Source organism: Ambystoma mexicanum, chromosome 10 (assembly GCF_040938575.1).
Source record: "Ambystoma mexicanum isolate Mex_15411 chromosome 10, UKY_AmexF1_1, whole genome shotgun sequence".
Classification (NCBI taxonomy): Eukaryota; Metazoa; Chordata; class Amphibia; order Caudata; family Ambystomatidae; genus Ambystoma; species Ambystoma mexicanum.
In genome coordinates this window covers 909,236,123-909,380,301 of record NC_090932.1, presented here as the reverse complement: position 1 = coordinate 909,380,301, position 144,179 = coordinate 909,236,123, and positions in this window count along the sequence as shown.

Here is a 144,179-nt window from a genome sequence, read left to right as displayed (position 1 = left end):
ACAATATTTGGGAACCAGCTTCCTGGCTCCGAGTGTATTCACTGCACCTTGCACCTTTCCTAGACTCTTGGCCAGTGTCCAGTCTGTAACCTACAACAGGATGTGTTAAACTGTAAACGGCATTCACCACTGCTGGGTTGACCAGTTTCTCCCAACTGATGAGCATCTGGCACCACAGGCAGTGATGCAACATGTGTTCCTTCATTGCTTGCACAAATAGTGAAGTACACAGAGGGGTGCCAACAACAACAGCCTGCTGTGGTGATAGTTCTGGAGGTGCAAAACAAACCCTGCAGGAAGATTATGTCACATACGCAATATGCAAGGATATGCAATATGCGCTGCTTGGGCAGTCTGAGAATTCGGGGAATCTGTGGGCTTCCAGTGTCAGTGTGACCAGCATTGGCAATGAGCAAGTGTAGTCTGACTGTCCTCTCCACGACTTGAGGGTGTGGTGCAAGTGGGGTCACTGGAAGCTGGCCTGTGTGCATATCCAGGGTGGGCAGTCATAATGTCGACAGTAAAAATGTAGACAGTCAAAATTTCGAAAAATAAATGTCGAAAAAAATAATGTCGACAAACAATAATGTCGACATTTTTTCAATATTTTTTCGAAATTTTCTATTTATTGTATGCATAAATAAATAAATATATATAACTAAGATTTGTTGAGTATGAGGGGTGAGAGGGTGGCGGGGGGTGTGGGGGGGTGGCAGGGGGTGTTGGGTGAGAGGGGTTGGGGGACACCCCCATAGTAAATGATACTTTTTTTATTTATTTAATTATTGAATAAATAAATAAATATATATATAATTACTATGTGTTGAGAATGAGGGTGAGAGGGTGGTTGGGGGGGGGGGTGTGGGGGGTGTCAGGGGGGTGTTGGGTGAGGGGGGTTGGGGGGGACCCCCCCCATAGTAAATGATACTCTTTTTGGTTATTTATTTATTGAATACATAAATAAATAAATAAATATATAATTAGAATGTGTTGAGTATGAGGGGTGGGAGGGTGGTGGTGGGGGGTGTGGGGGGTGGCAGGGGGTGTTGGGTGAGGTGTTGATAGTTCTAAGTGACATTTTTTTGTCGACATTTTTTTTTCTAAAAAATGACTTTTTACATTATAAGTATAGGATGTCGACATTATTGTTTTCAACATTTTTTTTTCGACATTTTTGTTTGTCGACATTTTTGTTTCGACATTATGACTATAAACCTCCAGTCAGACCATGCATCTGTTCAGTGTGATTGTGCATTATTGTGGTCCACAAGGAGGCACAAAGGAAGGCAATGCAATGTCAATGTCCATCTCCTTTTTCTACTTCTCTTCAACACCACTACCAGTGTCGCTCCAACAATGCTATTGATGTATGTATTTATTTGTGGTAGCCTACCCCCTCCATTTCTCTGTTTCTCCTACTCATATGATTTTGTCACTACCTACACCCCCCTGTGGTTTATTTTTTATTTTTTTATAGAAAAGCAGAAATAAAAGGTGTTTATTAAGTGACATCACATTTCTATTAAGGGACAAACCAGTTAAAAAAAAGGTTTAGTAGTTAAATAAAATAAGGAGTTACGTGTTTTTAAGGTAAATATCACTGGAGCAAACACATTTCAGAAAGTCAAGAGTAAAATGAAACACAAATGATGTACTGTATATCTGGTACAAACAAATGAAAATAATTAACAGCAAAACAAAACACAACACAAGTCCGGTCCAAATGAAGGAAGGAAAGCAGGAAGGCAGGAAGGGCATTTCTGAGCCCAGATTCATCCCTCTGCCAGCATATAGTCAATCTACTCCTATATGATTTCTGTGTTGGGGTCCTAGGTTGGAACAGTCCTTGCTGAGCTCTGTTACTTGTTGTGGTGTCCTTATTGTTAAATGCAACGTCACAGGATGTGTTTTTGAGGTGAAGCCCAAACCTCCTTTGCTGTATTGTCAGAGATTATCCTGGAATCTCGCTGTTCGCTTGCTTTTACAGAAATAGATTTTCCACACTGTTTATCATTTGGTGATAAGTATAAAAAGAAAATGTGTATTAATCAATGTGTTTGTTGCGTGGGCTCATGGTCCCAATTATGGTTAGCCGACACGTGTTTCGACCTGTGGGTCTTTATCACGCCCAGTCGTGATTGAGAGTTGCCCCCTGTGGGGTCCTGTGATGGTTGTGCGTAGTCAATCTTGTTGTAGACAGCTGGGCTCCTCATAGGCCTCATAGGCGGGGGACACAGCTCGGAGACTCCAGACTTCCAGCTGCAGAATCTTCCCACCAAAGCGCAGCACTGTGCCCCCCGCCATCTCACTCTGAACACAAACAGGAGCGCCAAAGAAAGAGCCCAAAAAAAGGCCTATGAGGAGCCCAGCTGCCTCTAACAAGACTGACTACACACAACCATCCAAGGACCCTACAGGCTTTTGGACATCTATTGAAATGGTATTGAGACATTCTGCGTTAATGACAGCTTCACCGTCAAACTAGTTACACATGTCTAATGATATCTATTGGTGTGTTTCAGTCACTATTGTTATTTACTAGGTGAAATGTATCCTTTTTTCAGATGCACAGCTCAGAAGAGGACACAAACTAATGGTGATAACGGGCTGGAGTGCATATAACTCATTGAGAAAGTTAAAAATACAGGTCCTCATTACGAGATGGGCGGTAAGGGATTACTGGCACCGGTAAGGGCACCGGTGCCGGTAATCCCTTACTTCCCTACTACGAGTTCCCTTTGCGGGTCCTTCCTTAACGCCTGGTTTTTTCAGGCGTTAAGGACGGGACCCACAAAGGGACTCTAGAGCTAATAACGGTACCGCAATTTGCGGTACCGTTATTAGCGCATTCCCCATGCCCATTGAGCCCTATGGGAGCTCAATGGGAATGGGGAATGGCCCTGGTGAATGGGGAATTACCGATCCCGCCAACCTTCGAATAGACCGGTAATTGCTCCATTCACCAGGCGGAATCGGAACGAGTTTGGAGGCAGACATGGCGCTAATAGCGCCATGGCTACCTCCAACCTCGTAATGAGGCCCACAGTTTATTGAAAAAATCAAAGCACACATACAATCACAAGTACACATCGCTTTACATTTACAAAAGACATTCACAAAGAAAGCTGGAAATAAAAGACAAAGTGGAAATACATTAATTGATCCTAGATTCCAATGAATTATTCTGGGTGCTTACGTTAAGATACGGCTAATTCAGGCAATATATAAGAAAATCAACCATGATATGTTTACTCAATACTCAAAATCGTATTGTCAGCACCCTACATGTTTCCGTCCCAGGTACTCTAAATATTACTCTTCCTCAGGAGTGCCAAAACGGTGTTCACTAGTGGTCTTGAGGCCACCTTGTTAGAGTATCATACACAGTCCTAAAATAGACCTTTCCAATCTTTGCCACAACAGATCTTCTTATCCATACGTCGAGATCCAACTTCATTAAATTCTCTTGAACAAATCAAAGATGGTAACGGAATAGCAGAAGACAATAAGGAGCCACGCCAGCGCAGCAACTTCCAAAATCTGGAATAGTAGTAATATGCCTTCAAATTACTATTGTACTGCAAATGTAACATGTGCAACAATATGTGGATGAGCCGAAGTAGGGTGCCATACCCCGTTAGCCACCAAACCGTCTGCTGACTGAATGAGAATGTGATCACGCTGCTGTCACCAGAAAAGCTCCTTTTTTGCAGCAACCATATGTACTCCAATGTCCAAAATCCCTAGGAAAGAAATGGATCCATGCTAAACTAATTGTACCTGGTTCAATCAATTTTCCACTTCGGACGATACCTCTATGACCCTACATGAACTATCTGCGGAACACTTCAATTACAACGCTTGGGTCAATGTCCATTGTGGGTTGCGTCCAATAGGACATAACGAGAACTAAGTCTAAATTCATTGAATAGAGTTGATTATGCGATAAAAAACATTTGTTTGTGATTTCAGTTGAATGCCATCCTTTTCTTCCATAATATCCCATTCCGACACCCCACCAAGCATTCCGATGCGGCTGCCTAAAAACTGCTGGCAGCCAATGAAAAACTATGGATCGGCGTTACCTCTTTCAAACAATAGCTGATTTTAGGCGCTTCAATGTCATATTTCTGGACATGGTTTATGCAGGTAGCGGTCTGTGCTCCATTTGCTCAAAAGGTTACAGAGATAACAACAGACAGAGCAACACGCCTTTGGACCCGTAATGGCTCAGGGAGCCATGAAGGTAGAGGTCCAACGTTTTTAAGCATGGGAGATTGGCAGAGGGGCAACTCCATGCGCCTTTTGGGTGCTTGCACCAAGACTAGCCAGAGGGACTTTTAGCACCTATGGGCCAAAGTACTAAGGACAACAACCCACGTTCCCCCTTTCACTGAGGGCTTCACAGAGGAGCCATCAGGCTGTTATTGGATGCAACTACCCCAGGAGGCAGTAACCTGGATAGGGGCTGGGTAGTACACCCCAGTGCCGCCGCCGGTCTAGGCTGCCCCTCATTCTTAACACCCAGAGGCCATACAGGCCTGGCATCAGGTGTTTTTTTTGCAAATAAAAGGCAGTGACTTTCCGTACAAAATTCACATGTCATCGGCTAGGGCCCTCAGGGGGGCAAGCTGCTTTGCGCTCAAGCTCTTCTTGCCCACCCTACTCTCCCATCATGCAAGACGGAGCAAGGAAGGTGGCAAAAAAGTTTACGTTTAATGCATAAGAAAACTAGAGGAAATGGCAAATGGCAAAAACGAACGGCCGGCGAACCTAGCAAACAGAGTTCGAGGCCTAAGATTGAGAACAAAATGGCACGTTCCAATTTTAGTAATATAACAGGAAGATAACAACATAACTGAAATCAAGTGGCAGTATTATGCTAAAGTGACAAGTACAGACTGACTGCATGGAGCAGACTAAAAGATAACATCGCAGGTATAATTGCACCATGGCCAAGGCGGCACGGTCCAGGGCACAGGAAGCCCGGTGGGGATTATTGGAGCACCAGCCAGGAATGAAAGAGTGGGCACTGCTCATGTGGACCAGGTCCCGCTGACTGAACTCTAAGGGAAACTGGGGCAAACAGCCTGGGGTGTTTTTACTGGCTGAGGAGAAGCGGGGGTTTCCTCCCCACCTGTGATTTTGTGAAGTATAATAAAGCCTGCGGCCTTTGATTTTCCAACAGACATTCTTGTATTGGTTTTACGTGGTTTCAATTTCTGCGAGACTACATTTTGTTGTGCCCGCCGTGGGTATCTCCAGGGTTCAATCCTCTGAATGCGATCCACTCTGCAAAGTTTGCCAAACGCTTGCAAGGGAAATAGATTGCACACATATCCTGCCAATATCAATAACGCCAACGTGTTTACAATGCAGACCGTGAGAGAAAACAAGCACGCTGGCTCTCCCCTCACTGTCACTAATATTTATTCGTCCAGTGACTGTTAATCAAACGAAGTTTACAGTCCCGTTCAGCACCTGTCACAGGTGCTGCTCATTAATCACTTATTACAGCGGTTTATTCTGCCTCTGACAACTCGCAATTTTCCACCGATTCAGCTCGCGTGTCAGGTGGGAATTATGGCATAGCGTATGTGACAAAACACATCACCCTTTTTTCCTTTTTTTGTGTGCATTTTCAGTCTTCTCTCGCTTCTTTCTCCCCCCTCCCCCTTTTCCCCTTCTCCTAGACAAACAATATCTGAGAGCTCAGAAGTAATAAGGCGGAATGTATAATTAATTACCCAGCTTGCTCTAATTAGGGATGAATAAGTTGTGTCCCTCTCATCATCACAAATGTGGTGGTGGTTAATACCAGTTTATGCTGTATTAACTGCAAATATGCAATCCTTCTGAGAGCACTTTCACTGATGAATTTGATGAATGTGACAATAATTAGCAGAGACAGATGAGAGCTAAATTACTCCTGACAATGTAATGCTATCCCGCTCGAGGGCCTGTGAACGTGTCAGGCTAACATGGCAAGGACCAGCGCCCTATTTCTAATTAATAGTCTTTTTTTTTTTTTTTTGCCACTGCAAAAAAATAAAGGAACGGTAATTGTTTTCGTCAAAGGCTGCAGGGAGTTATCAGGGTAATAAAGTTAATTAGCAGAACAAACAACCTTTCACTGCCTTACCAGATTGAGGAAAAGAGGGTTATTCAAACGGCAGAAAGATATGACTAGATGAGACGATAGGGACGGGGGAGGGGTGTTGCATGGGAGGCCAGCAGAGAGGAAGCGACGCAGGTCCTCTTGGCTTGGTGCTTGGAGATGAGGCGCCTGCCCTTTGCCTTTCAGCTCACAGACTTGCTTTCTGTAAAATGATGTTTCCATGAAATGGCGTATTTCAAATTCTTTTTTTTTTTTTTTTTAGAAAAGATGTAACGTTGCGGTTTTTCTTTTTTAATTGTGCAAGAACGTTCGAAATTGGAAACGTGAATGCTGCTGCTACTAATTTTAATACTAATAATGTGTTAATATAGAGCACTTCATGCCAGTTCATCCCACTTCTAAGAGCTATACAATCTGTCATTAATGGTACTCAAGAAAGAAACAATTTGATATACTGTTCCCTCGGATTGCTTCCCTCGTGTTGCCATGAGGCCATCAATGGACTCTGAACTGGGAAAGTTACCCATGTTCAGGTTTTCACTGTAGGAAACTCCCACTACGAGTTTGAACTGAAAATGCCAAACACCCTTTGCATAACATAATTATTACCAGTTTTGTGCACAGTAGCGCAAAGCATTTGTTTTGATTTTAGAGCAGCATTTATTTTTGTTTCTGTGTGTTATATGGTGGCATCCGTTTGTTTCAGTGCATACATTTTGTCTCCAAACACTATTTTCATACTTTTATTGTGCTATTGTATACATTGCTATTGAGAATAATGCGCTCATTCATTTGTGTAAGTTCATCGTGGACAGGCAACATGTCATTTATTCATTTCTGTGAGCATTGTTAATCCCCAATCGTGCATTCATTTATCTCACTTTCTTGGCTTACCAACAATTTATGTATGTCAATGTTCCATGTAGCCCGAAAGATTTCTCCCATTCTTTGGGTATGTTATGTGATATGGACTACCTAATTATGATTTAATTGTGTTATACAGTGCCAACCGTTAATTTTTTTAAGGTTTATTATATCGCACAATTTATTATTTTGTGTTATTTTTCACAGACAATTTATTTTTCCAATATTTTATAAACATTGCCAGCAATTTGCCTATTCATGTTGTGGTGTTCTATAACTCCACCCATATATTTATTGATTTTGGTTAATTTTTTGTGCCAACCATTTAAGCACTTCAGGGACATTTTCCTGGGCAGTTTTCCTGCAAATCCTTACCTTAACGAATTTTTATATTAAAAATTCTCAAAAAAGCAGACATCAATCGATTTTCTTTGTCAGACATAGCAGTCATTAGTTAACAGACTATCAAATATGTCTCTGTGTGTGTGTGTGTGTGTGTTTTCTTCAACATCCTGGCTCTATTCTAGTTGCAACAAAAATGCATCCCCTAAAGGAATCAATGGGTGGGTTTGGCCTTGCGCTTTTAACACCTATGAATCAGGTTGAGATGTTGTCGTACCTTGTGATTGGATGATGGATGTGTCACTTAAATGCCAATGGCACATAATACTCTAGAGGTCTCTTGAGTCTAATTTCGGTTTGCTTACCTGTAAGCCTTGCCAAATATATTTGATGGAACTTTTTATAGCTGAAGTATCAGATGAGCTGAGCTCATTTTGGGTGGGTGCCATTGTCTGGTTAAACTTGAATCTTCATTGATTGTAGGCCCGGTTAATGTCCCATTAGATGGATGTCCTAGACAAAGAGAAAGGTTGGCTTAACATCTCTTAAGCCCTTATCAAGCAAGTGAAATGTGCAAATAACAGTTCCCAGATAGGCAGTTAATTTAAGTATTACGTAAGCTGCCTATACAATAACAGTGTTTATTTATTTAAAATGATTAAAGTTAATACAATGTGGATTACATTCAAAAATAATATGGTCTCAATAAATGTCCGTGCTAAAAATCATTTGATAAGCAGCTTGAAGCATTCGCTTGACATTTTAAAATCAGCATATAAGCATGGTCTACTTTACATTTTTCTCGCCCTATATATCCCTAGGTAGAGTTTACTAAATGCTTAAATTAGTCACTCCTATATAGGCGTGGCTAGTGCAAACAAATACAATACAATAAACACGTAAATACAATAAATGCTTAAATGGGGCATTCTGTAAACCATTCTGTAAAGCGTTTGTTGCTCAGTCACTGCTTCAGAAAGTCCTTTCATTTTGACCAGGCTGGTGTTGCTGTTCGTTTGCAGCACTCACTATGACAAATGCCACCTCTTACATTCCAAGATAGCATTTTATAGGGGACACAACAGCAAAGACTTAGGCCATCGCTGCCGAGCACCCTTACAGGGCATCCATTTAAACAAGACAGTGACAAAGGGTTGTCTGACATGCTGACAGGAAATAAATAATGATGTTACGGAAATGCTCGGCACAAACATGAAAATGCCAACGGCAACAAGACACTAATCGGCAAAGTCATTAGTCAGGTGGAAAGACAACCTTTCAGTGTGCTAAAACAAATTCCATTTCTAAGTGTGATTAGGAAAGATGGATGTACTCGTCTAAACGGAGTCGTTTCCATGCTTCCCCGCAAGGGCTGATAATCACTGATGTCAAACGCCTGCTCTGCTATTGGTGAAAAGGACTCACTGGCCCTTATCCAGAGGCTGCCAGCCCCTCCTAACCATGACTCAATTCTGGAGGCCTTTTCTTTTGGAAACATGCTTGGCTGCTTAACACACGAAAGAGCTGCAGTTTCAAAATACGCACACCCACGAACGCAGCACACCCACACCGGCCCCATTAGTTCTGGTGATGCAATGAAGCTATGGGACACGTATCCAAACGGCTGAAGACCACGTGTGTGGGTTCTGTTGTCAATCAAAGGCAGGGGAAATGGCCGCCTGCTTTACAAACCCCATCTGCCCTCACGTGATATGTTTGCTTCCAGGACCAGCAAGTTGACATCCTCTTTTGGTACAATGAACATGTATATTATTTACTAAGCTTTTATAATTTTCCGTTAGACTAAAATTGACGGATTTCCAACAAAGTAGAACACAATTATGCAATAGAGATATGTGCGTTACATTGCCAGCCATCCCCAATGCCAAACTCTTCAAATATGGAAGTCGTGGACACCTTATGACTTCAGAAGGTATATTCACTGAGTACAGGCACTGCACGCAAATACCTATATGCACACAAGGTGGAGATGTTACAACTGAAGACATATTTTTACTCAGAATATTATATAAGTAAGCAAGAAATAACAACAGGCAGCTCCATGCCCCTCTGAAGCTTTGCAGACATGAGGGGGCGCAGGTATAAAAACTCCCAACTGCACACCCAGGAACTGTTTATTGGCAAAGCCTATACTTACCAGGAAATACTGAATATTAGTGGGCACATTGCACACATGTCACTGGTGCCCAACACTTTGGCGTCAGTCTGGGGACAATTCGTCCATTTGCACAGATCAAACAGTCCAGATGTCATCATCTCATCGAAGCACAATAGCCCAGCACCTTTGAAGAATTGCCCAAGTCCTGTAAGCTGCAAGTTAAGCATTGTGTCCTCTGATGTCATACGTGTGCGGTGCCCTTTTGGATTAAATAATGACTCATGTTATCGTGAATGGTAAATTCGGGGGGAATATAGTACAGCTCACATGCAGTCATTGGAAATCCGAATTAATGATACCGCCCCCCACGCCAGAGCCCGTCTGCCTTAACTGTTAAAGGGTTAGGATTGTGTATATAGTTTCTACTGTGCTGTCTAGGAAGAGACACATAAACACAGCACCTGAAACCAAACACGGGGTAATAAATAAAGGCAACAGATGTTTTCGAATCCTGTGCTCCCCTGTTCCCTGTGTCCCACGTTGTGACTAGGCTTGATGCGCTGTCAGCCTCCCCTCACCTGGGACCGGCGATATCTTATCAAACCCTAAACAGTTCCTCTTCAGAAGAGGCAGATAATGGCGCCTTTCAATTTATCAGAGTGGAAGTCGGCGAGAACCATGGGAACGACTGGTCAGGTGACAGTTTGACGGACAGCTTGACAGCCCTCGAAGCATCATGGGAAATGCATGTCACCTGATTTTCTCAGCAACCGGGGAGATAACCTTCACCCTGACAGGGAAAACAAAATCTGAATATGTGTGTGGCGGGGGTTCGACGGAGGCCTTAATATTCCCTTTAGCGATAACATGCGAACATTTAGATCATCTGAAATTGAGCAGTCGGCGCTGAAAAGCTATCTCCGTGCCAGACAATCGATGGACGGCTTTTGTGAAGACAATAGTCAAGAGCCACTCTGGGCCATTTTTAATTAAAATGTGTTGTTGGCACAGTTATGTTCTTTTTTCTAAAAATGTCTTCACATTACATTTTTTTGTGCTTGCCAGGTTTAATCTTTGTGTTTTACAAAATGTACACGCTACTTTTTCTGAGAAGAAATAATTGTTTTTCATTATGCGATGAAAACACTTTTCTTCACATTCTTTTCATGCAAATACATTCTTTCGAAGTTGCCTTCTTGTTCCTTCCAGGCATCTTCATGTTCTTGGTGGGGTTTCTGCTTTGTCTAATTTCACTATAGGGTTCATGCTGGAAAAAGTGGGTAAGATCTATGCAAGTGAAAACGTATGCAATGCTCTTGAAATCAGTACATCGAGAAAGACTCAGAGCTAGATACGAGAACATTCTAGAGTGCATCAAATTTCGTCTTCCAAACTTACGCTTTTTAGCCACCTCGCGTCAGGACTGATGACAGTGCGGTGGGTGTGTAAGCTACTCTGAATCCTTATTTACATCCCACCAGGCCTTAGCCTGAACAAGTATTTTGTGTTATGTTATTGGGATGTGTTCCGTGCTCCACTGACCTCTGCATGGACAGAGGGGGCAAAATGCAAGAGAGCTTTGCTGTGGTGTTGATGCGTGCAGAACGGAAGTACCCCGAGTTCTACATAGAGTGGCAATTTCTAGGTGTTCTGTGTCAAGAGCACAGAGGAATGTGTGTCCGAATGTGAGAATCGTGTGCCCATGGTGCTAGGATGCATTGGCTTTGGCTGTGGTTTGTAATGTGTTGTAAGGTGTAGTGTTCTGATGTCTCTTGGGACTGGAGTTTATTTGCCATGTGTGGGTGGTTTAGTTAGCAGGAGTAATTTGTGTTGGAATGTAATTTGAGCAGATTAGTTCAGAGAAAACTCAGAGACCTCGATGGGCACACAGGCCTGAAGCCATAGATAGCACATCATATCATGGTATGGAAAGGCCTTCAGAAGGTCAAAAACATGATCACAATGCATTACAAGTCATAGAAACACCCGGAAAAGGCCACCATGCTTCTTCCTCTATCCTCTTGCAGACAGTCCCGTTTCACTTGCGCCTGTCAGACCCTGTCTCTCTGTCTTCGGATGTATTTCAGATATGCAGTGAAGAGACTGGGAAGAGCAGCAAAGTAACGGTCCTAGGGCCTGAATATTACTCTTGATTCATTTGGCTCGGGAATCATAAACATTGTACGAGTTCAGTTCGAAAAACCTTGTCCCACCCACAGGACCAATGATCTTCCCTCCATAACGGAAGTGTGTTTATGTGAAACATAATAAATACAAGGTGGTGTTTGTGGTGCTTGCATTAGCGTTTCCATACAGTGACGAGCAAACATTGTTATTAGGGGGGCACGGCTGGTAGAAGTGGTACCCTTACTTTAGTTTTGAGTATGGCCTACTCTAGAGCAAGTGAACAGAAGGTGACCATATAAAGTGCCCACAGCTGGGGGCACTAAAGAAACCCAAGAAAATGCAAATTTGACTCCAACGCCACAAGAAAAGGGAGGGTATGAAGAAAGGCACAGTACCATGTCAGGTTGTCTTGGAGTAGAACTGTTAGAAAAATAGCACCGCCCAGAGTAGGAGAGCCTGCCTACTCGTGAAATGCATTTTTCTGGAAGAAGGAATTGTATAAATGTATTGACAGTTTTTGTCCAGTGTGTTCTTCTCTTCAAAACCCAGAGCAACACCTATGAGTTCTGCAAGCCACAAATATCGTAAAACCTCTGTCTAATTCCCAACCGATCATGCTCCCTGTGATTGGCTGATTGGAGTTCCGGGGGAAAGTACCACATGACCCAGACTAATAAACAAAGGTCAATGTTTTGACTCTGTTCAGTTTCTGCTTCCCATTAGATCCATGAGCAACACAAACGTGTTCTGCAACCACAGTTGAGTTTCTAGACCTAGGAATCAGAAAGACTTCTTGAGCCATCTTGCCAAATGTGTTTCTCTGCCTGGAGGCCATGTTATTTCATCTTAAAACAAGACCCCTCTTCTCTGATTTAGTCTTTCCAGGGCATCCACTATGAGTGTCAACAGCAAAGGGACACAATCAGAACAGGGTGACTCTCTCTTTGGAGCTATTACACAATTACAACACCTCTCCAATCATATATATCCAACACTGCCACCCCTTCTACGAATTCATGCATACATCCAAACCCAAGCCCAGACAAACCTCACGCCACCCATACTTCCCTTTCTCTTCACCACCCAATGTCTATTCACAGCACCCCACAACACAATCCCCACCCAATGGACAACCGCCAAACACATCTTGATTAAGCAATGCACTAAGCACTCATTTGTCAAACATCAGATCACATTAATAAAATAATCACAGCATAACACTTTGCATTGTCGCAGACACATACACAACACTCAAAACAAAATGAGTCAGACCAAAACAGTCTACACCCTGACACACACAGGCACTCAGTGCTAACAATCTCTATATCAGGAAACCTGGAAAGAACTGGTGGGCAAGCAAAAAACCTGTAGAGCTGGGAAATATTAAATGCTGCCACACAATATGGACGCCCTCAAACAAAAAAGTGAAAACAGACTGCTACGCCAAATCTATAGCACAGGCTACAAACAAACATTCCAAGCACTCAAACTTTCTCCAGCCCACCCCTGCCACCTGTCATTCCATTGAAAAATCCATCAACATAAGCACATCTTTCTTCAACAAAATGAACACCATACATCATCACATCAACATCACAAGGAAACACGTGAAAAGCATGGCGATCCACCCTTGTAGCACCAAGTGGCAAAGATTCCACCACACACAACAGACACTCACCATTCCATAGGCACCTTCCTCAATGCATCTTCCATGATGGTGATCTATTTCCCCACATTTATCATTAGATTTCTCAACCCAGCAGCCATCTACCCTTTCCCACAATCATTAACATATTTCTCTTCTTTGGCATCTTCCCATTCCCTCTCAAAACTGGGCACACCCCACTACTCTTCAACGTAATGCATATCGACTCTGTTGACCTGTACATTTCTCTTCTATCTGTCACCTTGGCAAAATACTGAACAACTGTCTAGAAAACCAACTGCAGGATGACATTGACTGCAAGATCCTCCTCCCATCCTCCTAATCTGGCTTCCAACCACACTTTAGTACCAAAGTCACCTACTATCCAGGTTGTTGATGATACCCTGAAAATTGCAGACAAGAGTGACCATTGTCTCTTCACCCTCCAAATATTTTACTGACCTTTGACACAGTCAATCACAAGACAGGTATCTCAATTGTTTTGCATGAGCTCTCTGACATTGTACTCAGTTGGTTTATTTATTTCTGCCCAAAATCGAAATTCCCTCGTACATACACCTACCTCTACCTGTCACTGGTGGCCTAACCCAGGGTTCCATCCTGCCCCCAAATTATATTTGTATAAATCCATTTGCAGTTCTGCAGTTGACACACAGCTTTACCTCAAAGTGTCAATGGCCAGTGATATTGAATGCCTCCATATTGTGTCTTAACAACATTCAGCCCAGGATGTCTTTAGTCTATCATAAACTGAATCCAACTGAAAATGATGTATCCTAGTTAATGGGGGAAATAGTAGAAGTAGTAGTATTCTGTTTATTCAGATTCATAATTAGAAAATCATCACACAATATAACATAGTAAAAAAGTACATACATATAACATATCCGCATACATAATGCAGTACCTCACACTAAAAGCTAACATCCTGTTCCATCTCATCATGGATGCAAAACTGAAAAACACCTAATAATAAAAAGTGAAGGGATCATCATAATACGTATCAACATCATGATTTATCAGCCTTGCGGTAAAGGCTAGCTCTTTTCTGACATGCTGATTTAAAAAAACAAGCAAAAGCAACACCAATCTTGGAGAGAGATAATAGGAACAAAAGCGCAGGTCTCTATTGACGTAATCTGCTGGATCCAAGTTAATTCTGAATGTATCTTTTTAATATATCACTATAAAAGGGGCAGAATAGCACAACGTGTGACATTGTTTCAGGCTCCCCACACACACATTTCCCATCACCTTTACTAGCGCCTCCGCCCACTTCCATGTGACAGCTCTAAGGCCCAAAACATTAAAATGGGACATAGTTAATAATCTCTGATAATGAATATGTGAGACCAAAATTAGATATTCAGCTGGGCACCCTACTCGACTTAACGGTAAAAACGCTCCTAATTCAGGTTTGTCCAAAAGAGGAAATAGTAGAATGGATTTAAAAAACAAATCTGAATGTCTTCTCTGTGCCAAGTCTCTGGGTTTCACATAGTCCTAGATCGCATCAAAAAAGGAAACCCAGAAGGCCTGCTATCAGCTCATTCTCCACTCTCCTCTGGAAGATCATGTATTTCCTCCCAAGCAGATTTCATTCCATACTAAATGTCCCAGGACTCACCCAGATTGTTTGAGGGAATGCCATTCCTTCTGGCCTCCCCACCTCCACTCACTCCAAATATTGACCATATTGTTTAACCCTTTGCCATGAGAATATCTACATACCTTAAGGACATAGGGGATTTCCTACAGCAACTTCCTTCTCCATCAGTATCAAACTCAAATTTCATCATGTTCACATGCAATGTAACTAGTTTATATGCATCAATTTCCCGCAATGAGGGTTTACTGGTGATGGAGTGTTTTTTACTCAAACAAGATAACATCACAGCTGATAAAACCTTCTTATTGACATTGTTGAAACTCATTCTGAATAACAACTGTTTTGATTGTTGAGGACTTTCTCCTACAAACCAGTGGAACATCTATGGGTATCAAAATTGCCCCTGTTATGTTATGTTATGCTAATGTTTCTATGTATCATTTTGACCAGCATTAGATACCAATTATCGGCCTGATTAGATGCCACTTAGTTTTCTACAAGTGATACATTGATGACATTTTTGGAGTGTGGCTAGGCAATGAAAGTGAGCTTTTCTCCTTTTTGGAGGGATTGAAACATACGCACGATGAAAGCAAATTTACTTGCAACACTGACCAAGCTTCCATGCACTTTCTAAATACATATGCTCAGTACATTCATGTTTTTTTTACTACATCTCTGTTTACTAAACTTATGGATTGGAACAATCTCCTACATGGGAAAAGCTTTAATCCAGCAGGTACCATAAGGAGTCTCCCTTATAGTCAATTTATCAGACTAAGACACATTATTTCTGATCCTATTGAGTATACTAACCAATGAGATTAAATGCAAGATCGTTTCAGAGTCAGGAAATATGATGAGACTATTTTGACTGCAGCTAAACAGCAAGCGGCAGTCAAACACCATGTTTGGCATGTGTATACACCCACTCACGACAGTTCCATGTGTTAATATCCCTGTAAAAATATTGTCATATTTTTGTGGCGATATTAAGGCAGGGAACCTGTGGGGGACACCCCCGCAGCACCTGCATTATTTTTTAAAAAGCAGGGGACAACACTGCAACTCCCGCTCCCAAAAACCCCAAAAATGATCCCCCCAAAAAATATTGCCTATGGCCATTCTAGACAACCATATATACTGTGATATTTTTGGTGGGGATAATATGTAGTGATATCACTCATGACATAGTATTAACAGTAAAAAGATTATTTCCAAACATTGCAATGTTTTACAACATGACAGCATGACAGCAGACCAGTTTCCTATGTTGCCAACATTTGCATACAGGAGTGAATCATCTATGAGAAATACGTTAGCGCATGCAGAACGTGGTAAAGTGGTGCAACCTAAACTGTCCAAAATTGGTAAGTTTCCATTTTATGCTTGTCAGCATTGTAATAATATGATCAATGGGTCTATGATTAATCACCCATATACTGACAAGAATGTCAAGTTAATGGGCCTCATTACAAGGTTGGCTGTCTGGAAAGAAAGGGGCCTGTAGCAACGTACCAGCATCCGTTCTGCACCGCCAAACTATAAGTATGCCAGTTTGGGCATAGAACTCCCAGCAAGCATAACCTTCTGGGAGTTCACACCCCTACCGGCATGCTTATCACTGAAGAACCGGCACTGTTACTAATGGTTTCTCAATCCAATGGAGTCATATAAGACTACATTGGAATGGTAAATGCCCGTAACGCCACCTGTGATATCCCAGTAGCACCCGGAGGTCAGGCAGTGGTAACAGAGGTAACAGTGTTACAGGGTTGCCAGTAACCTGCCACCTACAGGCGGTTATGACTGGCAACCTCGTAATGTGGGCCAATGTCATTGTGCACATGTGACTCTTCCAATGTTATTTACAGTTTGAAGTGAGTGCCCGTGTGGACTTTTTCACATGGGTTTCACAACATAAAAGGCCAAGCTGAGATGGACAGAACCTAAGTCTCAAATCCGCACCCACAATCTCCGATCTCCAGTGGCTTTACATTTTCAAGAAAAGAGACATTCAGTGGCACAACTGAAATTTATTCTGGAATAGGTCACTCCTCCGAAAAAGAGGAGATGATGTGGTTAAATTATTACACCAGCATGAAATGTACTAGATTGACACACTTTCTGCATTTTACCCGAAAGCGATGAATTTAGATTTCGACCTGCTTCATCTATTATTATCGGAGAGGCATGTCTTCTACAATGCTGTTTAAGTAACGATCTCACTTCATTGTGAGTGCTTCTACACTTAATTGAGTCTTTGTGGTTGAGTATTTTTTATTATCTGAATATTCAAGGGGTTCTTATTGAGATTTTATGCAAATTAGTTTTTTGTTGGATTGTCCATTCCCTGTGTGACCCTTTCCCCCCGTTTTTACACTCTTTTAACTTTCTTTTGAAACTGTTCTTAAAATCGTGCATGATAGGTTTTTTTTTCCCCATGGGGTAATTCTATTTATTGTTTTTTTATTAATAATTCGAGATGTGTCAAGTGATGACTGTGGTGTGGTGATTACTTTAACTTTATGCTCTGGTGATGGATTTCTATTATTATCGATGATCGGCTTGTCACTTGGCTAGATACTTGCTTAGAGACACATGCACCCTTGGATAGACATTCTCGTACGGTGCTTCCTTACTCATTTGTTTACCACTTCCTGCTTCACGTGCCTGTCGTGAACATCATATCTGGACGCCTGCCACTACTTGTAGAGTCGTGCGCCCCGCTTCATTTCTCGCATCCGGTTCAGAGGCAGGTTTAGTGCCGACTTGCTTTGCTGTTTTGGTAAGGTTTTCTTTTATCAACTATGGAGTTGAGGTCTGCAATATATGTTTTTGACCTGTCCTTATGATGTTTTTTATTACGTTTACAGTGTATATATGAAATAGATATTGGGCCTCATTCCGACCCTGGCGTTAACCAAGGCGCTAATAGCGCCTTGGTTGACGCCGTTATCTCTCCGACTCCGCCATGGTGAATGGCGGAATTACCGCCCCATTCCAAGGTTGGCGGGGTCGGTAATTCCCCATAGGGCTCAATGGGAATGGGGAAGGTGCTAATTACCGTAAATTACGGTGCCGTAGTTAGCTCCGAGGTCCCTTTGCGGGTTGGTTTTTTAACGCCTGCAAAAAGCAGGTGTTAAGTTCCAACCCGCAAAGGGAACTCGGAATAGGGCGGTAAGGGTTTAACGGCACCGGTCTCGTTACCGGTGACCGTTAACCCTTACCGCCCGACTCGGAATGAGGCCCATTGAATTGAATTTTCTTTTGTTTTGCATCTCAGTCAGGTACATAACGATACAAGTGCTTCACTATTGGTGTCTGTGGGTGTTTTGCAAGTAAGGGCTTTACCTTCCATGATTTTTGTTTTCATTTTGTATGTCTTTCAGATGACTGGTTACTGAATTTGTACTACTTTAAATTGGTGCCTTGTTGTTTTCATAGTGTTCCTACGACAATTGGGTTTGGTTGGGGCATGATTGATGGCGTCTTCGTATAATATGTTCAATGTTGTAAACCTATTACTCTACATGTTGAATTCCAATTGTATTTTATGTATTGCATTTTCAGAACATTATTGAGGGTGTACGCCTGAAGATGTGACTGTTGTTCCGAAACACGTAGGGTAGTTTGATCTTGACCCTCATTTGCTATGTGGAAAACCATATGGTTATAAATGTTTTTTCATGTGTAGAATGGATTCACTTTGTACACGCTCACTGAATTATCGGTGCAAAACCCTATATGTGGATCAAAAAAAATCTCTGTTTAGATTGTGTTTTTGTTTACACATTTTGAGACCACATTCTCGACAATTTGTGATTTAAAATCACTGTATTTGCTTTAAATGATTCAATGTGATGCAACCTTTATGCGTTTGGAACCTTTGTGTTCTCTTTATCAGTGTGCAGCTGGGTTCTAGTCATTTTGTTGTCTAGACTTTCTTCACTCCCGAACTCCAACCTCACACCTCTCAAAGATGTCTTTTCATGCCTCAGAAAGCCTAATCTCAGGTCAGAGTGTATTTAATCATATTACCCACACTTCATTAACCATCGCCTGATCCCCATCCATGATTGTGTATGATTCAAATATCTCTGCATCATCTCCAAAGCCCTACATACTATAAAAGTGAGCAAACCCAGACAGCCGGCAGCTCCAGTGTTATGCTGCCAGAATACTAGAAAGACAGGAAACAATCCTGCTCAACCTATCCTCCCCTACTTTGGAACTCTTCATGCCTGAGGTTCCCTCCCTCCCTTCTAACATTCACTCTGCATTATCCCTCTCTCACCACCTATCTATCAGCCACAGACTAAGGTTCCAGTTTACAACATACTTTTCGACCCCTTCCCAATCTAGGTTGCCCCTCCAACCATTGTAACTTCTTCCACACTTTAAGACCAGAGTATGCATCTAAATCTTCGTAGTTCCGGATGTAACAACCTACATAAAGCATGCCACTGACCTTTGGAGCCAGGTCGATGAAGCATAAATGCCCCTTCCCCACCTCGCCCAAAAAAAACAGTGCTTTCTGACATAAAGTTTACCAAATTATCAGCAAGGTATGTATGGAGATTAAAATTATTTAAAATGACAAACAGCAGGGGGAAAATGTATCCATCTTTTGCATGACAACTGAACATCTTTATCCTGTGCTCAGTGATATCATTGTAAATTCCACCAGAATTTTGGCAAACCCCAACACATTTTGATTTGTTCGACTTTATTTTGAACTCTATTGGCTGAGGCTTTTAATTTCCCCTCATTCAAAGTTGTTTTTGTTAATTTGCACTAAGCCGTTCAAGTCTCTGTGCAAATGTATTTGAAGATTTTGTACTGGGAAAAACAAGTGCACTGGTAAAATGGATTTTGCACATGCGAGCACATCCCCTGCACATTTAAAAGTAATCATTACAATTTACCTCCATGTACCTTATTTCTGACACTTCTTTTTCAGACTGCTGTGCCCAATAATCCTTTGTTAAAGTATTCAACAGCACCCATTAATTGGTCGCTGATGGCAGGCTGGTGCTACCGCTAGGCCAACTAGGTGCTCGTCCATGTAAAACTCAGCAGGGGGGACCTGTGTATGAAGGAAGGGGCAGATCTGCACTGAGCTGATACATTCATTCACCTTATGGAGTTGTTGTTTTTTTTTATACAAATGTCCTTACAGGTATTCTTGCAGTAACAAATCCATGAACGGGAGGTGAGAGGGGTTTGGTTTGAGGGCAGGGTGAGGGCATATTTTGCCCCTTCACTGCTCAAAACAACAATGAGAAGCAGGTCTTTTCAGTTCTTTACTGAGGCTGAGTGCCTGTGAATGGACAGCTGATCTCCTGTGATCCTGGCAATGTGTTTACGGAGGAACACTTTGCAAGAATTGAAAGAGTATCACTTTTACCTTTGCAGGCTAAGAGGTGCCTCACTGTGTCCCAGGCCCATGTCAGACAAAAGCCTGAGCACTGAAGGTACACGTATAGTCAACTGAAAGTCACCGAGAATTTAACACCCCAGCAGGCCGGACAGCAGCAAGGCAGGTCAGTTACTTTATTTGATTTACCAGACTGACCATCCTTATAAATATTAAACAATACAAAATATTAGAAAATGCAATATACACAGTGTCCCAAAAACTCTTTTTGTGTGAATAGGTTCATAATTGTAGATTTTTGCTGAGGGTTAGCCTAGCTTCAGAAACATGCAAAGGCTTGGGTGTGATCATTGTGTGGCCCATGTCAGCCCTCTGACTCCCTTTTCCATCACATGTCCACTGTGTAATGCAAGGCTGATGGAAGGAAAGTGGTGCAAGAAAGCAGAGTCAGGGGATTGCACAGGGTCAGGGTGATGAGCTCCTTCACTGTAAGAAGGGTGAAGGAGTCTGAAGGAGTGAATGCAGAAACTGGCTAGGGAAAGGGTGAGTAGCAGAAGGGTGGACAAGGGATGAGGGGTGGAGTAGGAAATGGATGGAGGGAATGTGTGCTGGAGAAAGAAAGGCTGCAGCAAAAAGAAAGTGAACAAAGAGTTTAGGAGTCAATGAGAATGGAAGGATTGGCTTATGGGTATAGGAGAGAGGGCAGATTAGTGGAGGATCAAATGTGGGAATGTTGTCAGAAGAAAGAATAAGGCACAGTGGAGACGAGGACCTCAACACAAAAAGGAAGTTCTCAAGAAAAAAAGATGGTACCTACTTCCTAGTGGTCCCATATAATTTGTGGCAGCGTCCCCCAGGCCTGACTTTTTAGCCAACAACAAGAACTTTGCATTCTGGCACATATAGACCTGTAGCCTTTGAAAGGCTATATTTCATAATTGAAAAATGAAACTACAACTCCCAGAATAAGCACTGCTATTGGCTGAAAAGCTTTCTCTGACTTAAGGTATCAAATGCAACATAGGGACACTTAGCAGAGGGGGGAGGAGAGGAAGGGTTGGCAGCTGCAGTATAAGGGGTAAAGTAAAGGCTAACAGGAAGAAGAGGACAAGAAAAAGGGTGCTGTAGTGGAAAAGAGAAAGTGCATATAGGAAGAGAGGAAGGTAGGAGAAGGACAGTTTGCTAGGGAAAGAATATAGACTGTTCACATGGGCGAAAGAATAATGGGAGTGTGGTGATGACTGCCAAAAGGAGTGATTTCTGCATTGCAAACTAGTCTTGCAAGGACTGTGCAAGAACACTGATGCATTTTCCAGATTGAATTTCGATACTGTATTCCTTCATACACTGCTATGTCAATTTCCTGGGAGAGGCAAGAAAGGCAGATCTTTGGCACGCCTGCACCAAATAAATGTGATGTTTGATGTTCTCTCTACTAGCCCCTTTCTCCCATCACTCCAGAGTGATCATATATAGCTCTCTTATACAATTTCGCGTGTGTGTGTGCAATACTGTTCACCATGCTGTGCCTGTTCTATGCCACAGGTAATCTTGCTCTGCTGCCCATGCCTGTGCTTAATATTAATGTGTTTAATTTATGAGTGCCTGTACTGCTACTGTTCATTCTGCGCCTGCAACGTTTTCTACAGTACCTATAAGGGAACTTTACATTGTTGCTGCCTGCACTCTATCTCACAAAATTAATGTGTGGGGTGATTTTGCACTTCTCCTGACTGTGCTCTACCTATTCTGTGCATTCGAAGAAAACCTATACTGGAAACATGCACTGCTATTATCTGTGTTGTACCTTTTCGGTGTGTGAGAGAGATGTATGCACTGCTTCTGCTTACACCATACCTCTCCTGTATGTGACTAAAGTCTTAACTGATATTTAATACGATGCATTATGAGTGTTGTATCTGTTTAGTGTGTTAGGCTAGGGAAAGGCACTGAAGGCCTGATTTTAAGTCTTGGGGATTTTGTATGTAGCACACTCCCAGTTGCAGAACAGCTGAGCAAATAAGGATGGGCCCCTTAAAAATGTGGTGGTGAAGTCGGTAACTGCCTGTAAGATGAAACTAAGAGTTCAGGAAACAAATATATCAGTGCGGCTAGGAGATATCGCCAGGTATGCAGTATCCCTTGTACTCCTTTATACCCAGAGGTGATGTGAAACCAAACCTTACCTTACAAACAGCATGGAATCACACAACACTTGCATTGTCATGTTTCTGATGCAATTAGATATTTAAGATTCCTACAATTGGAGGCCGTGCTGCAGCTAGCACTTTACGTATGTTGGCTAAATAATTTAGCATACTAGGTCAAAGAAACCATTACCAAAAATATATTGCTTTGCACGATAGGTATATTACTGGTGGTGTGTGCCAAAACATCACCTCCGCACCAGAATAGAGGTGCCGTAAACCTTCATAGGAGTTACCGAGACATTTGCAACAGTAAGCAACCACATCAACCACATCAACCACATCAAGGACGACTTCAAGTGAGGCATGATGAGGGCAATCACAGTTGTGATGTCTGCAACAATGCTTTGGGCACATTTACCATACCAAGGAGAACAATATGAAAACTACACTGTTACTACCAGTAAAAGGTGAATGCCCTCAGTAACGAATGACTTAAAATACTCTGCAGCCGCTTATCCCACTTTCCTAGTCACCCACTGTGCACCGCCAGACTTAAAATCAAAACTGAGGGTGTCGTGTAGTGATAGCGCGTCTGCAGTTATTTACTTATTATCCTGCCGGGTATGCTCATCATTTCTTATTCTGATGAGTTATTTCAGAAGCTGCCTGACTGTGAGAGATGTTGCATATAAAAATGTGTGTTATAAATAGATAATTAAAAACATGTGATATGTGGATATGTTTCACGTGTTATATGCAGCCAGGCCAAGCACGTGAAGTGGTGGGATGATTTTTTAGCTTTATTGTCAACGCATGGTGGGGAAAAGATGGAGTCAAAATTACTTTTTGCTTAGTGGTGCAAAAATGCTTGAACCGGCCCTGTCTGATGGTAGCTCCTAAATCTAATAAAACCAAAAGGTAAATATAGCTTTTAATGAAGCATTCAAATGTTGATTCATTTGGCGAGATCCAGTTTCTAAATATCGATCTTTCAGGGGAGGACTTTTTAACTTGACTTCATTCAACCAGTCCACTATTCAGAGCTGTGTTGAAGATTACTTGGGACTGAAATATTTCTATGTTTATTCCTGCCTGGACATGCACTCCATGACAATTTACATTTGCCCTCAACCTGTTAACTAGCTGTTAATTATGGCTAATATTCAAACATTGGGCCTCATTCCGAGTTTGGCGCAAAGGGAATACCGGGCACCGGTAAGGACACCGGTGCCGGTAATCCCTTTGCGCCCGATTCCGAGTTCCCTTAGCGGGTCTCTTCCTTAATGCCTGGTTTTACCAGGTGTTAAGGACGGGACCCGTTAAGGGACTTTAGAGCTAATAACGGTACCGCAATTTGCGGTACCGTTATTAGTGCCTTCCCATTGATCCCTATGGGGGCTCAAATGGGAATGGGGAATGGCTTTTTCAATGGGACTTACCGGTCCCGCAAAGGTCGGAATAGACCGGTAAATCCCCATTGAACGAGGGCAGACTCGGTACAGGTATTGGAGGTAGTCATGGCACTAATAGCGCCATGATTACCTCCATACTCGGAATGATGGGGGAGCAATAAAGGGTGGGGTATGGCTGGGTGATGTGAGGAGGCCTTCGCCAGAACTCTGTCTCTGCAACTGGCACTGGATTGCTTATTTACATTATTTTCTTTGAAGCTTGGGGTGTGCTACACAAAAGGAGTTTGGGGCTCTGACAGAAACGCTAGACCTCTGAAATGTTGCTGTTCCTTCTTGCCTGGACCGCCGAAATGCTGGAATTGGCTTGAAGTGCGTAATGTTACTGTTATTACCATAAACCTAACTTCTCAGTATTTGCTAATGCTGTGCTGTGGTAAAAGTCAGTGTGGAGTAAACTATGAAAGGTTTTAGATTAGAACCTTAAGGAGGCTTAGAAAGGACCAATACTATCTTATAAAATAAGATACTGGTGATACTCTTGTTCAGAGGAGAATTGCCTAGCATTCTGGTGCTGGACTGCCCTTATTGGTGGGACGAAGACTGATATGCAAATGCATATTTCTCCTCTGTGAAAGGTACAGTGAGCTAAAACATGGTTGTAGACCCTCCTGAGCGGGCACCCTTCCAAAACAACAGGTTATTTGGCCGTTTTTGTTCTTGGTAGAGGGGCTCCTAAACCTTTTTATGCAATTTTAGGAACTTTAAGGTGCAACCCTAAGTTACCCAGGGTAATCCAGATGTGGACTTGCTCACTGTGCGGGGCCGTAATGACCCGGTTATTGCCCATTCCCAGGCACCATTACAATGTGTAAATTCGGTGGCAGCCTGCCGGTTTTACCGGCAAGGTTACCACCGAACTTGTACTGAGGCCCATTGACTTTAGTGACTTTAATGCAGTTTTGATTTGATGGATTATGGAGGATTGTCAAAATAAGGGGTTGTTGCCCAGAAATTGGTAGCTGACCTTGGCTTTGGTATTTCTTTGCAATGCCATTAGCCATATATTGTAGAATTTGTCACCAACAGTATTGTATGCTTGCTATTGTATGGAAACCTATTCATCAGCAAAAAAATATTCTTTTCACTTGTAACACACATTTGGAAGCAGATTAATGCCCTTTCTTCAGTATATTGCCCACAATTTGTTTCACAAGCACAGACGTTCAGAACATCTAGAAAGCAAAGCATGCATGATGTATTTTACGAATATAGCTATATCTTTGACACTTTATATTCCAGTGAAACATGAAATACAAATTCAGATTCATCACAACCTTCATCAAACAAACATTAATACTTGTTTGGAAAACGCATATTTCTTAATATAATTAATAAATACTAAAGAAGACAGTTTATGGTGGCCACAAGATTAGAAAATCTGGCATTTTTCTCAGCAAATTACAATAAACGGTAATGTGCTATTTAGCATAATCTCACATGAGCACACATGTAGCATTTTTTTTGTAGAAATCTTATTTCCTTCACGAAGGTGGGGCTGGATGGAAGTCAGGAACTCCCCTTGATGGCATTCTAAACCCTGAAACTAAAAGGATGGCTTTCTTGGTGTGCTTTAGTTATATTCAAACCAATCCGTGGGGTATCTAATGGAATATTGCTGGGCTAGGGCTGGGCATCCTTAAACTGCGCATAGTTCTAATCATTAAAACAATGGTTGGGATCTGATTGAATCTAACTCCTGTAGAGCCTAATCTTGAGAGGAATAAAGCTAGGCTGTAAAATACCTGATTCGCTTTATTTGTTTGTGGTTCAAATAATTTCAAGGCATTTTGAACATTCAATCTAATTGAATCTAAAGTTGACAAGAAACAAGCCTGTGTCTGGATAATATTGTAATAAATCAAAAGAATGAAATAAAACAACATGTATACATAGTAAAGGTCTGCAGTGATAATGCTGCCACTGGAAATGTCGTGAGGAGGCAATGTTTATTCAAATGTACTTAAATCAAGCACTTTCCGCAAATATTCCAGGACTGGAGTTTTGAATAGTAAATAACACTAGTCCTGGAATATGTTGGGGAAAGCGTTTTAGGATTCAGGAAATAGTTGCTTCACTGGAACATTTTCCCAGTGACATTTCCACATAGAACCAAAATAAGGTCAAGAGGCATGAAAGAAAACAAAAATATGACAAACGTCCTGGCCAGGTAGAACCCACAAGCATGATTATCAATTTAAGATGCTGGAATCAAGGTTTGAATTTTTTGAATCCTTTTTGAGTTTCAGCTCTAAAAGGTTTGGATTCCTTGAATTCTTATGTACATATGAGAAAATGGGAAACACGATAGTTCAACTCTTCCTAGTTCGGGTCACAGGTTTTGCACACCCAGAACTGTCCCCATGTTTTTCTCCATGGGGTACGCCTCCCTTCTAGGCTAGACCAAATATTTTTTCAATTATCTGTTGTAAGCAATCTAAACACGTTTCATCAAATTTTCTCATTTTAGATCTTGTATGCAGTGGTAACCTTCTCAATAATGTTCTTATAATATGCCCCAAGACAAAATAGTGTGTGCATAATTATATTTCCATGTTGTTGCAGAAATAAAATCTTCAATGAACTTTACATTGTCATTTGAATTGTTTTGTCTGCCTTTGAACCTTTGTAAATACATTTTAAGCCAATGCTTGTTTTTCCCAGGAATTCACTGATTTCAGAACACCCATTATATAACACTCAGGCATATCTCAACCTCTGACTACATGCACAATTTCCTCCGACAGACTGGAATTTTAAGTACCCCATTTTTGTGTTGTGTGTGTGTGTGTTTCACTGTTTTTAAAGGCAGTTGAATCCTCCGTAGGGGACACCATTCACCTCCTACATGCAGCCAAAGTTAGGTTGCGCAGATATCTCTGCAGTAAACTAGGATTGAGCAACATTGTATTACAAAGCCAAACACTGCAACTTTTCTATATTGATGATGGCTGACAATTGGAGACATTGATCCAGTCCTAACATTTTATTCCACAGGGGTATACATGGTGGGAGTATGTGGATAGTTATTAAAAGAACATCTAAGCTGCACAGATGAAACGCCTGGGTTGGGTCAAGGGTGGTCCCTGTGCCTCTGTGATCATTCATTTCTGAGTATTTCATATCTACAAGTGGTTTTGCATTGTCTAAAATAAAATTCATCTACCTATTGAGAATTTATTACAAATGAGTATTCCATGGTTTACGGAAATGGGAAAGCAACTGGAAACATCCAAAGGTTTTTAAAACCTCAGAATACTGGAATGACTTAACTTTCAAAGCACAAGTCAACGCATTTGTAAATAAATGATTCTTCCACCCACACACAACCAAACAGATGCTACCCCTCCTAACCATTTAACGTAGAATGTTCAACCTCATCTCCCTCCTCATGCCAAGAATAGTCTATGCCAACAGCATCCATCTCGGAATGCCGGACCACCTCACAGAAAAACTACAGAGAATTCAGAATGCAGCCGCAAGACTACCCCTCAGACTCACCAAAAGAGAACACATCACAGCAGCACTAATAACACTACATTAGTTGCCAGTGAAAAAAGAATCTTCTTCAAGACACTCTGGATAAACACAGAGACATCCAGGGTCAAGGAGTTGAATTCATACAAGAACAATTCTCCATTTACAAACCAAATTAAACACTTAGATATAGCAAAGACATCCACCTCAAAAACGAAATAGTACTCAAACCTGAAATTTGGGGAATCAGCACTATCCTGCATCTTGGGAAAATGTTTGAACCGACTCCCGAAGCAAACATGAACAATAGAAGAACAACTAACATTCAGAAAACGACTAAAATGTGGCTTTTTAACTCACCGAACTAAACAGGAAACTCTATAGAAGAGAAACGTGTATACCCAAACAAAATAAACCATTTTTAACACAAACAATCATAAAATAACATGTACCCTGCCAAACCAGCATAACCCCAAGGAAAAGGGCACATCCCATCCTTATCACTAAGCATATTATTACAATTTCCAATTTTCCTGCATACCCACCCCACACCACCAAAACAAAACTCACACATACCTCTACCTCCACAGAAATCTGAAAACACCACAAACTGCACACACCCTGCAGGGATCACTGTGATTTTAATGAAAAATGAAATAACAAAAAAAAATGAAACTATCCCTAAATACTGAAGAAATACCAATTTTTTATTTGGGGGGATCCCCTCAAGCCCCATGTTTCCTTCTGTTTATACCCCACCCAAACCCCTCAGCAACTGTTTTAATCCTTTACCGAAACCCCATAATTTTTTTTTTTTAATTTGAACTACTCAGTTAAAAGTAAGTTTTATCAAATGTTTCACATCCGCAAATCGCGATACACTGAAAACATCTCTATCTACAAAAACCTCCCAACAACTGGTGCGTCACGCTGACCACCAGTAAACGGGATACCTGAAACTTGCCTCCTACGACCCACGCCTTATGGAGACCCACCCTGGGACGCTTGGTGATTTATCTGTTTGAATGCAAGTTCTATTAGTTTGACCAGCGCTATTGTCCGCCACGTTTTTTCGCCGGAAATCAGTCTATTCCACAGATCCTCAGGTGGAAAGATCCATAGGTTTTCAACCAGCGGAGGGAGGTAGATGTTCCTGTTGGCGTTGGTTTTTGAACACTCAATCACCAGATGCTTTAGTGTTTCTGCCGAAGATTCCTCTTTGCAGAGGTGACATCTCTTGTCGGTTGTGGCTCCTCGAATTGTTATGATCTCATGGGTCAGCAGTAGGTTTAGTTTCGCTTTCCTGAAGCAGGTTCTCATTTTTTTGTCCCGAAATTTCAGGTAGTAGTTCTGCGTTTTTTTCAACTTGTTGAATGTTGGTGGCAGGTGGCTTAGAAGTTTATTCCCCACCGCTTTCTCTATTGTCATGATCCAGTCCATTTCTTCCATTTTTCTTTTAATTCAATCTGGATTTTTCTGCAGTTCTTTTTCTGTACATACTATTTGAGCTAGATCGTCCTTTCTAGCCTTTAACCATTTTTTCAGAGCCTTGCATTTGCTTGTTTCGATTTCTTCCCTCATGACGTTGAAGATGGGTAATGTGTCTGACATGATTATTCTCCTATACAGTCTCATTGCACTTTGGTCTACTATCGACGCTAATGACACTAAGCCCAGCTCTCTCCTGATGGCCGGCATGGCATTCGAATTCGGTAGACCTAACAGTGTTTTCCAGACGTAACCCTCTAGTTTGGTCCAAAGATGACATGGGGTATATAGCGACACTTCCATTCCATACGCCAGAGCAGGAATAACTTTTGCCTTGTAGAAGGTTATCACTGGTGTTAAGGAGAACTTTCCGAACTTGGTGTCAACCGCTCTTGTTTGTGAGGTTAGACGTTTCACTTTTTCCCATAGTTGGTTTTGCACACTCTTGTCTGTTCTTGAGCTATCAATCTGAACCCCCAGATATTTGATATTTTGTACGATTTCGATTTTCGTGTTATCCAGAAACCAGCTTAGTTTTTTCGTTGGTTTGCTAGGTACTTTCTCAATTACCAGGATTTTGTTTTTTGTTTTATTTATCTCCAGGCGGTTTTCGCTGATGTACTTCTCCAAGTTTGCTAGTTTTCTTTGAAGCCCCACTTTGGTCTGATCTAGCAGAATGACATCATCGGCATACAGAAGGCGTGGAATCTCCGTTTTCCCAATTTTAGGGGGGAACAATCTTATTTTGATTTCTGAGAGCTGATATTCTCCTAGAAAAACTATGAACAGGGCTGGGGCCAAAGGACCATGGTAGTTTAATTTGACTCTGATTTTCGTGTGCGAGTGAAGGGCTTTTATGGGGTCCAGTATTTTTTTGGGACAGTTCCAGCCTTGTAGTTTCAGCCAAAGTCTGTTCCGATCGATCCTGTCAAAAGCTTTCGAAAGGTCTACGAAAGCCAAATAGACCTTTGGCGCACCTTCTTTGACATTTTTTTTGAAAGCCCGTTTGAAGACAGTCTTCAGATGGGCCATCTTTTTCCCAGATTCGGAAATGCTCAAGCAGGTGAGTTGCATAGATTTTCCCTATTATGTCCAATAAGGCAATTGGCCTGCAGCTCTCAGGTTCATTTCTAGCTCTTTTATTGTAAATTGGGACGATCACCGCTTTCTGCCATGATTCAGGGATCATTTTTGTTCTCTCTCCCACATTCGGCAAAGATCTTACTGATCATTTCTGACCATTCCTTTGGGAACGTTTTAAGATCCTTGTTCGTCAGTCCGTCCGGACCCAGGGCTCTTGAGGTTTTCAGCTTCCTTATAGTTACTTCAATGTCTTCTGCGTTCGAAAGATCTTCCCAGGATGTTTTAGAGACCTGGTTACTCATTACTGTTTCGGTGTTCGGACCCTCAAATTCCGTCGTGAAGTAACTAATCCACCTTGCTTCTGCCCCTGAGTTGCACTGGGTTGCACTTTGAGTACTGTTCATTGATTTTATTAAAGTCCAGAATTCGCTGGATTTTTTTGTTTGCAATTTCCTCATCATGTCCTTGCGTCATTTTGATATTGAACAGCTCTGTGTTGTTTACGCCAGTTGTTATAGCTTTTCACTTTGTGTTGGCAGCTCTTCCAATCCTCCAAGGCATTTGATTTCTTCGCTATTGTTTTCAGTCTACGGCCCACTTTTCTTTTAGCCACCAGTTCTTTGTCATAGGTGTGCTTGATATGCTCTGATTTCTTTGCTTTCTTCGTGCCCAGTACTTGAAATGATAATAATAAAGGTAGATAATTCGGTCTTTCTTTCATTTCATTCAAGACGTTGTCGTTGACTCTGTATTCCCAGGCCCGTTTAATTTTCACAATGTCTTGTTCAGTTAGCCGTAGATGGGTCTGTTTGAGATTAGTTTCAATAGCCAGGTCATACGTCCTTGTATTCGGCCTTCTTGTTTGCCACATGCAAATCAATAAGTTGTGATCGCTATGGAGAGTTTTTTGCACCTTGAAGCCAGTCAGACCTTGTGTAAGATCATTGGAGGTAAAGATGTAATCGAGGGTTGCTTTTGAGAAATTCCGTTCCCACGTCGGTATGTTTATTTGGTTTGGGAACAGTGACGCAACATTTTGAATGTTTCTTGAGCGGATAACTTCATTCCACGCCTTTCCTCTCTCGATGGTAGAGTCTAGGCCTTCTCGGGAATGGCCGGGTCCTTGCTGGTCAGCCACCACCTCGGGGCATTTTGGCATTGAATTTGCCGCAGATGATAAGCTCAATTCTGTCGAATTCAACGTACAGCTGGTCTATCGTTGCACTCATGTTGGAACAGAAAGTTTTGATCGATATCTGTTGCGGGTTCCAATAGCAATTGCCAGAGGAATTTCCAGACCATTTTGGTTCTTGACGTTGGACTGAAGTTGTGAGGTCTGAATTACCAACGTTTTGTATGACTCTTTCCACTTTCGCGGTTCCCTCAAACCAGTTCCTGTTTTAATAGCCGTTAAAAGACCCGATAAAGGTCTACCTAGCAGGCTTTTAACTGCTGGTGATATCACCACTGTGAACCCGTCAAGGGCAGTTGGTTCAGCAGCTAAGTTTCCTGCAGGCAGACTATGTCGAAGAGACCGAGGTCGACATCTCCGGTTGTCGTGAGGTGAACATGACCTCTCGTATTCCATGAACCCAGACTGAATTTTTCCTTTACGGGTCGCTCGATTCCTCTGTTACCAGTGTTATCATCGAGGCGGGCTGACCCAGATCATTGCTATTTGCCGGTCTTTTTATTCCAGTTTGAGATTAGCCACTTCCATGGGGCCTTTCAGTTGTGTTAAGGCTTCCGCTTTCCCCTGATTTTTCGAGTATGTGTTTTTCTTGTCCTCTGAGTATTTGGCATCTGGTAATATCCGCGCGTAGTGCTGCTGCTGTTCCTCTCTTTGGCTTCTGACTGCCTTCCGTCCTGACTCAAGGTGCTCCTTATTGCTGTATCTTCGCCCTTGGTTGTTTTTCATAACATCCCTCTCCGTCGACTCGATGAAACGTTTCACTCCACCACCATTGTGGTTATATCTTCTGTGGGGTTCATAAAAACTCCTGGGGCTTGTCCCATCAATTTTGGCGGTATAGATCCTCAGTTTTCGATCGATAGTGCTTTTGAAATGTGCTCCTTTCCTTTTTTTCCTCTTCAAGATCGTGACCAGCCATCTTCCTTTTTAATTCAGTCAGACGAAAACCCATTTGTTCAATTTCTCTGTAGGCTGACTCATGAATATATTGGATATCAGCAGCTTTCAGGTGTAGAAAAGCCTTAGCCTTCTTTTCCCTGTGATAGGGTTCCACTAGCTCAAATCCTCCGTTCTGATGTTTTTCAATGTTTTCATTTTCTTAGTTATTTGCAATACTGTTGATCTATTTAATATCAGGAAGTTTTTATCTGCTTCCATTTGTTCCAACTTGAAAACTTGTATCACTTCTTTTGCTTTTTTTCGATTGTCCCCTTCCCCTCTTTCTGCTCGGTGGTTCCATAAGTTTTTCCACCTCATCTCGCTCCGGTCGATGCTTCACTGGGCTCCTTCTTGTTCTCGATTCTTTGTTTTTATCCTTCTTATCCTCTACGCTTGGGTGAAGTTTGGCTTTGGACCGGGCTTCGTTGGACTCTGGCCAAGTAGGACCATTCTTGTCACTCGGGGCACGTCCCTCGTTGGCCACTTTGTCTACATCAATTGGACTTTCATCCTGATCTTTTAGCCTCAGTTTTTCACTGCTTACTGTTCGATGCTGCTTTGTCCCCTTCATCTCCTTTTCTGAGTGTAGGGATATATTCATTAGATCCGAACAGCCTAGAAATTCTTCCACTGTTCTTGGCGATCTGGGTGTGATGTTTTCCTCAGACCGTATTGTTGGATCATGTCGGTTTACCTTTATTCGTGTCGCTCCCTGGTCACGGCCACTGGCATCCGGTTTTGCCAACATTTTGAAGTCATCCTTAAGAATAGTATTTGTCTGAATCTGAAGAGTTATAGGCAGCGGGTTCTGTTTTCTTTTGCAAATTGGTGCTCTTCGGTTATCCCTTGTGCCAGTGTTGAAAGGCTTTTGCCATTGCCCTTTGTCAGCGCCTGGACCTCTTGGCCTGTTACCTCAGAACCAAATGCTGTTGACTGTACGGTTCTCTTTTGTATTTGCATGCTTTCGATCTTTTTTTCCAGGGCTTCAATTTTTCTTTCCCAAATGGTTTTCTGATTGCATGCTTTGTCTTCAACTGCTGTTATATAGCTTTCCACATTTGCCAGTTTCCCCATCATGTTTGAAAGAATTGCTGTTATCGTGTACGTTTTCTTTTATGACTTCGTACAGTTTGCAGAAAGGTGCTAACACAATGGACATGGCCGACATGATGGCTATCCTGTCGGGTTTCATATTTGGGGATTCTTTTTGCATTGACACTGCAATGTCACTGAATCGTCTCTTTTTCGGTGAAACTTGAATTTTTTCTGATCTCCTCGAGGGTGCTGATGAGTCAAATGCTGAACATTCCACTGGGGATCTTAGATTTCTCTCAGTGTTTGCCAGATTTCTTGATGATCCATTGTTAATTTGACGGTTGTCCCAGTGGAGTTTTGACTCGTCCCCTTTCGTGGTGGGGGAAAAATTGACTGATCTATGGTCAGATGGGGCTTTGTCCAAACTAGACGCTGCTCTCTCTCCGACTGCTTGTATGGCTCCCGGGCTATTTCTGCCCCCTTTTCCCTCTCCTCCTCCAGTTCATCCACCAAAACCACTGTCTCACCTATGGTCGCCGGGACCCCTTTCGGTGCCTGTTGGATTGGTGTGTTAGTAGCCATACCTCTAGGATGATTCTTTGGATTTGATGTCGTGGAGCTCACACTCCCTGCCTCCTTGGTCTTTTCTAAATCCTCACTCACTTCTTTAGTGGTTGTATTTCCATTTTCATGGGGGTGGCCGTCTTCCCGCCCTTGCTTGTCTATTACTGATGGTGCCGATTCCGTTTTCCTCTGCTTTTGGGCTGGCTGTGTTTCAGTTGCTATTTCTAGCATTTCCGCATCCAATACTTCAGTCTCTATGCTCTGTTTCCTTTTATGTTGTTGAATAAAGAAAGCCTTTAATGGGCATGACAGAAGTGGCTTAGGCAGCCCTTTGGACTTTTGACCCCGTCTTCTGATGTTTATTTTTGCTTTCTGTTCCCTCACGGGAAATGTATTGGGTGTTCTCGTATTCGCTATCTTATTAGCCCCTTGTTGTCTTGCTTTGACGGGGGTGTTGCTTTTAATTCTCTTTTTTCTTTTCATTAGAGAACCAGTTTTCAGTTGCTCGCCATCAGTCTCCTTGTTCGAATCCTCCGGTTCTCCTTCCGATTGATTTTCGCTTTCCAAGCTGTCTTCATCCGTTTCCTCATCTTTGCTTGGGTCTGCATCCACCTCTCTATCACTGATCTCAATAACAGGCTTAGGGTCCCTCGGTTGACTTTTGCCCTGCCCTTGCGTGATATTGTCGCATTCACTATGTGCGACGTGGAGCATTGCTTGAACTCGGATCACATTCAGCGGAATTTCTCTTTCTTCCACTATGCCTGGGGTCTTTGTCTCCACTTCCACCTCAGCACTGTGGTGGCGGCTCTGCACCCCTCTTAGCTATCGTTGTTCGGATAATTCAGGTCCTGCATCTAGCTCCTCTGCCCCCCGTGTGCCCCTGTTGCTCGGGAGACGGGAGCCTGGTTGGGCTAGAAGCTTCCGTACTACAGTCTGATTTCACAGGGGAGATGACTCCGCCCAAATCCTCATTTGCCTCCGTTTCAGAGCTTTCATTGACCCCGCTGCAGGGCAGCCACTTCGAGTCGGGCAGGCGCTGTCCTCCGACCGCACTCGGGCAAACTCCACTCACCGAGTCCGGTGACGGTAGGCTGCTACCTGCTGGATGGACGGATGCAGGGCGGGTGGGTGTGTTCCAGCTTGGTCCCCCTCCTCAACCTCCTCTCAGGCGGGTCACTCCTCAAGCCCCTCGGGCTCCTCAGGCTCCTCTGCCATCGGAGACGTCATCGATGGTACCGGCATCAGTACTTGTCCACGGGCTTCGGTTGAGATTTTGTTTTCCTTTTCCTTTTCTTTTCTGCTTCTCTTGACAAGTCCCTGTTGCGGCACTTGTAGACGTGTTTACCCAGGGGCTATGGATAGCAAGTCCGCAATTGTAGGTGTCGATGGTGGCCTCGGTGTCGAGGCAGACTTGCTCCTCCTCCTCTCGCTTGTTCCCGGGGCCATTGCCCCCACTGACTTTCGTCGACGGTGAGTTCTTCATGAGTGACTTCAGAGAATTCAGAGGTCGTACCTCCGGCTCCATTCGACTCCGGATTCGCTTTTGCAGCGGACTGCTGCAGACTGGCTCCCCACCTCGGCTCACCAGCTACGCTCACCGCTCTACGGTGTGTTGGGGATTAAATAGGCACTTCCTGAACAACGATGTAGAAAGCGGCTTTGACTGCTGCAGACTTGCTCCCCACCTCGGCTCACCAGCTCCGCTTTTTTTGTAAAAAGTTGATATCTTTCGGTATTTAGGGTTTGTTTAAAATGTGTTTGGTTATTTTCAATTTGTTAATATCACTGGATACCACCTTGCAGCACCCACAAAACCAAAGGCACCACAGAAAACAAAACCACATAAAAACCACCCATTCACACTCACACACAAAACACTGCTTAACCACTACCGATTAAAAGAAACCCTGCAGACAGTGACAGTTTTTTCCAAGCTACCAACAGCATATCAAAGCTTTCTTGAGCTTTCCGTCTCAATCCCATTAACCAACCCCCCTGCTCTGAACCCTCCTTCCTTTTCATATCTGCCAGAGCACCTGAAGAGCATGAAAATGGCAGCGGTGCATGGTATAAATCAACATAACATAGAAGAAACGAGAAATTGATATGTGTACTTGCTCATTTAAGAAGCAAAGTTTAAACAGGGTTTCAATGTGTAAAGCAGGTGATACAAAGACTAATAAGGAGGTGTGGGTGATCAATGTTTCATGATCAATTGCCACTAATGTTCCTAGGTTTCTACTATCATCCTTGAAAGAACTCTGTCTGAAACCCATAATTCCCAGTAGAACGGGGATGGAGACATTCTTTAGGCACACAGAAAACTGTGCATAATCTGTTGAAAAACATTGTCTGTCCGGGATTGACACATGATATGAAGAGACAGATGAGACTCTACAGACGAGGAGAAGCGCAAACATTGCAACAATTGGTGAAATGTGTAATAAAACAGGGAAATATGTGACATAAATGGAAATGCTACATTCCCTTATTGCTGTCATGCCTCACCTGTAAGCAAATTGTTTTTGAGGTGTCATGACCCTGACAGTTAACCTCAAAAGATACTAAATGTGTCAAGAATTATAATTGGTTTATTAGCCAGAAAAATAGTTTTGTTGCAATAGAAAACCTGAATGGCAAACATTAATAAACGGTTTGAAGATGTATTGGGGTTATCGTTGTGGGAAGTCGGAGACTCATGGAGGAATGAGGCAGTGAAGAGGCAAATGTTGAGGCAGGAGGTGAATGAGGCAGGAATTAAAAAATGACAGGCAACAGAGCAAAACATGCTGGCATAGTAGGAAGGTGTATGCCATAGAGAAAAAGCTCCAGAGGACTTTGAAACTAAATCTGTGGTCATGCCAACGGTTCACTTGAAGGATTTGATTGGAGCAGAATCTGATTTCCCTTGACCCGTGATTAAGTGGGACAACTAGAGTACAACGAACAGGACACACCACGGGTAGCAAAACAAGTGTTCTCTAGGGCACAGAGGACAATGATTACACTTTCATAAAGAGCAGGGTGAGAATTACAGCCTTAAGGAAGCAGTTACTGTGGAGGACTTATATGTCAGTCAGTCAACACACTTTTATTCGATTCAAAATCTTCAGGCCAATATATAAATACAATACATACAATTCATATAAGGGATATCAAAGTTGACAGTATATAAATCATAACTTAAGCCATCAAACAATCTTTTAAGAGCAAGGAGCAGAGGAGAGCCCAGCTTTCAGCCTCTGTGCTGATTATAACCCAATTACTTAGTCATAACGATAGTCAACATCTTCTTTTTCAGTAACCAAGACCTATGTGTGCATCCGACCATGGCATAAACTGTATGCAGTAGGGTGCTCTGTCCCCAAAATGACATTGCTGTTATTGTATCTCTCACCCCTGCTTCCCTCAATACTGATGCTTTGTTTTTTCACACATCAACATAAAGTGCACCATTGATTCAGTCTTCTCCCCGCACATCATACATAGGTCTGAGGATTATTCTTTCCAGGTGTGTTTAAAACCTGCCACTGGAAGAATTCCCAGTCCCACCCGCATGTATAGGGACTTTTCATACAGGGGTTTTATTAGGTCTAAATAAACTTTCCTACCAGGGGTCTTCAGCTCAAAGTATGCAGGGCCTAGTTGCAACTTCAGAGCGCCGGCCATTAACTGGTCTTTTGCTCTTGATGCCGCTGGAGCCCTTTGCTCTCTCCTTACTCCTTATGGATTTTCCCGTAAGTCACCACCTCCTAGTTCATAGAGAGGTTTATTTTACGTGACATAACCAGTCTATTCTCTCCCAACCATCCAATGATATCACATGGTGTAAAGCATCTCTGTATTTCTCCAGCCCTTCCTGGTTCCAAAGTCTTAACCAGTAAATTACTGGGACAATAGATGCCAATGTGGCGAGTGGGGTTATTTTGAGCTCCAAGAGTAGCAGTGCAGAGGGGGTGCTTTTAGGGAACATAGTGGTCAGATAGCACAGAGAGTAGAGTGCTCGTTTTGACATGCGTGCAGAGCCTGCTGACACAGGTTCGAATCCCGGCAGGGTCAAACTCAGCCATTCATCCTTTCGAGGTCAATAAATGAGCACCACACACTGTGGGAAACGAGCAGCGCTCAGATGCCTGAGGGTTTGTAGCACTATATAAATGCTTAAAAAAATAAATAAGCCAATTCTTTCAACCATTTTAGTTCACTGGATGATAGTTTAACCACATTGACAGATCCCCATAATTCCTCCCCGTATAAAGCAGCCGGAGTGGCCTGTTTCCCATGGAGATCCAGTCGCGGTGAGATTGCTCCTCATATGAAACAAAGGTTTGAGTAACACTGTATTATGAAAAACAACAGCTTTTGATAGTGATCATGACTGACACGTGGGCTCATATCACGTGACCATCAGAGCCAGTTCTAGCTGTAATCTAGAGTGGTGTTGGTTGAATAGCGGGGATTGACTGAAGAATCGTGATTTTGTAGTTTTGTTCATCAACTGTGAGCATTTCCGCTCTGCAAAATGAGGTGGTTTGCCGTTGTGGTAAAATAAGATAAATATGCACATTGAGAATGCTATAAAAATGGAGTAAAAGAACCAGAAAACTTTACATTTGTTATGTCTCAATTAAGCAGAATAACTTAAACAGGGTTTCTAAGTGCATTCAACAAGCACACCGATTTAGCCAGGACCTATACACAATAATATGTCTTGATGGAGACTGTTTCAGAAGCAGTTAAGGCTGATGTCCTCACAGCCCTGCTAAAGTACTTGACTGAACTTTTTTTTATAAACTTAATCAGTGGGTTCTCAGCGGAGGTGGAAGAAAGACATTCTATAGGCGCATTAAACATTTGCTTGGGGTTCAAAATTGAAAGGTACTCTGTGTGATGTGTTGAACAAATGGCGCCAGAAAATATGCATGTATGTCTTCACTTCCCCTGCATTCACTTCCCCACGCCTTCACTTTGTCACTTTGATATCGCCATATCTTTACCTCACCTGTATTGTATTCCTCCTGGCATTCACTTCATCTTTGCAGGGGGGAGACCGCTTATACCCCTCTGCTTTGCTACTACATATTCTGCCCCATACTGCCTCTTGTGCCCAACGCTAAACTGACAGATGACCATAACCACATCCATTGCCACTTTGACTTTGTGAAGTTGCAGACAAAGGAAAAGCAATGAAAAGTAAATGCATGAGGTTGATATAGATGAGGTAAGTGTAGACAACGTTTTCTGGGTGAAGTAAAGGGAGGATACCAAAAATACTACCATTATGTGCTGGAGGTTAACATATGCCTGGCTTCTAGAGCTTTCTATGCTTGACCTGTACCTTGTCATTAAACAGTCATCATTAGGCAAGCAGTGTATGTCATTAAATGAACATTGGTGGTTTTTTAAGTTTAAACTTTTTGAAGGAAGATGTTGTTTATTACCCACGTGCCTGAAGGTTTACTTGATTACGGCATTATTATTGCATCAGGAGTTCATTTACAAGTGTTAAATGGGATCATTTATACTGGATGCACTGCGAGCTAAATTCACTCTTAAACCATTACATGTCAGAAGACTGCAAGCCCCTCAACAGCACATAGGGCCCCATTACAAGGTTGGCAGTGTGGGAAATAAGTGACGGTAATTCTGTCACTGACATTTTTCCTGCACCACAAAATTATAACGGCTGCAAATTGGCCGGCAGTCATATTACTGAGCAGTAAATCCACTGATTTCAGAGGGAAAGTAGAGGATTTACCTCCAGCTTGTTGCTGCAGGTAAATCCTCCACTTTACCTCCAAAAATCAACAGATTTACTGTGCGATAACTCCGCAGGCAGTAAGTCCGCCAACAATTTCCATGGAGAACTATGGACTCCAAAAATGGGGAATTACCACTACTTGTTATACTGTGGTAACTAACTACATGGGACCAAGTGGCGGTAACATAATTGAGCTTGGTGGTATGTCAGTGGATTTACCAACAGAATACAGCCAAACTTGTAACGAGGCCCATAGTCTGCTATGCAAGGAGGCCATTGTAGGGGGGTTTGGGTGGGGATCAGCTATAATGTGGCAAGCAGTGTATGTCATTAAATGAACATTGGTGATTTTTTTAAGTTTAAACTTTTTGTAGGAAGATGTTCATTACTCACGTGCCTGAAGGTTTACTTGATTACAGCATTATTATTGCATAAGGAGTTCATTTACACGTGTGTGAGTGGGATCATTTATACTGGATTCACAGCGTGCTAAATTCACTCTTAAACATTACATTTCAGATGACTGCAAGCCCCCTAACAGCACTTAGGGCCCCATTACAAGGTTGGCAGTGTGGGAAAAAAGTGACAGTCATTACGTTTCTGACACTTTTCCTGCACCAACAAATTATAGCTTTGGCAGCTTCGCGGCCAGTTGTATTACCGCGCAGAGGTAAAGTGGAGGATTTACCTCCAGCTTGTTGCTGCAGGTAAATCCTCCACTTTACCTCCAAAAATCGGCAGATGAACTGTGTGATAGTTCCGCAGGCAGTAAATCCACCAGAAATTCCCATGGAGTACATTTGTTATACTGTGGTAACTACCAAGTGGTGGTAACGGTAATTGAGTTTGGTGGTTTGGTGGTATTTCGGTGGATTTACCAACAGAATACAGCCAAACTTGTAATGAGGCCGTATGATAGTCTGCTTTGCAAGCAGAACAATGTCCATAATGTGGCAGAAAAAATACATTTTGCCTTTAATTTGCACATAGGCATGCATCAGGTGGGCACACAGCTAAGCAACACCTGCAGTGTATTTGCCCCCTCCCTCTCCGTCACGCACTGTCTCATTCTTTTCACATGACACTAGCATTGCCTCACAAGCGGTGCTTAAGCACCAGCTATGAGCCAAAAGTAAAAAACCATGACTGCATTAAATCACTGTTCCAACAAGCCTATATGTTTACCTTGTTGAAGAGGCATGTTTTGCATGCAGTTTTGTTCATGTATGTATATTATCTAGCGTGGGATTCCTCTTGGAATGGGTTTCTTTGGAGAGCTATGTGTTCCCAGTAAGATCTGGGGGGGATGAAATCTCTAAGTAAGCAGAAGGGTGGGCACAGCAGCTCGCAGCGCACACAGGCAAGTCTGGCCAACCCACTCCGTACCACAGATGTATTCCCACAATGCAGATAATTGGAGCTGCGGGTGCTTGGCAGACGCCCAGCAGCAGCTCCAGAGAGGCAAGGAGCCAGTAAAGTGTGCCCCAAGAGAGAGCCCTGACAAAGTGCTTAGTGGCTGGCTCAGTCATGGCGACTGACAGTGGCTTCATTTTGCGACATGTATAACGTCTCAATGCCCAGGACAGCGCAGAATGTATTGATAAGTAACTGAGAAGCAAGCGGATAATATATCAATTTACAGCCTGTTTTCCGCCGCAGTAAATCCCGGCATCCTCTGGTGGCAAAGATTTCCCACAACTAAATGGCTTTATTTCTGCATGCTAGGGAGAGGAGAATTCCCTCCCCGAGTGGCTTCCCAGAGCCTCCAAGGCTGACAACCCATCTGCTTCAGTTCATGGAAGCTAGCTGAAGGGTTGGCTGTACCGGCTATCATTCAAATGCTAATTCAATCCCACAACAATCACGCGCCTGGGATGAAAATGCACAAAGATTGGTTGTTCCTTACAGCTGGACGGAGACGGACCGACAGATCGACGCATTTGTAGCTGAAAACTGACGCAGTCTGAATTTTTTTAAAAAGATGCTTGCACTACTCCAGGTACTAGAAATTAGGCAGATGTGAGTAACTGTTTAAAAGCATAATGTGTGTGTCAGATATTGGTCCTACGTCCTCATACACGCCGAAAGCTAGAAATATAAAAGCAGGGCCTGCGATGTTCATTGTGCACTTGTTGACAGATGGAAGTGCGATGTGCAAGCAAACTTGTTCATGAATAAGTCAAATGGACAAGAAATATGCAGATTCGTTAAGAATATTCAGCCTCGTATTTTGGAGGTTAGGCTGGCACACATACGCCCCAGGGTATTTGTAAATATTTGCAGTGAGCGTGGGGAAGTTGAGGCCCAACTATTGCTACTTCCGGGCTAACAAAGACATGTTTTATTTGTGGAGAATCACGTAGGAAGACACATGAAACGGGTGCAACACAGAGGGGAAAGGTGGTTAGCCCTGCAGATAATGGCTGCCAAGGAAATAAAGCATACAAAGAATCGGGCAGGCAGGAGTTGATCCCTAAATGCAAGAGGAATCTAGATGAGTGCAGAGTGATGAGAGAAGTGCGTAATTTACAGAACAATACCAACATCCCCAGTTCAAAATAAATAATTCGGACCTCCTTACGGGTTGGGTGGACTTTATAGCAGCTATAATACTGGCATGAACTACCACCTACTCTCTTTGTATTTTTACAAGCATGCCCTGGTTAGAGTCTACCACAGGCGAAGCTGGTATTTCTGGAATACCCCCAGTGGTATTCTCGAATTACTACATTCACCAGTAATGTCACATGAGGTCATTTTGAGTGTGGGCTATTAAGCCAAAACTATTGTATTAGTGTACAGATAGGGAGAAATGTCAAATGAGGAGGGTCACACAGCCCGCAGGTGTCGTTTGGTTATTTGCCCACCCATAGACTTCCCATAGCCAAGGAATTCCCTATGGCCATTCCAACTCACTTCCTGCCCCTCCCTGTCTAAAACACTTCCTCATAGCAACTCTTTGAGTTCGCTTTAATAAAGCTTTTACCATCAAACTTTGCACTAGAAGAGTCGGCCAGCACTCTGAGAGTTGAATACTTAATTGGAGTTGCAACCCAGTACTGGTGTACTAATATAGCTTTCATGCCCTGGTGGGGGGCGGACACAGGCTTTACCGTCCCACCAGCCCGAGCTTTGGTGGACCAGAGCTAAGCGAGTGCCTCAGCAGCTCAGAGTGTGGGCCAATAAAGCCCATGTCCGCCTCCCTGCTGGGGCATGAAAGCTGTTCACACCCTGGGATTTACCAGGGTGCGGATAGTTTTCTTTATTTTGTCCAACAGGAAATCAGCTCACCACGAGCTCGTGTGAGAAAAAAAAATGGAAAAAATGGCCATCGCCATTAAAATGGAAAAGGGACTAGGTCCCTGTTTCGGATGATGGTGGACCTAAGAAACATGTTCCTAAATGGCCACCGTCATCCAAAAATGGACCTAGTCCCTTTTCTATTTTAATGACGGCAGTGCGGGCAGTTAAAGCACAATCGCGACTGGGAAAGGCAGATTGTGATTGGTCAATCTGTCTTTCCCGGGTGTGAAAATGTCTTAAGCTCTGCCTTCAGCCACTCGATTTATAAGCACTGTGCGTGTCTTTCACTGCTAAAAACAACCAGTTTTGGCTTGTGTATAAGTATTAGGCATTTGCCAGGCACTGCTGTTAGATGACCCGGTACTGGCACCATTTTGCACCTGCTACCATCAATGGGCAGTCAATACCTCTACGCCTGTGCCTGGAAAGTACCTTTCCTATGCCGATGCAAAATCCAGACCTGTTCGCATTGTCAACGCTTGTTTATCTCATCGTTGATCCCTGCTGTTATCTCATGTATTTGCTTACGGGCTGAGCAACGGAGGTGAGTTAAGATTGTCGTCACTTCGCACACATACCAAATTTCAATAGGTTTGTTGCAATCAGTCTCTGTTAACCAAAGTTATTTCACTTCATTTTAAGGTTTTTGTCATGCTATATCTATCCATGACCCACTGTCCATGGTCTATGGCTGTGGTCCATATCCTGCTCACTTGTAAATAACTAGATCTCACCTGCACTGCCTTCAGCCATAGCAAGTGCTCATGACCATTTCCACATTGCACCAATTGGCCATATCCCACGAGCCATGGCCTTCAGCAGTGGCCACTGTCCACATTGCACCCATTAGGATGAAAGAGCGTGTTTCACTGACGACGGCCTATCACTGTGGCCCATATCCCCTCGCTAGTATACAACCAGATCCACGGCCTTCAATGAAGTAATACGTGATTTCAAAAGTGATATCATCTGTGATGCCATCAATGTGCTCATGGGCTGCGCAACGGGTCATAGATTTATGGTGGCATAGCTCCCAGTATTTGCAGAATTGTTGCATTGAAGCATCACTTTAATGTCACTTCATCTATAGTTTTTTCACTGAAGATATATTTAAATGTATACAAATAAAATCTAAACATATACGTAAATATTTGTTCACGACAAGCACCCAGTGGTTACATTTCACCCCGTGCATTTGTCCTCTCCCTCCCTTTGGCTCCATCTCTCTTTTTCTGATTTTCTAGAAGGCATTTTTTCTTGCATGGCCTGTAAATGAAATAGAAGTGCATTGGACGATTGAGAGACAACTGAGGGACTGAAGCAGAAAAAAAGTATCCCCCAGTTCAAAATGTGTGCATAATGGAAATAATAGCCCATGAAGCATTTAAGGAGCTTAAAACGCCATGCGGTGATTATATTGAGGAAAGAAAACAAATGAAATAATACGGAAAAAATAACGAAAAATAAATATATGGGGCGTGGGGGTAAGGCGTTATAAAGTGTGGGGGTGGTTGGGTGGGGTTAAAAGTGTAGGGTAACAGGAGGTTTGGGGCGGACTTTTTTTATTAAGTACATCAATCCATTTTCATGACTAACATCAAAGTGTGATAGTGAAAGAGGGTGGACTCACTGTTTCAAGGACTGCAGAAAGATCAACTGGGGTCATAGTTGCAGATGTGTATCGGTCAACCACATTACACAGATCATGGACCACAGAAACAATGACTTCGCCTGTCCATCTGTCAGGCCAATATCCTACATGGGGAGGAGTCAGAAGGTTGTTCTCTTCTCTAAATGAATGCAATTGTGTAATTTTTCGCCATCATTTCATGGAGCGTAGGCAGGTATTGAAGGATAGGGAGTTACTGTTTGTTGGTTGCAAAAGGGCCCAGTACAGTCTTCAAAGTGGCATTGGTAAGGCCCTAATCTCATATGGAACAACGGCACTAGCCACTGACGTGTTAAGGAGACCAGACACGAGTGCAGCCGCCAGGGAATGTCCAGAAAGTAGCTAATAAAATGGAGAGGGAAAATGTAAAATCCTTAACTAACTCCTGGAAGCCTTCTGTGCTTAAAATGGCACAGACCTCAAATGTTTGCTATGCAGTTGGAGGCACAATGGTGGCTGGGGTGGAAATTTGGAGAAAATAACATTATTAAATATTCTGACCTTGATTATGAATATGCCTGGCAAATGAGCATACCATTGTTGGGGGAGTTAGAGGTCATTGATTCTGGGTGTCAAAAATGAAATAGTTGCTGCTGAGGTATTGTTTCAATACACATTTCATTTAATGACCGTTCTTCGCTTGCAAAAGAGTATCTGAAAAGTGATTTAGTGTGGAGACATGTCCTCGATTATCCAAGCTGTCGTAATTTACCCACAATGTACATTTATACTGCCACATAATCCATTTAGCCTCTGCTAGAGGATGTGGGACCCAGAGAGTTATTTCACTTTGTGGTTTTAAAGCCGTTGAACTTGTGAGGGTAAAATACGCCACCAGCCATCAAACGACAGACATTACATTGGTTAAACATGCAACCAGTGTCTTCTATAGTGTCATGTGCAAGGGGAGGCATAGACATAGTGTAACATGTCTTGTAGTTTGACTCGTGTCACTCTTTCACAATGTATGTTTAGGAAAGGATACATTGGGCCTCATTTTGAGGCTGGCAGTAGCCGTGCCTGGGCTGCCGCCAGTATTCTTTTTTTTCCGGCATCCAGAAATGCGCAATTACCAGGTCATTACGACCTTGCCGGACCCGTTATTTTCCCATTCCTGGGCACCGGACAAAATGCGCTCAAATGGGAATGGGGAAGTCAGATGCACTGGCACCATTCAGAATGGTGCTGGTGCATCCGACATGCTCTGCTCGCGGGTGCCGTTACGGTCGCCAGGTCAGACCTGGCGGCCAAAATGGCACCCACGAGCAGAACTCGTAGTTTGGCGGTCCGGGAACTACAGTACGGGCATGCTTACCGGCACTTTAGTTCCCGAACCGGCAAACTTATAATGAGGCCCATTAAATGATTTAGTCTTTGAGTACGTGTATCTCTAAGGTATATTTAAAAGGGTAAGTTCATGCCATAAGGATCTTAAATGGGTTTCATTTCATTCCTATCTAAAAAGTGAAATATAAAATAAAAATGTGATCATCTATACATAAAAGAAAACATAAAAGAAAACAATGTTATAATGACTTTTTCCAGAGGATCTGGTGTTATCTCAAGAATTCTGCCTCAGAATGCCATGTCTAGGATTTTAAATGTGTGCAGATTGTATGCAGATGCAATAGTAACAGATCTCTAGCATATTGGAATCATGACAATTCATAAGGGAAACGTATCAATATTTACATATGGTCATTGACAAGTATGACCAAAAAAGTGATGGATGGAAGGTTTTGAATAAACCTGAACCACTGGCACTACTCTGGGAAACCTTCCAAACCACCGTTTTCTTTAGCCCATCTGCATCATTGCAAAAGGGGTTCAGCCACATGCAAATCAGTCAGGTACTGCCTCCAATGAGATCAGCCCAGCCCAAACTGCTATGCCAGGTCCCCTCTGCATGGAAACACAAGCAACCGCATACATGTTTCAGCCTTGTTGGGCCTCATCGGCGAGGTGCAGCTTGGTTCCTTGTGGCGCAGCGAGCAAGGGACCCATGTTTGGGCATACCCTGTCTCACACAGGGAGACAAACTATAACCAAAAAACTGATGAGTGGAAGGTTTTGAATAAATCTGAACCACAGGCACTGCTCTGGGCAACCTTTCCACATCATTGTTTTTCTAGCCCGTCTACAACATTGCAAAAGGGGTCCAGCCATATGTAAATCAGTCAGGCGCCTCCACTAATTGGAGCAGCCTAGTCTGACCTGCTAGGCCAGGTCCCCTCTGCACAGAAACACAAGCATTCCCAGACATGTTTCGGCCTTGCGTTTTGCTATAGTCACCCCAAGCAGGACAGGAAAACTCAGAGGCGGGTCCCGTGACTATTGGGCCTAGAGAACCAAGCTACTCTTCACTGATGAGTCCCAACGAGGCCAGACCATGTTTGGGGATGCTTGAAGTCTTGTGCAGAAGCGATGGGACCAGCAGTTCTGGCTGGACTGCCCTTTTAGGGGTGGAGCCAAGCCTGATTTTCATATGGCCTTTCCCCTTTTCGTAATGGTTTGGCAGGTCAAGAAAGAGGCTCTGCAGGGTTGCCTAGAGCAATGCCAGAGGTTAAGATTAATTCTAAACCTTCTAAACCTTCCAGCCGTTGCCCCTTTTGTTTTGCCATTGCCAAGTATGCACATCATGTGCCAGCCAAGGAGCCTGTAACCATGTAGTCGAACACCTGATGGAAAATGTGCAATAGACAATGTCCAAACAACATAAATTGCATTATGCCCTGTAGTACTGTGGACGGGTGCATAGGAGCTTGCATTAGGTGTACCGACTGGATACATCAATTTCATGGGCATGTATTTATTTGTTTATGTATTTATTTATTTATGGATTGTTTTGTAATACACTGGTACAAGGCATAATGTACTGTGACTTTAGAGTGCACAATAGGTGATTTAGCAAATGAATAAAGATGGGAAGCTGGGTGGGGGAAGTCGGGTAGAGAAGAGTGTAGGGCAAACAAGCCAAATTCTGACAGATACAGAACAGGTAATAGTTTAGACTTTAAAAAAAAAAAGAATTAGGCTTGGGTAAATTTGTTCCTACTGCATAGGCAAGGGCTCTCGAAAAGTTGGTACTTCCTAAAACAAGGTTACATATATATATATATATATAAAACAAGGTTATATATATATATATATATAGATATATATATATATATATATATATATAAATATATATATATATATATATATATTCAGTGAAAAAACTTTGTTAAAGGGACGTTATGGTTCCAAGTAAAATTGAAAAACCCTTGAAATTCGCCAGTTATGGTAAACTAAGCAACCATAACTCGCGCCACCACCGTGCACTGCTAAGACTAACACCCAGGACATCAAAGATGACATCACAAATATCATTGATGACATCACTGATGACATCACATGTCTGGCTCACTATTTTTTCTTTTGCTGACATATCTAGGCCACATGGTTTTCTTCAGTAACATTCAGAAACTAAGAATTTTATTTTATTTGTAGACATATCCTTCTAGTAGGTTCTTACAGTAATTCCCTTAGAGTACAGTCACATCATATGAAACATATACATATGGGAAAACACAAGCTTGAAAGACAGCAATCCTTTTTGTGCATAAAGATAATCACTAGACTTATGAGCACTTTCTGATAGTTCTGTTGTTTTTTTTTATGGCTGTACTTTCCCTGTATATGGTCATATTTGTATACATTGTACTCACACTACTTTCCTTAGGGTCCGATCACATCAACTGATACATATACATAGAGTAAATAGCAGCTTTGAAACAGAGCAATCATTTATTTGCATGAAACTAATCAGTTAAGTTATGAATTGTTTCTGCTACTACTTGTGCTTTTTTGCTAACTTCACTTTACCTGTATATACCCATATTGGTATGTGTTATTGTGTCTTTGTGTTTTGTCTATAGTAATGCAATTATGTAATACATGGGTTTTATTAGCTACTTATTACATATTTCACAGTACACAAAAATCTATTAAGAAAACAATTATCATTTCATTATTCAACATATTAACATTACAAATATCATACCTTCATCTTGTACGCTGCACACAATGTTATGTTTCTGTATGAGTAGCTTAGTATACTAGATAGAACCCCATAATAGGATGCTATTTATATCAATGCATCGTTCAATGCACTTATTAGGGTATATTTCTTGCAATTATTCTTGACACTTTTTTCACAACATAATAAGAATCCCTTCTACACATATTTCATGAGAAGTACATACACATGTGATGTCATCAGTGATGTCATCAATGACATTTGTGATGTCATCTTTGATGTCCTGGGTGTTAGTCTTAGCAGTGCACGGTGGTGGCGTGAGTTATGGTTGCTTAGCTTACCATAACTGGCGAATTTCAAGGGTTTTTCGGTTTTACTTGGAACCATAACGTCCCTTTAACAAAGTTTTTTCACTGAATTTCTTAGGTTTTTAGTAGCGCAACTTAACCATAACGTCCCTTTAACAAAGTTTTTTTCACTGAATTTCATAGGTTTTTAGTAGCGCAACTTAACCATAACGTCCCTTTAACAAAGTTTTTTCACTGAATTTCATAGTTTTTTAGTAGCACAACTTAACAATAATGACTTTGACTTTATATACATGCCATATGGAACTGACTAGATCTCTTCTTATGAACTTGATGTCCGCGAACTTATTTAATGTACGCGGACATGTTCGGAGAACAGTACCACTACCTAAAAACTGTGGGGGGGGATGGGGTGGTGGGGTGTGTTTGATTGTTATATCATAATATAGGAACATTTAACAAATTCAAAAAGCAGCACACAAACACATTATATATAGTAATACATAAGAAATGTAACCCATATATGTAACACACTAACCATTCATTTAAATACAATATGTTCTGAAATGGAATATACCACAAGAAGATAAATTGGCTTCCAACATAATTACCTCACAGACACAACAGAACTGAGAACAAGACCAGACCCACTGAATACATAGGACTTATCTTACCCGAAATAGTAAGTGTACTTCATTTTACTCATATATTTATAAACTTTCTGTATTAGATTAAAAAATATATTATCTTTTTTTTTTTCTCACAGAAATGTCTAGTACTCTGGAATGGCTAGAGGACAATTTCCCACATGAAGAAATGTCACAAGATAGTGAAACTAATGGTAAACACTTTATAATATAAACCATTTATTTATTATTTTTTTTATATACATTTAACATATATATTAGTTTTTTGTACAGAGCATACCAAAATAGAAAAAACTTCAGAAAACCCTGTTATGGATAACAGTCTTCACAATATAGAAGAAAAAATTGATGTATTGTTGGCTAATTTTAATAATTTAAAAACTTTTGTAGAAAATCATTTCAAACCAAAAACCTCGTACCATTGCCCCACATGTACTTGTCCCTCCTCACCATATCCCAGTCAATTATCCCCAAACCCTCTCCATAAACCAAAACGTTTTGATGAGACTTCGATCCCTTCTTCACCTAATACCAATCATGTTGAAACCCCAAATCTCCTGTTTTTGTTTCTGTTTCTGCCTCACCTTCTCTGTCATAAATTATATATCAATACCAAATTGTGAATCCATTCCATTTCAGCAACTTGTACAAAATGCAAACCATGGTAGATTATGCTCTACCTGCAATTCAGATAATCGCTCCACGTTAGTAATACAAACACATAGTAAATACGTAATACTAATGCTTCTATGTTACAATGCAGATGGTACCAAAAACAACTGCAAGCTGACTGGATTCACACATAGTCAAATATCACTTGGTAAGAAAACCTTCACAACAATAGGTATAATCTACCACGCAGGAGCCACAACCAATTCAGGGCACTACACGGCATATATAAAAAAGAAATGTGGATGGTTTGAATGTAATGATAGTACCATTACTCTAAAGCAGAGATTACCAGCAAATCTTACAAACGCTTATTTGATGTTCTTAAAACCAAAATTTGATAAATAAACTGTATTTAAACCTTTAAGTAAATTTGTGTTAAAAAAATATAAACTGTTAGAATACTCCAAAAGCTATCTAACTGCTCAAAGATTCTGCAACAACTAATCAGATAAATGAATACCACTAAATTAGACCAAAAAATACACAGTTAGAATACGCCAATTGGTATCTAACTGTCCCAAAATTATAAATTTGTGTTAAAATAATATAAACTGTTAGAATACTCCAAAAGCTATCTAACAGCTCAATGATTCTACAACAACTAATCAGATAAAGGAATACCACTAAATTAGGCCAAAAAATACACAGTTAGAATACGCCAATTGGTATCTAACTGTCCCAAAATTTAACAATATCCAAATAGATAAATCAAAACCACTAAAATATATTAAAAAAATAGACAGTTAGAATACGCCAATTGGTATCTAACTGCTCCAAAATTGTATAATATCAAAACAAATGAAGAACCTGTTACTGCTCCAAAAAAAAAAACAACAAAGCAAAGTATAAAGCATTAGCCAGAAACAACAAGTGAACACTGAAAACAAACAAACAAATAAACTGTAGCATAACAGAAAAAGGTTTTTTTTTTAATCCAACATGGATTTTTTTTTCTCCCACAGACCCAATGATTTTATCAACAAATACAGAAACTGAGCAAATTGCACAGTACTCTGATTTGTACTCTACTAAATATGAGGGTCGAAAAAAAATAAAAGTATATTGCTTATACAATGTAATAAGTCATTACAAAATACTAATACTAACATGCTATTTTCTTTTATCACAGAAATGAAGAAGAAAAACATGGACTCCCATTACTAGACCAAACAGTAAGTATACAATAATAAGGACAACCATACCAGCATATCACATCCATAGTATCTAATACCTTTGTTCCTTATACATTTGTTTTTCACCCAAAGTTATAAGCAAATATGAATGTGATATGCTGCGGTGGTTGTTGCCAGGGCATAGAGTCTTGGGTGCATGGCCAAATGGCCATGCACCCAAGACTCTATGCCCTGGCAACAACCACCGCAGCATATCACATCCATAGAGTCAAACATTTCAACTATGATCTATGGGAAACTTTTAATGTCCGCGAACAATGTGAGTCTTCTTAGAACACTTTGAACTTGCCAGCGAACAATACGGACACCGTTTTCAGGACACCCTCTACGAACATTTCAGAACAACGCAATAGTTCTTAGAACACTTTCAACTTAACAACGAACAATACGGACAGCGTCCTAAGGAACCCATTCCAGGACACCGGGAGTGTTCTCAAAAACGTCTTCAGAACACCCCCATTTTGTTTATTTGCGAACATTTCAGGACACCGCGGGTGTTCTTAGAACACATTCAACTTGACAGAGAACAATACGGACAGCGTCCTCAGGACACCCCCTACGAACACTCCCCGGACACCGCGAGTGTTCTTAGAAGTGTCTTCAGAACACCACCATCTTGTTTATTTGCGAACATTTCAGGACACCGCGGGTGTTCTTAGGACACATTCAACTTGACAGAGAACAATACGGACAGCGTCCTCAGAACACCCCCTACGAACATTCCAGGACACCGGGAGTGTTCTTAGAAGCTTCTTCAGAACACCACCATCTTGTTTATTTGCGAATATTTCAGGACACCGCGAGTGTTCTTAGGACACATTCAACTTGACAGAGAACAATACGGACAGCGTCCTCAGGACACCCCCTACGAACACTCCCCGGACACCGCGAGTCGTCTTAGAAGTGTCTTCAGAACACCACCATCTTGTTTATTTGCGAACATTTCAGGACACCGCGAGTGTTCTTAGGACACATTCAACTTGACAGAGAACCATACATTTGTTTTTCACCCAAAGTTATAAGCAAATATGAATGTGATATGCTGCGGTGGTTGTTGCCAGGGCATACAGTCTTCGGTGCATGACCAAATGGCCATGCACCCAAGACTCTATGCCCTGGCAACAACCACCGCAGCATATCACATCCATAGAGTCAAACATTTCAACTATGATCTATGGGAAACTTTTAATGTCCGCGAACAATGTGAGTCTTCTTAGAACACTTTGAACTTGCCAGCGAACAATACGGACACCGTTTTCAAGACACCCCCTACGAACATTTCAGAACAACGCGATAGTTCTTAGAACACTTTCAACTTAACAACGAACAATACGGACAGCGTCCTAAGGACACCCCCTACGAACATTCCAGGACACCGGGAGTGTTCTCAAAAACATCTTCAGAACACCCCCATTTTGTTTATTTGCGAACATTTCGGGACACCGCGGGTGTTCTTAGAACGCATGCAACTTGACAGAGAACAATACGGACAGTGTCCTCAGGACACCCCCTACGAACACTCCCCGGACACCGCAAGTGTTCTTAGAAGCGTCTTCAGAACACCACCATCTTGTTTATTTGTGAACATTTCAGGACACCGCGAGTGTTCTTAGGACACATTCAACTTGACAGAGAACAATACGGACAGCGTCCTCAGGACACCCCCTACGAACACTCCCCGGACACCGCGAGTGTTCTTAGAAGCGTCTTCAGAACACCCCCATTTTGTTTATTTGCAAACATTTCAGGACACAGCCGGTGTTCTTAGAACACATTCAACTTGACAGAGAACAATACGGACAGCGTCCTCAGGACACCCCCTACGAACATTCCAGGACACCGAGAGTGTTCTTAGAAGCGTCTTCAGAACACCACCATCTTGTTTATTTGTGAACATTTCAGGACACCGCGAGTGTTCTTAGGACACATTCAACTTGACAGAGAACAATACGGACAGCGTCCTCAGGACACCCCCTACGAACACTTCCCGGACACCGCAAGTGTTCTTAGAAGCGTCTTCAGAACACCCCCATTTTGTTTATTTGCGAACATTTCAGGACACCGGGAGTGTTCTTAGGACACATTCAACTTGACAGAGAACAATACGGACAGCGTCCTCAGGACACCCCCTACGAACACTCCCCGGACACCGCGAGTGTTCTTAGAAGCGTCTTCAGAACACCCCCATTTTGTTTATTTGCGAACATTTCAGGACACCGCAGGTGTTCTTAGAACACATTCAACTTGACAGAGAACAATACGGACAGCGTCCTCAGGACACCCCCTACGAACATTTCAGGACACCGGGAGTGTTCTCAAAAACGTCTTCAGAACACCCCCCATTTTGTTTATTTGCGAACATTTCAGGACACCGCGGGTGTTCTTAGAACACATTCAACTTGACAGAGAACAATACAGACAGCGTCCTCAGGACACCCCCTACGAACACTCCCCGGACACCGCGAGTGTTCTTAGAACAGTTTCACTTTGCTTGCGAAACGGACACATATTGAGTCCTTAGAACACCCCACAGTCAGTTTATTTAGAACATTTCAGAACACCCGTGATGTCCGCAAACAAATCGAACACAAAAAGAACGTCTAATACATAAAAAACACAACTTTCATCCTATCTCATACACTCCCACCCTCCCCAAACACTCCTACACACCAACACACTCTACTAAATACACATTTTGAACAAAGTTTCACCGCGCTGTCCGCGAATCCAAGATGGCGGGCGCTACCGAAAAATCTGACACGCTTCACGCTCCACGCCGTCCAATCAGCGAACACGTTGCATGTCCGCGAACATCACGCAAGACGATTGGCCAATCAGGAGCCTGTCCGCGGAGCAAAAAGGGAAGTGTGTCCGCGAACCGAACACAGATATCACTAATTTTTTTTTACCTACTTTTTGGTCATTTTAAAAAAAAAACTACGGGACGGATTTTCACCAAATTTGCAAAAGCACGCTTTCGGGACTAAGCCGCTGCTCCTGGTCCAAATTTGGTGGAAATCCGTCCAGCGGTTTGGGCTGTAGGCGCGAGCAAACATTTTTTCCCATTCAGTCTATGGGAAAAAAAAAGTTTTGGGACCCCCTATAACTTTGCCCCCCCTGGACGAATCCTCACCAAACTGTGTAAAAAAATTCAGAGCGACCCAACTACTTCTTCTACAAAGTTTGGTGAGGATCCGTCCAGGGAGAGCGAAGTTATAAGCCACCCAAAAAGTGCTCTTCCTATGGAAACAGCAACTTAACCATAACTACATGGCCACTACCGTGGCCATGTAATATGTAGGGACATATGTAGTGGTTTGTAATGCATATAAGAGAAACCGTTTTGAATATGAGAATGTGAGCCAGGATAGATTCTTCTGTTTTATTTTCTCCTGGTAATATGGCCATAGGGCTTGAAGTTTCAGGACACACCTAATAGCATTGGTCTGGATGATTAGACGTTTTCTGTTGGTGGAATTAGGATGTCTGATGTGTAAGGAGTTGGCATAGGTGACTCGAGTGGAAATGAGTTATGCAATAAGAGATACTTTTTCATTTAAAATGAAAGTGGGTAATGTTGATGACCAGGTATAGGTTGTAGAGGCAGTGTTTAGTGACTTGGTTAATATGGCAAGGAAAGTAAGTCTTAAAACCGTAGGTCATGGTTGTGGTCTAAGTTGATAGAGGGATATAATAGGACATCATTCTAATGGCTAGAGGAAAATGAGATGGGACGGGGTGGTGGTTCCATGAATGGGGATCTTTGTTCTGTCTGGTGTTATAGGTAGCTTATTGAAATGCATCTATATCTGTAAGGATTTGGGGCAATCTGGGATAATGTCAAGAATTGGGTTAATCTATAATTGTGTTCTAGTTCTGGGATGTCATGGCTTTGTCCACCAGCAGGGAAGGCAGAAGTCCTGAGTGTGTAATGTGTTGTTCTCAGCTGCAGGTTAAGGGAGTGCCATAACTGTCAGGTGACTGCGACCCGGTGCTAACATGACTTCTTGAAGAGAAAGTGAGTGTGTGCAAGCAAAGTGTCAATGGGTATAAGTAAGGGAGAAGGGTGAAATCACATTTATTAAATCATGGGCATGTCAGGCAGTGCTATGGTAGATACTTCATACTGTGAAGATAGGTAAGTGCAGTCAGAGTGGCTGATGTAATGGTCACCTCACTCAGCCTCCTGTCCCAGCTACTCCCCAAATTAACTGGCTGATGCTGAACTAAAATCTTCATGGGTATTTGTACTTGAGGAGATTGAAATCTAGTTGAAAGCATTCATGGTTACATTTTTTTAAAAAAGATTTCTATTGTCCCTTAATGTCACCTTGCAATGACTTCTGGTAACATTTTGCGCACAAAGCAAGGTTCTATATGCATGGATAGTAAACCCAACATATAAGCATTCATTCACAGGTATGTGTTAGAGGAGGATATGTAGCTGGTTACTGTTCAGTTGGGTAAGGCAAAGGTACAGAGATCGTAAGAGGAGCACAGGGGGGCTTTATTTTTTTTGTATTTTTATTTATTGATATACTTTTAGCCAAATCAGCTTTGTATTACATTAAGATACATCATTAAAAAGAAACAAGTACTACACCACAAAACTAATGGTTAAAACACATAACATAGCACCTATCCTTCTCGCACAGTTTATCCTAATGCACTAAATGCAGACGTCACTTGTATGGCAAACTGCGCCATTCTTTGTAATCTAAAAGTTTATAAGTGATATAACACCTTGTGATAATTCATTTAAATTCTCTATACATTCCATAAAACATGTCACAATAAAATACATATAGTTAAGATCATTTCCATCCGTTAGTTTACACCACATGCTACAGGCTTATTGCTGTCACATTTGTCATTATAGCATTTGAACCATTTTGCTCGCAGACTATTTAAGCTTTCACAGTTCACTAGAATATGCTCAGTAGACTCTATTATATCAGTACCACATAGTCGACATAGTCGATCGGAGCACCATATATGCATCTGCGCTCCTATGATTTCTAGCACAGCAGGGTTATATACAGAGTTAATGAGGAGATGCATCTGTGAACAGTTTTTTGGGTCACTAAGGGTGAGAGCAAAGGTAGCGGGAATGGGTAAAATAGGGGTATACATTTTGGTCTGATTTACTTGATGGTCCATACAAAGACTGCTTTCCTCATTCACTGCAACGACCAATTCTCAGTCAGTGAAAGGCCTATCTGTGAAAGTCTGTTTTCAGCATCTCTCTGAGGTCGTGGGATCACAGTTGATTTCTCAGTGGTGGCTAGAAAGTGTTCTACAGTTTGGGTCATTGTATCCCTAGGAGGAATTTACCTCCTTCTTTTGTCAGATGTTATACTGCTACAATATGCACAGGCCTCTAGGACACATACAAAGAGGGACACTTTTCTGGGCCCTTGTTCCTGAATGCTTTTTTTGAACATGATGCACAGGATTTTGAACTGAATTGAGCATCTCACACAACAATGTTTAAAGTGTCAGTTTGAGTGACTTTCAGCATGTGGATAATTGGGTTAACTAGGACGTTACTAAGTGATCCTCATCAGTGCTCATGGGATTATTGATGAGTTAGGCTATGCAAAATTAAAATGTGTAGCACATTTCAAGCCTAAGAAAACCAAACACGTGTACCTCAATTGCACAAAAAAGAAGAGATTTGACTTCGCTAGAGTCAAAATACAAACTCTTAAATTCTTTATTCGAGAGGGGGAAACGTGACTCTAATATTTCATCTTGAAGATAGAAACAGATAGATATCACATTAGTAAATATAGCATGACTTTGACTAAGCAAAATATGGGAGGAAATGCAGGCAAGTTATTACCTACTTGAAAATGGTTGGCCAGTAGACTGAGATGAATTAACAATGGAGGCTGGCTCCATAAGCATTTTAGTTTGCATTACATTGACACTTAACAAAGCAAATAGACTGGAAAGCTGCTATTGATAATTGATTTTGTAAAGTATAATTGCCTGGAGATGTTCTCTATATTTTGCATCACCACATCTGAAGCCTTATCTGCTATTGCATCTAGGTTCCACGGAGGTAGCAGCACTCTCCAGAATCTAGTAAGGAAAATGGATATTCATTTTTCAGACTATATGTCCCTAGCTTGCTGCTCTTTCTTGAGTGCCCCCCTCCTCCTCACCTTGACTGGCTTCAGGATAGGATGTGCATACAGTCTGTGCTCTTATTCCTGACACGAATCTCTTTCTGGTGTCTCTGCTTCATATGTCTGGTGGCATCTATGGCCAGGAGAGCATTTGAAAGATATTGTAGTCACATCAGTTCCCTTGCCTGAGGCTGAGATTGTCCTCCAAAACTGGCTTACCAACAAACAACCTTAAGTCACCCATTTTGAACTATTACTAAGGTATACAGGATTTGTATGCTCATGACTGGAAATAGCACCTCTCATCATTTTCCACGATAGTCTACATCATGGACAGCATCTCGTAAATAATGACAATACAGAACGTTCGCAGCAATGTTCCACATTATGAAAGTATTCTGCATCACTGCATGCCTAGAAGGAGGGTAGGGATTATTGTCATGCAGAAAATAAGTGGACCATGCCTTTTGCATGTCACCACATTTTTAAAAGGTTAATCCACAAATGTTATTGGATCAATTTTCACAAAGTTCAGGCAGGACTGCAGCCTAGATAAATTATATTCTCACATGCCTACAAACGCAAGAGGGGTAAAAGGGTTTTCATATTCTCTCACAAATGTTGACCATAAAGTTACAGGTGATCCTCAATGGAATCTTCCTCCTAAAACAGATAATTACTATCAGCCATGCAATGGCTAGAGCCACAATGTGTCTCCTTGGCCATCTAAGAATAATGTTCAAATATAAAATGCACAACCTTACTCCAGCAACCTCAGTGAAGAAGTTAGTCAGTAGAATCCTTTGAACAGAAAGAGGCTAAGCTTAGGCGGACAATTACTTCTCAATTTTTAGATATCCAGAAATATGTCGTCTTATTGCTGGGGTTTTCCGTTAGTGAGTCTAGTCTCATCTTTTGTTCATTTCTCAGTATTCCAGTTGCATGTATAAATAGCCCAATAAAACCAACAAAACAAACAGATAGATTTCAAATTGAGGGTGAACAAAGATGATGCTCAGAATGTGGGGTTGTTCATCATGGTGTGGTGGGCTCAAGAGTTGTGCCTGCATGCACGACATGTAATCAGGTGGGGTTATTCAAGAGGAGACAGCAGTGTAATTTGCTTTATAGACTGAGCAACGAAAAGTAGTGATCTTCCAAAATGAATGCATGCTCAAAGATTTAGGGGTCCATATGTGTTTTGCAGCAGTAGTAAATCATGCAGTATTGTACAAGTATTTCCGGATTTGCTGTCTTCAGCAGTGTGTAAAATACCACTGGTGGAACCCATGGGAATACTGCAGGTGGCATTCCATTTTGACTTTCCTCTGAAAGCCTGCAGTTGGAGGTGATAATTCTAAATGGCTCACAAGTGCATTCCCTTCATTACAGTAAACCATGTTTTAACATAGACCATGGTAAAGGGGTTAAGATGTGGGGCCCTCTGATGCCCACTATTGCCAGATTACCCATTTAGTGCATAAAAGGGTCAGTATTGACCCTTTCCTGTATTAGAAAACAAAATGTACAGTAGTGATTCAAATCAGTGCTGTTTCTCACCTTCATATTGAAGGTAAGAATGGGTAGAAAACATGTGTTAAAAAAACATTTAAGTTTACCATTGGTGTAGGTGTTATTTTTGCAACACTTCTGGAGGCATCCAGAAATATCACCAACACCAGTGCAAAACTCAGAATTTGGAGGATTTTCTAAAATACCACCAGTGGATGTGGTAACAGCAGACTGAAATATTTCTCACACATTATCTACCAACTTATAAGTGTCCCTTAGTAACTTAATAGATTAATTCACCAAAGAATTGATTTTTTTAAAATAAATGCCATGATTTAAGCGATGTTTGCTTTCGAAAAATTTGTCGGGACCAGAAAGAAGAAAACATATATAAAAATGCCTAGAACAAAACAGGTGCTTACATGGATTGTAAATGGATTCAGAGGGGAAATTATGAACAACTCAAAGTAACTCTTGAAGTAAAAATTGAAAATGACTTGATATCTGTTTACAGTAGGAGTCATGTCTCACTTTCCCCCACACACAAAATTAGCTGTAATCCAAATAAATATTAGAGGATGAACAATGTGGAGAATCTAAACATTTGAATGGGTGACACTACCTTCAGTGCAATTTAACAGCCTATCTGAAATCAAGTTCATACAAAGATTTAATCCAGGTCCTTTAGCAGATGAAAATGACACAAATTCATTTTGAGACAATCCCACCCTGCACTTTGGGACAAGAAACAGAGTATGTCTGTTCAAATATTTGTTTTTTTTCATTTTAAAACAATACAACACATTTAAATATCAGAGATCCCTACCTCACAACAAGTGAAGTCACACACCTTCTACAAATAAATCTAATTGTCATATAACAGCTTAACTACTTAATTGTGGCCTCACTAATGAAAATAAGCCCAACGACGCAGAAGTATCATTGGTTTTTCAAACAGACAGCCATCTATTCATTATTGTGTGTGAACAGCTATTTGGCTATTCTAAAAAGAAATCTGTCATTTTATTTATTTCATTTTTCTGACAAGCACAAAATTATCAAAACATAGGCATGGTATATTGTCAAACTTCGATATAGGATAATCACCTTACTTTAATAAATCAAAGCAGTCTTAAAGTAAGGACAATCAGAATGTGAAACATCATTACGGCTGCACTTTTGATTGCAATAATACCTTGTAATCTACTGTACATTCTTTTTTATGGTAAAAAATAATTGAAATATTTCACATGTGTGGGGTTTCAAGGATGTGTAATTCAGCAAAAAGTATTGAAAATGTATGTGTGAGAGAACAATTTAGTAAACTAAAAATGTGTTTTTGTATTCCAAAAATATCTGTATTTAACTAATGATAAGTAAAATAAATTATAAATGATTTGGGTTTTGGAATGAGGGACAAGTGAGAAGAGGAATAGATTTGAATGGACAGTTCCTATTTCCTTAGTAAAGTTATGGCCTATATTCTAAACACCAGAAAAAATAATAATTTGGGACACACATTGATGATTCTGTTAGAGTGCATATGGTCCTTTAATTCTTCATCAAATATTTGGGTCCTTGTTCACCAGGGGTTACCAATTTCAGAAGAATCTTGCTTTCTGGAACAAAGCAAGGGCTTTAATTATTTTCATTTTCAAAGGGCAATTGCCTCCCTTTCCAATAATCAATTTCTAAGGAAGTATTGCATCTAAATACAGAAACATTGTCACTAGTTCAATTATGTTCTCAGTTGTTTAGCAAAGCCTTTTAGACAGGGGCAGCATCATGTTTGAATCCCTCTGAATAGTGCTATTCCATTCTGCTCTACATGCAGTGGCAACTCACTGGACTACAGATCATCTGATTACACTTATCAGCTCCTCTAACCAGGAAACAAAGTAGCATCATCCTTCGCCCCCTTTGGCTCTGTGGGTGAATCCTGCTGTGCTCAGAATTGAAGTGTCTGTTCAACCTGTCTAATAAGTAGGCATGGATTTCCTCTATCAATCTCTCTGTGTTGTCATATTGCTGCAAGAGAATGACCCCGCAACCCTGTCCATTGATATTTACCTTTTATTCCTTTGCACTGCCAACATTAGTATAATGTTACAGAGAATTCTTCTATTGGATGGACCTTCAGATTGGCTTGCTGTCACTAATACACTCAGAGAAAGTTCACCCACCAAGCTCCCATTGGTCTAAATGTTTAGAAAGTGAACAGAAGGCATTTCTTACTTCTATTTCACCAATCTTATATATATATATATATATATATATATATATATATATATATATATATATATATATATATATATATATATGTATGTGTTCAAATATGTATTTCTTAAATAACTTCATGTGTATACTTATTATGTTTTCGTTGTTTTTTGTGCACTTAGTTAATAGAAACATTAGGCATAGTTTAACATTAAAAACTGCAGTCAAAATAAAAGGAAACAAGGAAAAAGACACAAAGATAAAATAGCACAATATTATGCAATCAAACAATTTCAAACATATCATAAGTAAAACAAAAGAACACTGCAGTACATTTCCTTAACAGTGATTCACTCCACAATGTACTGCCACTCCTATTAATCTGATTAAAATGTAGTGATATCTCTTCATTAAACCATCAACAGGTATTCCATTACATCCCGCCCATTCTAGCGAGAGGGGACTCAATTATCATTTTTTCCAGGCAAATCTAAGAAGTTAACAACATTTTTACAGCCTTGTTCCAAACGTGGAACCCTGCTCCTGTAATGACCAGTGAGTATGTACCATACAGAGTGATCCAGAACTGGTCCCCCACAAGCGCAGAATAAGCTTTTTGATATTGCACCGTCATCACTGGACATTGTGTTCAAATATGTCGCTTCTCCAGAGCATAGCCTGCAGACTCTATCGTGTAAAGGAACACCAGTCCAGCTCCCCTTATATTTGTATATTGTCAAAATATTAAAACGAAGGTAAGTTATGAAGGGCCGTTGTTAGGCAAACTCTGATAACTATATTCAGAGTAGCGCCTCTTATCGTGTAACCTTTGTATAGTTTGATATCTGTCCCACATTCAGGTTTTATTCTTAAGTTGATTAAAGAAATAACATATCTCAAGAATTCTGACGCTAGGGAAGTCAATGTTCTTGCAATGGCTATGTACTGTACTCTCAAGTGCAAACCAAAAATTGTTCAGGAACTCACTAACCAACTTCGTGGCCATTAATCCCAGTAACGTATCTGCACAAGGCGTTCGCAATACCAAAGAAAAATATAATTTGCAGTGTTTAGATAGCCAACATGCCCGCAGTGAGGTAACACCCAGCTCACAGCGCAATGCCAATACTGGAGTTGTTCCAGGAACGTTTAGTATGGTCCTTAGAATTTTGCCCTCCAGATGGTCCGGCCAATCAACATGTGATTCAGATAATAATTCAAGGCCATATGTAAGGGCCGAAATTATATTTCATTGATATATTTTTAATGCAGCTTCTATATTATTGCCACCAGAAGTGGAAGAGAAGCGCTTTAACAGATACCATTTCTTTAGTACGCAAGGTAATATAAAATTGCTGTAACAGCGTTGGCTGGGAAATGAGCAGAGCAAAAATCCCAACTGTACACAATCGACCACTTCTAATTTACCTCCATTTAATCTTCAAACAAAAAGCAGCATTGCCTAGATGTATTACCAAGGATCATTATCTTAGTTTATACTCAAATTGTTGGCCCTGGCATAGGAGGTGAGGGCATCTAAAGAACGCGGTAGTCCAATCGGTGTACAGTCCAAAAGGATCAGATCTTCTGCATACATTAGCCATGGTACTTCTACTGTTCCAAAATGAGGCAGAAAATGAGTTGCCTTATCTGGATTAGAGCTCAAATCTGATACATTAAGTTATAGAGCAGGGATGTCAATACATATTCCTGCTTTAGTTCCCTATTAGTGTTAATTTTTTGTGTTAAACATGCTTCTTGTGTCATAGCACTGAAACAGAAGTATCATTATACAAGGCCTTAGTGTAAAAACACACATTGGGATCAAGTCCCAATTTTGATAACTTACTCCAAAGCATTGGGTGACACACTGTGTCAAACGCCTTGGAGTAATTCACAAAGCACAAATACTGTTTACACTTACGAGATATACTTTCAGCTGCCAAACATTGTAATGCACAATTGTTATGAACTGTATTATGTGCTCTGTGAAAACCCATTTGGAATTTCCTTAGTGGCCTGTACCCTCTGCCCATTTATTCACCTTAGCCAAAAGCAGTGTAGCAAAAATCTTGGCACTTGAATGCATCTGTAGTTGGAGGCATCCGAGGCACCTCCCTTTTTATAGATGGGAACCAAAACAGAATCCCTCCAACTATCAGGTATCGGTCCCATCATAAGAATGTCTGCAAACCAAGCCCCTAATATTCCCACCCAAAGAGGAGGATAAGTTTTGCATACCATATTAGGTATAGTATTCAGACCCAGGGCCCTTGAGCTCTTTGATCTCTTGATCACCATTTCTATGTTTTCAGCTTCAAAGCCTTCCAGTATTTTTGGCTTGTTTACCTTCGGAGGGATAATCATGTAACTAATCTCAGGGTTAAAATAGAGCTGATCTATATAACGGATCCAGGCTACCTCAGGAATAGGATTCAACTCCTGCATAGTACTGCTAGCCAAATAAGACCTAAGAAAGGATCAAAATTGACTATTGTCTTTAGTGTGAAGTAGGTTGAACATTTGTTTGTACCTCACAATATTTAAGTTAAGTTGCCTGATCCAGTTTTTGTATTAAGTGACCAAAGAAGTCAATAATGCAGTGCGTACTAGTTGTGATAAATCATGGACTCTTCGTTTCCCATTCCCATTGATAGCTTTCCTTTCTTCCTGCATGGCCACATCAAAGACATTTTGTGGCAAGATGCTTTGTGAATTTGTTAATTGAAATAATTTTAATCGATCAATAAGTAAGGGTAAGACCTCAGCTAAGTCAACCATATTATTTAATAATTCACATTTTAGCCAAATCTGCTCCTTGGCAAGGAAAGTATTGAATTTCAAAATATTACACTCTGACCAGATTATATGATTTCCTTGACTATTCATTGTGACTTTAGCACACTCCTTCCTTACCAGAGGCCTAATTTTGTGTAACAATGTGAGTGTCCAAGTTAATGTTAGATGATCACTGAGACCAGTTTGTACTAGGACTACGGGGGAAATTGGGGCTACAGCTCCTGGCTGACATATACATAATCAATGCATGTAGCAAACTTCCCATTATTCCATGTTTTCCCCAGAGGCAAATTGCCCATACCTTGAAGATTCAGAAAACATAAATTGCGCATTTGTAAACATTTCCTCCAATGATTGCATTAGGATGGATGTTGAATATGCTTGGAAAGTTAATCAGCTAAAACATCTAAATCAGGAGAAGGTCTCATTATATTTTCAAGGTAAATACAGGTGTTATAGTCCTCTACAATCACTACCCATCATAGAGGGAATTTCGTGTTCCAATATTTTAGTGTCTCAATAATTTTTTCGCATACATGTTTTCTATGTTTGCCCAAAGGGTGCTGTTAATACTCAAAGATGGAGAACAGAAGTAGACCTGTTCTGGTCCCAATCGCTAAACCACCAGTTGGGTGCCCCATCCCATTATGCTCAGCAGGGTTACAAAGAATACTATAACCATCAAGGAACAAGTCCGCCAATAGCCAGGTCTCCTGCAATATAAATATGTCACAAGACAATAACAAACGGTGGCCCAAAGGATTTGTTAAGAAAATTAAAACCTTGCGTGCTCCAAGAACCTGAGCACAGTTACTAGCTAGAGCACTAACACCATCTTTTTTATGGCTCAGATCCTCACCGGCTGTCTGGGACCACTCTATTGAACATGGAATATCCCATATAACGCCCCAATAAGGGGCGGGATTGGAGAAGAAAAAAAACTGTCCACTGATGAATGCTGAACGATTTTCTTTCTACATACCATAAGCAAATAGCCCATTCTCTTAAGTTCTGATTGAAAAGAGAACAACAGGGAAGGTATCACAGGTGTTACAAATTCAATAATGGTGCAGTTAGTAGACCTATGTTATTAGGTAAGACAATCATGTCCTGCCTACAAATATTTCTAAATGATGGGATATGTGAAATAGGGTTTTCAAATGAATCCGATTTAAAAAGGGGCTAGTAGCAGATGGAGACAGCTTTTCCAACTTAACCGGCTTCCCAAGCTGTAACATTTTATCACGATAGTACTCAGAGCTTTTGTAAGATGTATCGGTTTTTTGGGCTCAGAGGCCATTTTATATGATAGAAGATGGTAGCAGTTGATGTGTGTCTAGATGGCTATTAGGTTCCTGCCACCCTTCAGAAGAAGATGATTTTCCAACCAGAGTTGTAGAACCTGTTGCCAGCAAATGACGAACATTTGGACCATCAACATTTGCATCAGCCATTTTACCAGTAATTATATTCATGGATCCCACTGTTAACCATCTTTATAGAGGACCCACAACATCCCCTGATGTGATGTGCCATCCGCTAATGTGTTAGTCACAGTTACAGCGGACCGACTGTTCATAGGCTGAGTCCCCTTAAAAGGACCCTGTGTAGAAGGATATTCCTTGGATTTTTTGTTGTTGATTCTGGTCTATTTAATTTCTTCGGAGTACAATCATCCATCGTAATTATCGTAAGAAAATGTGGAAGTCAACAGCTAGGGCTCTGCCTTTCCTGTGGATTACTTTTCCTTATGGCTCTGCTGCCAATCCGGAGGTAAAACTTCTTAGATGCAACGTCTTCATTGTCTGATGGACAAATATCTTCTAGTTCACTGATCTTTCTCACTGAACAATCTCTAGTTTGCGTTTGGTTAATCAGATCAATCACTGTGCTTAAGTGTCCGAGTCCAGGTTTGTAATTGCATGGATATTCATTGGAGATGTAGGTGCCAAAGAGTCTTGCACTGATCCCTCATTGTCTGATCGATGTTTAATGGGGGGGTAGACCTCTTTTGTGGTTACAAAATAGCATTCATCACTTTGCCCAAAATTATTTGAATCTCATGCTGTTTCCTAGCCATGGAGGCACATAGGGCCATTAATGCCTCAACAGAGGCCGCAATAGCATTTGATTAAGTGTGAAAAAGATCCCCACTTTTTTGGGGGAGGAATAGTGCAGCCCGATTTACCTCTAATTACTGTACCCTGCCCCACAGACAACTCACTATCAAATTCACTATCGCTATCATAGATAGATGTAGAGAGAAATCGCTGTAGATAAGGGGTTGCAGATAACTGGGTTCCAATTATGTTATCATGTGAAGTAGACGCATTTGCAGGTGTAGTTCCGTTGGATAGAGCTATTGAATTGCGCTGTAGATTTAGTAAGGAGTTAAGCAAGGAATTATTATTATCAATGGTGAGTAAGAAACCACTGCTTGTTCCGCTCTTCTCGAAGGGGGAGGTTCCATGAGGGTATTGGAGGCAGCCACTGAGACTATTGCAACAGATGTAATAGTCGACAAACTTGACACAATTGCAGTCAATGGCAGCGTTTCTTCAGGCATGGCCACTCCAAAATAGCTAGTGATTGTATTAGGAGCCACTTTCCCCACCCCTCACTTCCTGGTTACCAAACTTGGCGGGCCTTAGCATTTATTTCCAGTAGGATAGTGGATTTTCTTTCTCCCCACCTATTAGCACTACGCAAACCACCTTTCCTGCTCATATTTGCCGTCATATCAATCAAGTCGAAGGCAAATGTAGCTATAGTCTGACAGGGGGAGAGACGCATACTCAACTCAACCACCAGACTCAAAAGGGCATGCCCCCACAGTCACCCAGTGAAAGACTGATGATAGAATACAGTGCCAAGGGGCAACCATGAGGATTGTCCAGGGTGAGGGAACGGATTTACAACCAAAGATGGATTAATGAATTTATAATTGTAGTTTAGTGCAGTTCAGTTTGATTCAGTGCGTTTTCAAAGCCTGCATGTCCAGCACGGCTCATCAACCCCCAAACAAACAAACAAACAAACAACCACTCAGCCATCCGTACTCACAGTACTTGTAATCCACAGCTGCCTGAAGATAGCAGTGAAGAGTTAGCAGTGAAGAGGTAGCAGCCACATAGCTCTGCAGCCTGCTGACTACAGACTGCATACTTAGAGCCACACTTCACGGACTGCTTCGCGGGAATGACCTGCTTTGTTAAATTAGTGTATGGACCTTTTCCAATCCACAATGAAGGTAGTAGGCAGACTAGCATAAAAAAACACACCTTCCTCCAGCCGACTGCACACTTAGAGCCCTGCTTTGCAGGAAGGACCCGCTTTGTTGAATTAGTGGGTGGAGCTTTTCCAGTTTGCAATGAAGGTAGTAGGCAGACCAGTATGCAAAAAACACACCTTCCTCCAGCCGCCTGCACACGTAGGGCCACACTTTGTGTTCTTATTAAAGTGTACCAAATAGCAGTACATTGTATGGAATCATGAGATAACTCCAATGCAGTGCCCTTGAATCCGTTATTTTACAACAAACTACTTTTATCAATGTTTATTAATTTGATGGAGAAATATACATTTTCTCAACATGCATTTATAGTATTTTGTTTGGACATTTTATGACAAACAAAAAATGATACATCATAATTCCCTGGCCCTTATGACATCTGAATTATGAATACTTATGTAATTAAGTGCCACCTTTAAAATGAAACATGTCTACACATTTCTGTAAGTTAATTTGAAAGAATTTACTTTGGGAGCTGTGCTTTTAGGATGATAGGACATGGACAAGATGGTGTAGGAAAGCAAATAAACATATTCTTTAATGGAGAGAGCTTCTTTGAGCCTTCAACTTGAAATAACAGCAACTTTGATGTCTGGCTTTTCCTTCCATTATACTATGCATTAAGTGTTTTTTGAACTCACATGAATCCTCCATTAATTTTGATAAATGGTTTCTCTGTCAAATTTTAGTGAGGACACTAAAGCCATTGCTTTCTAAAGGTCATTACTTTCCTAGCTACTCATAATCCATGAACTTAAAATGCATTAAAAGGTCAAAATCACTTCTGGGAGCACGTTTTTCTAAAAATGAATTCTCACCATTGGAAACCAGATGTTTTTCAGTAAGCACATCACTGTATTTTCATTTTCCTTTTAGAATAAAGGTATGACATTTTATTGACACCCTTGAAATGCATTAGCCTTATGAACAGATACGAACCACCATATTTTCAAACGTATTCACCTAAAGCCATAAAGTGCATTTCTCCCTAACCTTGCTTCAGAAATTGTACAAACTATTATTTCATGAAGGTTCATAACACACAAATACATACTTCATAGCAATGCACTGGGATTGGATTGCCACTGTTCTTAATTTGTATGGTCACTTTGAAATTACAAAATCTGTCCATTCCTAATATCCAGCATAGGTTTGCATGCTAGCGGTTTTGGTAGCATATCGAATGGTCCGTAAAACATTAGCATTAACAATTATCCTATCTCACAGAGCCTCTACAAAAATGTCTCCCTAGATTACACAACTTGAGGAGACGTTTGATTATACAATAAGGACAGCAATATATGTCAAGCTATTATAAACTTCATATTTAGCAGTGCATCCAGGACACCCAGAGGTAGTGCAATCTTTCTGATGCAAACTAAAGGTCACCACTCACTCCAAAAATAGAAACCTTTTACACTGTCAACTATAGGTCACATACATATTTCACTTCAAATTTCATACCACCCCTCTCTATGTAACTAGTTGATTCTTTGAAATGCTAAAACCACTTAAAATATGTGGATTCTATAGGGATAATGGAAGTACTGTTGCATACATCAACCAAATATGGTGTTGCACAAATTGCCTTGGATACAATGTATGCTAAGTCATCCTTATTTATACAATGTTTCATAGATTGTAATGTGTTGACCCAATAGGCTTCCCTTTGTCTTAGACATGCTGTTCACCTTTTCTTTCACATGTTTCTACATGTTCAATTCCTATGAATCTCAAAGATGTCACTTGATGGTTTTGATGTATATCATGCCAGGGTTTCATTAAAGGATATTTTGTACTGCCCTAATGTGTTTCTGAATTCATTTTCCAACTGCTCTAATACTATTCCCAACATACATTTGGTTACAAATATAAATAATTACAAATACTAATTATTTCCTTTTGTTGTTGATCAAATTGTTCATGTAACGTTTCCTGGGATAATTGAATTGAAAAGTGATGTTTTTTTTGTATTGCTAGTTTAGAAACTACACATGTTCCACAGTTAAAGAATCATTTTGCTTTTTTTGGTTATCCAATGGCTTGTTGTTGATTATAAACCTACAGATTGAAGAAAAGAATACACATATACTTCAAATGACCCAAATATGATGGATCAAATTTAAGGAGACATCAGTAAGTTATTTAAGAAGGAACTTTGAGCATAAAATAATATTATTAATGTTAAAAATTAGAGATTAACACATAGTTTTAGCAATTTTGTCTCACTACTAATACAGTATTTGGGTAATAGGCCTATACATGCAAAGATAAGACTGTACATTTTGTTTATTAGTTTACATGTTCTGTTTTTGAAGAAATAAGTTAATAACATGTATCCTAAATATACCAACAAACAGCTTTATCTGTAAGTAATTCACTGCCATAAAACATAACTATTTACACTTGACCTACCGATTTTTATGTTTGTAATAATATATTCTACACAAATATTTACTCCTTTTCTTGAAATGTTTTGATGTTGAGAAGACTTTGTGAACTTCAAATGTAATGTAAACATCCATGTATCCATCCATGTATCTCTGTCTTATTGATTAAATGCAACACCAATTAATTGTGAAGAACTGTTAATCCAAGTTAATTATGAACCAAGTTGATTTGTTGGGTACCCAAAACATAAAAATGCACCTCTGGTTAACAAATAAAACCATCCTTTGCCTTTCAAATTTAAACATACAAAATGCCCTTAAAACAAATTAAATGGGGTTCAGTGAACTCAGCCACATCTGCATATTTAAATTCCATTGAAAATGACTTATTGCCAATGTAGCTACAGTCAATAGTGTGGTATTTTTACAAAAATCTCTAAGTCATATAATGACTACAATCATGTTCAAACGTTCATTGCAATGCGATGTTGACACTTGTGTTTCAGCCCACAGGAGCTTAATATCCTCTTGTTTCCAAAATAATGCCACATCGACCAGGGCAAATTAGTTACAGTACAGTTAATTTTTTTCCATGTATCACTGATATTTTAATATCACAATCTCAAATAAATTAAAAACATAAACATATTACGATACCCATATCTTCATTGTTACTCTATTGCCAAAAGGACCAACACTCAAGCATTTTTTTCATCACCTAAAGGCAAAAACGTATTATTTAGTCTTATTTCGAAATGAGGAAATATAAAATTGAAAAAACACTTTTCAATTTCAATATGCTACTTTAGAAATGAAATTAAAGCAGGCTGACCTTCTTCATGATAGCCCTTTAATGTCAAAACAAATGATCAGATTTAATTGGACGTCAGCCACCTTTCATAATTCATACTAAGTGACCTAGGACACTCTGTCACATAATAATTATTCATTTAGAAGTTAGACCAATTACATTTGATGTTATTCGGTATAATAGTTAAATTTACCGTTCATCAAAAAAAACCTTAACATGAGTTGATCATAACACCTACACAGAGTCTCCATCTCCATTTTAAATGTTAAGGCCCACCAAATGCTAGTGATGTGCCATGTTTATCTCTTGGGTGCCATATTGAGAGGAGACATGCCTGCCTTACATCAAAATGAAGTGGCCTTAATTAACTCTTATTTGCCTCATCTCAGGCACATCTCAGGCACATGTGTTATTTCTTTGACACATGAATACATACAATACATACAATGGGGGCACTATGTTGAACAATTAATATGTTTCAATACTATTCATTATCGCAAGAAATCGAATCTCACCAAGACCAGACAAAGTGATCATAACGTAGTGTCAATAAAATGGCACAAGCAAAAGTTAATATATCATAAACAATAACAGACATTTTAAGACCGAAATATAAAGATCTCCAAATTGATTCAATAGAATTTCATCATTTACTTGAAATCTATAAAACTAAAAAGAAGAATTCTCAAAATAGACTTTGTCATCAAAAGCACCTATATGATCCAGAGGTGGCACTAAAAAAAGAGAGCTTAGGCAGACTTTAAGAGGAATCCTTGCATTGAAAGAGCCGGACTGCAAGAAAAAGCGAAAAACAGATATTACAACTGGTGTAAAGCACGCAGTGCCATGATGGAGCAGAGAGACGCCGAGACAATGCTGACGGCGCTAAACCATAGAAATTTGAGAGGGTTCTGGACAATAATAAATTAATCAACAAATCCAGAAAAGTCTGTTTTACCGAACATGGAAACTGAAAAAGAGTGGGAAAGTCATTTCATAAAGCTATTTAAATAAGTGAAAAACTCAACCCGCGTGAACCTGCACTCAAGCCATCCCTGGAAATTAAAGATCGATCGAGAAGACATTCGTACATCCATCAAAAAAAGTAGTGCCTCTAGAGCAGCAGGGCCGGATGGGCTATCTAATGGCGACTTGAAAAATAATATTGACGAGTGGACCGACTTCTGTGACATTCTGTTCCAACAAATAATTAAAGAAGGACGGATTCCATCATCCTGGAAATCGGGAATTATAGTACCGATATTTAAGAAGGGCATTCACACTGATCCTGCCAACTACCAGCCAATAGCCTTACTCGATGTCATGGGAAAAGTCTTTGCAAGCTCGTTGCTTGCACAACTGACAATATGGATCAAACATCAGAAGATCTTTGATGAGCATCAATCTGGCTTTATAAAAGGAGTAGGTTGCTGTCTTAACATTTTTGAAACCAAAGAAATTCTGAGAAAGCGACTGCTGATTTCATCTGGAAATATAATTTGCAGATGTTGTGCAATTAAGGACGAAAACCTAAAACATCTAGTTCTCTTCTGTATTAAATTGAGAGAACAACGCAATAAATGCCTAAGGAAGGAGATGGACAAGTATCTGACCTATAACGCAGAAGAATGGTGGAGTCCATTGCATAACTGCGAGAGCAAATCGTTGATGATAGCAATAATGGGATTCCTAGAACAACTACAATTGATGCTTGAGTCGGTGTCAGCCAGTACGAACTGAAAGGGAACTCAGTGAATAGAGAATGAGAACAGATGGACATAGTATTGGACTTCTGCACCGAATGATCTCCTCCACTATTCAATTTTCCTATTTTATGAGTACATGATATAAAAAAATGAGAAAAAAAAAATGTTTGAATCGAAGTTGAAGTCTAAGTTATGTGATGAGGACTGTGATTTTTTTTAATTGAACTTAATGTCAAGCTATGTGATGAGGATCGTAATGAGTTGTGTTGAGTTCTATATTTCAAAAGTTTGTATAAACTATATGAAATAAAGGATTTAAAAAAAACTATTCTGATAAACGTTTCATGTAAACTTATAACCACAAAAGTAAACATTTTAGTATTACAATGATCTAACGACACTGGTACAGCTATTCATCATAATTCTAGCCCTCACACATGCTTTTTAACAGGGCTATTAATAACCATATTTGATTTTATTATATTCATGTATTTGTTAACTACATCTCCAATTCCAAAACATATGAATAGGGAGAAAGGGGTGATAATTTAATTCCCACAAGCTGGTAACACAGACAATATGACAGAGGAAATGCATGCCAAATTAGCAGACACATAGCTGAGGCACTTCATTCCTCTGCACAGCAGGATTCATCCACAGAGCCAGAAAGGGGGCATAGCTGGGGCTACCTTGTTACCCGGGACCAGAAGCTGAAAGAGGAACCAGATGACCTTAATTGTAGTGATTTTCCACTCCATTTAGGATGGAATTGCACAGCACCAATCTGAGGCACCAGTGGGATTCAACCCTGATGCTGACCCTTATCAAACGTTTTCTGCCAGAGTTCAATGTACCCCATGGGCCCCATTCATGGAAGAGGGTGCATAGATGCTGCAAAGCCTGCGTGCCAAGAATGACTTTGCACGGCCCTTTGAACATAAGAAAATCTGTGCGCTACGCATATTCATGGAATTGTCCACGCAAAGTAACCGTATGCGCAAGGTGCAGACGGAACGCCCATGACATGCCCCCACGCATAGCCATACCAGGCACGGATACAGACTTTTGTGTACACCTTGCACGTGATGTAATGCACCCCTGCAAAATTGCATGCCAATCCCCCCAACCAAACCTGCATCTCGGTGGGGGTGTGTGGCGTTCCCTGTAACTGTTTCCAGCACCCTTCCAACATGCATTCCACATATGGTCAAATATATAATTTCCTGGTACACATGCGAGTGAAACCCTGTAAACCATTGCTGCACCCTGCTACACTGATTGCACGCACCCCTAATCTGATCAGAACTCTGATTGCACGCACACACCCCTTAAACCAACCTCCGATGTTACCTCTGCTCTGTGAATTTTATGCGCACGCTTCTGTACGCTTGCCTTTGGGTGGCGGTTAGAACAAGTGCTTTGCATAAACATTTCCCTGACGAGAGGTTGCACGGACAGTCCATGAATACGCTTGGTCATGTGCGTTTGTGGGCTTGCAATTGACTGCCAGCAGGCCGTCCCTCAGAACACCCACATTTTTCCTTGTTCTTCCCCATTTTGTGAGTTCCGCCTCCTTCTCCGATCAATGCACAGGCCACGCTGTGTGAGGTGTTTCACACAAGGCACTCAGCCATTCACAGGGATGTGCCGAGCCTGTGCAAAGTCCTTGCAGAATACAATTAAGTCCTGTGCAGTCGAATCCATGAATCCACAAACTGTATTTTGTGCATGGTGTGGCACGCAAAGTCCCTATTTACGGCGCAATGAATTCCATGAATCAGGGCCCATGTAATTAGATGGTTTTAGGGCATTTTTTATGTTTGCATTTTGAAAAATAAAGGATGGTTTTATTGGTTATCAAGGCATGGACTTAATTATTTATTTTTAACAAACATGCATGAGAGATCAAAAGAAAACATTCAAATAAATAATGGTTCTGTGGGTCAGGCCTGGTTATCATGTACCTCATATGGATATAGAGTTATCGATTAAATGGCAATGGTGTATCTAAGTGTGGGTGTTAAAGAGGTAGAACAGAATGTCATATCATAGAATGTGTTAGTAGGCCCAATGAAGCACATGCTATCATTTTGTTCCACACCTAAATTCCCCTTCACACAATCTGTGTTAGTCCACACCACATCTGGCCTATTGGCTTGGAAGTCCGGAATTACTATTCTCGAATTGTCCCTGTGGAAAAATGTCAAAGTTAAACCAGGGTCAAAATGGCAGCACAATTTAACTGTGTGGCTGAGCACATATGCATCCCTCACCCGCATGTGTTATGAACTACCTAGTGTTCCCCTAAACTGTTTGAAATAAACAGTCTGCTTGATTACACATGTCTTTAGGATATACTTTCCTTTCTAAAGTTCCCATACATAGTTCACCTTTATGAAGCCACATCCGCTCAAGCTATCTCACAATATGCATGTTCCCCTGTCGACATCATCCCATACAAACGTGTGCAACATTTTACTCCTTTCCCATTCTTTTATATTCCCCCCTACTTCTATTTTCCTCTGCAGGCTAAAGCCTGGATGCCCCATGTAGGGACAGAATATGCCAACCCACAGACAATCCAGATGTTCTGACACCACTACAAGACAGATTCTGTACAGTGAAAAATTCTTGTAACATAGCATAGTAAGCAAGATTCTGGCCATGCCTGTTGTGGGCAAAGAGGTCTTTGTTATGGTATGTTACATTAAACGGAAAGTATAAATCACACTACCTGCTATTTACAGGCCGTTTTAATGTAAACATTTTTGAGGAAACTGTGAGGAGTGGCACCCACCAGTTGCAGGTTTCTCGTTGGGTTATGCCAAGCATGGATTAAGGTCTTTGGCTCTTCCTTCACATCATGGGTCATGGCATGACCAACAGCATTGTATCAGTGTTTGTAGATGTCATATGTGCCAGTTGAGGGTTAAGCATATAAATGTCATGTGGGCAATGTAGCTGACTATTCCAGATGGGTAACCTTAATGTAGTCTACTGCACAGAACTGCAGCAAATCCTGGTTGGGGGTGTTATGCTGGTTGTTTTGAGTGTTGTGAGAAGTGGATGTCACAAAGTGTGGTAGTGGTGTGCAGGCTGGCAGAGAGCGTCCCTTGCTGTACAGCTCAACTATGAACAGTAGAACAACTACCTATTAAGTGAGCAGTAAGTATGGCACTGGCTGAGTGGGGGTGTCTGAGGCAGCTGGGTTAAAAATAAATCATTGCTTGCTGTGCCTGTCCTTTGTGAAGAGCGGAATAGTTATGGGTCAGGTATGTGAATGGTGACAGCTATTTAAGGCAACAACGCTTATACAGGAATGGATTAGATAGAGTGTGATACACCACAAGCCCCCTATGACTGGGAATGTCTTGGTGACATCTTCTTTCCCAATAGATCTAACACAAGCTCAATGATCATGATTAAGTGCATGCACTGTCCTAATCTACACCTGGTCCATTTTCTTGGTTCCAGGATCTTACCACAATGTGCAATGATTCACTGAATCAAAACATAGGAGGAAATAAAAGTCAACATTTGAAGAGCTTGCCCCAAAACCAATACATCAATATTTCTAAAGCAGGGCAAAAGCTTTGACTCACAGGTTGAATATCACACTACAAACCAGCAGCTTTGGGTGATAGAATCTATTTCTCTTCTATCAGTGGTAGGGTCCACCAATAAAAGAATACGGTTAGCAAGATTTTTGAAGGATCGCCCAATGCAGAGATTAGCCTAGGATGTTCGAGTCTTCAATGTTAGCCTATTTTATGTGCACGGTTGACAGCACCTACCCGACCAAAAAGAAGGCTTCAGTGAACTTTGGCTGGCATACGATATCACATTTAGCACCAGTAGTTGCAATAACAAATGATAAATAAGTTATTCAGGATGGTATCCATTGTGGATGCCTTGTCAGAATGTTAGACCAGAAGTAACCCTTTGACTTTTGCCTATGAGACAAGCGCCAGCATTAGTATCTCACCACCTTTTTTTGCAGCAGAAGTTGTGTTAAGGCAATTCTACATCCTGCCCATGTGGGCAGGTCCCTCTACCCACTTTCTTCTCTCCCTTCTACCCTGTTGCCTAAAGGCATCTTACATGGTCCTTACCTTCTCCACGACAAACAAAAGCAGCAAACTCAATCCCCCCCACTGTCATTGAAGCACACTCTTTCATCAGGATTCTATTTTTCTCAATAGTCTCGGGAGGATAGCTCAGCGGCAACATGCTCGCCTAGGAAGCAAGACGACACGGAGCAACATAGGTTCGATCTCCGGGTCGCGCTAAGAAACCTCTGAGTATTAAGTGTGTTATAAATAACTAATTTTATCATATCAATATCTGTCAATCTTCCCATTTTAAAACATTTGCCTTGGTGCACCCAATGGTAAACACATGAACATGGCTGATGATGGTAAGTGCCTGAAAGTGCAATGATGAGTCACAGCTGGGCTCGGAAATAGCTGAATGAGTGAGCCATGCCGTCAGCAAAATCAATAGAAAACTGTGCGTTCCTGGTGCAGTTTCAGGAAGTTTGAGGCAAGATCATATCTGGACAAGCAATGAGACTCCTCGCCATTGAAGACAAAGTGCCCTGCCTCCTTTTATTTTCAAACTGAAAACTCAATTTTGAATGAGCAGTTTTGATTCTGATTTGCCAATAACAGGCAATCGTGTTTCCTGCACGTGCTATTCTGCGTCTGTGACTAAATAGACTTTGGAAGGATGTTCTGTCCTATAAGAGCTGGTGGATTGGATGGAAGAGTGTTTCACATCTGCCAGTGGGTGATATGCAGCAACGCTAATATGGATTTTTTATTTTCCATCACACATATTAATGTAAAACTCTTTAGTTCTGTACAAAATCTGGTTTAAATACATTTAGCGGGTCTAATCCTCTTTCCAATAGCCGAAAAGCATTTAATCTCATGATTCTATAAATCCATGATGGCTGTCAAATTGCCTGTTTCTTTTACTCCAGTATCTACATGGGCCTGTATCAGATCTCCGCTTGACAACTGCAGTCCTAGATGTGAGATCTATCCCGACAAAAGAACACAAACACTATTGCGAAAACTATCCGATTTCAGTTTATGTTGTCAAAATCCCTTCAGTTTATTTATATTTCAACCCCATCTGCGCTTGCGCTTCCTTTCTTTCACAGCCGAGATGGTGTTGTGCATATTTTCTGTGTGGAAATCAAGGCTCGTTCCCTGACAACAGGATGTGCTTGGTTAAATGGTTGCTGGAAAACGAAGGCCTGCATTAATTAGCAACCGATTTGTCAAGAAAAAGGACTCCCGCTGTTCACTTTTTAAATATGCATAAGTGTTTGCAAAAAGCTGTAAAGTGATTCGCCGCATCAATACAAAACACACATAAATAAACGTGGCAAATGGCTTTCCAGATTGGAAAACTGAAATAATTTAATTTGGAGAAGCGCCTTCCAACCAAAAGGGAGCTAGCTATGCGTGCTTAGTGGCGCAAGTAGGGGGCGTAACAGTCTGCATTTACCCCCTGATAAACACAATTTGCTTCCGCTATACACATCCCTCTTCCTGCTCACTCGCAGAGTACCTTTCAACAATATTTTTACTGATTATAGTTATCATATTAATGACTATGAGGAACATATTCCTGATGGGAATTAAATATTGTAGGTGTAGGGCTTTGGTGCAGTGCTGAAATATGCCTGCCAACCGCGTTTCAGGTTCAAATCCCATCTGAGTCTTTCTGGGATTCATTTTTTAAAAGATTATTGTTATCAGTGTATTGGAGTTAGTGGTGACACGCAATGTGTGTAGAGTTTGATATGTTGCAATTGTCTTCCTTTTCGTGTTACATGCTGTTTTTCATTGTTTCATTTGACTTTTCGTGTTATGTTAGATTATGTCATGTTATGTTATGTTAATGGGATTTACGTGGGCACTTCTGTCATTTGCATGGTCTCTAGATGCTATGGAGGATCCGAAAATAAGAGGAAGGGGGTTGTTAGTGGGAAGAGAGGGAGAGTCACAACTGCTTTGATGTGTTGGCAGTTTCACTTTGTAAAACGTCACTGTGTGTCGTCTTGCTGTCAGGTGGTATGGGCCTGTGGAGGTGCAGGTGATTGACAACCACATGGGTGGCTTTCTGTAGGCTGTGGCGTAGGAATGCATTGGCCGTGATGTGATTGTGTGTGTTATTGGAAGAGGTGTGGAGTTTTGCGCGTGAGATGATGTTGAGTGTTATGTGTGGGAAGGTGAAAAGGGGTAATATCCACGTGATAGTACGTAGATGGACGAAGCATTTCTTTATTAGTGTGTTGGCTTAAGGTTCCAGCGTTAGGTTGTTCATCAAAATGCAGAGCTTTGTGACTTCTTTGGATACTTCCGGTCTGGTTCTCATTTCAGTAGGTCATGGTATGAGGGTGTACAGAGAGATTGTTTGGTGTGATCAGTATGTCATTGTTGTCTGTGTTTAGTTTAAGGATGTTGTCGCTCATGAATGCATTAATTTGTGAGAGGCAGTTGGCAAGGGTTTGGTCTATTTCCATGCTGGTGTTTATTTTGTAGATGATTTGAGTAACATCTCTATAGTTGTTGCCTGTGAGCCCTTGTCCCTTGATGAGTTTCATGAGTGGGGTCATGTAAATGTTGAATAGTAATGGTGAGAGGGATGAGCCTTGTGGACTCCCACAAGTGAGTATGTGATGTTGAGCTAAAGGGAGGTATCCAGGTGGGTTCTATCAGGAAGGATTTCATCCACTGAAGTGTGATGTTGCTAATCCCTGCATCTTGCATCCCTTTGATGAGGTTTGCATGGTTGACTGTGTCAAAAGCTGCTCAAAGCTCTAATAGTATCAGGGTAGAAGTGATGTTGGAGTACATTTTTCTATCATCCCAGATGGAGAGTAGTGCTGATTCAGTTCCTCCCATCGGCCTGAAACCAACCTGTGCCTGGTCCAGTTGGTGGCAGGCTTTCATGTGTCAAGATCAGTCCATTTATATAGGTTGCAGCAGTTTTGCTAGGTACGGAATGTTTGATATACACCAATAGTAGGTGGGGACTGTTCTTCCTTAGATATCAGTGAGAAGAGGCTCAATGTAGGCAGCGTTATAACTCTTAGGTACAGTTTCTGTTTCCAGGGAATGGTTCATGAGGTTGTGGAAGTAATCTGCAAGTGCCTCTTTGCTGAGGATGGTCTTGTAGATATCTCGTGTACAAGGGACTGCTGATGAGATGGTTTTGTTGCTTTAGTTTAGTGAAGTCTTCTGTCAAGATCGGTGTGAAGTAGTTCAGCATTGTGGTTGTCTCTGGGGTAGCGTTGTTGGTGATGTTGCTTCTTATATTCTTGGGAATAGCATTGATGACTTCTGGATGCTTATGACTTTGTTTTTAAAGTGGTTTGCAAGGTCATCACGGAGTTTCTGCGAGGGAGTGGGAATGTTATTGCGAAATGTCAGGTTTCTTAGCTCATCGATAATGTTGAACATCTTGTTCTGTGCATTTATTGCTGCCATGATTTGTTCAGCGTAGTGTGGTTTCTTTAATTATACAATATCTGCTTTTACAATCCGAATTTTTCTTTGGTATTGAAGATTGTCCTGTTGGTTATGATGTTGCCCCCATGTCTGCTCAAGTTTCCTGTTTGTTTTCTTTGGGGCATGGAGGTTGGGGGAAAACCATTGTGTATCTAATTTCTTCTGGAAGGGGCAAATACCTTCTTCAGTGCTATTGTCAAAGTTCAACAGGAGGACTCCTCGGTGGGCTATAGCTCAATCCCCAAGCACCAGTCAGAGAGAAAATACAGACTCCCTAACTAGTTATTGTGGCCACAGGTGGGAACTAGAAAGGCAGCACCAGATCCGCAGCAACTAAAGAAGAACAAAAGGATAAGGTTAACCCTACTCTAAGCATAGTGTAAATGTGACAGTGAGTTAAGTGAATGGACCTACCGAGTGGGAACACCAGTTGTAGACAAAGCAACAAAGTGCCCTCCTTCAATCCTAGGAGATGATAGCAACAGCAAGAGTTCAGAGTCAATGTTTCAAGTGGGATAATAGTTGAAATGGCAATATCCAGGGAAAATACCAAAATGCAAAAAGACAAAAAAACTGTTAAATTTTTCCAAAAGGTCGAGCAAAGAATTCCACGATGCCAAAATAGAAGGGTAATCCAAGCCCAAATCCAAAAGAGCAGAAGCTGAGATCAAAAAGCCAGAAAATGGAAAGTCAATGTACCAAAACTCTAAAAGCAAATGTCAATCCAAGAGAAAATTCAGTAGAGCACAGCCAGGGGGTCAAAACCACAAAAAGCAGATGTAACAAGAAAAGCAAAGCAACACACCACCCACTGTAACGTTGAGAGCACAATACTGCATTCTGGCAAGGCTTTTTTAATGCGCTTCCTGGTTGGGGTTACATGCAAGGAGCAGCATGACTTCCCCGCGATCTGGTGTTGAGCCTGCTGCCGTGTGTAAGTGTAGAGTTTGTGGGTGCTGCGAGGAGGAGGAATAAGAACTCCCGGCCCAGAGCGAATGTAAGGGAGAAGTGTGACTCCGGTGCTGGGGGGTGGGGGGTGGTGAGTACATGACAGCTATGAAGTCTAGGACACCTGCAATCAATTTTTGGAGAGTCTAAATTCTTTCTTCTGGTGAAAGTGTGTCCAAGAGCGTGTTGAGTGATTTTGTGGATTGCAATATGGTTTTGACCTACACAGTGTTAAGAAATTGCCAATCCTTTTTTCCATTGAGATTAGATTTCTGTTGGCAGAGCATACTCACATTAATGCCTGAATCACAAAAGATATCTTAAGGTGGTCACCCCAGAGAATTTACTGGGAGTACTGTTGCAGTTAGGCTTTTTTGTGTGCAGAAGATTGCATCCAGTATGTGTCCAGCAGAATGGGATTCCCACTTCATCATCTGTTGTAAGTGCATGCTGGCATGGTGGGAGGTTAGTGATTTGGGAGGGTTGGTATTCTACTCTTCAAAGCAGATGTGAATCTCCTATTATGACCAGGTGCTTGTGTTCTATTGAAACACTGATTATGCCATCAACACATTTCTCTGCAAAGTTTAGGTTGTATGTGGGTGTCTGTGAATTAGTTGGAAGGATAGATTTGTGTGTTGGTCCAGGCTAGGTGGAGGAAGAGTGATTTACAATCTGGGATGTTTACTGATGGTGCCCCTTTGATTTTTAGGCATCCTCATAAATTACGGGTAGGCCTCCTCCTCTTTTTCCTTCGTGGTTGGCTTGCCTAAATTTGAAGTTGTTTGTCAGGATCCATGTGCAACTAACTTAAAGTCATTCATTAGCCAGGTTTCTGCAAGGAAAAGGATTTCTGTTCCTCCTTCTCTGAGGAGCTCATGTAGCCACTGCTATGCTTCAACATTGATTACTAAATTGCAGTGAATCTTTTTGTTTATCCATTTAGTGTTGTATCTGTATAACAATTGCACATTGGTTCCTTTTGTATTTTGATCCAGTGATTGACGTTGTTGTGAGCGTTGAGTGTGAGGCATTTATTGTTTCATGTTGTTCATTGAGGAGGTTGAGTAAGTTGCAGGTGGGGTCTATGTTGTTTTCCATGGTGTTTGTGAATTTGTGAGCTTGTATTCTGTGTTATCACCTGTCCTTGGTAATGAACGGTGTGCTCAGAGGTGTTGCTTCTTTTTTCATTTTTTAGTCACTTGTTTGTCTGTTGGTGGTAGTCGTTTTTTCTCTACCGGTGTGTTTGTGGCTTCTTAGGATGGCCGGTTGTGAGGGTTTGTAGGAGGACAGGTATCGCAAGATATAAAGTTATTTTGGTTTAGATCTTGTGAATGGGCTCCCTTCTTTGAAGGGATTGGTTCTGGGTTTCCCAGAGTATTGAGGTTCCATGAGGTAGTTAGTTGTGTTGTTTGGTTTTCTTTGCTTGTGCTTGCACTAGTCTGGGGGTCTTTTCGTAATCAAGGCATTTCAGCGTGGTTCATGAAGTTGGCTTAGTAGGAGGTGTGGGTTGCCTGTGTCTAGTCGGTCTTTGGGTGTCTGTCATTTTTCTTTTGGTTGCCTTGAGATTAAGTTGGTTACCGGTAGCTGATTTTACTTGATCGGGGGGTGTATCATGGTTTAAATTACCAGTTGTAGTAATTTGTGTTGTGATTTGGTTTGTGAGCAGTTGGCTGATATCGCAGTGACATTGTCTGGGAGTGGGCATCAAAGAATTGTTCTACGTTAATGAGGGAGTCCAGGGAAAATGTATTTCAAATGGGTTTCATTTCTGCAGGAGGCTGGTATTCCTATGGGGTGTTATCCTAAATCAGTAGTTCAGAGAGTAAGTGTTTGTGATGCGCATTATTAATTTGCATAGTGTGGTTTAGTCTCTCTGCAGGAACCCAATGGAGCTGGTATCACCCTAGGGTCTTATACATGTGGGGCAGATGTGAAGCAAAGTATGTCTTGCAAGAGCTTGGGACCAGGTAGCAAGTATTACACTTATGTAGTTATCTCTGTCATATATCCTGGTGGTCTAATAACTCAGTGGTAATACACCCCAATGGTGGATTAGAACAGTGAAAAAACATATTAAGAACAAACATGTGAACCACCAACTACCTCCTGCTCCTGTTTTAATGGACTTTTTAGTAGTCAAATCTCCGCATTATCCTATTTGAGTGAATAAGTCGATTTCGCTTCCGTAAACCAAGTAATTTCAAACCGTTTTAATAAAAAAATCATCATATTCTTAACATTTCAACACAAATCAATATACACAACTCAAGAGCAAGTACATTCTTATGGGTTAGTTCATATTTGGAAAAACATATTCACCCATAGAGTGTCAATGTTCTTCAACCTGATTTATACAAAGTTCTATTGAAGTGTTTGAGCTTCCTCACAGCAGACAGAGGGTGAGGGCGAGGAAAACAGACTGCACTTTGGCTCCAACCTGAGTTTCACTACCCAAGTTTGAGTGCCAAATACAACCTCAATTTTTAAACTTGGGGGCAAAGTTACATTTAGATTAATTTACTAACCGGTAATTAGATCTGATCTTGGGCTGGATCTCTACCGATATCTTCCAATTTCAATGGCTCTCCATCTCACTCAGGTGGATACAGTAGTGCAATCGGCCCATTGTCATTGTGATAACATGAGTAGGTTCAAGGAGCTGCTAAGTGAAAACCATTGAAAACTGTTGGTGGAAGCAGTGATGCTGTCTAGGATATTGTTTACCCCTTTATCTGGGCGTTAGCAAACAATCTTTGGATAAACTACAAACCATTCAAAATAAGTCTACTTTGGTAATTTTTTTGATTGAAGAAATGTGAGCACGTTACTCAAGACCATCTTTCTTTGGTATTCCCCAATAAGTCCGGGAGGATAGCTCAGCGGTAACGCGCTTGCCTTGAAGCAAAACCACACGAAACACAACAGGTTCGATCCGCGGGTCCGCGCTCAGAATCCTCTGGGCATTAAGCGCGATATAAATAACCTATCATGTCATATCGTATTACCCATTTTAACAAACCTACACTTTTGCTGAATTGCCTTTTCATACATTTTTTACCACTCTTTTATACCCCAAAATGCAGATGGTAAGTGCGGGTAAGGTATATAGAAGGGGGGGATACAGGGAGTTCCAGGGGGTCTGCCCCCAGCACTTTCCAATACATTTGGTAAAATAAATCAACAAATGTGTATGTCCGTAAATAAAAGTCAGCAAACATTCATAGATCCGTTTCCTTGCAGTGGCTTCAGATACATGGTCACATTCAAACCCAGTTAACGATCCAAATTTGGAAAAAAGTTATAGGGTGTTGTTTCTGCCCATCTGCAATCCTTGGTTGTTTGTTATGTTCCAAACTGTGTGTTTCACCCTATTACCTCAGAATTATTAATTGACAGTAAAGTTCAGAGAGTGCACTTGTGAGGTGAATCCCCAATATTTCTGGGGTAAGTCTATTGAATTATCTTACTGTTGATGTAATGAGTTGTACCTTGTTGCTTAACTTAATAACCAGACTAAAGCATTATCTATTCACTCAACAACTACTGTATTTATGCTTGGAGTTACTTGCTGGACTCTTGAGTCTGTTTGTTGTCTTGAGATTTTGATTTTCTTGGGTGTCTTTTGTTTATCTAGTTTCTTTTTCTGTTCATGGTTTTGAATGATGTCATATGTACAGTGACTAGAATCTGTGTTTTGCGTGTAAGTTGTTTGTACTTAATATATATCTTTTATTCCTATTAACCACTGATTGCCCTTCAAATTCATGAGTCTTAACTGTGGTGCGTGTGGAAGAAGGAGAATTGAAGGAGATTGCAGTGCAAGATTCTGCTTCCTCACGTGCCAATGTTTGCCATCACCCTGTGTCCGCTCATCCACGCCTAGCTTGAAATGGGAGAGGACTGACAGCAGATGATAGGCGGCAGCAAGAGCCAAGGTGTTGGTCCCTAGGTGCTATTTCCCGGCTTATCCCCATTGCATGCAAATTTTGTCTGCCTTCTATCTGACTTTTATCTATTTGTCATCGCCACTCTGCTTCTTGCTCTTTTACCCTTTGTCTATGGTGCTTCTTAGGTATTAGCCTTTTTGACCTAAAACAATTGACCTAATTACCAATTTGAATCAGATGGTTGATTAGGCCCTTGGGGCAATTTGGTCATATATATTGCAAAATACCAACCCTTGAGAGCAGGGGTTGCGGGGGTGTCCCCTGCTCCCCGTGTTTGATATTTTGCAAATTTGGAGGTGCAGGGGTGTCCCCTGATTCCTTAAAATTGGAGGTGAGTGACAAAAAAAAGACATTTAAAAAAATGAATGTGCGTTAAATTGGGCCCCGGGCAGATACATTGCGATCAGTTTGCTGCGATAAAAAAAAATTCAGTCAAACACACCCAAACCGCTTCTTATATTAATTCTGCTCACACGTAAAGGAAGGCAGATGAAAAACAGAAGAAAGTGGGCACTTAAGTGGAAAAAGGGAGGAGAGTGGACGTTAGCTGCTGGTTTAGCCACAGGCCTGTGAAGAAAATACAGAACATGATACAGTACATAATTCACAGTACATTTCATCTATTGCTCTGCTAATTCTAAAGCTGATACATCTATTAAATGTACTGCAGTACATACTATATCTATTGCACCTACTAATATATCTACTTCTGCTTCTGGAAATGTGGTATTCACTTGTATACAATGGGCCTCTCTACAAGTTTGGAGGTGTGGGAAACAAGTGGCAATAATTCCGTTACCACTTTTTTTGGCAGTAACGGAAAATCTGTTTTACCCGCACCGCCAATAGGTTCTGGTGGATTTACAGGCATCAGAATTACTGCATGGTAAATTCACAGATTTCTGGAGGGATGGAAGTAAATCTTCCAATTTAAGTAATTATTGGTGGATTCACTGCATGGATATTCTATGTGTGGGAAGTCTGCCAATGATCCCCAGAGAGTAATAGGTACTCAAAAAATTGGGAATTACACCCCCTGCCACTATTTGTAATCCCATGGTAACTCCACTTGACCAAGTAGCAGAAATCGTAAATGAGTTTGGTGGTAATTTGGTGTATTCACTGCTGAATTACCACCAAACCTGTAATGAGCCTCATTATCCTGTTGTTCTCGGAGTGTGTCCTAGAGTGCTCTGCATTTTTCACTGCTAGACCTTTAGAGGATTTTAGAAAATTAAGAGTAATGTATAGCATAATTTTGCACCCATAAATGTCACCAGTAATCAGCCTAGTGAAACATGTAAATACTTGCAATATTATCCCAATCACCTATTGTGTGTATATGCCTAACGTGACAAGGCAAACCAAGTTCAATTTTCTTTATGTCAAGTCCACCATCCTTTCTGTTACCAACTCATCCATGGTTGATATAGTGAGAAGGACATAGAGGGGAATTCAGCCCTCAAGATGTGTTTGCAACCTGATGCACTTCCTGATGAGACTGCAAAGGTCAGAGCAGTTTATCTGCCCAACGAATAGCAATCTCTAAACACTGTAAATGAAACTTAGATCAGCTATGAATACTTCAGACACCATTTTGAACTGTTTCCTCACCTGGTGGTTTTGACTTAAAAAATATTCAAATGTACTTTATTGAATGCCTGAAAGTAGCTTATGTCTGATTCCACCAGACGGTGTAGCTGGTGTGGAAAGGACAGCTTACCCAGCCTGGACTGTAGCTGATGCTTTCTAGGACTAGACCAATCTGATCAACTTTTATTTGGAGGTGAAAAGCCTATCTGTTTCTGTGATGCTGGAAATACATTGGATGGACAGGGCCTACATATCCTTGTCATGTAGTCTTTTATCATGTGTGTTCTGTGAGATTTTCTGCACAGGAGTCCATGTGGGACACCTGGCAGTGCGGCTCTTCCTCTTTTTGGTCATGTTGAACAGACCCTTGGGATATCCTTATGGCACCCACGGGTGGAGGTACAACCATCTACCCCTAGTGTATGTTTTTGGGCACCTGTGTGTGGCCCACAGAGCAGGGTATGGGCTGGTCGCAGCTCCATGCTGAATTTGATAGGTGCTCTGAGTATCCTCCATTTAGGATACCCTGGTCCTGCCCTAGGAATCAGTGGATTCCTGATGGGGGACAAGAATCCCCCGTGGCCTCTTGCTTTCTATCACCTGTTACCTTGTTTTCCCAAAGTCCCAGGAAGTCCTGACTCTGTCCCTTTCCGTGACTGGCTGTTCGGTGGACGTCCCATATATGGTATTGTGGGGAAGTCCAGGCCAGACTGGCTGGAACCTCCCCAATGACTGTGTGTTGTGGGTACGCCCGTGGGGTGGGACCTGGGTGAATGGAGTGTGTGACAAATACGCATTTCATGTATGGGTGTCTGGTATCTGCGTGTGTGACACAAATAATTAGACAGCCCTGTGAGAAACTGGTATGAATGCAGTGTGGAGTGCTGAATGGCTCGGGGCTTGTCCCAATCCACATTCTGTGTTGTGAGTGTCTGGATGGAGAAGAATGGCCTGAATGCACTGTGAGCCTAATTGGCTGCCTGCCTGAATGCCCTTCTGAATGATTGGTTGCCTGAGTGTTACAAAGCAGAGTGAATGAGACACCGAACAGTATATCACTCTCACTGATGAAAATCGTTCAGAAGCCGAAGTCGAAACTTGATGCTTAACCTTGAAGCCCAGCTAGAAGAAGATGGATCTGCTGCTGTGTTCCTTCAACACAATCCAAAAGATGTCGTGTCTTCAAGAACTGATCCAAGAGATGACCTGGCTAGTAAACCTCTTTCCGAGCTAGGAGGGACCATCGTGCACCAGCTAATCTTCACCAAGGTTCCATGGAAGTCAGTCCTCGAAAGGCTGCCGACCGGAGACAGGGACCACCAGGGAATCTGGAGTGAAGCACCAGGATGTCGAGGCCATCGATGACCGTCACTGTCAACCAAGTTTCAGAGGACCGCTGTAATCTCGTCTACTGGAGTCGCAACACTCCTTTGCCTAAGACACTACGAAATCAAGTACTCCTTTGCTCATCACCTTCGACCGCTTTGTCCTGCCGGAGAAAATCAAAGTCCCTGATGAAGCGAGGAGAATCTGCTGGTGGGTTTCCCGCCACCCGAAGACCTCAACGATGCCAAAAAGACCTGGAAGCCAGTGTGGTCGAGTCCCGCTCACTGACACCAGGCGCCAACGACCTGACGCCCTTGCTGCACCTACATTATTTATTGCTTTCTCTTTGTGGCAATTAACACTTGTCATCGAGGTGCACCGCATGCCTCATCTTTGTAGGACGTCCAAGACCGACCGTCGACGAGCACCGCAAGGACTGAAGCTGCGGCCCTGATGATATTGTTCACCAGTTCTTCAAGGAATCTCAACAATCTGTGGCTCCTGCCTTAAAGGGAGTTCACCCAAGAAGGATCTGTCAACAACTCATCAAAGAACTCTGCTAAACCAGGTGCATTGGGGTAGTAGAACATTTAGAAGGGAAAAAGACTCTTGTAAACAATATGTGGACTGGGCTTGTCAGCATACTTTATTTACAAGTTGCCCAGGTGGGGGGATCCTCACACAGTGCTGTGTCCTGGGTAGGGGCCCAGTATTCTGGCAATTGTTTAACCACTTGTTTCTCTCCTATACTTGGTGTTGGTTCACATTGCTATTAGACTTGTATGTCATCACAACTATCGACAGTTGGTACATTTTAATAGAGTCAAGAGTGAATTGTGGTTCCACAGAGATATTGTATATATTTATCATTATAGTATTGCCAGAGCACAAAGTGTGTTATTGTATGTGTATATATTCTGAACCTTATTTATATAAATAACTTTGTTATCACTAACATAGTGTGTGGATATTCCATTGTGGGTGCTTGGGGACTACATTGTACTTAGGAACCAGCCTCCATCACCTCCTGAGTGCTAAGCCTTGATTGCTCATCCCTTGCTACCAACAATAGAGCATCTTGGCTGGAGTGTTCTGTGTTTCTACTCTGCCATATAGAGGGCAGGAGCACAGATAACCCCCCTCCAGTCTTTACAATTTCTAATACTAATTCTCTATCCTCAGGCACTTTATCCAAGCATGAGAATAATCTGATGCACCAGTCAGGATCCCATTCCCAGGGTTTTAAGGATTTTCCTGACAATTCAAGTAACCCCTTAGCGTCACTTCTTGAGAGCTTAGTGGATCGTCTCAGTGCAAGAAAATGCAAGGAACCCCAGCAGATTCCTAGCAGAAGTGTTTCTCTATTATGGTAACACATTTGAACGCTTGCAAAAGTCTTGTAACTTTCAATTGGTCACTCTGGCATACATGGGAATCAATTGAACATTGCTCTAGCTAGAGGTGGGAAAAGTCTAGATTTTCTAACTGAAGAGTCACTCCACCTCAACCACAGCACGAGGATATAGATGGATGGAATGGCACTGTAGTTGCCAGTGTGAAAATGCAAATTTGGCAGGCATTGAAAGTGTGAATTCTACAATGGAATGCATCCCTTTGAGTACTTAGGACGATGATGTTCTCTCAGTACAGTACTTTTAGCAAAGTATTTAGGGCTTAGCTGGTAACCAGTCCTAGATATGGCTGGTAATAGAAGTTGTTCTGTTACATCAATTGCCGAGTCAGCAGACTTTCGCCTCTAAAACCTACAAGGAAGTGGGTTATAGCTATGTTTCGTATGTAAAAAATAACCAAGAAAAGCAAAGAAAAGGAGAGTCTATAAGCAAGCATGACAATAAATGGTGAATCCTCGCTGAAATCTAAAGTCAAAAATAAATAAAAAATTAATGGAGTCATATAAATTGACATTAAGGGCCTAATCAAAAGTTTGGCATTACTGGTAAAACACCCATTAATTACCATCACAGGGTGTTTTACCAATATACCCAAATATGAACTTTGTCACTGAAAGTCTTTTTTAATGGACGCCTTAGCATGGTGGATTTTACCACTACTCAAAAGCAGTACCATGTGTGGTAATATAATTACCACAGCCGGGAATTACCAGACCCAAGGGAGGCCTATGGGACTCCAATGGGGAATAATGGAAAGTTCTGCATGACTCATGCAGACCTTTCTGTTATTGTGCATGGCTCTGTCATTCCACAGGGCTATTCTTACAATTTCCATTCCCTTGTTCACATTCATAATTTTTTCTATGTATATTTTTAATGGTGATTTATTTGTGACTTGATAATGAGACAATAATTTTCCTTTTTCTTTAACGTCTGTGTTGCAGTGAGGGAACCAGATTTTATATTTTATTAATAAGCTCGTATTTGCACCACCTTGACACATTTGCCAACTTAAGTTGATATACATGGGAGACATGGTGCCGAAGGTATGGGGCTGCTGGAATGTAGAAGTGGTGCGTGTTGATCTTTTTTTTCTCTAGTTGTTGAAGGCTCACATTCACCAGTTGTTAGGTGAGTTACATTGGACATCTGTGTTTAAACATTTTGAAAGAACAAACAACTTTTCAAGAAAATAGGCACCAACCAAAATTGCTCAAAATGTTAATATGTAGATAATCAAGAAAACTTATTTTGATAAAAGAAAAGTAAACATTTCGGTTTATAATTCATCAATATTTCATAATCCGTTTTACACTTTATGATGTCCAAAATCAACGCTCCAACAAAACCAACCCCTTTGAATTCTCACCGGTCACCACTACACAGGTAGAATCCATAATCGCCAGTCTCAAACGCTCCAAATGCGAAGGCGATATATGCCCAGCCTCCATCATAAAAGAAGGAGCCAAAGATTTTGCCCCCTTCATCACCTCACTAATCAACTCCTCCTTTGCCTCATGCACAGTTCCCAAGAATCTCAAAGACGCCTGGGTCAAACCTCTGATTAAGAAACCCACCCTAGACCCCAACATATCACCACTATCTACTGCCCCATCACCACCGTCCCTTTCCTACTAAAAATCCTTGATAAAGCGGCATACATTCAAATCCAGAAACACCTCGAATTGCATAACCTTCTAGGCCTCAATCAGTCTGGCTTCAGACCAAGACACTGCACAGGTACAGCCCTTCTTGATCTGAAGATCCAAATGGACAAGGCAAAAGACAACAGCCACCCCTCCTTACTCCTACTCCTGGACCTCTCTGCGGCCTTTGACTTAGTCAACCACAGTATCCTAACCTCACACCTAACCTCTTCAGCCACCTTTCCCACTGAACACTGCCAAATGGATCCAATCCTTACTCTCCGAAAGATCCATGAGGGTTTTCTCAGATACAGCATGAGCAGACCCCTACCCATCTCATGCGGAGTCCCCCAAGGCTCCTGAGTCTCCCCCACTCTCTATAACATCTTTAGCAAGATGTTATTTGACCTCCTAGACGATATGAATGTCCCTTACACCAACTACGCCGACAATCCGCAGATCCTCATCACACTCACTGGTACCTATGACACAGACCCCACCCGCCGCAATGAAATATACAGCAAAATACAAGACTCGATGGCCAAACATGGCTTGTGTCTTAACGACGACAACACAGAGCTTCTACTTATTGGATCCAGACAACGCCTAAACAAACTCACCCCTCAATACATCTCATTCAACATAGATGGAAATGTTATCAAGGTCTGTGAACAACGCCAAAACCTTAGGGGTATACCTCGATTACACACTGTCTCTTACTAGACAAGTAAACTCCATAGCCTCCTCTTCTGCTTACACCACCAACCTTATAACTGTCTGCAGACCATTCCTGTCTACACAAAGCTGTATCACATTGGCCAGAGCCTTGATACTATCTAAAATCGACTATTGTAACTCACTCTATCTAGGCACCAGTAAACAAAACGTCCATAAGCTCCAAATACTTCAAAATAATGCCCTTAGAGCAGCTCAGAGAATGAACACTCCTTCCTAGCATTCAGATTCAAAGTCAAAGTATGGCTCCTATCGCCGACCATCACTTCCTAAACTCTCCCCCAGTTACCACCCAGCAACCACCTTCAGCTTGTATATTATTGTAAATATGTATAAGACATACCACTGTATCCCTCAGTGACTGCAACCTGTAAACTCTAACCTGTACACATAAAATAAATACATTATATTAAATGGTATAATTAGCCATTTGAATCCATACTGGATACATGGTTAGATAGCCATCCCAAATCTGGGGTTATTGTAGCAGGGTAATTTAATGCCTATTGTGCTCTTGCCCAAGGTCTTCCCTCTAATTGAATTGTACGTGAGTCTCTTGATGACCGTCTGGATCCTGAATGTAGAAATGGTCTAAAAGTGGTGGACAGTGTACAGTTGTCAAACAGTCGAAAATGTTTGCAATTCTTTGGTGAGTATGCAATGGTTTTTTTTGGGACTCTAAACCTGGAATAACAGATGTTGATAATAATATCTGGACTAATGGGAAATCCTCTTCCTGCATCAACTTCATCTTTGTGAATCCAAAAATTGGTAGTTGCATGGAATTAACATTAGTTGAGTCTAACGGTACTAGTGATCATTTTAGGCTTTGGGCCTGTGTAACTAAGTGTGTCTGGAAAAATACTCCAGATCCTTAATGTGGCATGAATGTGAATATGCAGGGTACATGACATTATGGATGGAGCAAAATGTGGATAAATCTGACTCTGTAATGACCAATTATTTTGATAATAACTTGGTAACATTACTTGACAATTATGCAGAAATAGTGAGTATACTGGATGATATGCTGAAGAGCATTCTGAGAACCCAAGTGGTGCATTCCAGTGGCAGATCCCATGCAAATGCATTTGATATAATGGTTGATAGAATGAAACAATGCTTGAGGAAATACAAGTGCAAGTGTTGCATTAACGTGCGACAACAATATAAGAACTGGATCAGGACCCATAGGATGGATGCTAATAGCGCCATGCTCAAGAGTAATTATAATAAAAAGTTCTGGCAACAATATACACACCACCTATGTGAGAAAGAAGTGGTGGAGATTAATGGATTAAATACATCAAGGAACTCTATGTTATGAATGATGGGGTGATGATGATTGAGAGTCCAACAAATCCTGAATATGTGCCCAGTGAGTTGCCTTATGATCTACAGGATATAAGATCTACCATTGGTAAGGTGAAGGCTTCTAGGACCCCTGGTCCTGACCACATTACTAATGTGGTAATTAAATGTAATCCCGAACTGTGGGCTTCTCTTTTACTGAAGGTATTCACCCCTATCTCGTATAGTGGAAAGATCCCAGTCAGCTTGAAAACATTTATCTTGGTCCCTGTGTATAAAAAGGGTGAAAGTACTAATGTGCATAATTACAGACTTTTGGCCATGATTGACACCAGTGCCAAAATCTTTTCAACCCATTATTACACATTGTTAATCGCTGGAAACAGGCAAAATACCCACTGCCTTGGAAGCAAACAGGGTTTCGGGCCACTCATAGCAACCTTGATAAGATATGGGCTTTACGCAGTATAATGGCAGATACCCACGGGAGTTCAGAGAACCAGATGTATCACTGCTTTATTGACTACACGGGAGCTTTTGACTGCGTGGTCAGAGAAATACTCTGGCATACATTTTAAAAATTGGGGATGGATTCTACTATCTTGCAACTTATCAAATCCATGTATTCGGGAACCATGGTCCAGTTTAAGAGTGTGGTCATTCTATTGAGGGCTACCTGACAATATATAAAATGAGTATAATACCAGGAGTGTTAAATGGACTTGAGCTCCTTGAAGGAAAGTTTATAAGCTGGTTAGATTGCTTTGAGGGGTAAATCTGGAGGACAGTATTGAGAATTCCTAACACAGTCCCAATGGAAGCTATTAGATGTTGAGGTAAGCCTCACTTCGCTATCTACTTTATGGAGAATCCAATGTTGCAAACTCTATGTGAACATCTTTTGCGGTTGTACCGATGAGACTACCTTGCTAGGACTATTAAGAAATACTAAGAATATCATTCAGAATAAAGGGAGAATGTTGGGGTTAGGGAAAATGGTAAAAGATTTTCTGATGGTAATAGATTTAGAACCACTGGAAGAGGCTACCCTAGGAATATTTTTTGAATGATTAAAGAAAGGAGCAGCAGAATGGGACATTATAAAGAACATTGAATCCCTCACTAAGAAAAAGCGCTACCTATACTAACGGACATTTTAAGATGGGAAAACCCTGCAGCTATTTAACTAAGTTATGCGTTCAAGATCTTAGGCACTTCAAATTATATCTCAGGTTTAACATACTTCCTAATTTAGATTTTTTTGGTGCCTGGCAAGGTATTAATAAGGAAAATCAGAAGTGTAGATATTGCGAAGTGGAGTGTGAAACTGCTAGACACATATTAACTAAATGCAAAGCCATTGAACATCTGTATGTGAAGTGCTATGAAACGGATCCAGTGACTTTTGACCAATTTTGGGCCACTCTGTATCCTGGAGACCCATTGGTGATCACTGCATCTGCCTACCGTGCTTTGAGAAAGGTTTTTGGTGTTCTATGAAGTGAAATGAATTGATTTAGTATGATTTTATTTTATTATTTTTTATCTGAATTGATGTATGTTGTATTCTAATTTTATTGATGGAATTTCTATATTATTTTTTCTTCATAGATAGGGTGAAGGCTGCTTACAGCTGTAAACACTTTTAAAAAAATGCATTTACCAAAAATTACCTAAAAATGTCTTTGGGAAGACCCGTAACATCCACATGTAATACTTGTTTTCAATGATCCAACTTGTGACCAGCTTGTCTGCCCACATTTGTAAACATCTTGAACATTTCTTGGGATAAAATGGCAAGCTTTCTGTACAGTGTAGACGCTGCTGTCTTTATGAACAATTGTATCGGCCTCCTGTGTCTAAATATGACCTGTTTGCCAGTTAATTGACTAAACATTCCATGTAAACATCTTTTTAGGATGGAATAACTGTTGCTCACCATTACATTTGGTACACCCATTTTGCTCGTTCCCTACAAAAGGTTGGGGAACCCTGGTGTATAATATGCCCTTTTCTGAATAGGGCCTCAATGTACTTATATACTGTTTTTTAGACATGTCATGTATAAATATTTTGCATTCTTACATGAGCGCTGTGCCGTTCTCAGCATCTAGAGAAAAGCTTTTATTTTCCGTGTGAAGATAGAAGAACCAACAATATCAAGGTCAGTTTTGAGATCACAGGGAGTAGGATTGACATTAGGATCACAAGTGGGGGCACACTATGGAGAGACATGCGAAGCACCATCTTGTGGGGCAATCACGGCATATGTTCAATACCGCACACCATGTAATCCTGGACATATGCGGAAGGCATGTGTGAGTTTATGCGACTCAAGGTGCACAACAGGACGCACCAATATGAAATCGTTGACTTTGCTGCTAAATCCGTAGAATTTACTGATCACTTACAGAATGTTTTTTGTTTGTTTTTTCCTTTTCTCTCATGTTATCTTTCATGTTGTACTGTGCTTGTCCTCGTCACGTGTCCTGCATGTATTAATTTTTTTTTAATGCCTACTGATGGTGGAATATGTGGGCTAATTGCCCAGTATTACAATATTTGTTTGGTTTGATTTGTTGTCAACTTTTATGATTCATGAACAGGTGGTCTATGTGTACCTTGTTCAATTGTCATGAATTAGCTATCACGCCCTGAAAAAGGACTTCTAATAGTCCAAAATGCATAGGCATATGGCTTACATCCAGGGGTCAAATGCTAGAAATTAAAGCGGGGGGACTCGTCAACAAATGCAAGACTCGTCAACAAACGCAATGGGATGTAATGTCGCCAGAAATTAGCATATCACATATCCACATTTCATTAAATTGGCTTTGCATACCGACCCAAATTGCACAGGACGAATGGCATTTGCCTTTCATAAAATCAACACAGACACCAAACAAAGAGAGGATATGTCCTTCTAATGTTGAAAACGTTAAAAGGTGTGCATGTTTTAAAATCCAAGAAGTAATACAATGATTTTCCCCTGAAACATGCACTACCGAAATGGGACATTTCACCTTTAGCTGTTTATTTTTCATCCGGTTATATAGTGAGTGGTGAAGAGTCCGGCCAGCAAACCTGAGACTCTGGTTCGATCTCTTAAGGCGTCTTTAAGTCATAAATTCAAAGAGGTCATTCAGTGTTTCTTATTTTAAGCTGTGGGGGGACTGAGTCCAAACTCTGAAAAAAGTCAATGGACTCCATCCACCGCGTGCACCTCGACTTGACCCTGCTTGCATCTGCAAATAAATGATCTTTTACCTGTTTGCTAAAATTGTAAAACACCAGTTATTTGAGTGAGATCTACTGAACATCAGTAAATAACCAAAACAAAGTCTTAATAAATAACCTGTAAGTATAACAATATTGAAGAAAACCACTCGAGTGGTAGTTGGGGTGTGCAGCCCACACCGGAGAGTATCTAGCCTTGGTCTCTTTTGCTGCTATTAGGGATTCAATGTACTCATCAATGCTTACTCCATCACCCCTCAATCCATTGCGACTAATTATCACCTCCACTCTTCGGCGCTCCTCTCCTCGCCATGCAACCCTCCATACATGTCCTCCATCACCTTAATCCCATCTGCTACTGCCTTCCCCCTCCTAATCCATCCTCGATAACCTCAGCCAAACCCCTCATCCCACACAGCACCACATGCCCTCCACTTCTAGCAACCAAATATAAAGGCTCCTCAAATGCATACACATCAATGCCAGATCTGTTTCTAAAAATCGGCATAACATATATGATCTAATCAGTGCAGAGTGTCCTGACATACTATTCATCACTGAAACCTGCTTTTCCTAGGACTTCTTTGTGATTGAACATGAAGCATTCCCACTCAGATACAAAGTCTTTGTCGAGAATTGCACCAGCAGGGCAGGTGACATTGCCATGCTTCACTAAGACTCTATCTCTACTTTGCCTGGAGACATTTCTCGCCAAATTCAAGACTGAATTCCTCCTGACAAAGTTCAAGCTCACGCCCACCTCAACCCACCCCTTCCTGCATATCTACAGATCCCGGGACACAATAGAACCTTTGCAGAATATCTCAGCAACTCCATTGCCTCCATTCTGGACTCCCATCCTCATTTAAAAGTCTTGGGAAATGTCAACATTTCTTTTGACATGCCCTTTAATTCCATGACCAACTCACTATTGGCTAAGCTCGAATCTATGCAATTTACTAAGTTAGACTTATCCCAACTAACTATACTAAACACAGATTAGATGCAGTCTTTGAGACCCCTTTCTGCATCATCACCTTCCCTCCACACCCTCTCACATGGTCAGACCGCACTGTTATCTCCTTCAACCTCTCCTCTTTCAGCTCTCTCATTAACTCCCAGGCCCTGGATTTCAAACCCACTCTCACAAATAGAAAGAGACTACTTTTTTTATTTAATTGTATTTGGTTTACAGTCTACATACAATAGATAAAAAAAAACCTTTACAATTTGATGTTCAACCTTCCCAAAAAGAAAATGTATAAAACATAAATCAGAAAGAGACTAAAATGGTTCCTGACTTCTCTGACCTAATGTTAGACTCCCTGACTATGTTTCTTCTTAACCTAAACTGGGTTCCCATCTTTAATTTTGATAATTGTCTCCCCTAAGCTTTCAACTCCCTTTCCCCACTTAGGTCCTGCTCAAACACAAAATACCAATGTAGTAGATGGTTCTCCCCACTACTTAAATACAAACCTCTAATCATATTCTTGAACAGACGTGGTTTTTATGATCGATCCACAAAGCCTTGCCGACGCAAGCCAGCTCCAGTACTACAGAGCTGAAATCCGCAAAGCCAAAACATATTATTATATATATATAAATTCCAAAGCTCAAAATCCAACCAGATAACTCTACAAATGTATCTATTAATTAATTGTCTGCTTATTCCACGAATAAACCTTCTGACTCACAATTCCTCTATGATTCTCTTTCTACCCACTTCCATAGCAAAGCCATCAAGAGGCACAACTTTATCCTCTAACAATGATTTTCTTCGTCCTCCTTCTCTCCTCCTTCTACATCCCTTACAGACCCTCCAGCAACTATTCAGCTTTTTTCCTCCTTCTGTCAGTTCTCTGCTTCAAACTTTCTCATGCCTCTGTATACTCGCCAGAGAGCCTTGGCTTTTCCATCATCAACTCTTCATTCATCTCTGGCATTTTCCCAACAAAAATTAAGATTTCCTATATCAGGCCTGTGCTTAAAAACGTATCCATAGACCCCTTTGACATGGCCAACTGCAGATGTATCTCTTAACAACTGCAACAATGCCAAACTAGCTGACCAAGCTGCATATTCACAACTATGCCTCTTTTCTGAATCCAAACACAACTTAGATTCTTCTCACTTTGGCTTCAGACCCTTATGAGGAACAGAATCACGCTTGGTTTCAATCTGGGATGATCTTTAAAGACACGCAGGTTCAGACAGAACTGCTGCTCTCATCCTGCTCGACCGCTCTGCAGCTATCAACATCATAGATCAATCCATCCTCACCAAGGGACTACACAGTGTGAGCATTTGGGAAGTAGCTCTCAACTGGATCTCCTCTTTCAACTTGAAGAAATAGCAAATTGATACATATGCCTCCTTTCTCCTCCGCTCTATTCCCCGTTATTCACGGGGTCTCTCAAGGTGCTTCACTCTACCCTCTTCTTCTTAACCTCTACCTCAGCCCCTCGCCCACTAGACGACTATCCCAGGGGCTAGCATTTTACAACCATTTTGACTAAACTCTACTCATCTTCAAAATCTCAAATAATCCTTCCTCCATCTCACCTGACCTCAGAACCTGCCACTCTGAGATTGCCCACTTGATGACAACCAATCAACTCCTCATCAACCCTTGCAAATCCGAGATCATGCTATGTGGAATAAACACTCTCTTACCTCAAACCACCCCCTAGTCACCTTCTGTGGGCCCTCCATCTACCCCTTCTAATACAATAAAACGTTTTGGTTGTCTCATGGACTAAAAAGTGTCCCTACCACCTTATATGAACCCAGTGGTGAAAAGATGTCTCCTTCACATCTTCATCACATTTTCCATTTCTTATCCTACCCCCACTGAGTGAACGCAGTTAATGCAAACATAGTTTGCATATCTACAGAATGTTAATATACTATACCTCTGAGATCCCATGGCTCCACTGACAAAACTTCAATGAGTCCAGTGCATTGCTGCAAGACTGCTCCTACACTTCGGAGCAAGTGAACACATCTCTTCAGCCTTTCAGGTGCTCCATTGTTTTACGATTGGGCATAGAGTTACCTTCAAAGCCATGTGTATTATTCCATTAGCCTTTCACCATAAAGCAGAAGATTTCACACCACAGGCCCAACAGATACCTCAGATATGGCTCGGCACTTCAATTCAAAATTAAATTCAACAAATCCCTTTGAATTGATGGTCTTTCCTTTTCAGTAGGAGAACCTAAAATGTGGAGCTCACTTCCTGTCAAGATTTACTGTCTGGAGGACCATCTCCTCTTCAGAAAAAGTTTCAAAACCTTGCTCTTCCCTCTCTCCACTAGCAAAATCATATTCAATACCTCCCCTCAATAATGTACCGGACCAAGTGTTTCCCATCATCTACCTTATCCCTGCAGGTTTCTCCACGACTCCATGCCAGCCCACATAGCACATGAACCACCTAACCCACCCAAAAGTCAGTTTCTCATCTGACTACTCACTTTTACTCTGCACCTTACTGCTCCATCAAGGTCTATCTGATTGGACCTAGGTTCCTTGATAGTTTAGGTATTATGCTCCTTCAAAGGCTTACCTCCCATGAGGATGCCTTGCCATGACTTTTCATTCGTAATGGCACATCGACTGGAGTTCAAAGATTAGCTTTGAACCTCGGATCGTCCGTCTTGGACTGGACCATTTAATTATGATCTTAAAAGCCTCACTTGCACATTGAGTATAAGGCTGGGCATGGAGCACCATACTGTAGGCCCATCTCCTACACTAGCCCAATTCATTCCTAGCTCTAAAATCCTCATTATTTCTTTACCACTAGCATTGTGCACACATCTGTATCATCAAATCAAGTGAGCATCTTCTTAACACCCTTCACTTTGTTTAAATGCATCTCTCAATAATTGTAGATATGAACTGCAAGATTCATGATTTTGAACGGCAGCTCCTACATCGAAGGGTACAAATAGATCCTCAGCCATGGAAACGTAAAGCACTTAGATTAATATACCTAACTAAGAGGATGAACCGAGATCCTCAGACACTAGATGGCACAGCATCAACTGGGATGGGACTTCTCTCAGTTAATGACACCAACTGATCTATGATTTTGCAAGGATACTAGTGTAGGGGGTCTCAAGGTCTCATTTTGTGGCATCAATATGCCTTGTCACATGAAACAGAGGTGAAGAGAATTATTGATGCTAAAGACTACTTCAAAGTGAGTGACACAAAGTTTCACAACTACAAGGTAGGATTATTTCAATTTATTTTCCCCTAATGGAGGCTCAATATAATAAGCTGGCTCTGTCCTAGATGTACCTTCAGCAACATGTTCTGCATTAATGTACTGAATACTCTGATTGAATGGGTATTTCAAGACATTAAAGCATTCTGCTGCAACTCACTCTACAATGCACTTAGGTTTGTAGTGTATATTTGTAAACCCTTGACGCAGTCTCCCATTCTGCCTGATTGTTCTCTACTGTTCTCTGATACAATTGCTGTCTCCTTCTCACAGAACCAATGTTCAATCTCTGCTACCTATGGAAGTGTTAATTGCCTCTTGGTTTATCTTTGGTTCTTTGGCTGAGGCTGAGTCCCAACCGATGGTGGCCATGTTTTGCATTGTATCATTGATACGTCTGCCGGGTCGGCATATAGCTGTAAGGATTTGCTGTGCTTTTCCTTTGCATGTGATTTATGGAGATTCCTCATCTGTGGATTGTTGACCTTGGGATGACTCAGCCGTGCTCATGGGCGCAGTGCTCCACAAACTGCAAAGTGCATCCTCATAGGGTCTGGCCCAGAAGTTGCACACGTTTGGACATGACACGCAGCACTGCAGCGTAACACTGTTCTTACTGCTGTTAATATGATGCCTTGCGCTATTTGTCTCTTTTAGCAGTCACAATTTCCCCTAACTATTTTTTCTATATTCATATGCAAGTAGCTGTTCTGTCCATTTCATATATACGGACTACGGTCTGCCGATGGCCGTGCTTCAGAAGCTCTCTGATACCATGGATACAGTGATAAGACCCTATATAAATTTCAAGTAATGTATTTCATTGTATATGCACACATGGTGAAAGACCAAAGCAATAACAAGGCTTAGTACCACCAAAATGAAATACGCCAATCACGAGTTCAGAAATTCATGTATTATTTATTTCTGTACAGATAGTTATCTGGCTCCCAACAACTCGCAGTGTGTACCAGCAGACACCATGAGGGGAGAGAGTGCTGGACATTACAAAGCAGGCATCTTTTATACACAGTCCCGGTTACATCGCCCAGCCCTTCCACAAGTTGACACTTTGCTAGGGTTCATACCCAGTTCACATGAAAAATACAGCAATGTTCTTTTCCAACACTTGAGATGTTTTCCTATACACAAAATACAATGGTGACATTGGTTTTCCATCTTAGAGTAAGTCAATTTTCAAGAAATGAACACAGAGGGTTTCTGCAAAGGCACACTGCTTCACTTATTCAGTATTCTATTTCACTGTTTGAACAAGGATGAAGCTATTGGTGCAGACATCTAAATTGCAGTTCAGCTCAGCTCCCAGGTTTCTTAGTGCAGGACAAACATTCTGCTCCAGCAGCCTCAACATGTTGACACAGTGAAAAGTTCATCTTTCCCTCTGCAGCCAAAAACACAATTTAACATGAGACAGAAAGAGGAGTTAAACAAAATGGAGATGATTCTAAAATGGTGGCGTAGTCAGCCTAATTCAGGTTCATTTTAATGCGGTTTTCAGTGCAATGTGCTTAGGCCAATGTATATTTTCAGGTGGGATTATGTGAAATATGGTTTTACAAACCCTCCTTTTGACCTAAGCCAAGAGCATAACTCAAACATTTTGACTATAGAAAGACCATGTATCATTGTCAGAGCAACCTGAGTCACTGGTTTCAGAGCTATCAATCGCCATTAGCTCCTTGATGGTAATATCCTGCATTACTAAGACATTGGTAGCTTTTTCAGGCATAGGTATCTTAGGTCCTAGTGTACCTAGGGCTTGTGCACAACAACCTCCTATCATAGAACAAGTGATAGGCAGACGTTGTATACAAAAACAGCAGAACAGAAAAATGCCAAGGATTACCATTAAGACTAAGATTTTCCAACCCCAAGATCGCAACAAGTCCCAGAACCATGTGCTAATATTCCAGTTAAGTACTTAAGGTATGTAGAGTCTGAATTGCCTTAAATATGGTGGGAGAGGAATCGGGTACAAAAACACAGCAAGCAGATCCCACCGTTTTGCATACCCCACCACACTCAGCTAAAATAATGTCTAACACCATCCTATTTTGGAGGGCTACTTATCTAATTGCCTTTTGCTCTAGCATCATGTTATACAAAATATCAGTGGTCCTATTGATGGTTTTCTCCAATACCCCTGCTAATCTTCCGATATCATCTGAGTTAATTATCTGTACCGAGAATGGCAAGAAGGATTTGGCAACATCACCCAAGACTTTGAAGCAGTATCACCATTCTCATCCCACCGTTGATGAGTTTTAGAGACTTCGGCGGTGGTGGCAACATATACTCCTGGCAGCAATATACTCAAATAACAAGTCCCCTCCCAATCTCTGTTTAACCATGGATAGGCCTCATTGCCACAAACAAAGTAAACAGGGTCTCCTACATACAGAGGTCTATTTTCACTGGTTAGAATTGCAATATTAGTACAACCCTCAAATGTACCCATTGGTTGAGAACCTTCTCTTTTTATGCAGAATGGAACAGAGCTTGGACTATGGTTGATAGTATATGAAGGAGGCATGGCATCCCTATTGCCTATGGGAGCCATCTTGAAGGAAATCACTGATTGAAAAGCTCTAGAGAGTCTGTCAGAAGGCCTAATAGAAGCAACATTTAGCTTGCTCCTATTTGCAAACAAAGAACATCCTAATGGTGTTAAAACTCGCTTTTCAAATTCATTAAGATTAGTCTCATCAAAATCCTGGTGACACTATCATTCCAACGGCCAAAGAATAGTGACCTAAGCGAAGTGTAGCAAGCAGTAGTTAAAGGGAGAGGATGAATATACCAGCCCAGTCCATTTTCCCCATGTTGTGGCAAATGCAACCACACCCAGCAATTTGTTTTGTTTAGAATGGCACGGGTTGCATTCATAATCATTAAAAGAGTGTTATTATAATAACCCCCTCTGTGTTGGATGTCTCGAGGAGGAAGAGTGTGCAGATGCACATAAGGTGAAGATACAGTGGAGGTACTTGCAGTCGATAACAAGACATCAAGCGGATGCACATTTTCTAGATACTAGAACCCAAATGTCAACGTAACCATAAAAATTGCTGCTATTGTAACAAGTAACCATTTGGTTCTCGAAGACCATGACCCTTGACGGGCGGATTCATCATCCGAAGAGCGACCAGCATCTATTTTCGTACAAGTGGTTTTTACAATGGGCATTGTTTCTCAGTGTTCGTTAAGAAGCCTCACTGTTAGGCTTTTTTAGTTCATCCGGTGGTGGCTCCTAACCACGTGGCCTATGCTGATTGAAGGTAACTTTGCCGGTCCCCTCCTCTTATTTGTATTCAACAGAGGAATGACAAGGCACTGGCTCAATGGTGGTTTCTTCTGAGCACAGCCTATGCTGCACTTTAAGTTCAATTCCATGGTCGCAGATCGTACCGTGAGACTCCAGGTACGGTGTGATCCATGAACAAAGCGTCATAATTTCCTGAAGACAATGAGGAAGCAAAAGCAAGATTGCTCAATGGTGAAGAAGAATTTGAAGAAGAACTTGAAGAAGCAACAATCTCCCCAGACCCCACAGGCTTAAAAGGACTTTCATAGACAAAGCAGGAGTCTCCCCAGGCCCCACAGGCTCAGGAAGGATTTCTGTGAAACCCTCAGTGTCGATTAGAGCAGGCTCAATGTGAGCATCAAGATCAGCAATGCCCTTCTCCTCTCCTTTGTCGTAGGTCAGAGGAAAAGGAATCCTCTTCACGTGCATCGCGTGTATCCAGTTCTTCTTTCCTGCCACTCGTTCGGCAGTCTTTGCAGCCAAAAGGACTTGGTGCTATCCCTTCCAGCGAGGTACGAGACAGGAGGCTCTTTCAAAGTTCTTGAGCAAGACCCGGTGGCCAGGTTGGAGTCGATGACCAGGACCCTTGTTTTTTACTGGGAGGGCTTTCGCACCTGTTGATGAATCAAATACAAGTTTTGAGTTAACTGGTCAGAATAGTCAAAAAGAAGCAGGTGTTCGACATCTTTACACAGTTTGGGTTTTGGTATGTTCCATATATTGGCTGGCCTCCCCATGATGATTTCGTAAGGGGAGAGCCCTGTCTTTCATTGGGCAGTCGTCCGCATTGATAATAAGGCTATTGGTAAGGCGTCGGGCCATTTCAAATTACTTCCTGCCACTCGTTCGGCAGTCTTTGCAGCCAAAAGGACTTGGTGCTATCCCTTCCAGCGAGGTACGAGACAGGAGGCTCTTTCAAAGTTCTTGAGCAAGACCCGGTGGCCAGGTTGGAGTCGATGACCAGGACCCTTGTTTTTTACTGGGAGGGCTTTCGCACCTGTTGATGAATCAAATACAAGTTTTGAGTTAACTGGTCAGAATAGTCAAAAAGAAGCAGGTGTTCGACATCTTTACACAGTTTGGGTTTTGGTATGTTCCATATATTGGCTGGCCTCCCCATGATGATTTCGTAAGGGGAGAGCCCTGTCTTTTATTGGGCAGTCGTCCGCATTGATAATAAGGCTATTGGTAAGGCGTCGGGCCATTTCAAATTACTATGCGCACAAACTCTTGCTATCTTGTTCTTCAATATACCTTCATGGCGTTCTACAAGTCCGGTACTCTGAGCGTGCGTGGCCAAATGGAACTGTTTATAAATCTGTAATCCTGCGCATACTTGCAGGATGACAGCAGCGATAAAATGTGGACCATTATCAGACCAAATGACTCTCGGCAAGCCAAACCTAGGAAAATATTCCTTAAGCTTGGCTTTCGCCGTTGACATTGATGTGGCATCTTTTAGAGGAAAAGCTTCAACCCATTTACTGAAGGTGCAGATGACTACTAAAACATACTTATAGTTCTGACAATGCTCCATCTCAATAAAATCTAAATGTATAACCTCAAAAGCACGGATGGGGGACCAAAATTACCCTTTGGTGTCTGTGTTCCTTTTCCAATATTTTGCTGCAAGCAAATCTATCAGCAGTCTTCTGAATATTACTATTGTACCAGACAGGATCTAAGAGTTTGCAAATCTTTTTAGCACATATATGCGTTGGACCATGGGCCTTTGTCACCATAGCAGTAACATAGGCATTGGGTAGCATCCTTCTTCGCTTTTCATTATCCACACAACAGCCTTCATCATCCAAACCCGCTGAACCCTCAGCAGACTGTTTAATTTCATCTGGAGTAGCATCAGCCTGAATTTTTTTAATACAACCAATTCCTTCATCTATCATGCAAGTGTCAGTGATCCCTTTTGTTGGATCTAACACATACATCTTTGAATGGAAATCAGTGGCAGTCTGTTTAGTTATACTGTCAGCAAAAGCATTTCCTTTTCCTACATCATCCGTCACCTTCTGGTGAGCGGCACACTGCATTATTGCTAACTGTGTAGGAAGCGTAAGTGCTGAAAGTAACCGAACTATTAAAGTCCCATGCTGTATCTTTGTTCCATGCAAAGTCAAGAAACCTCTCTCAGCCCATAGTTGACCAAAGTTGTGAACTACCCCGAAGGCATATTGGCTGTGCGTGTATATGTTCACACTTAGCCCTACAGAAAGTTCAAAGGCTCTAATCAATTCAACAATCTCTGTGGCCTGCACAGAATTATGCAGAATTTATTTGGTTTCCACAATAGTGCTTAATGTGGTGATTGTGTAAGCAGCAGTGGATGTACCATCCGGGACTTTGAAGCAGGAGCCATCACAAAATAGCTCCCCTTGTGGATTCTTTAAGAGTGTATCACTTAGATCAATTCTGCCCTTAGTTTCTTGTTCTGTAGTATAGAGGCAGTCATCTGACATTTTGTCACTATAATCAGTTTCTTGCGGAAGAGGCAATAGTTTGGCCAGATTTAATGAGCAACGTCTCTTAATTTGGATATGCAGAGCAAATAGATTCAACTCGTACCTTGTTAGTCGTGCTGATGTGAGATGTTGCGCCTGCGTCCTGTTTAATAGAACGTTTATGGAGTGGCGTACCATCACGGTTAAAGAATGACCTAAAACCATACCCTCACTTTGTTTTACAGATGCAGCGGCAGCAGCTACATCTCTCAAACATCTCGGCAAAACGCATGCAACCGGGTCTAATGTGGAGGTTAAATAACTGCATGCTCTATTCTTGCCCTCATGTTCCTGTGTTAAAACAGCCAAAGTGCATCCAGCACATTCATGCACATACAACACAAAGATCTTTTCTTAATTTGGTGCGCCCAAAACTGGCGCTGAACACAACGCAGCCTTGAGCAGATCAAAAGCATTCTGGTAATCCATGTTGCACGGTACAAGCAAAGAAATGCACTTCTTTGTCAGTGCCAACATAGGTTTTATCATTAATGAAAAATGTGGGATCCACTGTCTACAGTGTGTAGCCATGCCTATTAAAGCTCTGACCTCTTTCTGTGTTTTTGGGACAAACATACTAGAGATGCTTTGTATCCGTTCAGGTGTCAGTCTTCTTCCCTCCTTCAACAGGAGTTAGCCTAAATAGGCGACCTCCTGTTGACAATATTGAAACTTCTTCAATGAAGCCTTATGCCAATGTTCTGCTAAATGGATAAGCAGCAACACGGTGCCCTCCTTGCAAGCAACTTCAGAATCTGCAGCTAGAAGCAAATCATCTACGTATTGCAAAAATGTGCAAGTAGAAGGTAACTTAAGCGTCTCAAGCTGTTCTTTCAATGCTGTACTATAGATGCTCGGACTCTCAATGTACCCTTGTGGCACACGAGTCAATGTAAACGAGCGCCCCCCTAGGGTGAACGCAAACAAATATCTGCTTTCAATGTGTACAGAAATACTGAAAAATGTGTTTTTCAAATCCACAACACTAAAATGTGTAGCTGTAGCTGGAATCATGGTCAATATTGTAGTAACATCAGGTACAATTGGAAACTGTGGAGCAACAACCTTATTAATGACACACAAATCAATAATAAACTGAAAAGGAATCGCATTATGCCCTTTTTTATAAACTGGTAGAATCTGACTATTACACATGCTCCCTGCAATTTCCTCAATCACACCAATATGTACAAAATCACAAATAATACTCGTCAAAGCCTGTTCAACTTCAACCGAAATCTTATACTGCGGAATACGTGGCATTTAACACCTGGTTTCAACACAATTTTAACTGGTTCAATTTGTAAAATGCCAACGTCATTGTCATTAACTGCCCAGAGACATGTCAGAACCTTACTCAATTCAGGAGGTAAACGTCTCGACAAAAACTGTGGAACACAAGTTTGTTGAGGCAAAATCTTTAAGTACACTCCATTCTGAGAACAGTAAATTACAGCATTGTTACGCTCACCTGGTCTCTGCGGGGACGTTGGGGCACGGTTGCAGCCCTTCCTGGAAGTAGATCACCCCTATCAGGCTTCCTCCTCTGCAAATATGCTGTGGGCTGCGACAATTGGTGACACTGCTCCTGCGTGGATATGAGAGAACGTGAGGATGCTACTCTGTGACTGTTGTCTCTCTCAAACCCTTCTTCCCAAAGGGGTGGTGAGCATGGACCAACCCCTATAGGCTCACCTGTTGATTAATGACAATGAGCTCTCCATCCTGCTACTCTCTGCAGGGGCGCTTCTTGATGGGACCGAGTTCCTTCACTGGCCCCTCGTACGTGGTAGCCCAGTCCAGCTGCGACTATGCCACTTCTTATGGTAAGTGTCTTTCAGTTCTTTTGTCTCTTCTCGCTGTTGAAGTGTTTTATATTGTTAATGCCTCTCTTCTGATTTCTTCCTATAGGTGAAATTACGGCCCAGCAGCGGCCTTGGAGCACAAGGTGCAGCCGGATGGAAGAGGAGAGGATCCACGATGGTGCAACAACAGGTAGGTGGTGGTTTAAGGTTAAGTGTGAGGTTAGTTGGCGGCGCAACCTTAAACTGAATGTCTTTAATGTCTAACTTTGTCTTTCGTATCTCTTGCAGGTGCCGTCTTCATGAATGAGGAGCGCGTCGTGCTGCGGTGTCAAGGTCAAGATTTCAGCTTTCCGGAGGGGCTGAAGCTGGAATGCTGGATGCCAGGTTCCACGAGAGGCGCAAGCAGGTGAGAACAGGTAGGTAAGTATGAAGCTGGAGTCCAAGAGGTGAGTCTGCAGTGAGGCGGCGATGAGCGTTACGCTCCATGCAAATGCAGAATAACGTGAAGCATTCGCACGAAGGCTGGGTGGGCTTACATAGTCGAGTTCCCAGCCACGCCCACTAGCTCTGCCTTACCGGCCACACCCTGCCATTCCTAGATGATGCTGCACATGCAACCCAGTTCCTCAGCAGCCGTGCCCAAACCGAATGCACGTGAAAGTTCCTGTGTTCATGAAAAAAAGCACTCCTGCACCAAATAAACATCCCCGTGCTTGATTGTCCCAAAGGTATGAATAAGAGCTGTGTTACTCCTTGTTGATGGTGCGGGGTCTGTGTTCTTGGGCCAGTGGCCATGACAAGCATTCAATTCTTTTAATACATTTTATCCCAACAAATGTTCGCCACAATTTTTTATCAATAGAAATGGACATGAATCAGTGTAATCGGTACCGGCCGAGAGACTGGACTAACCTCTGGTGTACCAGAGAACCCTACAGAAATGTTGTTCTGCCCTGACAGTGGAATATCTGGAACCTGTGAATGATCAATAGAACACTTCTGTGCTTCTGTATCTATCAAGAATAGATACTCCTATTCCCCACCTTCATTTCAACGTAGGGCCCTTTCTGATCGACAGAACAGGTACTGGTTCCACACTCTGCTCCGGGCTGTCCTAGCGGAACAGTATATCATCAAATGCAAGATCCTCAGAAAAATAGACAGTCGAAGGATTATCGAAAATGTTCCCACTATTAACACTTTGTTGCTGATTGTCTTGTGAAGGTGTCTGTTGATTCTGTGCATTCCTCCTCTCCCAGGACGGCCTCTGAATCGTCTACCCGTTGGCACCATATGTGCTATTCGATCTCTGCTGAAGGATTGGGCATTGTGCTCACCAATGACCTTCCTGTCTACAATATTCACATTGGTTCATGTGTACAGGACCCAGTTGTGCATTACCCTGAGGTGTAAATTGACCTCTAAACTGTGTATTCCCACCGATGGCTCCTCTAGCAATCTCTCAGGTTTGGACTGTATGGTAACACCAGGTTTCCCGACCCCCTCCTCACCTGAGCTGGTATGAGTTGTAGAGGATTCTTCCGATTGGTCTGAGGATAGTCCTTTCCTTCTTTGTCGCCAAGTTTCGCTGATCTCCTTCGGGTAAATCCTTCCCTTCTGCTTGTAGTTGCAGGTATGGGCTCCACCGGAAGCCACTTTGCCAGAAACGTGGGTAAATCTGGCAGCGGGGACCCCAGGGAGCCCACCCCAAACCAGGGAAAAAGCTTGTTGAAAAAACCCTGGCAAGTTGTAACGGCGTAATTCAGCTGAGGACTTCAGTTCCCAGTATGCACTGTGATGCGGATGCGAGTATTCGCAAGAGTTCGGCGAAATGGAGCAGCAACTGTACAGCAAAGATTGTCAGGCGGAGAATCCAACAGAGGGAGAGGTCAGACAAAGGTAAGTAGAGCACAAGGCTAAAATAACAGGGAAGCACGGAACAGGAAGAAAGTACTAGGCACAGGGAACTACGTACTGGAAAGTAGTCAGAAGGAGGGAAGGGCAGGGAAGCCGGAAAAGGAGTAGGAAGGGATCCCGTCTGAAAACGGGAAGAAAAACAAACGCACAGGAGCGATAAGGAAAAACTTTCCCGTAGCACTGGAAAGTTGCAACGCATGCGCGTTAGCTTCTTCCGGGTTTTTATAGGCTGGAAGACTAGAATGTGCCTGAAGTTTACAAGGACGGTGTCCGTCTACCATTTCCACCTTCTCCATACCCGCCAGGGTCGGCTGCTCATGACAGTATGACCCCTCTTCAGTGCTCTCCCTCCCGGCTTTCCCGGATGGAGATAATGAAACTTCCGAAGCAATTTAGGAGCAGAAATGTTCCTAAGTGGTTCCCATGTGCATTCGGTCTTTGGATACCCTTTCCAAAAGACCAGGTACTGCAGAACTCCCTTCTTGTATCTGGAGTCGAGAATGCCGGATACTTCATATTCCTTTGTAGAATCCGGGGTCTTCTGCGGTGGTCTTTGTATCTTTCTAGAATGGGGATCTTCACGGTAGGCTTTAAGAAGCGACGTATGGAAGACTGGATGAACCCTCTTGAGACTTGATGGGAGATTTAGCTTGAATGCTACTGGATTGATCTTAGCTGTTATCCGGAAGGGGCCCAGAAATCTGGGTGCAAACTTTCCTGGACGAACCCATCTGGGTAAGTATTTAGTAGACAACCATACGCGGTCTCCTATATCCCACTGAGGGTTTGGGCTCCTTTTGGAATCCGCCCATCTCTTGCAGTCTTGTCGGGCCTTCATGAGATTAGATAACGTATCCCGATGCAATCTTTGTATCGTGTCCAGTAATTGATCCACTGAAGGTGTATTGGTAGGAGGCAAACCAGACAGTGGTATATGCTTGGGTTCGTAACCGTAAGTGCACTTAAAGGGACTCATTCCAATGGAGGTATGGATGGCATTGTTATATGAGAATTCAGCCAGCGGCAAAAGATGGAGCCAGTTGTCTTGTTCCTGGTTACAAAAACATCTAACATACTGTTCTAAGGTGGCGTTTAGACGTTCTGTTTGTCCGTTGCTTTCTGGATGGAATCCTGAAGAAAGTGCTCTCTTTATTCCTAACATGTTGCACAGAACGGTCCAGAACTTGGACGTAAATTGTGTCCCTCTGTCGGAGACGATAATGTTGGGGAGCCCATGCAGCCTCACTATGTCCTTCAAGAAAACTTCTGCGGTAACACTGGCAGTAGGGAGTCCTTTAAGTGGAGAAAAGTGAGCCAGTTTACTAAAGGAGTCCACTGTGACCATTATGGCGGTGTATCCACATGAGTCCGGTAAATCCACAATGAAATCCGTAGAAATGTGTTGCCATGGACCACCTGGAGGTGCTTCTTGTTGAAGAAGACCCAAAGGTTTATGGCAGGAGTATTTACTCTGAGCGCACACTGGACAAGTCGCTACATATTCCTTTACATCTTTGATCAGAGAAGGCCACCAAAAATGATGGGATGTAAGTTCTATCGTGGCTCTCTGTCCCTTATGTCCTGCTGACGGAATATCATGGCACCATGAAACCGCCTGTGTTTGTAGGTCTCGGGTAGGTAAAAACAAGGCATCGTTTTTGAAAAGAAAACCACCTTTCTGGTTAAGACTTGTTTCCGTGCTGGGGTTTCTTTGTTGTCCTGCCTGTACCTTCTGTAAAAAAGAGTTGATTGTGTTGATGAATGTCTTTCCTGCTAGTATGAGTTCCTGTTCGTGTGGCTCTTCTGCTTCTTCGCAAAAGCTGCGTGAAAGGGCATCTGCTAGAGTATTCTCTTTCCCTGGAAGGTAGGTGATGGAAAAATCAAACTGTGAAAAGTAGTAGGCCCATCCGGCATGTCTTGAATTACGACACTCCATCTGTTGTAAGACCTTAAGGTTTCGATGATCGGTGCGAACTAGAAAGGGAACCACGGAACCCTGGAGAAGATGTCTCCATTCCTTGCAGGCCTGGCGAATAGCTAGAAGCTCCTTTTCTAGGACTGAATAGTTCCTTTCACTTGGACTTAACGTCCGTGAGTAATAGGAGACAGGGTGTTCCAAATCATCTTCTTCCTTCTGTAGAAGAGCAGCCCCAATCGCACCTTGGGAGGCATCGGTCTCCACGATAAACGGTCTGGTCTGGTCCGGTTGTCTCAAAATAGGAGCGCTTACGAATGTCTCTTTCAATACTTGGAAGGCTTGTTCGGTGCTTGTGTCCCAAATAAATTTGACTCCTTTTTTTAGCAAATTTGTTATGGGTAGAACAATCATTGAGAAGTTCGGTATGAATTTTCTATAGAAGTTCGCAAGGCCTAGGAATCTTTGTACTTCCTTCACGTTGGAGGGTACGGACCACTGGGTGATTGCTTTGGTCTTAGCTGGGTCCATCTGTACATTGTCAGCGGATAAAACAAAACCCAAATAAGGTACCGTGGTTGCTTCAAAGACGCACTTTTCGGGCTTAGCTAATAGACTGTGTCTTCTTAATCTGTGTAGAACCTCTATAACCAACGTGCGATGTTCGTCCAGGTTGGTAGAATACACTAATATATCGTCTAAGTAGACTACTACCGAAGAGAATAGCATATCTGCAAACACATTCTCCATAAAACGCTGGAATTGAGCAGGTGCATTGACTAAGCCAAATGGCATAACCCTATATTCATAATGACCTAGTGGTGTCCGGAAAGCGGTCTTCCATTCGTCCCCTTCACGGAGACGTAAGAGGTGGTAAGCCCCTCTCAGGTCCAGTTTCGTGAATATTCGAGCTCCCTGAACCGCTTCTAAGATGTCCTTAATTAGGGGCATAGGGTATCTGTCCCGCACCGTAAGACTGTTCAGGCCTCTGTAGTCTATACAGGGTCTTAACTCAGTCGTCCCTTTTTTGGACACAAAAAAAAGTGAAGCTCCAGCTGATGACGACGACTCTCTGATGAGACCATTCTTTAAATTGGTTGCAAGATACTCCTTTAGGGCTTCTTTCTCGGGTAAGGACAAAGGAAACATTCTTCCAAAGGGAACGACTGCATCTGGAATCAGGTCGATCTTGCAATCTTCCTTGCGATGAGGAGGTAGTAGGCGGGGTTGTGTGTCAGTGAACACATCTACAAACTCTTGATAGGGTGCTGGAATCATATGAATACCATTAGAAGGGTGTAGTGCTGCTTGTACGCACCTTGAACTTTCTGCAGTAAGACAATGTTGTTCACAATACTGAGATCTGAAGTCCACTGTGTTAAGACTCCAATCGATGTACGGGTTGTGTTTCCTCAACCAGGGTATGCCTAGTATCACTGGAAAATGTGCCGCCCTGATTAAATCGAAAGTTAGATATTCTTGATGGGAAGCCATTGTGATCTTAAGATCCTGAGTTTCATGACTGATGGGACCGGAGGTTAACGGGCTACCATCTACCCCTTCTACGGTTATAGGTCGTATCTTGGGGTGTCTAGGAATCTGCTGGTCCAGAGCCCATTTATCGTCCACGAAGTTGCCGGCAGCTCCGCAATCAACCATGGCTAGACATGTCACCGGTTCATGTTCGACCCACTCGATCTGAACCTTGATAACCAATAAACAGTTATTGTTCAAAACCGGAGGCTCTGCTGGGTGACAGGGATTTACGTTATTCACCCCTTCCCTTTCCCTGTTTAAGGTTGGGGTCTTTCGTTTCCCTGTCTTCTGAGAGGGATTTCCGTACAGTCCCGTAACAGATGACCATTTGAACCACAATACATGCATAACCCAAGGTCCTTCCGTCTCTTGCGTTCACTGGTGGAAAGCGGTCCTCTTGTGGTGGATCCAATTTGCATCGGCTCTTCCATAGATCCTTTTTCAGGTATTGAGGAGGGGTTTGGACCTGGAACGAAGGTTCTTGGTCTTCTTCTTTCTGCTTTCCTTTCGGCCATGCGAAACTCTATTTGAAGAGCTAGTGAAATCAATTCTTGAAAGGTATTCGGTCTGGCTACTCTCGCCAGTTCATCCTTGATATCCTCACGGAGTCCCCTTCTGAAGATAGTTTGTTGAGCCGTCTCTGGCCATCCAGCTTCGGCAGCTATCCTTTGAAAACCCGTGACGTATGTCTGGACATCAAAAGAACCTTGGCGGATGTCCAACAGGTTTTCGTATGCCGAATACCCTACTTCGGGTCTTTCAAATCTGTCCCGGAATCTTTGGACAAAACCGGAATAATCAGTGAGAATCGGATCTGCACTTGTCACCAGAGGAGTGGCCCATGCAAGGGCATTTCCTGTCAAATTGGAAACCAGGAATCCCACCTTTGTTTTATCTAAATCATAAGTTCTAGGCCGAAAGGTAAACTGGATAATACAAGCGTCCAAGAATTCTTTGATCTTTTTAGGGTTTCCGTCGTATTTCCCACAAGGTAATGGAATGGGAGGCAATTCTCCACGATAGTTATCTTGTTGTGGGACATGCTGCCCTGCTTGTTGTATTTGTTGGACAGTTTGTCTGAGTGCGGAATTATCCGCTCTCAGGGACTGCACTTCTGAGGTCAGAGCCTGAATGGCATTTACCATTTCCTGAAACTGTTCAAGGGAGGCCATTTTTGGGCGTTGCAATCTCTCAGGTTTGGACTGTATGGTAACACCAGGTTTCCCGACCCCCTCCTCACCTGAGCTGGTATGAGTTGTAGAGGATTCTTCCGATTGGTCTGAGGATAGTCCTTTCCTTCTTTGTCGCCAAGTTTCGCTGATCTCCTTCGGGTAAATCCTTCCCTTCTGCTTGTAGTTGCAGGTATGGGCTCCACCGGAAGCCACTTTGCCAGAAACGTGGGTAAATCTGGCAGCGGGGACCCCAGGGAGCCCACCCCAAACCAGGGAAAAAGCTTGTTGAAAAAACCCTGGCAAGTTGTAACGGCGTAATTCAGCTGAGGACTTCAGTTCCCAGGATGCACTGTGATGCGGATGCGAGTATTCGCAAGAGTTCGGCGAAATGGAGCAGCAACTGTACAGCAAAGATTGTCAGGCGGAGAATCCAACAGAGGGAGAGGTCAGACGAAGGTAAGTAGAGCACAAGGCTAAAATAACAGGGAAGCACGGAACAGGAAGAAAGTACTAGGCACAGGGAACTACGTACTGGAATGTAGTCAGAAGGAGGGAAGGGCAGGGAAGCCGGAAAAGGAGTAGGAAGGGATCCCGTCTGAAAACGGGAAGAAAAACAAACGCACAGGAGCGATAAGGAAAAACTTTCCCGTAGCACTGGAAAGTTGCAACGCATGCGCGTTAGCTTCTTCCGGGTTTTTATAGGCTGGAAGACTAGAATGTGCCTGAAGTTTACAAGGGCGGTGTCCGTCTACCATTTCCACCTTCTCCATACCCGCCAGGGTCGGCTGCTCATGACACAATCTGCTGCAACAATACTCTAGTTTTCAAGTCTCCCTTCTTCTTTTCCACTCTCCCTTCTCTGTATTAACTCTATTTTCATAGTACTGAGACATATGTAATACTTCAGATTGTGATTTCGCTTGCCAAGTGCTTTCAGAAGTCATTATCTGTGATAGGATTTCAGGCAACAATCTGCGGACAAACGTGTCTACAGATAGCCTTTTTTCTGACTCTGTATTTAAGTGTTGACCACTAAAATCTGAAAATACTTGTTCAAACCTATCAATATATTCAGTTGGACCCTCTGACTTCAATTGTATGCTAGCCGTAAATTGGTCACATATGATTCTTTTCTCAGGGACCAGAGTTTTTATTTTTGCTACTATTCTGTCTGGCAACATCAGTATCACTTGTGGCGGTTTCTCACCAGAATTCTTTTCCCCATCTATTCGTACTAAGTTATCCCATGTATCACCCATCCCTGCCTGATCGTCTACAGTTCTAATCTGTTTCCATAAATCAGCAGGAAGGATCACGGGAAACAGCAAATCTATATGACCCAGTGAGAAAACTGAAGAATGCAAAACAGATAACATGTCTTTATAAAATCCTGTGGATTCTTCCTAATATCTGGAATTGTTTGTCTAATGGTATTCACTTCCTGTCTAGAAAATGGGACATGAACAAACTGTGAGACATAATGTGCTTCAATAGTAGTAGCAGGTGTTCCTGCTGCACCATCAGCTGGAATTTCTACTTTTGGAACAAATGTCGGAGGAACCTCCCTCATCGACAATTGTAAAGTAGGCGAATCCAAACCCTTATTAAGCAACAAGGCTAAATCAAGTGACAAAGTAGTCAAAGCAGTATCAATGCTCTCTTATAAATGACCATCAAATCTTCAGGACAACATACTTTTCTCTTCATAAACTCATCTTGTAGATACTCTACCATCACCTGTAACACTTTCTTTTGCATTGCCAGAGCATACTGACTAAACGTGTCATGCACTTCAATGGGAGAAATTGAAACGTCCGAAATCCATCTAAGAGCATATTGTGTGCAAAATATGCATTTCTTCACTCATTGGTTTTAATGGAGTAAGAAATTGTTTCTGCACATATGAGGCTTCCCGTTCATTACCATCCAATTCATCTTTCTGTAACTGATCTAGCTCCCTTTTAAACTCAAATACCTTCTCAACATGCTCATGTACTTTCTCTGCAGTGTCCCTTGAGCGGGCTAGCACATTGAAATCCCTCAACCCCTGTGGGACATTCATGTCCGTCAAATCACTCCATATATCAGAAAAATGCGTTCCCATCCCTTATATCAAAATAGTCTGTTCAGAAATACTTTCTTGGACAGAAATCACAACTAAAACAGCCGATTCATCGCCCTCCTCTATATATTTTTTAACCCATGTATGCAATTCTATTTTTCTATCTTTAGATACTGTACCACGAGTCACTATTCTTGAATCAACTCCCGCCCCTTCAACAACTACTACAGGTGGAGCAGAACCACTTGGTAAAGAAAGTTCAGACAAATTTTGTTCAACATGTAGAGGAGACACTACCGCTGGCGGTAGAGACAGAATTAAGGGGACGGCAACTGTTGGTAAGGGTGGAGGTGCAGGTGGAGGAGCAACAACAGGAAGAGGAACAACAACAGGAAGAGGAGGAACTACAATAGGAGGAGACACAACAATGGGAGTAGGCACATAAGGAGGAGGTGCAGTTGCATCAGTTCAACGTTCATTCAACCATTTGCTAATTAGTTAATCTGATGTATGAACATCCTGAGACGGATATATCCTCTGCACATTAAGTGAGAAAGCCCTATCCATACTTCTGATAGATTCAGACTGTTTCTGCTGATCATGCAATAATGGTTTTTCAGTATTTGTCATGTGTCTACGTTCATGCTTTTCTTTAGTTTTAAGTTGCTGCATAGCTTCCTTTCTCCAATCTTTAATTTCATCAAATGCGAGCTTAGCCTTTTTCTTCAACAATATAGATTCTAAATATTCTAGACGTCAATTTCGAAAATGCCATGTACTTGCCACTGAAGTTTGGAAACATGTCTTGTTTGTCTGTGCTAAATATCATTAAATATGATACTACTTAGGCCGTACTTTACATTAAACAAGCCGGCGACCCAACGGGTGGCGCCGGTTGGTCTCGTCCCAAAGATTGTCTCTGAGGAATAATACCCTGAAACAGGATGACAATTTCCCAGGCATGTCAGATTACTGGTGTTACCTGACGTTGTTTGTATTCACGATTACAAATTTGCAACCAATATCAGGATTTTTAGGAATCGCGGCACGACTCACCTGATTTCAAAGACAAAGAGTCCGATCGGATTTCAAAGGATAGTCGTGGCTGGCGATTTCGGCAAAGAGCATGCCTCGATATGGGGACCCTCGTCAAGATGTCCTCCTGAACCGCTTGCTCACCGTCCAGGGATCACTTTGCAGGGGCCCCCTTCACTCTCTGATCCCAGTCCGGTGGTTGCATCTCTTTTTCGGACATCAATCCTGAGGGTCCCTATTCGGGCACCAAAATGAAATACACCAATCACGAGTTCAGAAATACATGTATTTATTTCTGTAAAGATAGCTATCTGGCTCCCAACACCTCACAGTGTGCACCAGCAGACACCGTGAAGGGAGAGAGTGCTGGACATTACAAAGCATGCATCTTTTATACACAGTCCCGGTTACATCATCCAGCCCTTCTCCAAATTAACCATTTTCTAGGGTTCATACCCAGTTCACATGACAAATACAGCAATGTTGTCTTCAAACACTTGAGATATTTTACTATACACAAAATACAATGGTAACGTTAGTTCTCCAACTTAAAGTAAGTCCAGTTTCAAGAAATTAACACAATGGGTTTCTGCAAAGGCATACTGTTTCAGCTATTCAGTATTCTATTCCACTCTTTGAACAAGGATGAATATATTGGTGAAGACAACATCTAAATTGCAGTTCAGTTCAGCTCCAAGGTTTCTTAGTGCAGGACAAACATTCTGATCCAGCAGCCTCAACATGTTGACACAGTGCAAAGTTTGTCTTTCCCTGATGTAGCCGAAAACACAGTTTAACATGAGACAGAAACAGGATTTAAACAAGATGGCGGATGATTCTAAAATGGCAGTGTAGTCACCCTCATTCAGGTTAATTCGAACTAGGTTTTCAGTGCGATGCGAATGTGCTTAGGCCAATGTTCATTATCAGGTGGTATTATGTGAAATATGGTTTTACAATGGCTAACACCAGTTATCTGTCCTTGAATATCATATAGCTCTGGTCATTCCTAGTATGACCTGACAAGTGAACGAGCCTCCACTTTGTCTTTGACATATCTGACAAATTGTGCATGGTGATCTGCATGTGATTGTATATAATTCTTTCTGCATGTGTTCTGCATTTGAAATATAGCAGAGCCCTCAACACTGGACAGTTGCACTTGAGGTTGATTTAATGATTTATACTAGCTCCCTTTTCACCTCCAGCACATCACCCCATAGAATATGTCAGAGTCCCATGAAAAATTAGGTCCAGCTATCACATAGCATGGATTGAAATTAAGATTTAATAAGCAGGAGATAAAAGCAGCACCTGGGTATCCAGCATTAACCAGTGATCAGGGGCCACCACTGAGTAACTAGGAGCTAATACATAGTGGCCCTCATTACGACCCTGGCGGAAAGTGACTGACCGGACCGCCACAGCGTAAATAGCGTTTCCGCCATTGCACGAAGGAGCAAAGTGCGGCCCATTCCGACCCATCGGGCACGAGCACCACGGCATGGCGGAAGTGCAAAGTCCGCGATGGCGGAAATGACCCCAAAACGGCCCACACCGCCGCCGTACGGCGCCCTAGGTGCAATACCGCCACCCCTCTTAGCGGTCACCGCAGTGTGCGCCTACCGGAAAGTACGGTGACCGGAAATATACGGAAACGGAAGTTAAAACATGGCCCCGGAACGGGAAACATCCCGCCGTACACCTATAAAACCACTAAAACCACACAACCACTAAAATCACTACCCTGAAACACACCCCAACCCGTCATCCACCCTAGCGAAACCAAGAAAAATGGGAAAAGTAGCGAAGAAAGCGTGCGACCGCAAGCGGCAGGTCCACTTCTCCCGTGAGGAACTCACTGTGCTAACAGAGACCCTCCAGGAGAATGCTGCCGTCGTCTTCTCCACGCAAATGACCAGAACGGCACTTGCAAACAAGAAGGCCATATGGGCTCTGGTGGCACAGCGGGTAAGTGCGGTGGGGACCGCACCCCGCACCCCACAGCAATGCCGCAAGCGATGGGACGACCTGCGGATACGCGTCCGCAGCATACTCTCTGCCAACCGCAACATTGCCACAGCCACCGGGGGAGGTCCAGAATCACCCATCAAGTTGACCCCCTGGGAAGAAATCTGTGCCTCCACCATTGGAATGGAGAGCATAGAGGGAGTCGGAGGGATGGAGAAAGGAGTGCAGACATCCGAAGATTCAGGTAGGGGGGCCAAATAAAAAAATGCCAAATACACACAATCCATCGATGTGAAGTACCATGCGTCCACATAGTGCTACAGAAACACATGTCCAGGAGAACGTCCACACACATAGGCCTGATAGCGCACGTTAAAACCCACAATAAATACATAAATAATTAAAATCCCCTAAAACACGCACTACACGTGCAGCAGGCACACCCTAACTGCAGGCTGCCAAACAACTGCACCCTCACTCCACACACAAATGAAAGCACCTCCAAGGCCCCGACCCAAATCACCCTCAGGTACCACTCCAATGCATGTGATACAATGCCATTCCAATTCCCACAGACCCATCAATAACCCTCGCCCTCCTTTACTCCACCACAGGGTCCGATCCAAACGACGAGCTTCAGGACACCCCTACCAGCACACCTGCAAAGAGGGCCAAGACCAACGGCCAGAGACCCTCCACCTCAGCTGCACGCATCAAGACACGGCAGCAGCACAAATCAGGTGGCAGCACAGAGGAGGGAACATCAACAGGCACCCCAGCAGCCAGCATGGGCACACCACCACCACCACAGGTCCCCCCAATGGATGCCACAGAAGGCACTGCCTCTGGTGGCAGCAGCACCATAGGTGACACCCCATTGATGGCAGCATGCTCGGACACCGAAGACGGGGATGTCGAAGTCAGATCCATCCATGACCTGTCCCAATCCCCCTGTCTGTCCCATCCCGTACAACATGAGGATACCACGCAGGGGCACCCACAAGACGACGACTGGCCATCCCCCACAAGCCCTGTGGCAAGGCAACATGAGGACAACAGCCCCTCTGTGACACCCCCGCAAATGGCCATGGCCCAGCAGAGGCAACAGTCCCTCGACCAGTTAATCGTGCAACAGCAGCAAATGGCCACGCTCCTCAAGGACCATGCCGATGAATGTGGGGGCACTAAGGCAGACATAGAAACATCAACTGAGACACTTAGGGCAGAAATGGAGAGAGGTACAGAGACGCTAAGGGCACAAATGGAGAGAAGCACCGAGAGCCTGAGGGGGGAACTGCATGCGACGTCCAAAGACGTATGTGCCGAACTTGCCGCAGTGCGCCGTGTGCTCACTGAGCTCTCGCAAACCCTTAGGGACATGCATGGACGTGAGCAGGCAGAGACATCATCCGTTGCAAGTTCCGTCCAGGGCAGCCCCCAACGTAGATCTGGGAGGAACCTGCGCTCCACAGGCAGGGGTGCCCCTGATACCCGCAGAGGGGGCTTGCAATAGCGACAGCCCACTGACAATGAGCATCTTTGGACACTGGTGTTCGGGGGGGAGGTAGGAGGGTGGAGGGGGTGTGTTGGGCTCACTTGGGTGGCGGGTCGATAGGGTGTTCAACATGATATCACATATGCCATAAACAGTGCACGATCAACCAATGAGATGTGTGGACATTGATCTTTGTGTACTAGGCCATCATAGGCGTACAGTCCATATTGTGCATGTCCCAGACACACACAGTGCCACGAGTCCCGTGTCCATGTATCAGCCACCAGGCGTGAGTGCTAGAAGCATGCATCAATGAGATGCTGACGAATGTCACGGGCCTCCGGTGCCTCGCAGACTCCATGAGGTGCTGCCACATCCCCACCCTCATCATGACCATCATCAGGTGCTTGCAGTTCTGCGTCAGGGGGCATGGGCACATTTCTACGTACGCACATGTTGTGGAGCATGACACATGCCATCACCATCTTTGCAACCTTCTCATGGCGGTACAGGAGTGCCCCGCCAGACCTGCTGAGGCAGCGGAAACGAGTCTTCAGTAGGCCGAATGCCTGTTCAATGACTACACGGGTACGTGAGTGGGCATGGTTGTAGTCCTCCTCATGCTGGTCCCGTGGGTTCCGGACTGGTGTGAGGAGCCATCTCTTCAGTGGATACCCAGCATCACCTATATGTGGACGAGAAACGCATGATGTGGAATGCCATTGCTACGTACGCACACCCCCCCCCCCTTCCTGCCAGGTCATTGCCAAATCACATACCACACATATTCATGCATGTAATGAGACTCACCGAGTAGCCAGGATCTGTTCCCTGCGTGTCGCTCCATGTAGCGTGGTATTGTAGAGTTCCTCAAGACCATAGAATCATGGGTTGATCCAGGGAATCGGGCACAACAATGTGTAATGATCCTGTTGGAGTCACACACCATTTGTACATTCAGGGAATGAAATTGTTTTCGGTTGCGGTACTGGGCCTCCATGGCATGTGGGACGACCAATTCAACATGGGTGCAGTCGATGGCACCAATGCAACCCGGTATGCCGGCAAGTGCATGGAATCCCACTTTTGTGTTGGTAATTTCCTGCTCCGAGCGTGGTAGAGAGATGTAGTCGTCTGCGTGCTGCAGGAGGGCATCGAGCACTTGCAATAGTGTCCGTGAAAACAGTGGCTGAGAAATGCCATGCAACTGTCCGACTGTGTGCTGGTAGGTGCCTGTGGCCAGGAAGTGTAGTACAGACACCACCTTCAGTAGGGGTGGGATGGCGGTTGGGCTATCTATCATGCTGACAAGGTCAGCCTGTGTCATGTCCACAATGGCGGCTATGGTGTCCCGGTCCAGACGGTAGAGGGTGTGGATCTGCTCATCAGTGAGGTTGAACGGATGTGCTCGGAGGCGTGGGATTGCGGGCTGCCTGCGTGGTGGTAGTGGCTGTGCTGGCGGCCCTTGCTGGCCCTGCCTTGGCCTCCTCCTCCTCCTGCGTCTCCTCCGTGCGGCCGGTTGTAGTTGGTGTTCGTCTTCTTCTTGGAGTTGGAGTACTTGCAGTGCTATCAGGTCCCCCAGGGCCAACATCGCGAGTCCTGCCGGTAGCATTTCGGTGTGGTTGTGGGAGGAGACTGGCTGTGCAATTTATGTGTTTTCAGGCTGTATGGCCTCCACCTGTGGTGATTAATTCCACCTGTGCAAACTGCTCTCCCCTTTGGCCGGGCACGTCCCGCGCACAACGCTGCAATTCGGGGAATGGCATCTTGCTATTGCAATCATGTATTTGTACCCGATGGCCGTGTAAGATTGGTTGATATGTTCATTCTGCTGTGGTCCCATTGTTTCACATACTATCTGTGCAGTCGCGAACAGACTTGTGAAGGGTCAGTGGAACGTAGTACTCGAGTAACGGTGGGCCCTCATGCATCACTGTACCGAGTTGCAACGACGGGCGGGGCGTCCCATTTGTGGGTGAAGGCAGTTGCCATTTTCACACACAGCCGCACTCGATGGAATAATTAGTGATTTCAAACGGCCACAGATGCCTTTTCGACGTGATGTTGCAAATGAGGAATTCGAAGGGCGGCGCTTTCGGTTTCCAGCTAGCGGCGAGGAGATGCCCACAGGTCTGACTGCAAATATAACGTTCTATTGTTCAATGTCCTTGAGACAGGGGCCATGGCGAGGAAGCAATGATTGATATGAATAGTTTGGGATGCGCAATAGCTACGTGGCTGATGAGGCCGGCCGTTCCCAAATACATGTTACTTCACGACACTGGAATTACGGGCTGGGGCACTGTGGATTTTGCAGGCTGCATAACGCACAGACTCAATGGATGTTTCTAATGTCATGTGAGTAATTATTCAGGCGTTTTGATCCCGGGATGAGGGAATGATGAATGGATGCATGGGCAGGTGATTTGATACAGAGTTTGCCATGTACAGGGCTTCTTGGGATCTATCCGCCTCCCCTACGCTATGTGATGCAGGGCTGCCATAGTGGGACCATCGTCTATCTGGCCTTGTTGAGCCCTCCCTGTCTCGACGCGCCCTCAGACACTTGTGTCCATGCACGTTAACATTCCCATCTGATGGATTCTGTTTTGACAGACGCATGCACAGGTACACTCGTTTGTGATGGTGTTTGCACCTCGATATAGATGGTCATGAGTCGCAAGTGGTTTTGGGGTGGTGATGATCCTTTGGAGTGGGCTAGCATGCATATGGCTGTGGATTTAGTGTGATCATTGAAGTGAGTTGTTGGAATGTAGTTCTGATGGCCATTCAGTTCTTTTTCTTTTCTTTTGGTTGACAGGTATCTCCTCCCCTTTTGCCACTGCCATCTGTATGCCACTCCTGCAGATGGATTTTACTCCCGACACCTGCTGCTTCGTGTTAATCAGTGGAGCAGCATTACGATCTTATGGGACGATCGCCAATGGCCCACATGCCCTTACGCAGTACTGGTGGCTCGGAGCAACATTTCGGCCTTTCAGCTGGACTAGTGCCTCCCCATTGGGACGGCCCTGCGGTTGTGTGCGCTTCCATGTTGCCTTTTCGTACGTGAATGTGGCTCTGTGTACCATGAGGGAACAGGGCGTCACACAAGTAGTGGCTGGTCATTTCTTGCGGATGCAGCCCACAATGGTGAAAAGTGTTTTGGAGTTCATGGCCTGATGGCTGTATGGGCTTGGTGATTTTGATGTGCATTAAATTTCTATTCTGATTTGGCCCGTGTAGCGTTTTTCTTTGCAAGTGATGTGGCATATGCCTATTTGGGGGGCGATGTATTGTGGGGAGATCTGCATTGGGTTCCAGCTTCGGAGTTTAGTTGCGTGGTACTGTACTGGGCGCGTTTGCCTACGAAGCCCGTGAGGTCAGGGATGGGGGCTGCCAATATGACAGTTTGAATGTTGTCATGCTCAGGGGCGGGGGATTGGGTTTTGTGTAACAGATGCCGGTCAGCCAGGTGGACTGGTGGTATGATGTGATTCTCGGAATATTGCTGGTCACAGGTGCCTGTGTTTGCGTGCGTTTCTTGGTGGGGGACTGTGGTCATGTCCATTGGGATGGCTTCTGTATTCGTGCCATCTGTGCCCTGCAGCTCCCATTGGCCCCTGTTGTGTTTCTTTTGTTCGTTGGCATGCATGGGTGACTTGTACATTTCAATGGTTGCATTGTGACTTCATTGCACCTACGGGGAGTTGTACTTTGTGGGCAGGGAGCGGTGTACAGGCACTCAGTGGGGCCGTTTACGGTTGATTCGCGATGCCGTACTTCTCACCATGGCGGAATGGTACATTCCGCCATGCTTCATGGCGTTAGGTACATGTCCGCTAGGGTCGGAATTGGCGTACCCTTGCGCCATGGTGGTGTTTGCGGTTTGGCATGGCGCGCGCGCGCGTGCTTGGTGCAGTTAGCGTTGGCGTTCACTACGGTGTCGCTAATGGCTTCGTACTTTGCGGTGACGGGTCATAGTCGCACCGAGCGCTATTCGATGGCGGTATTGCATTTCCGCCATCGTTTTCCGAATTCCGCCAGGGTCGTAATGAGGGCCAGTGTCAGGGTACCAGAAGTGCCAGGCAGAAGTACAGACTGCCCAGCGTGCGAGGGAATAGAGTTTTGCCCTACAGAAGGCTTCTTCATCCTTTCCATAGGAAGAAGCCTTCCAGGACCACATTTCCCAGCACACTCGGCGGCAAGAACTACGCTTCTCAAGCCACACGGGGTGTGGCGAGCCGGCGCGCATGCGCGAAGCTCCGAGCACGGGGCTTGTGCTCAGAACTGCATCGTGAGCGGTCGCATCTTCCGGAGCTCCAGCCTGAGGGGACCACGCGAGGGGCCACCCCCCACGGACCTTTCAACCCGGCCCCTCGAGGCTCTCAGATAAGTGACGCATGCATGCTCAGCTGTGGGAGAGAGAGTTAATGGGGAATCACGCGCAGGGGGTTAACGCCCACACTCTTAAGCCCCCCTGCGCACGGCTAAGTTAAGTTCTGTGCACAGTTGCACTGGATGACATTTAATCCAGAAGGCAACGTTATTTTTGAGTTTCACATTAACCCATATGAAAGTGAACTAACAGCGCTTGCGGTTAATCGTAGGCCACGTGCGGCTCCCGCATGTCACGCCCAGACCCCAAAACAATGCCGGAGCGTCTTTAACCATGTGCGGTTCTTTTTAAACGCACGGATTGACGACCAGGAAACACAGCCGGCTCAAAACAGTACTAGTTGAGGCGTGAGGACGCTTCAGCCTTATGAGCCCTATTCTGGTGTGAGAGTCAGGGGGGAACCAAGACACGGCAGGGGCCCCGCGTGGCTTACACACTAATCTTCGTGTTCTGAAGAATGGGACAACGTGCATGCATGAGTGAAATGGTGCTGTGTCACTGTAATTCAGAGCTATAGGGAGCATTGCCTAATTCTTGCTCTTTTTACAGCGATCGATCGCTTCTGATACCGACCGGACCTGGAGTGCGCAGGCAGGTGGCCAGCACTCAAACCCTGATCTAAGTGCCCTATTGTTTTGTTTGTTTGGAGTCACTCCCCAAATGGGTGTGGCAATGCATGGATGTATGTAATGTCATAACTTGGTTTTGAATGACTTTTTCCCTATGTTTCCCGTGTCCTATCCAATACTATACCCTGCAACCTCAATCCAGTATTCCTACTTCCCCGTACCCATCCAACCAGCGTTCCCTAACCCTCTTTCCCCGCTGGGGTTGCGGATGTCTGCGTAAGCCTTCGCTTGCAGGCGCCAAAACCTTAGAGGGGGTGGTTGGTTCGTGCCACTCCTGCGCCTGGACTCCTGGAGCCCTGATAGTAGCACAAGCCCACGTGTGACAGGCGCCCGAGTGGTACGACCCATCCCCACTATGGAAGCGCTTACTAAAGTGTTACAGGACTTGCAGGCCGAGTTAGCCGCCTCTAGACAGGATTATGCTACCTTGGCTGCTCAGGTGCGCAGCCTTAGTGCTCAGGCGGCCCCCCTGCCCAGTGGAGGAATACCAGCCCCGACCCCAGTGCAGGTTCAAGTCACTCCTGAATCTGTGGTTCCCTTGGCCCCTCCGGAGAGGTATTCAGGAGACCCCCATAAGTTCCAGACATTTATTACTCAATGTAGGTTACATTTCCTCACTAAGCCTGCCGCCTTTCGCTCTGTACAGGCACGAACAGCCTTCGTGATTTCTTATCTTAGTGGTGATGCGGCGGCATGGGCAAATCCGTTGATACAACGGGATGATGGTGTCCTATATGATTGGGACGAGTTTTTGGCTGAATTCGAAAAAATATTCGATCGAAGAGCTGCAGCATTGTGTAGGGACCGAGAGCTATTAACCTTACGACAAGGCAACAGGGAGCTGATCACGTACGTGACTCAGTTCAATCGTCTGGTGGCTGAGGCTGATTGGCCTAGGGAAAAAAGGATGTCCCTTTTTTACCAGGGTTTGCGGGATGAATTAAAGGACTTAATCGCCCAGGTGGACCCACAACCCATTAGCTGCCCAGCTATGATTGATCTAGCTCTGCGGTTGGATCACCGTCAGGCAGAGCGACGGGGAGATAAACGACGCGGGGATTTACGCCCGTTCGCCCGTCTAGATCAGTCACGCTCAGCTCGAACACCCGAGAAAGCGAGTGGGGAAGAGCCCATGCAGATTGGTGCTGCCCGGGGACCCCTTGTTAAGGAAGAAAGAGATCGCCGACGAAAGGAGGGTCTTTGCATGTATTGCGGAACCTCAGGACATTTTGTCCGAGAATGTCCCTCGAAACCCAGGGTGCAGGGAAACGTGTCAGCTCGACAGTAAGGGTCATACAGTCGAGCCAGGATGTTTTAATGGCCCCAAGGAACAACAGTACAAGTAACACCCCACATATTTCTCTGCAAGGGTGCTTGAGTTTTCTAGACCAAGAAACCCAGGTTACGCTGTTTCTGGACTCAGGAGCAACTGGTAATTTCATAGACATAGCTTATGCTGCCAAATTAAACATACCGGTATGCCGAAGGGAAAATCCAGAGGCAGTACGGGCAGTGGATGGCACAGTCCTAAGTTCCGGGCCCATAACCCATTGAACCCAAGTTCTGGAACTGCGTTGCTCGGGAACTCATCTCGAGAAGGTGCAATTCGACCTTATAGCTGCGCCACAGTTTCGCCTCATCTTGGGGCTTCCCTGGCTCAGGAAGCATGACCCACAGGTGTCTTGGTCAACAGGCACAGTTACCTTTTCATCAGACTATTGTCAAAAAGGTTGTATAGTTCCTCGGAACGATCATGATTCCCTTCTACGGCCCGTTATAATGCTGACGGAGATGCAAGACCTCCAGCGTTTGCCCACAGAATACCATGGGTTCAAGGACGTGTTTGACAAACAAGCAGCTGAGACATTACCACCACATAGGTCTTTCGATTGCCGTATAGATCTGGAACCCGGGGCAGTACTCCCGTGTAGCCGTATCTACGCCCTTACCGAGGCGGAAACGGCCCACCTTAAAAAATACATCGATGATAACCTACGCAGTGGGTTGATTAGGCATTCCAACTCGCCAGTCTCGTCACCGCTCTTTTTCTTCCCCAAAAAGTCTGGTGAATTAAGAACTTGCATCGACTATCGCGGGGTTAACAGCATAACAATAAAAAATCGATACCCATTACCCCTAATGCCAGTTCTATTAGATCAGGTGCGAGACGCCACAGTCTACACCAAACTGGATCTAAGAGGGGCTTACCACTTGGTGCGAGTCAGAGCTGGGGACGAGTGGAAAACGGCTTTTCGAACAAAATTTGGTTTATATGAATACCAAGTGATGCCGTTTGGTCTCTGTAACGCCCCTGCAGCTTTCCAACACTTCCTTGACGAAGTACTTCGTGAGTATCTTGATGTATTCGCTGTCGTGTATATAGACGACATCTTAATTTACTCACAAAATATGCAGGAGCATGTTCAGCATGTGAAGGCAATCTTACAACGCCTTAGAGAGTACAACTTGTTCGCCAAGCTTGAGAAGTGCGAATTTTACTGCACCACGGTTGAGTTCCTTGGGTACTTTGTGACCCCGTCAGGAGTACAAATTGACAAAAGAAAGGTCCAAGCAATCTTGGATTGGCCAGCACCCACTTCCGTGAAGGAAGTGCAGGCCTTTCTTGGCTTTGCTAATTTCTATCGGCGGTTCATTAAAAATTTCTCAGAACTGGTAACCCCAATAACTACGCTATTACGGAAGGGTCGAGGATTTCGTTGGGACGAATCTGCCGAGCGTGGCTTTCAACAACTCAAGTCGGCATTCACGTCTGCACCAGTGTTAAGGCATCCAGATCTGTCAATACCATTCGTGATAGAAACAGACGCGTCTAGTTATGCTCTGGGAGCAATCCTCTCCCAACGTGATCCTAAGACTGGCCTTCTACACCCAGTAGCCTACCATTCTAGGAAGCTGCTCTCGGCAGAAGCAAACTATACCATAGCCGACAGGGAACTGTTGGCAGTGAAGTCCGCCTTTGCAGAATGGAGGCATTATCTGTTAGGGGCCCGTCAGAAAATAACCGTCATGACTGACCACCGCAATTTGCAGTTTATAAAAACCGCTAAGACACTCAGCCACCGCCAATTACGGTGGGCTCTGTTCTTTGCCGATTACGACTTTCTTATCACGTATCGGCCTGGGACCGACAATCGTAAAGCTGATATCTTGTCTCGGTATCCCGAGCCTGAGGAGAAGCAAGTGAGTGAGACCCGACCAATAATACCCCCACACCAGATTATAGGAGTGGTTGGTAGACCTAACATCTTTGAGGATGTGCTAGAAAATATGTCAGCTTCGGAGTTAGAAGAATGGAGCACTAGAGGGTCCAAACATACTATTGTGAATGGCCTTCCCTATTATGAAAAGGCTTTGTATTTGCCCACGTCAGAGTTGCGGACTGAGGTAATGCAGTGGTGTCATGATTCCACACTAGCTGGACATCCAGGTATAGCAAAAACCCAAAGAAATGTGGCGCGACATTTTTGGTGGCCCACTATGTTGCGAGATACTCGAGTTTACGTATCCGATTGTGACACATGCAGTCGACAAAAGGCTGGCCATCAAAAACCGGCAGGATTACTGCAACCCTTACCCACGCCATCAGCTCCGTGGCACACCGTAACAATGGATCTAATTGTGGATTTACCACCAGTGGATAAACACACTTCGATCCTAGTCATTGTTGATTCCCTCACTAAGATGGGTCACTTTGTCCCTTGCAAGGGCGTGCCCACTGCAGGGGAGGTAGCTGAGTTATTCCTTAATAATGTAGTACGTCTACATGGTCTTCCCTCTCGTGTTATTACGGATAGGGGACCTCAGTTTACATCCCGATTCTGGCGGGCATTCTGCAAACTGATCAATATGGAAGTCGGCCTGTCGTCTGGGTATCATCCTGAGACCGATGGGCAGACTGAAAAGGTCAACCAAGGTCTAGAGCAATATTTGCGCTGTTATGCCAGCACTGCCGAAACTTCCTGGGTGCAATATGTCTGGTTGGCCGAGATTGCCTACAACAATTCTGTGCACAGCTCAACAAAGTATACGCCGTTTTTTGGCATGTACGGTTATCATCCACGGACCATGCCCATGTCGCCGATAGCCCCTTCATTAGATTTACCCACGCTTGTAGGACGGCATGCACACGTAAAACAAGTATGGGGGGATATACAGCACAACCTACAACTGGCCAAAGAAACCTATAAATCTTATGCAGATAAGAAAAGGCGCCCTAGTCCCGTTTACCACCAGGGGGATCGGGTATGGTTGTCCACCCAGCATATACGTTTACAGGGCCCTCGTAAATTACAGCCCCGGTATCTTGGGCCTTTTACGATCACTGAGATAATAAATCCGGTGGCTGTTCGTTTGGCCTTGCCGACTCAAATGAAAATCCATCCCACGTTTCATGTGTCTTTACTCAAACCAGCTAGACCCACTATTCGCACTATGAAACCACCACCCGTGTTGGTGCAGGGTCACCCCGAATATGAGGTGCAAGCTATCTTGAACTCACAACTGCGAAGCGATGGTCAGGTGTACTATTTGGTAGAATGGGTTGGGTATGGGCCTGAAGACCGCTCCTGGGAACCAGCTTGTAATGTTCATGCTCCGAAACTTGTAAAACTCTTTCATGCTGCTTATCCCGGGAAACCCAATCCTCGAACCCTTCGGAAGGGGGGGGAGTACTGTCAGGGTACCAGAAGTGCCAGGCAGAAGTACAGACTGCCCAGCGTGCGAGGGAATAGAGTTTTGCCCTACAGAAGGCTTCTTCATCCTTTCCATAGGAAGAAGCCTTCCAGGACCACATTTCCCAGCACACTCGGCGGCAAGAACTACGCTTCTCAAGCCACACGGGGTGTGGCGAGCCGGCGCGCATGCGCGAAGCTCCGAGCACGGGGCTTGTGCTCAGAACTGCATCGTGAGCGGTCGCATCTTCCGGAGCTCCAGCCTGAGGGGACTACGCGAGGGGCCACGCCCCACGGACCTTTCAACCCGGCCCCTCGAGGCTCTCAGATAAGTGACGCATGCATGCTCAGCTGTGGGAGAGAGAGTTAATGGGGAATCACGCGCAGGGGGTTAACGCCCACACTCTTAAGCCCCCCTGCGCACGGCTAAGTTAAGTTCTGTGCACAGTTGCACTGGATGACATTTAATCCAGAAGGCAACGTTATTTTTGAGTTTCACATTAACCCATACGAGAGTGAACTAACAGCGCTTGCGGTTAATCGTAGGCCACGTGCGGCTCCCGCATGTCACGCCCAGACCCCAAAACAATGCCGGAGCGTCTTTAACCATGTGCGGTTCTTTTTAAACGCACGGATTGACGACCAGGAAACACAGCCGGCTCAAAACAGTACTAGTTGAGGCGTGAGGACGCTTCAGCCTTATGAGCCCTATTCTGGTGTGAGAGTCAGGGGGGAACCAAGACACGGCAGGGGCCCCGCGTGGCTTACACACTAATCTTCGTGTTCTGAAGAATGGGACAACGTGCATGCATGAGTGAAATGGTGCTGTGTCGCTGTAATTCAGAGCTATAGGGAGCATTGCCTAATTCTTGCTCTTTTTACAGCGATCGATCGCTTCTGATACCGACCGGACCTGGAGTGCGCAGGCAGGTGGCCAGCACTCAAACCCTGAGCTAAGTGCCCTATTGTTTTGTTTGTTTGGAGTCACTCCCCAAATGGGTGTGGCAATGCATGGATGTATGTAATGTCATAACTTGGTTTTGAATGACTTTTTCCCTATGTTTCCCGTGTCCTATCCAATACTATACCCTGCAACCTCAATCCGGTATTCCTACTTCCCCGTACCCATCCAACCAGCGTTCCCTAACCCTCTTTCCCCGCTGGGGTTGCGGATGTCTGCGTAAGCCTTCGCTTGCAGGCGCCAAAACCTTAGAGGGGGTGGTTGGTTCGTGCCACTCCTGCGCCTGGACTCCTGGAGCCCTGATACATAGAGTTCAGCAAATCTAACTTACACATAAAACACAAACATATCACATAGTCCATAATGTATGACATCTTGTGCTGTACATGTTTTATAGCGGTGTACTGAGGCTTATGTATAGATTGTCACAAATGCACATTAGTAAATCCATATAGGTGTGTTTGTGTGGTATTAGGTGGCTTGAGGTGCCAAAAGTAGCTCCTGGTAGTGGTTGGTGTCAAGCTAACCAGGCTCTTCTAAGCTACAAGCAGGAGCTAAATAACTCCCAGATCCCCTCATTTTCAAACCCTGCATAATCTCTGATGTAGCAATACACTCCGATGTGCCTAAACACTCTTCACATTATGGCTTCTATAATGTCATTACACTAGTCCTCATTGCAAACAATTGGACAGTTGCTTCAGTTATATCTACCATTTGCATGAAATATGATGCTCCATTTCTCTTGTCTGTTCAGACTACCGTCTGCAGAAGGGACATTGAACCTATAGCGCTTCAAGGCCCTAACAATAGCAGCAGAGACAACATAAATATCATGGAATGTAACGTAGCATAACATACCATGGCAGTGTCTGATCATATGATGGCAATGCTGGCTAAATGCGAGCAATATCTGGCATATCCTGTGATCAGAAGGAGATATGGTGGTTTTATCTGAAAAGTAATTGAGTGCCTATGAATATGATGACAAAACTTGTAATATGATGGCAATATCTGGTAAATGATGGGGGTGCCCAGCAATTCAATGCAAACACGTATTGTGTGGTGTAAGTACCTGGGCATAGTCAATGGGGGAGAATATAAACATATAATATATGGCATATACTAGTAGCCCATCAGTATATGATGGGAGTACAACATTGGCATGTGATGGCGATGGATGGAATCACATGAGTACCTATGCATATGATGGCAACACCTGTTAGAGGATAGCAATACCTGAGATGTTATATGAGTGCTATAGGATATCATGACAATGCCAGGGCAATAATGGTAACATCGTATAATTTGATGGCAGTACCTGGTAAAACAGAAAACATGTTCACAATACAAAACTAATGGCTTTGTCCCTTGTCAATGCTTGATTACATGGCTCTTGGCCATGACTAGTTTCTCTGCGTCAGTCTCATTTTCAATGGAACAGAACAGTAAATCAGGTCATTAAAGCAAAGCCTAATGCCTTTACACCTTGACTTACTTATCTGCCCTGCCCCATTTTGATGCAGTGACAAGTTAGACCAGGAGCATAAAGTGTAGATAAGGCTTGCATACCTCCTCCATCTTGTCAGTGTGTTACATTGTACACTTCTATGACATTTCCATGAAGGCATACACAAATGGATTCCTATGAAATCTGTCTTTGTTTTGCAGCTGCTCTAGACCAGGAATATTCCATAGGAATCCTGTTAACCCTGCCGTAAAGTGTACTTGCAGGCTGCATTTAGCTTTTTCAAAATACATAGGCCTCATTACAAGTTTGTTGTATTTTGGTGGTAAATCTGCCAAAATACCACCAAACAGAGTTACCTTTACAGCCACTTGGTCCTGTGGATTTTCCGCGGGATTACAAATTGTGGTAGGTTGCGTAAATTCCTGGAGTCCATAGGACTCCATGGGGATTTCGGTAGAATCACCGCCAGTGGTAATTCCGCTGGCGTTAATTTTGCCTGTTTTGTGGTTTTATTGGCAGTAAGCCCTCCACCTTACCACCAAAGTTGCAGAACAGCAGTACAGTAATGCAGTGGTACCAGAGTTACCACTTTATTACCACTTTTTTTCCTGCACATCCGTACTTGTTATTCAGGCTTTTTGAAACAGTAAAAGCGAGCGGTTACTCCTTCCTTCTCCATTCTTCCAGGCTGCATTTAGCTTTTTCAAAATACATAGGGCCTCATTACAAGTTTGTAGTATTTTGGTGGTAAATCTGCCAAAATACCACCAAACAGAGTTACCTTTACAGCCACTTGGTCCTGTGGATTTTCTGCGGGATTACAAATTGTGGTAGGTTGCGTAAATTCCCAATTTCTGGAGTCCATAGGACTCCATGGGGATTTTGGCAGAATTACCGCCAGTGGTAATTCCGCTGACATTAATTTTCCCTGTTTTGTAGTTTTTTGGCAGTAAGTCCTCCACCTTACCACCAAAGTTGCAGAACAGCAGTGCAGTAATGCAGTGGTACCAGAGTTACCACTTTATCACCACTGTTTTTTCCTGCACATCCGTACTTGTTATTCAGGCTTTTTGAAACAGTAAAAGTGAGCGATTACTCCTTCCTTCTCCATTCTTCCTCGTTACCTTTTAAACATCACACAAGCGCTACCATGGTGGTCCCTTGCATGCAATTTAGACATTATAAAACAACCCTGTTTTGTGACTTATGCTTGATACAAAGTGCTGACATAAGCATTTTTTAACCTCCTTCACAATCATTGCAATGAGAAGTTTGTACCATACACAATTTGTCAACGGAATCTGAGAAAGGATTTATTTTCAGCAAAACGCTGAATTGTGTGACCAACACCATTTACTCGGTTTCAAATTTTCTTCTCGAAATCAAGCTGTAATTTGCACTTCCATTTCCCTAGATGCATGTGGTGAAATGTACTCCTTTTTTTATTTTTTATTACGAGTATATAATCACCGAAGTGTACTCCTTTTGTGAAGCACTCGCCTATGGAGGGTGTAAGTACTTTTAGGAATTCAGGTGAGGTTAGCCCATTTTGCAAAGCACAGACCATGCCAAGAAGGGCATCATGGCGTTAAGTAAATCCGTTTGCCGATTAGTCTGCGTTTGCACCCATCATCTTCCAAGACGAGAGAGGGAAAGAGACGTTTTTTGATATTTGGATGTGTTTTCTCGTTTCCTGAATCATACAGGAAGTCATTCGGAATATAGTTCTCCTTCTGTGAATCGCCGGTCTGCTTCAGCTGCCGTACAGTAAGTTGTTTCTTTCTTGGCTTGATATAGTTTTCATCACTCAACCGATGCTCTTCTGTGTTTCCAATTTTCACGGCAGTGAAAGCACGGGGCAATCGGTCAGCCACAAAGTGGTTCCATTATTAAATCCCGTCCCTCACTGATATAGCAATAACCTATCGAACCCCTTCACTCTCGAGGTCACACTGCTCGTTAATCTTGTCTTGAACAAGGGCTTGACAAGTCAAGACAAATGCACTCATTTGACGACGAGCTAAGGGGAGTGCACACAGCTCAATCATTGAGAGTGCGTTTACCCTTCTCCTTGGCCTTTTAGTGCTTGTTAGAGGCTCCTTATGGGTGATAAATTATCTATTATGTCTGATAAGCCCACAGATGGGTGCATTTATCACAACAGAGGTATGTTGACTGGTGCTATTTAGTGCAAGCACATTTCATGTCAGGAATGGGCAATCAGATGGAGTCGAAAATGTAGTTATGCTGCTATGCTGCAACAATTAACTGTCTACTAGTGATTTAATTCTGTAGAAAATATATACACACAAATGTATATATATAAATGACACAGACTTTTAATTTGCTTAACTCATAGGAAGAGCAGTTTTTGAGCAGCTTATAACTTTGGTTCATCGTCCTTTCATCGCAGGATTTTGTTTGCTGGGTTTTTTGCTGTTATTTTTTTTCTGAAAAAGCCCATCATTTTTTTTAGGGGGGTTTAGTAAATTATATATATGGGGTGTGGGTGTTTGGGAATAAATACAAATGAAAGAAAATGGGGGGTTTGAGGGGCACCCACCAAAAATAATGTAAAAAAAATGTGATGGGTTTTTTCGTAATAAAAATCGTGGTAAAAAACCCAGCGAAAAAACATCCTGAGATGAAATGACACAGAACCATAACTTTAGCGCCGTACAACAAATCCTTACCAAACTTTGCAAAGCAAGTATATGGCCACTTTGGGATGATTTTGCAAAGTTTCATGCGGTTTGGTGAAAAGGGGGGGGCAAAGTTATAGGAGGGTAAAAAGAAATGTAAATACTCATAGACATACAGGAAACATTTGTTTCCCTGTGGCCAAAAGCTATGACCCGGACAATCTGGCCACTGGCCTTAGGCACAAGGGACTGGTAAGGTGGTGAAAGTGGGCATGGCCACCAGGGACCGTCTATGGGGTAACGTCTTTTTCGAAACTCGGGACAGGTTTGAATGGGAAAAGAAATTCTGCTTGTGGCTACAGCCAGAAGTGCTGGACAGGATTGCAGCAAACTTGCACGAGGAGCATCAGCAAACACCTGAAAGCATGGTTTTGCAAATCTGTCCACTGTTTTATTTTTATAAAGTGTCAAAAGTAAGTACACAAAATAGTGATATAACTTTGGTGCCTGGGCCTGGCCCTCGGCATGGACAAATGTCTACTCTAATTTGCTTGTTGGGGCATGCGGCATGGCCAAAGCCCTAGGTTTCAATGGGAAAAGCAATTCTACTCGTGGCTACAGCCTAAAGTGCAGTCCCGGGTTGCAGTAAACTTGGGCAAGGAGCCTCAGCAAGGACCTGAATGGGTGATTTTGCAAATCTGTCCTGTGTTTTATTTTTTTCCAAAGTGTCAAACTGTAGTACACAAAATGCTGATATAACTTTGTTGCCTGGACAGTGAGCTTGGCCTTGAGCAACAACAAATGTGTGGTCTAATTTGCTTATTGTGGTATGCCCAAAGCCCTAGGTATGAATGTCAAATAATATTCTGCTCACGGCTACAACCCGAAGTGCTGTGGCAACAATCTTGCATGAGGAGCATCAGCAAGGACCTGAAAGCATGCTTTTGCATTTCTGTCATGTGTTTTATTTTTTCCAAAGTGTTAAAATGTAAGTACAAAAACTGTTGATAATAACATTGTGTCTGGGCAGTGGACCTGCCTCTCGGCAAGGAGAAATGTCTACTCTGATTTGCTCATTGGACCATGCGGCATGGCCGAAGCTCATGCTTCATGGATTTTGAAGACTGGCCATGGCTGCAAGCCATGAGCACTGGTCATTGGTCACCTCATGAAGGTATAGCGGACACTAAACTAGGATGCAGGTTAGGTGTGGTGGATAACAGGGTGTTTTGGTGGGTGTTGAGGTAATGGTCGAGCCTCTTGCCAATGGCAATTCACTCATGACTTGGATCCCCAACATGTGCTGCTGATAACGACACACATCAGTATGCATTGCAACAAATATGTTTCTTAAAGGAGGTTCATAGTTATTTAATGTATGTTAAAATGGGAATTATTAATAATTTATATACAGTAATGTAACATCACAAAACATTTTCACTAATAAAAACCTATGAAATGAACTGAAAAAAACTTAAATGGATGTTATGGCTACGTTGCATTAAAAAAACCTATCAAATTCAGTGAAACCATGTTAGGAAAGGGACATTGTGGTTACAAGTAAATTCGAAAAACCCAATAAATTTACCAGTTATGGTAAGCTATGCAACCATAACTCACACCACTTCCATGCACTGCGGACACTGACACCCAAGACATCAAAGTTGACATCACACATGACATCATCAATGACATCACTGATGGCATCACATATGATATTACTACTGTGTAACAATGCAAGTGGAAGGTCTGTATAAGGGGTACCACACACTGTGTCATTTGCAACATATCAAAGATGATCAGTTGACTTGTAATAAATTACTCCATGTCACATAAAAGGTGCTTATTGAAAAATAAACTTTGTACTGATGTTTTTTTGTGAATACAGCAATCAAATAATACATAAAGAGAAACAATGAATACAGTATGGATCGTATTCTTAAGTTGATATGTATAGGGAGTACAGTGATAAGTTGAAGCATGTCACATTCTTGAGAAATGTATTATCTGCGTGGGACCTGCTTCTTGTTATATATATATGCATTATGACTCAGGGCAAGCCCTAGGGAAAAGAACTTCAGAATATAGCACAAGATCAAGGTCTACATGCACAGTATATCTATTGTAGAGTACCATGGTTTCAATGTAGTGGTTGAAGTTCTCAGCTTAAAATTAATATGGTCATTAATATGGTCACTGAACAAAAACAACCACACCAGATATGTGATGTCATTTTTGATGTCATTGATGATGACATTTGTGATGTCATCTTTGATGTTCTAGGTGTTAGTGTTAGCAGTGCATGGCGGTGGTGCAAGTTATTGTTGCATATTTTACCATAACTGGTTAAAATTTCTTAGGTGTTTTTGATTTTACTTGCAACCATAATGTCCCTTTAACACAGATTTTCAGTGAATATGATAGGTTTTTATTAATGCAACTTATCCATAACGTCCCATTAACAATGTTTTCTCACTGAATCTCATAGGTTTCTGTTACTGCAAATTAACCATAACATCCCTTTAACAAAGTTTTTTTTTCTGAATATATATTATAGGGCGTCAAGTGCCGCCCTACAGTTAAGGTGAGTTAGACTCTCATAGTAACCCCTCAAAAATCGATCATTAATAAGTTTTGATTTGAGTAACAGATTTTACAAAATTTCAAAAGTGATTATGGCCCCCCAGACTGCTGCGTTTCGTAAAGAATTGTGAAAAAATAAAAATGTTTTTAAGAAGACAAACTTTTTTTTACCAAAAGTGTGGCCTACTGCCCATTAATTTTCCAATAGGCAAACAGGGTCAATGTTTGTCAAAGTGCACAGCCCAAAATGCTGGACAGATTTGGACCAGGTCCAAAACAACATGGGCATGAAGCGTTGACTCACGAACCATGCATGGTTTTGGGTATTCGGTGCAGTAGTTACTTAAATATTTCATGGAGAAGGGGGTGCCCCCTTCTCAAAAATAGATAGCTGTATATCAGAGATTTACAAAAAAATGGTTGTTTTTAGAAATTAAACAGCCTGCATATTATTTTATCTCGATGCGAGAGATAACCGCGGCTATAGCCGAGGATATGGGAAAATGAAACAGTAAAAAAGCTATTTGCAGGTCAAAAACTTTGCAAATGCCATCAGGACAGGGGGCACTAAGTGAAATTTAGGAGTTGGAGGTGGTCTTGGGACAGAGTTTGCAACACAAATCTTTCTGTAGCCTTGAATAGCGGACATCTCAACGCAAACGGCGTCACAGAAATAGCTTGTGTTGTGGGGGAAAGGGAGAAGTCATGGGCACAGATGAGCAGGGCACTTGGCTAGGGCCTGGAAGGAATTCTTTGGGCCGTTTTTCCAATATTCACAGCTGTGGTCTGCAGTACCCACAGTTACAGGTTGCTTTTTTAAAGATATTTTTACAGCTTTACTGACACAATTGCCATCCAGTTCTCCCATCCATGCAGTAACCAGGACAGACCCTGCTTAGCTTCAAAGTGAGGAAGGGGCAAGCCTCCTCAGGCAATATTGCCCAATAAATGTGCCAAAGTAACACGAGCACTTAGAGAAACAAGCCGGCCCTTTCCTTGCTTTGAAGCTAATCAGGTTCAGTCTTGGCAGGGTCAGCCCCGGTTACTGCATGGATTGGCAAACAAATGGGCAGCCAATTATTTATTTATTTTGAACTGTGCTACTGTCAGCCCTTGATAGTATTGCACTATCAGAGTTCAATAAGGATTGATATATCTGAGCAACATTATGGAATGTGTACTTTTCAAGTAATCTTTATAAATTACAGTATTGTTGAAAGCCAGAAATGAGGGTGAGGAGAGTAAATGATGAGAGGGCAAGTAATTCATGAGTATTTGATACGATGTGGCAAGAGTTTATAATCGTGGACACTGGTGCAGTTATTCTCCGCTGATTGTGGCTGCTTTTCAGGGCACAAGTAAAGGACACATGTGGGTGAAGAGAGTCACTTTTTATCAGAAGGCAGATGAAAGACATAGGGATTTTTTTTCAGGTGGGCAAGTTTGCTCAAGTATTTGGCTACCAGGATTTTATTCAGGTTGTCTGTTCCAAGTGCAGACTGTAAGGAACACATGGTGGCAACCGTAAAGACCGACAGAAGTGATTACAGTTCAAGGGTATTTATTAAACTGTATAACGGCTGAGATAAATGCCTAATATAAACCTAAATCTAAAATAGAGCAAGCTACGACCATCGAAAAATAATGACAATACCATCCAAGTAGAGTCTAGTGAAATCAAAAGGGCCTATGCTAAAAAAAAAATATTACCAATCCTTACTATGCGACAAAAATAGTGCGCGATAATGTTCAAAAGAAAAGCAAGAAGTGTTCACAAAATGATAAGTCAGGATGGTATAGCGGGGGTCTCCCTTCCCCACATTTTTAGCACAGGGCAAGGTGGGACTCCTGAGGATGGCACACTCCTGGGCCTCTTCAGCATGAGGCCACAGTTCCAGTAAATTATATCAGGACCTTCTGGGGCCAAGTCTCTTTTATGCAAAAATGTTGCTTGCCTTAGAAGGCCTGATGGACCATAAAAAACAAACAAAAGTTCCTTCGGTAATCTAGCAATTCCTCTTTGTTCCTTGGATCCTCCCTCAGCCGGGCTCTGATCCTTCTTTCAACAATGGCCTCCCTCAGTCGGGTGCTTTGGCCTTTCATTGTAATATTCGAGATTCTCAATGTCTTCTTAAACAATCATTCACTGTGGACAACCCTTGGACAGGTTCACTCTTGTCGGCACATTGTTGACGGTGTGTATTATGATTCACCCTGATTCGCAGGCATCCCTCAGCGGGGTGCACATTCTCCAAATACACAGTTCCCTTAGCTTTATCACAATGCAGGATTCATTCCCCTTAGCTTTCTCTTGACAATGTGTCAGAGACTTTCGATTGTCAAGGGGTTTGACTGGACCATTGTATGACCACTCTGACTTCTCACACCGTCCTCTCCTAGGGCCTCCTGGTACTTATAGTTTCAAAAAAGGGTACCAGCGAGAGTCCTTCAAATGAACACCCACGTAGTGCCTGACCATTCTTCAGCTGGTCCTTCAATGGACTTTCTTTCAAGCTCAAACACACACAAGTTCTTTGTTCACAAGTTCATATAATGTTGCCGTTTGCAAACCTGGGCAGTCCGGTTTAATTTAAGCTCTCTCCGACTCACCGGCTGTGCTCGACCCATTGGCGTTTCTTGCCTCTGGAGTCAAGGAGGGTACCACAGTAGCAAGCGTGTCTCCCGGTCCTTAGCTATAAGTGTGGTAGGGCTCCGGGCACCGTTAACAAATGATACACCACGCGCCAGCTGTAGTTCTCGGTCTTATGATTCCTTTTATGGAGGCTTTGCGGATCTGGGTTGAAAATGACAAGGGCGCTTCCCTAATTGTCGTCCTTTCAGGTCTCAGAACTTTTCTTCTGTGTTTGAACTGCCGTACTGGAATATCTGCCTCCTTGTGTGTTTGGCCTTGCTCAAAGTGTGCTCTCGTGCTCTGCCTTTTATCCCTGTGGGGAAGGGAAAGGGCCGTCAGATGTGTGTAGTTATTTTCAATTGCCTGACTCTGCCTGACCCTTGTGTTGGGACATGTCAGATAAACAGCTCTGGTGTTAGTCTGTTGTCTTTCACATTGTACGAAAGTGTTTGTGTCACAAAGGGGGTGGGGAAGAGCTCCTAAATATCCTATGGGGTAGAATGGGGAAAATGTGTTATAAAGAAGGGGGTACCGTGTCTCACCCTTCGGTGTCCCACTTCCACTCCCCAAAGAACCCCCATCCAGGTGATCCTCACCACTGGTCCACCCCCAGTAACTGGATCCAAAAGCGATGGCCGTGTCCTGGCCGCCTGGATGACAGATCTCTGGGGACTAGTGGGTGAGGCACCTTCAGGTTTCTCACAAGATGCTTAACCACAAGACCACAAGCACTTGTTTTGTATTGTGATTTTGTTTACCAGGGAATATTTCATGACAGATTGCTGGTTTTAAAAGGTGAGCACCTTTTATACTTTGCCAACATATTTATTGGAACATTTATTTTTCTTGTGTTCATTACTTTTTTTAAGTCCAATGCTATTTTGTCTTGAGCACTTTCTTCTAAGTGGCGGTTAAATGAACTACATTAGCATATTTCAATTTAAGATATAGGTTCATATACTGTGCGTATATTCATTGGTGCCAGCTTTTGATTTTTGTTATGGGTGCAGAAAGCACCTGGGCATATGTTATTCTTGCAGCCGGTCATTTTTGTCCTGTTTCTGTGTTGCTAAAATGCGTTTAGTTGGGGTTGTGCGATGTATGACAACCAAGAGACCGGCCATAAAACAAGGGGCTTGTAGCATGCTGCTTAACCAAAGTGTGTGGTCCATGGCAAATAAATGAATCTCACTGCACATTTCCAAAATACATTGTGAGTTCTCAAAGCCGCCAATCTTTTATTGTTTTCAAATGTAGAGTGGCCGTGGCTAGTGGTCTGGTAGCTTTTTAAAATGGACAGTGGTCGAAGACCATGCTAGTGGTCTGGATACGTTCTAAAAATCTATGGAGTAACAAAAACCTTGAAATTCAAGCAAATCACTTTAGTTGCAGGGATGTTAAGGTGAACAATGCATTGCAACACAACCTTTGAATTTCAAAGAAAAAACTTTAGTTGCAGGGACGTTAAGGTGAGAATTTAAAGCAACAAAATACCTGAAATTCAGATAAAGCCACCTTATCTTTGCACACTTGTTGCACAGCCTATGACCACAATGATGACATTTGCATGGCCAAATACAACAACCACAAGGCTGTCTGGACTATACTGCACTGATGATCCCTAATGTGGGTGAAATCAGGTATGTAGTTGACCTGGAAGCCTTGCAAATGTCTTTCTTGGTTGATTAAGCTATGTATAAAGCAGCACTGCTCTCTTAGATAAAGACAATTTCCTGGAGAAAAAAGTTTGCATTTGAGCTAATTTGCATACCCACAATGCCTTGCTGCTGTGGCTCAGAACTGGAGCTGAACTTCCAGCGATAGCTGCTACGTGGCGTTGTGGAATGTGTGACTTGGCTCAAATGGACTTTCCTATTTTCACATTTCAGGTGAAAGGTATTTTTTCAAACCTTTTTTAAACCCACCATAACTTTCTTTGTTTTGTGAAAACATGAAAACATGGCCAAATGCTCCAACCACAAGGCTGTCAGGAATATACTGCACTGATGATCCCTAACAAGGGTGAAACCATGGATGTTGTTGTTCTCTCAGCCTTGCAAATGTCTGTCTTTTGTTGTTTAAACTATGTATGAAGTAGCACTGCCATCTTAGACAAAGACAATTTCCTGGAGAAAAAAGTTTGCAATTGAGCTAATTTGCATACCCACAATGCTTTGCTTTTGTAGCTCAGAACTGGAGGTGAATTTCCAGCGATGGATGCTAGGTGGCGTTGTGGAGTTTGTGACTTGGCTCAAATGGACTTTACTATATACAGTTATATATGTTGTGTCATTGTGCTCGCGTATGGTAGAGTTAATATTAAGAGGAAGTCTTTATGGAATAACTTTTCTCAATAACTTTCAAACTCTTGCATGAAATATCAAAAAATATTCCACAGTAATATTTCGAGGCAGTCACCTGTTCATGGTCAGTTTTAGAAATGAGCATTAATAGCTTCATAGTTTAAAAAAATACTTTTGATCGCATTTAGATTTATTTTTTAACATGAGGTTTTCCCATAGGAAAAAAAATGTTTAAGTCACAAGATCTTAAAAGTGTCCACTTTGATTTACACAGTTTTTGGCATGTGCTTAGATTTCATCAGGAATCGGTGCAATGACTTTCTTTTGAAAATGTGCCAATTTTTAGATATTAATGCTTGAAGATGCACATATGGCGCGTGCACATTGACAAAAAACATTTCTTTAAAAACAAAAATACAAACATACAAACTGTTAAGAAAAATCCCACATGCAATATGATAAACCCCATACCAACCATATGCACACCACACCATTTTTGACACATTAACAATTTAAAATGAATCTCTATGACGCATGCACAATAACAAAAATAAACAAGTAACGTAAGTCAACTATACAAACTACACACAAACGATATGCATACACCCTAACTGCATACACACTACAAGAACAACAGTGTATCATGCTCATAAACCACAACTGCATAGACAGTACAATACACAGTATGGCAACAAAAACCAGGCAACACTATTAAATACATACACAACATACACTATAAGCGCTACTACATACATATTACAACAAACACTAAAGCAACAAAATAAATAAACATTTATTTTAAAAAACAATAATCATAGGTAAAGGTGATGTATTCAATGCAACACCTAAAAATAAATCAGCCCACATTACAACTCAAAATTAAAGCAGCCCACCACTACAATACATTATGTAGGCTATCATTAATATTTCCTAAAAATAAACTATGCGCTTCATTTTTTCAATGTACTCCAAATGGATGCATTTTGACTTTTTATGTTGTGGTGAAATATACAATGAGGGCCATGTTGAAATGTATATATACATCTACTTTCATTTATTTCAGCTCGATTAATTTTCTGGTGATTAGTAGCTCCACGCATCCAACTTTTACAAACAGCAAACCACAAATACACACTTTGGG